This window comes from Cryptotermes secundus, unplaced genomic scaffold (genome assembly GCF_002891405.2).
Source record: "Cryptotermes secundus unplaced genomic scaffold, Csec_1.0 scaffold117, whole genome shotgun sequence".
Taxonomy (NCBI): Eukaryota; Metazoa; Arthropoda; class Insecta; order Blattodea; family Kalotermitidae; genus Cryptotermes; species Cryptotermes secundus.
In genome coordinates this window covers 2602215-2746393 of record NW_019737981.1, presented here as the reverse complement: position 1 = coordinate 2746393, position 144179 = coordinate 2602215, and the positions used below count along the sequence as shown (strand labels likewise).

General features: G+C 38.5%; 5 protein-coding genes across 12 annotated transcripts in view; 2 read left to right on the top strand and 3 right to left on the bottom strand.

Moving 5' to 3' along the window:
- Positions 1-3875: 3875 nt before the first annotated feature.
- On the bottom strand, positions 3876-25352 carry LOC111870538 (glycerol-3-phosphate phosphatase). 3 transcript variants are annotated; one of them, XM_033753889.1, is made up of 7 exons: positions 24922-25352; positions 23355-23515; positions 18330-18470; positions 15202-15412; positions 13765-13906; positions 5518-5721; positions 3876-4831 (listed from the first exon to the last, which is right to left on the bottom strand). In XM_033753889.1, the coding sequence occupies exons 1-6, from the start codon at positions 25013-25015 to the stop codon at positions 5559-5561; spliced, it is 912 nt and encodes a 303-aa protein (XP_033609780.1). In that variant the 5' UTR covers positions 25016-25352; the 3' UTR covers positions 3876-4831; positions 5518-5558. The 3 variants fall into 3 exon arrangements, with proteins under 3 accessions (XP_033609780.1, XP_023718671.1, XP_023718670.1); XM_023862903.2 differs by having other exon boundaries at positions 3876-4780; XM_023862902.2 differs by having other exon boundaries at positions 3876-5721.
- Positions 25353-25452: 100 nt separating this feature from the next.
- LOC111870537 (mitochondrial ornithine transporter 2) lies at positions 25453-36903 on the top strand. 2 transcript variants are annotated; one of them, XM_023862900.2, is made up of 7 exons: positions 25453-25543; positions 27392-27478; positions 28297-28541; positions 30649-30810; positions 33178-33352; positions 34362-34511; positions 34915-36903. In XM_023862900.2, the coding sequence occupies exons 2-7, from the start codon at positions 27412-27414 to the stop codon at positions 35031-35033; spliced, it is 918 nt and encodes a 305-aa protein (XP_023718668.1). In that variant the 5' UTR covers positions 25453-25543; positions 27392-27411; the 3' UTR covers positions 35034-36903. The 2 variants fall into 2 exon arrangements, with proteins under 2 accessions (XP_023718668.1, XP_023718669.1); XM_023862901.2 differs by lacking the exon at positions 25453-25543 and adding an exon at positions 25563-25931.
- A 2623-nt stretch (positions 36904-39526) lies between these two features.
- Positions 39527-47635, bottom strand: LOC111870561 (FAST kinase domain-containing protein 5, mitochondrial). Of its 3 annotated transcripts, none has more exons than XM_023862945.2 (6): positions 46049-47635; positions 44568-44686; positions 40529-40688; positions 39966-40192; positions 39724-39861; positions 39527-39631 (listed from the first exon to the last, which is right to left on the bottom strand). In XM_023862945.2, the coding sequence occupies exons 1-5, from the start codon at positions 47511-47513 to the stop codon at positions 39754-39756; spliced, it is 2079 nt and encodes a 692-aa protein (XP_023718713.1). In that variant the 5' UTR covers positions 47514-47635; the 3' UTR covers positions 39527-39631; positions 39724-39753. The 3 variants fall into 3 exon arrangements, with proteins under 3 accessions (XP_023718713.1, XP_023718712.1, XP_023718711.1); XM_023862944.2 differs by having other exon boundaries at positions 39728-39861; XM_023862943.2 differs by having other exon boundaries at positions 39527-39861.
- Positions 47636-81225: 33590 nt separating this feature from the next.
- Positions 81226-134314, top strand: LOC111870558. Its single transcript, XM_023862940.2, has 5 exons — positions 81226-81305; positions 123461-123568; positions 129586-129678; positions 132135-132288; positions 133888-134314. The coding sequence occupies exons 2-5, from the start codon at positions 123465-123467 to the stop codon at positions 133969-133971; spliced, it is 435 nt and encodes a 144-aa protein (XP_023718708.1). The 5' UTR covers positions 81226-81305; positions 123461-123464; the 3' UTR covers positions 133972-134314.
- A 7493-nt stretch (positions 134315-141807) lies between these two features.
- The window catches only part of LOC111870551 (S-phase kinase-associated protein 1), a 5808-nt gene continuing 3436 nt past the window's right edge, over positions 141808-144179 (bottom strand). For all 3 annotated transcript variants that reach the window (XM_023862927.2, XM_023862926.1, XM_023862925.2), the window contains exon 4: positions 141808-142572. In XM_023862927.2, the coding sequence (XP_023718695.1) occupies positions 142396-142572 (177 nt within the window). In that variant the 3' untranslated portion in view covers positions 141808-142395. The remainder of the gene's footprint in view (positions 142573-144179) is intronic.

Sequence of the window (144179 nt, the reverse complement as noted above, 5' to 3'; positions counted from 1 at the left end):
GACAACTAAAAGTTACACGAATTGTCCTTGAAAATGGGAATTAACTGATGTAGATGGCCAACACTGTCAAGTCAGATCGAGAACTTCAGCATTACACAATAAAGGTTACATCCATATATATATATATATATATATGAACTGGTTATTCAAGTTCCATAATCTTCGAGAAAATACTCTATGTGAACAGAAATGTGCGCGTCTTACGCCACCGTGTACTTCGATGGCTGGGTACGAATGTTTTCGAGAAACGTATTTTTACACAAATGATAAGTTACTCCAATGTGCTCACAATTTCGTTCTCTCACGAGTGACGGTGCCTACGACACACGAAATCTTCACGTGTCGTCACTTAATATTTTGGCTAAGGGGTCAGTAACAATATGCAAGCATAACAAAAACACAAGGGCCATTATTTTCCCCGTATCATGCATAAGTAAAACTTATGCGCTTCCCAACAATTATTTTATTGCAAATTTCCTATACTGGGCTCAGAACTCACCTAATCGTATTACCCGTCCGCATTCTGACCCACTGGGGAATCGGCCTATTTTGCTTCAATTTCTTCGCCAGTTTCCGCTTGATTCTAAATGTCTTGTGCGCAGACTGTGAAATAAATATAAATATGAACAAGTACTTTACATGTTTAAACAAAATTATAGACAATATACAATATGATGTCTACTATGAAATACGATACATAAATTTTCTTTATTCCTCACCATCTCTTTCACCACTTCAAAGCACTCAAGGATGACAGCGATTACAGCGTACTAACTACTAGCGCTACTAGCATCGACTGGCATCGACTAACATAAACAGATATGTATTTCATAGCAATGGCTAAATAATATCCTGCCATCTGTATATGGGAATCGGTAATAGCGTTGATTTGTAGAATAACAAGCCTGCGATGCTTGTATAACGATAGCTCAGCCGGTAATAAAATTTGCTCACAATCCCAACTTCGGCACCACCCAAATAACTAAACTCCATGAATCCGATTCCTTCTTGATAAAACACCAGTCACTCAGCCACCAAAGTATTATGGACCCTATAGATTGAGTACTGTGCTCACAAGGGCCTGTCTCTAATCTTTATCTTGAACAAGATGACACCAGTCCACACCACCTCACTCTATTCCTCTAAAATCAATTTTAAAATTATCCTTCTACCTACGTCTATGTCTTCCCAGTGGTCTATTTCGTTCAAACTTCCCCATAAAAACCCTGTATGCCTTTCTCATCTCTTCTATGTATGCCACATGCCCTTACCTTACCCATCTCATCTTCCTTCCTTTTATCATTATANCGATGCTTGTATAACGATAGCTCAGCCGGTAATAAAATTTGCTCACAATCCCAACTTCGGCACCACCCAAATAACTAAACTCCATGAATCCGATTCCTTCTTGATAAAACACCAGTCACTCAGCCACCAAAGTATTATGGACCCTATAGATTGATTACTGTGCTCACAAGGACCTGTCTCTAATCTATATCTTGAACAAGATGACACCAGTCCACACCACCTCACTCTATTCCTCTAAAATCAATTTTAAATTATCCTTCTACCTACGTCTATGTCTTCCCAGTGATCTATTTCATTCCGACTTCCCCATAAAAACCCTGTATGCATTTCTCATCTTTCTATGTGTGCCACATGCCCTTACCTTACCCATCTCATCTTCCTTCCTTTGATCATTTTGGCAAAGAGTACAAGTTATACAACTCATACATGTAGAGATCTATTTAAAAAGCTTGACATACTACCAATCCCATGTGTATATTTGCTTTCATTGATGACATTTGTTGCTAATAATTTGGATAAGTTTCAAACCAATAACTCTGTATATGTGATTGGTACCAGGAGGAATGACCACTTTCACATACTTTCAACACATTTATCATTCTATCACAGAGGGGTGTATTATTCAGGCATCAAGCTATTTAACACTCTGCTGTCAAATATCACGGTTTTAAAAATGATAGAAAGCAATGTAGGTTTTTTATGAAATGATTTGCAAAGTAACGTATTGATGAATTTGTCAAGCATGCAAGGGGCTCAAAAGTTAAGAGTTAATAAATGGTCTGTGTGTGTGAATTATATATAATTGAGACTTGCTTGTTGTAAGTGTAGTAGTATGTATGATGTCTGTTTTTGTTATGAATTTTAATATTTTATAATGTAACTGTTTTAATGATACTACTTGCCAGTGTGTGTGGAATGGAAAGGCATGAATTTGATAGTGGTTTTTCCACAACCCATGTGTGTTGTCCTGACAACTGGAACTATCTGTGAGAGGCCTGATTATATATTTTATTGGACAAAGGACGAATGATGTGTAGTCATCATGAATCTGAAATATGTGACATGTTTTGTATCCAACCCTACGGGGAGATGATTGGATCTGCGAAGTGAAAATAAATGTAAATATGAAACTAGTTACTATGCAGTTTCCTGCAATCTCCTATTATTTCATCCCTCTTCAGTCTAAATATGCTCCTCAGCACCCTGTTCTCAAACACTCTCCGTCCATATTCTTCCCTTGATATCAGAGGCCATGTTTCACACTCATACTAAACTATAGGCAAAATTACAGTTTGGTATATTTTAACTGTTATGTTTTTAGACAAAAGACAAAATGTTGTGAAATGAATGGTATCAAGCATTACCAATATTCAATTTCCTCATAAATCACATTCTGATCTCTCCTGAACTTTGCACTGTTTTAAAAGACTCTATTAGCCATCTTAATGTTATGATCTTGTCCTCTACTCTTGTCACGAGACATTTACATATATTTAGTCATCTCTGTGCTTACTTCTAGCCCAACTTCCTTACTAGCCTCAATTACAGCTTCTCAATATATTCACACCAACAGCATAGATCAGTAGCTGATGTGACCCATTTAGTTTCAGTCCCACCAAGTTTACATGGACCTTCCTAAGGCATATTTCAAAGCAAGTTGAAAAGCAATTGTGATAAAATGTCCACTTATTTTAGACCATTCTGAATTGCAAACGTTATCAGACAAACCAGAAGGCGAATATACATTTTTTCTCTGGAAAGGGGAATGAGAATCATGAATTAGGTACAGGGTTTTTAATATAAAAGAGAATGATATCAGCAGTTAAGAGGGTAGAGTTCATTAGTGATAGGATGTCATACATAACACTAAGAGGTCGCTGGTGTGATATCATCATTCATGCCCCAACAGAAGACAAAATTGATGATATAAAGGACATGTTCTATGAAGAACTAGAACATATATTTGATAAAGAGTGCCGTCTTCTGGGATGTGGCACCGTGTAGATACTGTGTCTGCAGCCACTTGCCCACGCTGGTTCCTCGCTTGCGGATTCTTCTGCCCTGAGGATGGAGGTGATACGTTCGGTTTACACAATATCTACATGGCGCCACATAACATCATAGCAAAAGCCGTGAAGTACCACATGAAAATTTTGTTAGGAGATTTCAATATCGAAGCAGGTAGGGAAGACACTTTCAAACCAACAGCTGGGAATGAGAGTTTGCGCGAAATTATTAATGATAATGGGGTTAGAGTAGTAAACTTTGCCACATCCCAAAATCTTATTGTCAAAATTACAATGTTCCCACATCGTAACATTAATAAATTTACTTGAACATCTCCTGATGGGAAGACGTGCAATCAAATTGACTATATTTTGATAGATAGGAGACGGCATTCAAGTATACTTGATGTCTGATCATTCAGGGCAGCAGGTTGTGATACTGACCACTACCTGCTGGTGGCAAAGGTTAGGGGAAGACTGGCAATGAGTAAACAAATAACACACAGAGTTCATATGGAGAGGTTCAATCTCAAGAAATAATGAGGTAGAGGGTAAAATATCACTACTGGGTGATACCTTTATTGTTGTTTTAATTGCACCAAAGCAATTAATGATTTTAAAGTAACATAATTAAAATAAAAAAATTCTTCTTGCAGGCTCTCATCAGACCTTAACTTATAACTTATTTGTCATATATTCAAATTCATCATTGTAAATAATTCTACCATAATACATTGTCTATATCTAAAACGCCAATATAAAATTATATAATATTCCCTTCATGGGGAAAAACAGAAACTACAACCCTGGGTTCAGTGAATGGAACCATTAGGAGTGACAATCTCTAGTCCACTCTTAATACTGGCTGGACCATACAACTTTTCTAAATGCACTGCATGAGATATGCTAGGGGTATCAATATTAAGATTGATATTTAGTAAATTGTGCATATAAAATAACACTTCTAACAAGACTAGGTGCAGTACTTAAAATCACAGATGTAACATATCATTGTATTTAAAAAAATTAAGTGAAAAAACCGTTTTGATTATATGTACCTGATACCAGAATTGGATAACCAAGAATATATCACATTAATAGGGTTTAACTAACATATTCACTGCCAATGATGGCAGTTCAAGGCACACACTGTAATACTGACTACAATTTGTTAACCAGTCTTAAAAACACTCAAGCTTTTCTCCTCTATTTATGCAATAAAATAACACAAGTTTGACTGTGCTTAGGCAACACATCATCAAAATGTATAGATATTCTTGGAAATAAAGCTCCACACAATATTAATCTCAGCTCGGTACTGAAGAGGTGGCTGAGCTACATGCTACAGCCATTTTACTCCCGCAGAAACAGCCTCTAGTATCCAGTGGACAGGATGCTTGGTGGGCCTCAGACCTGGTCCAGACATAGTTGTGGAAGGAGAAACCATGCCCTTACCAGGATGTGAACTGCAGCCAACCAGCATTGAATCAGTCACTTTAGTGACAGCTGTTCCAGCTCTGAGCAATAAATTATGCAGTAAATTATTCAGTACAAGTATTTAATCTTCAAACTGTAAAGTATCTTTTCTGTTTATATGTTCGGTTTAAATAATGACGTTTTATCAACTGTGAAATTCAAAGTGTCATCAGAGCTGGAAAAACTGGTTATGTAAGAATATGCTGAGTATGTATGTGTATTGAAGGAAGTGGCTGTTGTCTGTTTCAAGGTTGAGATCAGGCACTTGGCTGGAGAATATAAAGAAAATCATGTAAAGCCATTGCCAGGGCAGCAGAAATACTGGCTGAGCTTTGAAAGAGGTTCTCCTTGATGCAGAAGCAAAAATGCTGCACTGACCTGCCTGGTATTTTAGGACTTGGAAAGATGTCCATTTAAAAGTACTTTCAGCAAATAAGGAAAAATATAAAATAAAATTCAATCAGGACAACCAGTAAGTTACAAACAATTAAAAGTGGGTACATTCTACATGAAAGAAAGGAGCACTATTGCTACACAAATCAACACAGTCAAAAATTCTTGTACCAATCTTTTGACAGCAGTCACTTCACCGCAAGCTTGAATTGTTATTTAAATGCAGTGACTGTTTAAAAAACATTCATTTGTACACAACTCTAAAATTGAGAAACAAAACATGTTTTACCTATTAATGTTGTTCAACCAAGCAATGATTTAATATGCTACTTGCCTGTAAAGACATAGATGAAGAAGATGTGACATTAGGTCATTTTATATGATTGGAAGGAGAGGCAAAAGATCTCCCAGAGTTTTAAGATAATAATGTGGCAAGTTAGTGTTGTCTTCCTTCAAATCTTCAAACTTTGTTCCTCCAGAAAGTACCAGTAGTTTCTGGAATCCACAGTTTGTACCCAGCTGCATATCTGTGGAGATCCTACAAGACACACCACACACAATCATTTTTTTTTGTTAATTATTTAACCACCAAGTTAGTAACTCATAGCAACAAATGACTGGATGACAGCGAATAATGGCTTGGAAAGGATACGTAAGGTATCGGCTGTAGGCTAATTTTAAGGCATTTTCCCCATGTGTGTTTAGAGGGATTGAGGAAAATTATGACAAACCTCAGTCAGGATAATCAGGATCCTGACCCAGATTTTAGCCAACCACCTTCTGAATACAAGTCAGAAGCATTACTATTTGAGCCAACATGCTCATTCCCCCATTCTGTGCATACAACAGCTGATGAAGAGATGCACAGATCAGGGATGACAATATTTTTCTTTTTCTGGTACTAAAATTATGCCAAAAGCCACATGTCAATATAAACTGGTGCCATCCTTGGTACTGCAGTAACACATTATAGACTTAACAGGACATCTTTGCCAAACATTTTTTGACATTTCTTCAGTCGTTGGCTTGCGTGTTAGTTTTGAGTGTGACAAAAACTGCACGCCTATTACATGAGACAGAGTCTTAAATCTGATTTTATAGATTTCTCCGATCAAAATAAGGGGCAATAAGTGTCACTGAGAACAGAATACAATGTATTTCACTGTAGCTGTCTTTCTATATGTAACCGTACTTCTTGTTCAGTGTGCAAAAAAGTAATAACAAAAATCTATTTTCTGCAACTACTGAATTATAAAACAATTCCTGACGGTATGACAAACAAACCCTGCCATCACTTGTTCCAGTCAAAATATTAATCAATGTCAATGGTTCATCATGCCCAGCATAGTCTTAAATTCTACTTACAGATCTAATCTAGACTACAAATATTTCCTAGCATACAAGGACAAATTATTCCTCTTGGTTCTTCAGCTTTCACAGATTAGGCCCTATGGCATTTTACGATATAGAAATACTTTACACATTCTTATAAGTGACCTGAATATAACAGATTTCAGATATAATGGACAAAATCTGGCTGTGTACACCTGTGAATTCTTAGAGATGTTGAGACAACTAAGGACTTAGATACTGAGGTGCATGTTAATAAAGCTTGAGAAACTATTAGAGCGAATATAAAAATGTCTGCCTAAAACAGTCTAGGTCAGTGGATCTCAAACTTTTTACATCTGAGCCCCTCCTGACAAGAGAAAATACTCTCAGGCCCCCAGCCTGTTTTTTTTATCAAAATAGAAGTCATGGTATGTTTGACGTTTTATTCAGTTTATTTTGTGTTTTTCTACATATTATTTAGCAGTTTTCTTACTCAAAATTAAAGTATCACAATATTAGGCCTACAATAACAATTACTTTTAACACTTGCAATTAACCAAAATATGTATTGAAATGAAACAATACTTAACTAACAAGTATTTAATTTTTTCTGCAAAGAAAATCAAACATTTAAATGTCAAAGTTCAGTGTGATGGATGAGCCTGCTTTTGAGAATAAAGTTTATCAAAACGTGGTGTAATATCAGAAATGGCCACTCTAATTTCTATAGCAATATATAGCCTTGAACGATACTTCGACTTTATAGCTGCCAAATCAGAAAAGCCTGTCTTGCATAAGAAAGTTGTTGCGAAAGGCACTGAAGATCAGGATCTTCAATGCCTTTTGGCTCAAAGTTGAGAATTCCTTGCCAATATGTATCCAGAACTCCAACAAAGACAATTCCTTAAATTTACTTTTTAATGAGGTATCACTAGTGAGATTGATGAGTTGTTCTTGCTCATTTACCTTCAGAGATGATGGCCCAAGAGCATTTTCAAATGGATTTTTAATCCAATTAAATTTATCAAAATCACTGCAAAAGTATTTTTCGAAATGAACTTTCAACATTATGAGATGATCAAGTAGTCAGCTTTTTATGTCCATTGGAAGTACTGGATTATCAGTGTCTTGTACCATTGACACCAGAGTAGGGAACATGTCTAGCATGTCACTTTCCATACTGTTTCTCCAGAGCTCTAATTTTCTCATGAATGTCTTCACTTTGTCATTCCAAGAAAGTACAGTTGCCTCATTCCCTTGAAGTGAAGTGCTGAGGATATTTAGTTTCTCAAATATATTTGTGAGGTAAGCCATTTTCAATAAGAAATCCTTGTTGCTGAAACTGTCTGCCAGTGAGTGATTTTCCCCATTTAAAAAACAGAACACCTCATGCCTCAGCTTAAATATTCTCTTTAATACGTTGCCTCTTGAAAGCCATCAAGCATCACTAAAAAACAACAGAGCAGTGTGTTTGGCACCCATTTCCTCATGCAGCATTTTAAAAAGTCTACACTTCAGAGGATTTCAGAGGATGCTGCTGCTGCTGCCGAACTATCAACACTGTCCCTGGCATAGGCATTTTATAATTGCCGGTAAAGAGAATAATTATTAGTTATTTTGAAATTCATGATAATTAAAGCCTGTACTCATCAAAAGTTTTTCTATATGTATTTTTATTTTTTGTTACTTTTCTAATTGATTTAGGGCAGTTTTAATTTTTATCTGTAGGAAAGTATGCTGCGCCCCCCTTTCAAGCCTTTCGCCCTCCCGCCTGGGGGTTGCGCCCCACAGTTTGAGAACCACTGGTCTAGGTTATTATGAACTGAAGAAGCATAAGCCATGGTTTGATGAAGTATGCTCAAAATCATCAGACTAAAGGAAACAAGCCAAACTGCAGTGGTTACAGGATCCAAGCGAAATAAACGAGGATAATCTGAACAATGCAAGACATGAAACCAGCAGGCATTTCAGGAATAAAAAGAGGGAATATCTGAAAGACAAAATTGATGAGCTTGCAATGAACAGTACGAACAAGAACATTAAAGACCTGTATAGCGGTATAAATGACTTCAAGCGGGGTTACCAACCTAGAAGTAACTTAGTGAAGGATGAGAATGGTGATCTGCTTGCAGATTCAACATTTGCTCCAAGCTGTTTAAGATGCTACGGTGGTGATATTCACAGATGACACAAATATGTTACTCACTGAGTAAACCTCCCATTGTTTAAAGAAAAACCAGCAAAAGTCATGAAACAATTAGAAAACTGGTTCCTAACAAATAATCTATATATATAAAAACTGAAAAGACGACTAAAGCAGTACTATTACAGGCAAGAGGATCTAGTTTAACTCATGGACCCATTCCGTATCTAAAGAATAAAGAAATAACTTACTCATCAAATTTAAAATTTTTAGGTATTTATATCACAGATAACATAAGCTGGGACACTTATATACTATAGCTTTGCCATAAATTAAACAAAGCTCTTTATTTGATTAGACCCATATGAGACTCACTAAGTTTACCAGTAATAAGAAATGTTTATTTTACTAAATTTGAATCTATACTGAAATCTGGTATCATTTTTAGCGGGGAGGAGTAAGTAACAGCAATACAGTTTTAAATTACAAAGAAATAGGTCTAAGGCTCATTAAAGGAGTGAAAAACAGGGTGTTCTGTAGAAGTCTGGTGAATTTAAGATTTTAACAATAACTTCTTTATATATATAGGAATTATGTCACCGTCAACACAACAAATATTCAGTTTAATTTTTGATCTTATACTGCTACATGTTTTGGACACATAAGCCCACCATCAGACAGTTGTACACAGAAATACGCAGTCACTGAAATACCGATATGGATTCTTATCAGTGCAACGTGTCGTGTTATGTATAAAACTCTTGCCTCAAGTTGATGTTATAATAAAGTAGCAAATACATAAATAAGATAAAAGACAAATATAAGGGTATATCGTATATCAAATTATAATGTGTAGAAATGCTATAAAATATTTAAAATGTTGAGAAATGTGAAAGGTTTCCAACGATAGGTTGAAAATTGTATTCCAACTTAAATATTTTAGGTTTCACCGCTGAAGTGTACAAAATAAGCTGCCACCATACAATCACAGGCCGATCACGGTGGCTGCGCGGTCTAAGGCACAAAATGTCTTTGCCTGCTTCAAAGCTGGGACCGTGTTTTTGAATCCCACTCGAAGCATGGCTGTTTGTCTTTGTTTATTCTGTGTTTCTATTGTACTTTACAGGTAGTGGCCTTGCATCAGGATCATCCCCCATCCAAGGAGTCCTATCTGCTGTATAAAACTAAGAAACTTAAGTGACACGAAGCATTTCACGGATGCCCTATGCCCCAAGTTGGAGAAACAGGGATGGATGGATGGATGGATGGATATTATCATAGAGGAACTTATACACTGCTTTCAAGGAAGGAGGAAACTTTGCTATGCAGCTGACCACACCCAAAATTCCTTGCAGATTGCTGCTGTAACTGCTGATAGTAGAATGAGTCATTAGCACTGATAAACGCTCAGGTCAGGTGGCGCTATCTTGTCACTGCACTTAAGTCGCAGTAGTCTGTGTTACAGATGTCTATACGCGATGGACACATACAGAATGTGCCAGACTTTGGGAGGGTCTTCCTTATGTTAAAGTATGCCGATATAACCTATGTCCAAAGTTGAATGGTTACGGAGATAATGGCCAGAGAAGTGTGAAACTTTGACAGGTGTTACACACTTGTTGATTATCAAATACATATTAAAACTGGCAGGAATATGTGGTTTCTGTAATGTTAATAATGTACGTAACATCAAACTAACTTGTGAGTGACATGAAGCCTTTAAATTGAACTACAAAAGAACTCGCACGCCATGTCATAGTTGTCGTTGTACATGACACATGAATGGCAAGGACTGATGTAACATGGCTGACTGCGCATTCTGGTATGCGAGTGTATGCGGCTAGTGAGGGCCATCATCATCACACTCAAGGACAAACATCGATAAGACTTGTAAGCTGACAAGTACAGTGCGTGGACCTGCCAGAAGACCACACTTTTCTCAGGCCATTATCTCCATAACTGTTCAACTTTGGACATAGGTGTTTTGGGTTATATCGGCATACTTTAACATAAGGAACACCCTCCCGAAGTCTGGCACATTCCTCCTGGGACACTCTGTATATGAGATCTTATGCTTTTACAAAAGAACAAGATCTACACAATTCATTATTCTGACATTCACAAGTATAACACTAAAGGAAAAGAGGATTTGTATATACAAACACGCAACACGGTTAGTTGCAAAATAAGTGCAATTAACAAGGGAATTAAAATATAGCTTGCCTCCTGAACTGAAAAGAATAGAAAATTTAAAGTTTTAAAAATAAATTAAAAAGTGATTTATTACAAAACTCTTTTTATTGTCTGCAGGAGTTTTTAGTAACAATGATGGAAGGTAGTTTGGTGGCTCAGGTTGGTTCTGATGTGGTGTGGCTGTATATAGATGGTATAAGTGTATGTGTTGCTTTACGTATATATTGGATTGTTGGGGGATGTCATCCTGGGTTGCTAGATTCAGCAGGGGGACAATGATCCTATGTATTGTTCTTAGTCTTGCGTATCATTTTGTACATTTTTAAGAGTTGTTGACTTGTTTAAACTGACTTGTTCAATTGTACTTGTTTATCAGTTTGTGGACGTAAATAGGTTATGAATTATGAACATTTTGAATAGGTGGAAGAATTATTTCTCTCAGTTATTGAATATACATAGTGTCAGTGATGTTATACAGATAAAATACATACAGCTGAGCCATTAGTACCTGATCCTAGCTCTTTTGAGGTTTAAACTGGTACTGAAAAATTGAAAAGGTATAAATCATCAGGGAGTGATCAAATTCTGGCAAAACTTATTCAAATAGGAGGTTAAATATTATGTTGTAAGATCAATAAGCTACTTAATTCTATTTGGAATAAGGAAAAATTGCCTGATCAATGGAACAAGTCTGTTATTGTACCACTTCACAAGAAGAGTGATAAAACTGACTTTAGTAGATACTGGGGAATATCACTGCTATCAACTTCATACAAAATGTTATTCAATATTTTTCTCTCATGGTTAAGTCCATACATAGATGAAATTATTGGGGATCATCAGTGTTGGTTTCAATGTAACAGATCAACTGCTGATCAGATCTTTTCCACTCGTCAGATACTAGAGAAAAAATGGGAGTACAGTGAGACAGTACTTCAGCTATTCATGGACTTCAAGAAAGCCTATGATTCAGTTGTACAATATTCTGATAGAGTTTGGTGTACCCATGAAACTAGTTAAGCTGATTAAAATGTGTTTAAACGAAACGTATAGTAAAGTCCGTGTAGGTAAACATTTGTCTGATAAATTTCCTATCCAGAATGGTCTAAAACAAGGAGATGCTTCATCGCCACTCCTTTTCAACTTTGCTTTAGAATATGCCATTAGGAAGGTCCGTGAAAACTAGGTGGGACTGAAATTAAATGGGATACATCAGCTGTTGGTCTGTGCAGATGATGTGAATCTACTGGGCGATAATATAGATACCATAAAGAGAAACATACAGACTTTAATTGAAGCTACTAAGGAGGCTGGTCTAGGGTAAACACAGAGAAAACTATGCATATGTTGCTGTTTCATCACTCAAATGCAGGGCAAAATCACAGAATAAAGATAACTAAGAGATGTTTAAAAAATGTGGCACAGTTCATATATTTGGGAATGACCATAACAAAACAAATTCTTATTCAGGCGGAATTAAGATGAAATTAAATTTAGGTAATGCTTGCTACCATTCAGTCCAGAACACTTTGTCTTCAACTCTGTTGTCCAAAAACATAAAAATTATAATTTTGCCTGTGGTTCTGTATGGGTGTGAAACTTGGTCTCTGATATTACGGGACGAACATTGACTGAAGGTGTAAGTTTTGAGGTTTTCACGGCGATGACTATGGAGAAAGTCGTCTTCTGCATTACGCTACTGCTCTCTGCATTCACAAGCCATTCACCTGCTATGAAGATGGAGGCGATACGTTCCTCCGAAACGTCGGCCAAAACGAAGAATACACGGCGCCAAAACCCAGAAGATGACTTTCTCCATAGTCTGAAGGTGTTTGAGAACAGGGTGTTGAGGATAATATTTAGACCAAAGAGAGATGAAGTCACATGAAGTTGGAGAAAACTGTGTAATAAGGAGCTTCATAACTTGCATAATTAGAATGATCAAGGCAAGGAGATGAGATTGACAGGGCATGTAGCACGAATGGGGGCGAAGAGGAATGCATATAGGATATTGGTGGGAAAGCCAGAAGGAAAGAGACCATTTGGAAGACTGAGACATAGGTGGGTGGACAATAATAAAATGGATTTTAGAGAGATAGGATGGGATGGTATGGATTGGATTGATTTGGCTCAGGATAAGAACCAGCAGAGGGTTGCTGTGAACATGGTAATGAGCCTTCGGGTTTCATAAAATCCTGGGAAGTTCTTGAGTGGCAGCTTCTCAAGATGGGCTCGGCTCAATGAGTGATGACGATGCTGATGAGACACTAAGGTTTTGTAGCTAGAATACTATTTCAAATAAAAAAAATAGCCCCAATACAAAAACACTTATGTAAGGACACTGTGTGTTTGTACATTTATTGCATGTATCCTATGGTGCACTTCCGTGAATATCCCTTCACTCTGTTATAACAGTGATAACAAACATCCTACCTCCCCTATTAGTCTGTTATAAAGAGGGTTTACTGTATAAAATAATGGATCATTTAGACATTTCGTACATCTGTGTGAACTGTGGATGGATCCGTTGAAAGGCCTCTACACAGACTACCATGATACAAAGAACACACGACGTATATTCATGCCCATTGCATGATTTTAAATTGCAGTACCAGTACTTGAGCAGTCCAATACCATAATATGCCTTAGACAATGGGGCTACTATAATAATTATTTTTGTTTGTATACTATTAAATACATTTGGTGTCAGAAAACAAGACAACCCTTATATTTTATCAAGGCACTCTGAAGTAGGCTGTCAGCATTAAAAGAATGAAGTTCGTATTGGATGTTGGATAGACACTGCATTTAATTTATCTGAGTTGGTAAAAAGATGATTCCCATTATAGACCTCAAATATATGAAAAAAATAACAGTTAATAATTCTGTTATTATTAAGCAACTTTAACTTACATATCTCCTATCATAAGTGTTCTCTCAGGTTTGATAGGATGTATCTTGCTGATAAACTCTTTGACTAACACACTAGGTTTCCCTGTCACCAGAGCCTTGCGACCAGACACCTCCTCAATAGGTGAGATAAAACATCCAGGACCTGTCAACATAACAGACCAGAATCCAATTAATTAATTAATTGTATCTGTATCTTTAACATGGGTTATTTTTATTCCTCTGATTCTTTTTTATATAGAGTGTTGTAAACCTTAGGAGGAGTATGAGGTTCCCATTTTTTTGATCAATAACACTTTTTACTACCAAATTACACAAATGCTTTTATGCAATAAGAAGTTGTTGTTGACCACCCAGAAAGCACTACAAGGTTGTCAGATGTGAGGTATCATCAGAACCAAAATGACATGGACTGGACTTCACTTCCATGTTTTTCAACTAAAATTTTTTGTAGTTCTCTCATCTCTCCCCTGCATGACCTATCTCGTTCTCCTCGATTTGTTCGCCCTAGTAATATTTAGTGACAAAAGAGCAAATTATGAAGATCCTCATTATGTTGTTTTCTATGTACTCCAATTACTTCTTCTCTGAAGACGACTGTTAGGTTTTAAGTCCACAGACTGCTAAGGTTATACAGAACTGCCAATTCAGAAAACATATCAAGTATTTCTTTGTAGCCTTGGCTATGCCTTCTGATGATGGCCAGATGTGACCAAAACATGTTGAGGCAATCTTTTATACTAAACTTATTGCACTTGATGGACCTTGCTACTTGCTACTCATTCATGTAGTAAGAAGTGTAACAGCTCAAGATGTCTCTTATAAACTCATACTTACCTATTTCTCTAACAACTGTTTTAAGTGAACCTGTCTTATGGAAGCTCCTTACACTCCATGTGCCAAATGTCATGTCCACATTCCTTTGCTTAGTTCACTCCACAGAAACCATCCAAGTCAGAGGCCCTGTGTAATATTTCATAACAAGCTGTTTTTCTTGTGGTGACAGATATTAGCATCATGTCCAACACTCAAGCTGGAGGACCATCGCTTGCTCACTGTCTGCATACGCTTATTCAAATATTTGTAGTTACCTTCCATACCTAGAGGTTGTCTCCTCTATCCACTGCCTGATGGAGTGCCATGCCATGGTGCGAAAGACCCACTTAGCATGGCATCATTCTAAACAGGTAGATCTATATGTACCTCTATCAGCAAAGAGACAATATGGGCTCCTGAAATGTACACCTCATCTAGAATAATGACAGCACCTTAATACTTGCCTATATTACTGATAGCATATTGAACAGGTGTAGTAGGTATAGATTCTTTTAGCATCAAAAGGACACTCTAAATTCCTGAGATGTAAGACTTACCTAGAATACTGATGGCAGCATGACGCTCAACTACAACACATCATTCTGAACAGGCATATGTACTCACCTAAAATACTGAGTCCACTCTGAGAAGGTACACGTACATCTACGCCTCCAGCAACAAACAGACAATCTGGATTCTTGAGATGAAACACTGCTTTCATCATCTTGATGAAGTTGATGTTCATATCAAAATCTATGACTACAGCTCCCACTTCTTCATCCAAATCTTGCAGCTCATTTGCAAGATCTCGTATGGTTTTCACAGCATGGTCAGGCTGTACAAACATTCAAGTAAATTGCTTCATTATCACCTGATGTCCCAATTACAAAATCAAATGTGCAGATTTGAATTCACTAAGTATCACTAGTGCCACTGCTTTTACATTAATTCTTTCACTCTTATGAATGTTACTTTCTTGCAGATATGACTTGCTACTATTAATTTTAAACTGATTTTCTTATCTGCAAGGAGAGACAGAGAAAACCTATAAAATATATCAAGCTGGGAAGCAGCCTGGCCAGGATTTGAACACAGTATTTCCTGAGTACAAATCTAAAGATTTATGATTACAAGAATCTGTTTGGTTACATTATTCAAAATATATGCATTTATGTTTGAATAATGTGAAGCAACCAAGTTAGAATTTGTCATGACTAATAAATGTTGAACTATTTGGAGAACAACAGGAAATAAATATCATGTGAGAAATGAGAAACAAGCCAAATATATGAGAAAAGTTCAATAGTATATTAATAACATTTATTCAAGAACTTCTACTGCATATGTACTTTAAAACAAAATGATCTCTTTCCACCATTAACAGGATGTATGTTTCTAATTTCCCTAATCTTGGGATTACTTTTCTGAAAAACCAAAATTTAATAAGCATTCCAATTACCTACATGGCCTGAAATATACCTTAAATTTCATGTACACATTTTAGTCACTACATAAATAATGTATACATGTAAACAGGGATTCCAAAATTAGACACATCAATTTTATTTATAACGTGGATAATGAAGCTGCTTTCCAAAACCCACTTTATACTGATGGTCTATTGTAATTACATTACATTCTCTATTTATTTACATGCTTATCCAATAGTCAAATGGCAATTATAAAGTAGGCACTAGCAAAGAGACAAACAAAACAAACACACAAAATAAACTGTGGGGGGTTTTTGTCTTTACTCCGATGACAACCCACTTCTTTGGAAAAGTTTGTAGGTCCTGAAAAGGACTGTTGGCTGCTGGGATGTTTGGCTGGTGAAGTAGCGCTACGTATGCCAGTAGGAGAGAGATGCTGGTTGCGGTGTGTTGTGTTGACTGGCCGCAGTGCAGCCGTTGCTGGAGGTTGCTTGATCGCAGTGCGGCAGATGGTGGAGGTTGCTTGATTGCAGTGCGGCAGCTGCTGGTGGAGGTCTGGTTGTCGAGTGCGGTCACTGGAGTGGAGAGGCAGCAGCTACGCCAGATGCCCAGTAAGTCGGGCATGACCGCTGGCGAGCTGAGGCAGCCCAGTGAGTCGGGCATGCCGTCGGAGAGGCGAGGTGGCCATTCCTGGCGCAGCCGAGAGCCGAAGACTCCGAAGACCGAGCGCTGGCGACGAAGTGTGCTGGCTGATGTTCACTGCTTGAAGACTGCTCGTCGACTGATGCTGCCGGGTTGGAGCTGCTCCTTTTTATACAAGTGTGATGGAGGAGCGAAAATTGGCTGAGCGCTGATTGGCTAGCGCACATAATGATGTAGATGCGGGCTAGCAGCAAGCGCTGTATAAATGCAAACGTCAGAGGCAATTTGATTGGTTAGCGCGTGTGATGGTGAAAAGTGAGTTGAATGGTGAGCATTGTAGAAACAGTGCGATATGTGGGATGTTCCCATAAAATGATAAAACAAGGCAATGTGTACCACTTAGATCATTCAATTATCACAATCACGCCAACCATGACGTGGTAGTGTTCAGGAGAGAAGCCCACCTGCCCTGTGACCTTTTTACCCAATGCTGCCCCAGCAAGGAGGGACCAACCATCAACCACACTTTGGACCTCATGGATCAGCTACATGACATCCACAAGTACATCAACTAAGATCTGAAACTGGCAGTGATGGTATGAAAACACAGCAGAAATCAAAGCCTGAGCTGTGTGCAGATCTTGTGAAAGGATAATTCATAATTTATTTACATCCATAAACCGTTACACAAGTACAATTGGACAAGTCAGTTTAAGCCATCTAAAACACAAGTCAACAACTCTTAAAAATGTACACAACAGTACACGAGATCACGAACAATACAATCATTTTAGGATCACTGTCCCCTTGCTGAAGCTAGCAACCCAGGACAACATCCCCCAACAATCCAATATATAGCAACGCATACATTTATACCATCTATATACAGCCACACCACATCAGAAACAACCTGAGCCACCAAACTACCTTCCATCATTATTATTAAAAAACTCCTGCAGAGAATACAAACAGCTTTATAATAAATAACTTTTTAATTAATTTTTAAAAACTTTAAAATTTTCTATTCTTTTTAATTCAGAACTGATATAGGCATGGCACAGCCAACTAAGTTCGATGGATCAAAATCATGGGTCATATTTCAACGGCATTTCATGACAGTGCTGGAGCACAACTACTGGATACCCAGCGAAAAAGCCTCATATCTGATTGTTGACTTTAATGAGCCAGCTGCACACATCCTACATGGCATCCCTACTAGAGCAACATATGTTGACGAACAATTTTCAGTAACATGCTATATGTTCAATATATATCTTTGACAAAGGCCAAGCATATTAATGGGACAAGCCTATGTTCATGTCAGAGAAGGTGTTACACACAGTTAAGGGTTCAGTCTGGGAGGGAAGCCTGGTCGTGAGCCTAGAGAGGTTTTGTGCCAAGATGAACTGATTAGAGGTAAACCACCAGTCATAAAGTGCCTCTGACTCTGACAGTCATTCGTAAGTTGACATTGTGGATTGCAATCCAGCATTGCATTGTTAACAGGTGTTATCTAATATTATATATTAATATTCAAATAGTCCTGATCAGCACAGAAAAAAAAAACAGAGGAGGAACGACAACAATTTATGTCTTAAATTGAAAGCGGAAAGTAGTAAACTTACACAGTCAATGAACAAGATTAATGTAGAAAGAGAGAGTAAAAAAATTGATGCTTACTCCAACATCACTACTACATATGATCCCATTAGATTCAAAAATTTCTTTGAAAGCTGAAGATGCAAGGATGTATGCTTTCTTTCTGAAGTTTTGTTCCCTGAAATATGATGCTGCCACTAGTGAAGGGAAGATAATTTCATCCTGCAAGAAATGAATGCCATATTACACCACATGAAGAAAACAGAAACAAATTACTTAAAATGAAAACCCTGAACTATAAATCATACATAAAAATATTCTGTGAAGAACATATAATGTCCTCTTTATTATAAATTCTTTATAAAACAAGAGAAATTATAAATTAATAACGATGTAATTTGTAATGAATGTATTTACATATTTCTGCTATGGCGAGATTACCTTGAGCCCACTGCAAATCATACGGCTGCTTAGGTGGAAAAGACAAACACTCCTCATGTAAACTCGGTCCAGACACAGATACACAGCATAAATGATAAATCTATAGCCTATACACATTACAATTTCTCTTCAATATCACCTCATTGAATCACTGAATGGGTACTGTGAAGTGATCTTTATTGTTTGCATCCTGTTGTGTGTCATGATGTGCTTTCTTTTGGGCATCAACATAACAAAATTATAAAAATTAAACCAATCTAATATCCCTCTGTTGCACTGTCTTTATTTAATGACTGTGACATGTTCTGATCCATATCTGGATCATCATCTGGCAGTAATCTTAAATGTGTCAAATGTTACTGAACTATCCTGATACGGATTCATATTAGTATTAATTGATAAAATCGTTATGATATGTTTAAATTTGGCTATAATTTTTTAAACTTTTGTTCTGTCATTAGATTATACCAATACATATTATTTACTTTCAGACACAAACATAACAAATCCCAAAAGATACCATCATCTACAATATATGACAAGAAACACTGAAATCAAAGGCTGCACCACAGCGCAAGCAGTTAGTCGCTGGCTTCCCAATGCGGCAGCTGGGGTTTGAGACCGGGCCTGGTCAAGTGGGATTTGTGGTTGACAAAGTGGCGATGGGGCGGGTTTTCTCCAAGTACTTCGGTTTCCCCTGCCAATCTTCATTCCACAAAATTCACAATCATCATAATCACCCAGGGCAGGCCAACCAGTGGCCGTTGTGCCGAGTGGACCCAGCTGGACTCCACCCCCTACTAAGCGAATTTGAAATTTAAATTTAATGCCGAAACCAACATCATAATGATGGAGAAAACAAAATAGCCAAAATGACATGTACCATTACGATTTTAACAATCTTCTTGTTTTAGACCATTCTGGATAGGAAATTAATCAGACAAATGTTTACCTACACGGACTATACTATAGGTTTCGTTTAAACACATTTTATCAACCTAACTAGTTTCATGGGTATCCCAAACTTTATCAGAATATTGTACAATACTTGTTTCCTAACTGAATCATAGGCTTTCTTGAAGTCCATGAATAGCTGAAGTACTGTCTCACTGTACTCCCATTTTATCTCCAGTATCCGACGAATGCAAAAGATCTAATCCCACACTGATGATCCCCAATAATTTCATCTATGTATGGACTTAATCTTGAGAGAAAAATATTGGATAACATTTTGTATGAAGTTGATAGCAGTGATATACCATGATAATTACTACAGTCAGTTTTATCACCCTTCTTGTGAACTGGTATAATAATCCAATACCTGAGAGTAGTTCTTCCACCTATTCAAAATGTTGTGGGAATCTGTAAGCAGATCAGCATTCTCATCCTTCATTAAGTTACTTCTAGGTTGGTAACCCCTCAAGTTATATATTCCTGTATACAGGTCCCTTGTTCTTACTGTTCTTTGCAAGCTCATCAATTTTGTCTTTCAGATATTTCCTCTTTCTATTCCTGAAATGCCTACTGGTTTCACGTCTTATATTGTTCAGATTATCCCCATTTATCTCACTTGGATTCTGCAACCACAGCAATTTAGCTTATTTTCTTTGGTCTAATAATTCTGAGCATCCTTCAAACCCAGAGAATACTCTAAATCTGAAGACCAAGTGTAGTAGATGCATCTATTTCATTGCCTACATTGGCTGGGTGACCAAGCTCCTAGCCAGGTGCTTGCTTTGGAGTTCTGTGAAGCAAGGTATGTGTTCTGACTCTACAGCATGATCTCTACTGTTTGCAACCTGTTGTGTATCATTAAGGATATTAATGTGACCATCAACACAGAAATCTGAGTAAATGAAACTAATATTAATGTGAAGAAAGCAGTCTTCTGGGATGTGGCACCGTGTAGATGTGGTGTTAACCGAAGTTTCTTTCCTCCGAAACGTCAGTTAACACTGCATCTACACAGTGCCACATCCCAGAAGACTGCTTTCTTCATAGTCACCGCCGTGAAAACCTCAAATCTAATATTAATGTGTTAATATTTGATTTTTTTATACATATATTATTAAATTGTTTGAGTAACATGGTAGTAAATACTAAAAGTAGGTCAAGCACAGATGTCATCAAAGACATATATATAACATTGTGACATGACGCCTGAAAGCCAGAAAGGCGGAGCCAGAGTAATGTTCATTACTAGGCAACAACTTTGTAAACAGGTTCCTGCAGCAATGAATGAGCAAGCAACAATCGATGTATTGTTGAGCTATAACGAAGGAAATTGTGTTTTCTGTTGGATCTGACTGAAGGCTATGTAGCGATGATCCAAGGTTGGTTGAGAATAGAACTGAGGGAGTCTCTTGAGGTGGTAGTCAAAGAAGATGGAGAAGAGATGGCAAGAAAGGAATTAAGACTGTGGAAAGACTTCATGTATACTGCAGTTACAGTTAGACTGGTATAATTAAAGCTATCCCTCTAACAGACCGTGAAGGCCCATTGGGTTGTGAGACGTTGAGGTTCCCACATTTTCTAGACAATCGGCTCACAGATGGCGGTGAGGTTGTCAGCCTTACACACTCTCTGCCCTTTACCTCCATGAATATTCCTGGTACTTATCTCTGTCAGAGGCTGAGTTGACCCCAGGGTCACAGTGCAGCTGGAAGGGTTAGGTAAATTTGAAAGAAAAAAATCCACCTCATTGGGACTTTAACCCACAACTTTCTGCCTGATAGCATAATGCCTCAACCAACTATGCTGTTGCATGCCCCTAGACTGGTATAATTACCATGGTGAAATCGATTGCCAGGATAAGACTAATGAAGATTGAGAACCCTAGTTGTATCTGTAATGGTGAACTGTAAAATGTATAGATCAGTGATACAGCTATAACTGCCTATAGTTCTGAGTGGTGTGTATAAGTGGTCAATAAATCCAATCATCCAATCCAAAGCCCATCTAATAGTCACATATACAAGCGACAATATATATGAATGAATGAATGTATAAGGGGTGGGCCTTGTTGGCCCTTGCACTGTGACCACAGTGATCTATTGTGCCTCCCTTTTTGATTATCCCCTCAACAATCCTGCGCTTTGAATGAAGTGCAGGATTTTGTATGTGGGGACGCTGAAATAGTCACTTGGTTCCATAAAATATTGACCCAAGTGGCACAATCTTAAATAAGCTAAGGCCTCACATTCACACAGGATATGTGTGGCTGTTTCATTTTCTTCTTGACACCGCTCACAAGTTGGACTGTTACTTAGTCCCAATTAGAAGAGGTTGTCTTTGAGGTGACAGTTTCCTGTAAGTAGTCCTACCACCCAGCGTAGCTCGTTCCTCATCTCTCCAGCAAAGTCAAGTACCTTGGTCTAGTATTAGACAAGGGACTGACATGGAAAAAGCAGCTGGATAAGGTCATTAATAAAGCCTATAAGGTTTTTTGGACATGCAGAAGCATGTTTGGTAAAACTTGGGGACTGCAGCCACACGTTGTGCATTAGATATACAATATACATACTAAAAAATCAGAAAATGGATGGAATAACCAACAATACATAGTAAAGAGAATATCATAAGATTCATGAGAAGAAAGTGTTCAAAAGATATACCACATCCTGTGTATGCAATGCACATCCAATCACTAAAAATTCTACAGACCTGCTGCTACACAATATTATTTACAAATGATAGTTGCCATCTCCAAAGGCATATATAACACTGACTTGCACACCAAGACCATCCGACTACATTCTACTTTATCAATTCAATTAATTTTTAATATTTTAATTCTTAACTTCTTAACATTTAACCTTTAACAAACCATAAGACAGTTACATGATACATATTCAAATTTAAAGAAAATACTAAGAAATTCAATGACAGTATACAGCTGTGAAAACCACCTGAAGATAATTACATTGACTGAAACATGTAGTGGTATGTATAATAAAAACAAATATGAACACAATAATATTAGTTTCATTTACTCATAGATTGTCATGGTGATACCCACTTCAGTATCCCTCCTGCAGTATGAGGAAATGATTCTTGTATGGTTTCCACATTAATACCTGGATATTTTTCTTACAATACTCACATGCAGTCATGGAAGTTCACACACACACATACAGAAAGATTGAAAAATTATGACAAGTCCTAGTTGCCAAATTAAAAATTAATCGTTACCACAAAGCCCCCACCTCCCCTTAGAAAAATCTGCCACAGCTAAAATAATGGATCATCAAGCTCTATAATTATCAATTTCTAATTCCAGATAATCTCATACTGACTGAATTATACAAAATGAAGTTCTTTCCACAGCCTTTGTTTTCCATGTTTTTTTCCCCCCTTGGCACTACAGCCCCAGTGGGCCTAGGCCTACCTCCATGAACTTCTCCGTTTACTTCGGTTTTTCTAGATCTTACACATTTGGTAGGACTCATTGGGCGGGTGATCAGCTCGTCACAAGGCCTCTGCCTGTACACAAACACAGAAAAACGCACACACACAAAATAAACATCCCTGCCCTGAGTGCGATTCAAACCCATGATCCCGGTTTCCAAGTGAGCGAAGACAGTACATGCCTTAGACCGCTTGGCTACCGTGACCGGCTTGTCTTCCATGTACTAACACAAAGATTAGCCTATATAATTGTCCTACCTCTGCTACATGTAGCCCAAATGTGTTAATTTTGTTCATATATTGATTCACAGTTGAATTACAATTATTTGTGACAAGGAACACTTTCTTCCCAAGTTCCTTCAGTCTGTTAATAACTTCTACTGACCCTTCCAGTGGGGTATTTTCAAACCACAACACACCTGAAATAATGCAAACAAATATACAGATTCCAAAAAAAAAGCCGAGAAACTATGTGATATCTGTATTCATATCACACACCACAATTCTGCTGTCAGTTAATTCACAAATTCAACACTGCATTATCATTTGCAGAGATAATTTAATATTGAATGAGAATGATGGATTAGGAAGGGCTGGAGAGCAATGGTCAGCTTACTTCAAAGTATCATTCTGGCATTCTTCTGGAGAAACACTTAGGAAACCTTAGTCAGGATAGTGTGGGATGTCAGTTCCGGCAGCATGAGAGCCAACCATGTAAATTTCTATAACAAATATTTATTGTTGTTAGAAGAGTATACAGATAAGCAGTCAGGCAGTGCGGTAACCAGTGAGGTGTTGTGGGCCCTGAAAAGGGCCATATTTCTATGGCAGAGTGTTGGGTAACTGATGAAGTGTTGTCTCATTTGTTCTCTACTTGCATAGTTGGATAATGAAAAGGTCAATTTTCATGGTCCCAACATAAATAGGCAGATAAATTTATATTTATGCTATCAGTATCATATTATATTACTCCGAAGGAATTTTCACTGCTTATAGCAACCGTTTGATAAATGCAAGGGTGAAGTTGACCTTGCGTGGGTATGGACCATGTTATAAAGATGTCCTGGGGTAAAGTAAAAGTAAAGCTATCCCTGTAAGAGGCCATGAAGGCCCATAGGGTTGAGAGACCTTGAGGGTTGCACATTAACTAGACAATCAATTCAAAGACAGCTGTAAGGTTGTCAAGCCTTATGCGCCGGCTGCGCTTCACTCCCTAGGAAAATTTCATTACTTCCTGGTACTCATTTCTGTTAGAAATGAGCCATAGTGCGGCTGGATAGATTAGGTCAACTGAAAAAAATGCAATGACCTCATCGGGACTTGAACCTACAACCATCTAGCTTGTAGCATAGCCCCTCAATGAACTACACTACCGCATGCTCCCGATGTCCTGGGGTATGAAGAAAAAGTACCACACATTACAGACCTTGGCATTTCTTAAAGCTTATACAATTATTGTTTATAATGCAACAGTGCTTGAAAATCTGTAGTTTTATTACCTAGGCATTTGCCTTCAATCATCATAAAATGGTAAGGTTCTTACTGATAAATTCCAAAGGAAGAAAGAGGATTAACTATTACAACCGATTTTCTTTAAACTGGTTATTCTTTTAATACTGTAAATTTACACTCATCCTTCACAATACAAGAGATAGGAGACCTTTAAGTTTTCAAAATGTTAATAATACTGGGCATTGCAAGAATGACTTGAACAAACCTGTGGAGTTAAACACACAACTTCACTAAAAACATGGAATAACTTACAAGGTGGAGTTTGTGCTTATTTTACGTGGTTTGACATATAATACATAAACAACCACCTTACCATCACAATCTGTCAAAACAGTATCAAAAGATGCAAGAAAATCATCCATTTCTTCTTTTCTAAAATCCGAAAGATCGCGGAGATATTGTGTCATATTAAATGTACAGACACAATTCTTCCCAAATACCTAACCTAGTTTACGGTTGGGGGCAAATTCTATACGAAATGCAAACTTGCTCCCACTGTCGTTATACAACTAACACCTGAAAATTAATGTTTCTGAGGGCAGAACTGTATACTTCGACGACTTCCACTGTTACCTATCGCTATTACTAAACTCAGCAAATCAGTGCTTCAATTACTGCAATCATGCCTAACACATTTTCCTCATGCCCCTGATAACATCCAAGGTCGTATGCGTTAGTATGTTACACATTCCTTGTACGCCTTGTACGTCTCCTACCCCGTTCTACCCTCACACCCCGGCTCGTAGCCGGCCGGGGAATTGCAAGACCGGCCAAGACCGCCAAAGACTCTCATACCACGTGTTTCTATTGACACTTTGATTCACGTGTTTTCCTTCACCAATCACAGATGACCAATGATGAAATGACGTTAGTGATCGTTAGTGATCTTAGTGGCGAGGCGAAGAAGCGTTACTGCCAAACACAAAGTAGTTTCCGTAAGTACTGAAACATTAATTTCAATTGGTAGCGTCTTGTAGCTTAGGCGTAACGCTTGTGCAGTTCAATGTGCTCGATGCCTAAGCACGTTGAACCCACCCATATGACTGACATAACGTATGTTAGAACAGCATACGAAAGCGATAAAATGCTACTATTTGGAACGTAATAATTAAGATATTTTTGTCGACCATGTTTAATGAAAATCACGCATCTTTACTAGTATATATGAATATAAAATTAAGCAGTACATGAAACCGGATCCGAAATTAAACACTTCAGGCTGAGATTGTCGTGGACATCATGTGTGCAATGTTATGTTATTTTGCTAAGAAGCTGGTTAACTCGTATATAATTTGCTCACATTTCTCTGAAGAAATTTAAGAGGTTAGTAAGAATTTCCCGCATACATTTTCCATGGAAGTTATAAAAAATTTCTTTCATGCTTTGTTATAGTTTTGGAATTTCAGATGATTGTAAATATTTAAACCATGAAATTTGTAAGATTTGAGGTTTTCACGGCGGTGACTATGAAGAAAGCAGTCTTCTGGGATTTGGCACCGTGTATATGTGGTGTTAACCGATGTTTCGGAGGAACGTATCGCCTCCATCTTCAGGGTAGAAAGAAAAATATAAGAAATCCGCAGGTGAAGAGACCGTAAGAACTGGTACAAGCAGTCCTGTTATTTTTTATTTGTCTTTAAGAACACTGGTAAGACTGGATATCTGGAGTGTGTAGTCCTGTAGGTGGCACATGCTGCCTCCATCTTGAGGGTTGAAGTGTGACATTTCAGCTCTGAATGTGGAGACAGACTTTCCCTCTGAAACCTCGGTATCCACCCAAAAACTGCATGATATAACAAACTGGAGGACCACAATATGAATAATCACTGCCATGCATTCCTCAGGTCAACTTAATGATACACTGTGCTGAATGTGAAATGGCTTGGTAAGAATGATGAATTTGGGAGAATGAGAGCTAGTTACATAGTTTTTATAAAGTACTAAACATGCCTGCCTTGAGGGTTTGAGAAAACCGCGAAAAACCTGTAAAGATAACCACCAAGTAGCATTGACAATAGTCAGACCAAGTATATTTGATATACATAGCAGTTTGCAAACTGGTACCATTTCTATCATCATGAGTAAGGAGGAAAGGATCTTGCTCAGGTGGAGTCATTAAAAGAGCCATTCTTGATCGCTGATGACAGAGAGAGATCCAGTTTCCAGTTCCTCAGATAGTGGACAATGTCCAACATAATATTTGTGTAATTCAGTTTCAGCTTATGGTGGTTTCTATATAATTTGCATTGCTTAGTTTTATATTTATATTCTGCTTATAACTTCTTTCATTGTTGAATGATTGGGAATAGATATTTCTAATGGGCCCAATCAAGTAGAATCATTTCCCTTCTTACATCTGATGATGAAAGTGGATCCAATTTCCAGACCACTGTATATATCAAATACTCATATGTCTCAGACAAGAGACATTGCCCAACATAATATATATATAATAATAACTCAACCTGGAGAGAATCAAAACTAGGTGCTATCTGATTACCATTATCACCATGCTAAATCTAATTGGCATCGATTTTAGTTATGTCTTACAGTATGTTAAAAAAAAAGCTTTCATATGAGTGAACCTGTGATAAAAGGTGAATGAACTTTGCCACTAGTAATGTAACTAGAAAAGTATGCTTTTGGCAAGTTAAAGTGGTTTTGTCAGTTAGTGACAGAGAAACACATTCAACTTCCCTCCCATTGGAGGTTTTCCCGCATTTACTGTGGTCTATAGTTTTGATTTTTACTTGTCATTACTTTAGTCAAGACACTTGTTTCAGAATCCTGAGTCACTAGAAATATGGGTCCTGAAGGAAGCTCTGGTAGTATAAAGGATGCAGCAATTGATTTCTCTGCAGGATCATTAGGTATGCTGAAAATCTTGACATACTATATACATATATGATAGATGTGAAATGTGAAACCCACATACTGATCAGCATAATTAAGTGGTGGCATTTAATGAAACATATCTTATTAGTGTATTGAACATTACTCAACCCATGGAACAGGGTTTCCCATGAACAGTCAGTCAAGATTTAGCATAAGAGATATTTTATTATTTTTATTATTATTTTGGAGGGGGTGGGTTTCCCCATGCACTGTGATCATTTGTTGATCTATTGTGCGTCCCCCTTTAATTATTCTACTAGTCGCCATGCCCTTCCAGTACTGGTGCTCACTATCAGCCCGTTCGGCCAGCGAGGTCGCCCCTCTCTGGCAGTGGTCCCCAATACTTCCCCATCTGCCGGAGGAATTGGAAACTACTTGGGTGGGAAACTTTATGCCTAATTTTGCTCAGAGGTCTCCTAGAGACATGAGGATCTTTTATGTGCCGTAAATTTACAAAACAGAACACCTGGCTTAAAGTTCCTCTTGGAGGACTTGTTCCCTGAATTTTTCCACCCTTAAAAATTCCACAACCTCCGTCGGGTTTGAATCCGTGTACCTTGAGTCATGAGGTGGGAATGTTACCCCTAGACTATAAAGAAGAATAACATTAATGAGGATGATGATGCAGTGTTCTTATATTTCAGTTTTTTATTGTTGTGGGAGGAAAGAGTGAAATCATGACTGGTGCTCAGGTTTACCATATTGCCACTTAGCAACTTGACTGTTTTAAAATTTGTAAGTATATGGATATTTAAGGTCCATTTTATAATGATCATATTACTTATAATTTCAGGTGGTGTGGGACTGGTATATGTTGGTCAGCCTTTAGACACTATTAAAGTGAAGATGCAGACATTTCCAAACCTGTACCGGGGGATGGTCGACTGCTTTCGACAAACCCTAATGAAAGAGGGAATCACCAAAGGACTGTATGCTGGAACACTTCCAGCTGTTGTTGCTAATGTGGCTGAGAATTCTGTATTGTTTGCCGCATATGGAACATGCCAGAAAGCTATGATGATGATGACAAGAAAGGAGGTCCATACATAGAAATAATACATAGTCTGAAGACTACTATATTCTGGGATGTACCACTGTGTAGTCCAGTAGAGGGCCCGACATTTTAGAGGAATATCAGTAGAATTTGGCAGAGTATACATTGCTAGCTCCCAGAAGATAACATGCTTCACAGTCACTGCTGTGAGAAACTCAGATCAACAATACAGAATCCTTTCATTTAATTTGTGAACTGTACCTACACTGCTGTTAAGAATTACTTTGACTCCTTTTAAGTACTCTTTATGTTTGGTCATCACCTTCTTTACTTACTCCTTGGCCCTATGGTCCAGTAAGAACCTTGGTCTGCTGTATAACAGATGCCCATTCTTCTCTGTTATTTGCTTTTAGCCTCTCTCAGTTCACTTCCAATATACATAAATCATTTTGTATGTTCCAGAATGCCTGTTCCAAATAAACGTAACTTAAAATGAAGTAACTTCATTTTATCAGTAATAATACTTCTTATCTGATCAGTTGTCAATATTATTATCCATATTACTTATCACCATTATTTTATATTGTATATTGATTACTGTGATACTGTGTAAACTTTTCAGATTGTTTTATATTGCAAACATATTGACAACTGCTTGATTTATAAGCAAGATGAGTTCATACAACTTGACGATTTCTATATCTGTTCGGTTGTTTAAACCATGTAAGGATTTTATGGAATGTGAATAAATGAATGAATGAATGAAAACATTCCAAGTAGCAAGATATAACTCCCCATCGTTATAACCATTTTCTTAAATTTTCTATCTGGCATCTATTGTTAGGTTTCTTAACATGTTGCTTTAAGAGATGAGGTGTTAGCCTCACACCCAACTCTCATAACCTGGAGGACCAGGGGCTACCTTTTTTCTGGCCCCTACATCTTGATGCTAACAAGAGTTTATGTCCCTGCTAGCATGTCTGTCAAACCTCCCAGCCACATTATGTTAGTAACCTAAGAGGAGGAATCACTTTAATTATTAATATTCTTGAAATACAAATGTGTATTATGTTTCTAGAGTTGACAGAATATTTATTTGGTTATTCAAAACTGGTTGTCATTATTATTATTACTGTTGTTTTTTTAATTCTTGTTACAGTTAATTAAAAAATAATTATATATATCTGATCACAGACTGCAGGCCTAAAGCTACTATAATCTTGAAGGCGAGAACATTTTTTATCTTCCTCTTTGCATCCGACAATAGCCTTTCAAAGACTTCTTTACCTGCCTGAAGCTTCTTCATGCTTCACATTAATAGATGAATGTAAATAAAATAAAATGGATCATACTGCTACAGGGTTGCTACATGTCTGTCTTGCCTGTCTACACCAGCTGGCCTCTCCTGGACTACAGCTCTTCATACATTCTTTTCGAATTAGCTGATTCTCAGTCAGGTTTCTCACTGAACAGCTGCATATCCCATGTCAGATATTTGCCAATCACAGCGAAGTTAATTGTGACTTGGAATGGTGTTCCCCACTGAAAATACTTTGTTTGCTGAAATTAATATTTCCTGCATCTTTGCTAAACACTACTCAGTGAATTTTCATAAATGGAAAATCATCTCCTGTCCATTACCACTGTTTGTTTGTTTGTTAATACTTCATAGCATGAACAGATAATCAGTCAGTTCAAAGATTCAACACTGCTATCATTAACTTAACACACTGTGAGTGATTAAATGTCACATTAAAGTTTTGGGCCTAGCAGTCATAGGTAGACATGTATGAATGAATGTATAAGGGGTGGGCCTTCTCGGCCCTTGCACCGCGACCTACAGTGAACATACAAACAGTTTCAATTGGAAAAACAAACATGTCAAATAATACTTCAAAATTGAGATATATTTTGATTCCTCAAAGATTATTCTATGATCTGTGAAGTTTTTATGTAAATTTGACATACAAAATGTGTTTAGCTATAATGTGAGCTTTTGTTGATGATAATAGAATATGCTGACTTAAGAGACAGTTACACATCTTTGACAATGAATAAGTTGAACATTTAAGCTGGCACTGATCTCTTGAATGAAATAAGAACTTGCATATAGTCTTACAGTTCCAGCTTATGGTAATTGCTACTTTTCAGAAAGTGGAAGACTTGAGCACCTTGGCCAATGCTTCAGCAGGTTTCTTTGCTGCATTCTTTTCATCTTTCACACTGTGCCCTACAGAGCTCATCAAGTGCCAGCTGCAAGCCATGAGAGAAGTGCAGATGCAGTCTATCACCAATGGTGGCCATCATCAGCTGGTTGGTATCACTTCTTAATAACATTTTTCTTATAACTTCTTTATTAAGACCATCACAACAGAACCACATCAAGGTCAGTGGCTGGTCGTTGTTTACGTTCCCTATAGAATGGACAATACTTTGTAAGATGAGGCACCGACAAAATAATTAACATTAATATTACTACATCTACATCACGAGCCTCCACTAACAGTTTTTATACACAAAATATAGAATACTCTAATTTTTCCTTGGGAATGAAACAAAATCATAAAAACCAACAACTGACTCAATGATGTAAAGCATCAATTGAAGAATTTTATTCTTGTTTTATACTATAACTTTTGTTTTATATAACCTGTTTGTTGTATTTTTACATCAAGTATTTTAACATAATATTATTGTATCCAATTTTATTAATACTGCAGTTCAGTGGTGTATATATGTTAGCCATGTATTTGCCTGATGATATAGCTGAAACATGTAGCAGAACCAAAACCAGGCACTGATCTTGATATAGTTGTGTTGTGACAGTCTTAATAAAGAAGTTATATATTATAACACAACAGGATGCATGAAATGAAAAACATTTTTCTTATTTTAAAGCATACTACACATTGAACTTAGTGTGCTTCTTATGTGTGTAAGAACAAAGAGAACTGCAGGTTATGTTGATATTTGGTCAAGAACAAATATGTGAAATGCTTATTACAATTTTAATTCAGAACCCATTTTTTAAGGAAAAAACTTCCTTTGTCCATAACCAGCCAAGTGCCCTATCAGAGATGTCAGCAACTTGGCTACCAGTCATGTGATATGAAGTCACCCAAGTGTCCATGGTTAGAAGCCAACATCTAATTATGTGATTCATTATTATTAAAGCTATTTTCCAAAACACTTAATATTAACATGCACACACATGCGAAGCATATCAGAAAGTTCCCAGACTAGATCAAAAAACAAATGCTGGATTAACTTACTGAATTTTGAGTGCCATTTCCTTCAAAATAGTTTCCTTGGAAACATATATACACTGATCCCACCATTTTTACACACTTCAAAAGCACTGTGGAAGTAATTTTCCTTAATGCTGTTGAGTACAGCTTGCAATTCCCTGGATGTCAGACACTGTTTCAAAACATCGTCCCTTCAGTTTCATTTTCTATTTGGGAATCAAATGAAATCATGGGGCTAAGTCTGGCTAGTACGGAAGATGGGGAATGATAACCACGTTGTTAGTCACAAACTCTGTGGTTTTCAGGGATGTGTGGGTGGGCACGTCATGATGGAGCAGCAATGTGGTGCATGTTTAGATTTTCTGTTAAGATCTCCTGGCAAACTCCATAACTTATCCCAGCAGTGTCTGCAAGCTCACCGGTTGTTCAGCAACGGTCTTCATTGATAAGTTCTAAAAAATTTTCAACATTTTCTGTCATTTTGCTGGTGTCTGTCATCTTCAACTGACACTCAACTGGCCTTGAAACATGAACGTCATTCAAAAACCACGGTCGAGCTTAAAGAATGTTCTCCAAAAGCCTCATGAGACATTTCAAGGTTGTTGGTAGCAGATTTACCAAGCTTCACACAAAACTTGATGCAGACATGATGCTTGATTTTGCCATCTATCACAGACAAAATGAAACATGAAGTCAAAAAGTACTCGTGTAAAAACAATGCATGTTCGCAGCGCAGTGTCACATGGCAGATTGATGGAATAGGCTTACGGAAGTGAGACCTGGCCTCCCCTCATTTTTTTCACCTAGGCAGTTAATGATAACAGTCCGGGAACTTTCCAGTACCACCTCGTATGCATGGGTGCTTATATATATATAAAAACCGAATTTGTTTGTATAGTTATGAAACATGCTATCTTATTTTGAGGAAAGAATATGAGCTACAGGAATATGAAAAGCAAGTACTCAGGAAAACACTTGGCCTAAGAGGGATAAAGTAGCTAGAGACTCTGTATTATATAATGAGGAACTTCATGATTCATAAAAGCCTCTTAAAAGAGTAAGGATACTAAAATCTATGAAGCTGTGATGAGCTAGGAATGTAGCTAGTATGAGAGAGACAAGAAACACAAATATGTGGTGGCGAAAGATTTTGGGAAACAAACATGGAATACTAAGGATATATTAGGAAGCCATTAAGATGATTTTAGGCAGAACAGGTTGTGAGGAAGGGTAGTGGCTTGGAACTGGAACAAAATATCATTTCCAATGTTATGTTTTTAAGAATAGTTCTGCATATTGCAGAAGTTAAAAAAAATCCCACAAATTTTCAGTTTTAATCTTAACCACTAGCTCTCTCTCCATGAGTGTTATGTGATTTTCACTTCCTTCAATAGGTGATTTCAGCATAACCGATTTTTCACTTTATTTACAGATTGGCCCATGGAAACTCACACAGAAGATAATCCAGCAAGAAGGAGTCCAAGGCTTGTTCCGAGGATTAGGAACAACAATAGCTCGTGAAATGCCAGGATACTTTTTCTTTTTTGGTGGTTATGAGGCCACTCGTGGTCTGCTTACACCAGTAGGAAAAACAAAAGATGAAATTGGTATGAAACTATATATATTTTATGATTACTTATCATTTTATTTTATTTAAAAGTGGAAACTGAGAATATTTATTGTACTGCTCCAGAACAAAAATTTTAATCTACCACATTCAGACCAGACCCACGGAAGAAACCGTTTCACGTATCTGTAGCAAGTGGAGGGTTATTAATCCCCATTTTGAGAAATTCCTGCCACACAGACCTTCCAAGGTCCAGAGTGCAAGTTTAATTTCAGTTCATGAACTACAGGGATGATCCTTGCATAAAACTGTGTTGTTATTAGTGATAGTCTAGAACCAATCGGAGAGATTTATGTTCAGCTCCTGAAGGATGTCCCACACCAAGCAATATTTTGATGCAGCAGTGGAGAAAGTGTGGCTGTAGAGGGGGGGGGGGGTTAATTTTATATTCACAGAATACATTAAAGTGTTCAGAGGGACTGTGAAAGAGATATGGATTGACATTTATATAATTAAGGATTGCCGTGGCCCAGTGTATATAAGTTTCCTTGCAGTACCCTAGATATCTAAGTAATTCATAATCGTAAGATTTGAGGCTTTCATGGCGGTGACTATGAAGAAAGCAGTCTTCTGGGATTTGGCACCGTGTATATGTGGTGTTAACCGACGTTTCGGAGGAACGTATCGCCTCCATCTTCAGGGTAGAAGAAAAAATATAAGAAATCTGCAAGCGAAGAGACCGTGAGAACCGGTAAAAGCAGACACAGTCATCTTACCATCTGATGCTGCATAACCCATCCAGTTAAAATTAGTGCTAAATAATCAAAGAACCAATCAGTGAACCTAACAATACTGTGTGACCTGCAAGAATCATTATTAAATTTTTTCTATGTAATATCCATAATATCCATTAATTGCATCCCTCTTGGATCCAGATATTTTCCTAAGCATTTTGTTTTCAAACACTTGTATACTGTTCTTCTCCAAAGGAACTGATTTTCTCTGAAATGGTGTTACCTTCACTTGCACTGAAACCATATTTCCTGCAGGTCCACTGTGTACAATGATATCTGGTGCTGTTGGAGGAATTGTGTTTTGGATTGTAATCTTCCCTGCAGATGTTGTGAAGTCTCGGATACAGGTATCAAGATTGTCTGGTTCCCTGTTATCCATTATGCTGCAGATATTCAGGCAGGAAGGTAAGAATTTCACACAAATAATTAGTAACAGACATCAAATTTTCATACAAGTTCAAAGCCCATATTTGGAATCCTCTTGATGCATTTTACATCCTAAGTCCCAAAGAACTTAGTCTTCTAAGGTCTTATAAGGTAAGGAACCTCATGCCTAAACATCATATCATGAAATAATATAGACTGATTCTCCAGATATGATCTGAGTTTGTCTAGTTGTGGTTGCAGTGAGTCAAGAATCCCTGCCAGGAATCAAAACCTGGCCATCCAGCTTGTAGGCAGTTGCTTGTGATTTTGCTATCCTGGCCCACATGACAGAGAAAAAAATTACAGAAAACATTTATATGTTTAGAGTAACTTTCAGCTCTCTTCTCATTGACTTTTATTTAAATATTCTTGTATTTTCTAGGCTATCAGGCCCTCTATAGTGGATTGCAACCTACGCTAGTCAGAACGATTCCAGCAACTGCAACACTGTTTCTGTTGTATGAAACAACAAAGAAAGTCCTGCATAAACTTTGTGATTGATGACTGTTGTTAAATCTATCATTGGGAATTGTATGAAGTGTTCTGTTTACTGTACCTTAACTTGACTACCATGTGGGCACTTTTCCCACACACACATCTCATGACAAATTCCAGTTTATCCCAAAGTGGTGTGGAATTTTAACAGATCATAATTTATTTCCATAATTCTCTTTATATGCAATCCATACATCATTCTTTCAGAAATGAATATTATGTAAAATGAATTCTTTAAGTGCTATGAACAGGAAATGCAAAGAAAGTGCATTGTTCTTTCAATATCAGAAAAAACAGAGAGTTGGAGCATCAGTTATTTGTGCTGAGAAATTTCATGTGAGCATATGTACATATAAATTTAATATATCCATACAAATTATGTTTCAAAGGTAAATAAGTTTTGACAGCTGTTACTATAATTTGGAGTAAATGCATTTTTCAAACACTCTCTTTGCAGTAATGCTTAGACAGTGATGATAATTTACTGCAGACATACACAGCACTGTCCAAATTATTTTTCCACATACATATCAATAGACAAGGAGAATGAGATAAGTGAGTCATGTAGCATGCATGAAGGAAGAGGCCGCTTGGGAAACCAGGGCATAGATGGAAGGATGATATTAAAGTGGATCTTAAAAATGTAAGATGCGAGTGGACTGGATTATCTGGCCGAGGAAAGGTTTCAGGCCTGGGTTCTTATAAACATGGTAATGATCCTTCAGGGTCCATAAAGTCCAGCAATTTCTTGGGCAGCAGAGTAACTGTATAGCTGTTTCACCTAATGCAGTCCAGATTTAAAAAGAGAATGTTTCAAATGAAAGTTGTAGTCAGTAATGAGATCTGTTTTGCATTGTGTACACTCAGCTGTGCCTAAAAAAAATAAATTAAGTTTGATTTGAGCTTCAAGTAGACTAGGTAATACATTAAATCCCTCAAGTAGTTTTGGACCTGAAACCTATCACAATATTGGCTTGATGTAGTGGTAACGTTCTAGACTTGTATTCTGGAGGTGCTCGATTTGAATCTCGGTCCAGACACCTGCTATCATGATAGGTTTTTCATCATTTTCCTCAGTCCTTTCAGGTAAGTGCTGGGATACTACTACCTCAATTGGGCAATGACTGTTTCCTTCCAAGTCAACACCCATCATTCTACCAATCAACACTAGACAGTCTTGTTAAAGTCTACAAAAAAAAACATATCTCTGGACAAATGAACTACACCATTATGCATTAATTTTATGCACTTCTACAACCACATAAGTTCAGAAACGTGTGAATAGCATAACAACTGTGATATGTTCACTCCAGCTTAATTATCTTGCAAACTATAAAACTTCTGGAAAAACTGCACTCAGGATAAAATATCTCATGTTTCCTTACTACTTAGCTTGAAATATTTTTTACTGTGATAAATATTAAATGAGTTGCATGTGAGTTATGCTTGAAATGTGTACAGAAAACATGTGGGGTCTTGTAAAGTGTCTCTTTTTATTACTCCTTTTTTAATAAGTTTTTCAAAGGGATGTTCAGAGCAGCTCAGTGTTATTAAGTGAGCTGTGATATTTGATACCAAAGGCAAATATGATGTGCAATAAGAAGTTTGAGAACCACTACTGTATGTGACATCTTGAGGTAGTAGGAGAAATGTATGAAAATGTTAAACCAGTTTTACACCTCATAATTGTTAATTAACAGGGACCAATACTTATGAAATTATGTAAAATGCATAATGGAATTGATTAAATTTTTTGTACTGTTACTAAACTGTCATGTTGATTCAATTTCCCAGTTATCTTCACTTAGGAGAGAAAATCTGTATTCTTTTCTGTCCTCTGTGAGTAATTTTAATGTATGTGTCCATCTGATGCTCAGTTATACACCTTCATTTATTAAAGGAATTCTGTTGTCACCTCCATATGTAAGACTTGTCCGTACCATTGTATAATGTGACCAACTCATATCTGTGTTATGGTTTCATATTTTATTCCAGCTTCTTGACAACTAAATACAAGAACTCTGTGTTAGGAATGTTAATGTCACATATTAGAGGCCTAGGGCCATTTTGGCAAAACATTCCTAACACTTGGTCTTGATTTTTATAATGAGAACCTGATGTTAGGAATTTTAACAATGTAATGTATTAGGGGGCTGGAGCTGGGACAGCAGTTGGTATAGTGATTGGCTACGGGCTGGACAACTGAGGGGTCAAGAATTTTCTCTTCTCCATGTCGACCAGACCAGCTCTGGGGTCCACCTAACCTCCTATCCAATGGGTACTGGGGGGCTCTTTTCTCAGGAGTAAAGTGGCCTGGGCGTGAAGCTGACCACTCACCTCCAGCTAGCGCCACGGTCAAGAACATGTGGATCTATACATCCACTCCCCTGTACACCTTTATGGCACAGTGCTTAATTAGATAAGCACAGGAACAACTTTATCTTTATTATGGGGCTAGGTTCATTTTAGCAAAATATCCCCCAACCTGGAGAGCCAGGTCCCCATATTTATATCCTCCAGGAACAGGGTGGCCTGGTTACATCCTTAAGCACCAGGCTCTTTTTCGTCACCTCTTATGACTCACAGGGCTATGATGGAGGTATTCGACCCTACTTCCACACAGTCTCAAGAGTCCTGTCGCCAAGATGAACTGATTGGTGGTAAACCGCAAGTCGTAAAGTAACTCTGACACTCATATGAGCTCCGCAATTTGCACACAGCTTTCAACCTTCCTTATCGTATAAGACAAGGCAAAGCCAGACACAGAAAATTAAGTGGCTTAAATGTGGTGGTAGTCAAATGACTAAGCTGCCATTGTAGAATAAGATAGGCATGATCCACTTCACAAAGCCTGTACTGACAGAGGACTTGTATGTAGTGCAAAAGAAAGAATTTTCAATAACATACTATAAGTGTGACATGTACACTTGACAAGGCCAAGCATATTCATAAGAGAGAAACTTATCTTATCAGAGAGGGGGAGCACATGGTAGCATAGCTGGTAGAGGCACTACACTACAAGCCAGAAGGTCTCGGGTTCCAGTCCTGATGAGGTGGATTTTTTCAAGTTACCTAATCCTCCCAGCTGCACTATGGCCCTGGGGTTGACTAGAACTCTCGACAGAAATGAGTACCAGGAATCTTCCTGGGGGGGTAAAGGGCGGGTGGCGCATAAGGCTGACAACCTTACCGCTATATGTGAGCCGACTACAGAAAATGTGGGAGCCTCAACATCTCACAACCCTGTGGGCCTTCACGGCCTGTTACAGTAATAGCTTTACATTTTTCTTACCTTTACCTCATCAGAGAGGATGTTACATAAGGACTATTATTTGCAAGTGTTCAGTTGAAAAACAATATTCAGAAAAATCAGTGTAAAATCATTATCTGAGTTGTCTGATGCAAACTGTACTTCAGATCAGAATCAAAAACCAACTCTTCTATTTTGTTTGCACTGATATCACATGGACATTTTGCCATGGAGGTTGCAGTGGGACTACTGATCTGTTTAGAATGAAAGTCCATATGGCATCAGTTTTACATGAAATATTCACAGCTGTACGCACGGAGATGTACAAAACACATGATGCATCAAGAGTATCCAAGTATTGGACACAGTCCTGTCTTCTGGGATATGACACCATGCAGTCCATTGAAAGTCAACTGACATTTCAGAGGAACATATCACTGGTTTCTTGTTTGGCTTACTCTTGGACCATGAAGATGGAGGTGACACGTTACTCTGAAACATTGGTTGACTTTCAATATAATACACATTGTTACATGCCAGAAGACAGGACTCTCCATAAACACTGCTCTGAGAACTGCAATCATACAAAACTGAAGGCATTTTACTGTGTTGCTAGCAGCCTAAGTACTGGCAGAGATGGATCAACCTGAAGTCTGTAAGCTCCAAACCATCAAAATTAAGTCACCAGCTCACAGTGGTATGTCTCAGAAGTAATATAGTATGGCACACATCAAGCAGAATTGATTTGTGTGCCCTCAAACAAGCAGTTTCTTTAGTAATATCATGCAGTTGGTACACTAACTGCCTGTCCACATTAAAGCACAGATTCACTAGTTAGTAAACTAATGGCTCATCCTGATTAAGGCTTAAACCTGTGGTTACTATACTAACTGTGAGTACAGAAAGGGTTAAACAAAATTAGTGCTACTTTTACCACTTGTGAAATAATTTATTCCAACTTGCTTATACTTCTCATAATTACACCATTCTACCACTGATTAATTATAATCTCCAGGGCTCGATAAACATACTTCTGCACTCGCCTGTGACAGATAAAAAATGATGTCCCACAAGTGGATAAGTCTTTGAATTTATTTGCTAATATTACCTTTGTTATTTCTCCACATCATATGGTAAATATGGGTGGGAATGAGGGTCACTGCTGTGTCTTAATGTCAGATGTAGAGAAGAGATCAGAATGAAACACAATTTTAATGACCTGGGCAGGCACAGTTTCTCTTGTGGATAAATGTCTGATGAGCAGAATTTCTGCATGACTGGTGAACTAAGCAAACACCTGTTGACTCCTGGTTATCTCCCCTCCTTACTTCTATATAGATGGAAGAACCACTGTCTGGAGAAAATAATAACCTCAGTCAATACAACATAACTCAGAAATCAATCCACACCAAAAATAACATGATATTTATATACAAGCTCAGTCACCCACTCTTGTTGCCAATATCACAGCACAATTCATCTCACAGTACAGGACACCTCTTCTTTAAATTCTTCCCAAATCTTCTTTGCTAGATACCTTTCTTGTTCCTCTACAGAGAGTTCTCTCCATTCAAACCATGGAACCTGAAAATACATAAATATGATATACCACACATTCAACTGAAGACTAATTTTATCTGTGCTGTAAAGGGACCACGAACTGAAGTCATTCGAGAAATGTAACTTACAATTACAGGTTTGTAACCCAACAGCTGTAGTTGTCGTAACTTGGAAGACATGGTACCCACAGGTTTGTTTAGTATTCTGATGTAAGAATTCCATCCAGCAACTACAATACAGTACCATTTTGTATTTGGAACATCTGGAGCCCTTTTGCAAGTTCCAATCTCCAGATTGCAGAATGAAGGTGGAATATCAACAGCTGAACCATCAGCACAAATACCATACACAATGTCTGTAAACAAAGTGAAGGTGAGAAATACCAGAAACCAAATTCACTCTAGCTATATCATGCTTTACAATTCCATACACCTGTACACGNGGGGGGGGGGGAAAATCAGTCAGTATAGTGACTATGGATAAGGATTTTTTTTCTTCATGTTCTTGAGTGGCTTTGAAGCCCACCCAGCCTCCTGTCCAAAAGACACCAGGGGTTCTTTCCCTTGGGATAATGCATTCAGAGTGTGAAGGTGACCACTCACTTTCATCATGTAATATGGTATGTTGCAGTTTCAGGATGTAATGCCAGAGATTTAGTATGCACAAACACATTTCACAGAGTTGAACATACCTGCTCGTTCTCGATGTGGAATAAGATGTCCTAAGTGCACCTTTCTACGACCACCAAGAACTGAAATGGCTACAGAAATGACTTCAAACAGAAGCTGATCTGTTGCATTTAGTTTCTTCCTAGTCAAATCTTCATATTTCCAGACTCTGTCAGTGTATATCTAAAGAGATAAATCTAATTTGTGTATGTTAATTAAACAATATGCAATAATGATCCAAATGTGCATCATCCTAGCATTTAACCTGTGTCTAAAATATCTTTGAGACTGCTGTCATCATGAGTTAGTGACATATCTCATTATGTCATTATTAGAAATTTACTATGATATACAATGATATACATAATATATTATTCATATATTCATACATTAATTATTAGCCCCTAATGTGGCAGCACATATTTATGAAATGGCAGACAAAGTATCTTCTTTTATCGGAATGCATGATTCAAAATAGTCAAATGATGAAAAATTAACAGTTGTACTTTTGGCATAATCTTAGGTGTTGAAAGAATCCTCAACTATCTCTTCTGCAGTTAATGATGTTTTCTCAACTTCAATGGTACCAAATGCATGGCATGGATTCAAATGCAAAGTGTTTACGTTATGTCCATAACAGAAAGCTTCCATTTCTTTCTCAAATAACAATAGGTGATTAGATATAACTTAGGATCCAGCTATCATAAAATATAAGACTTGGACTGAATCATCAGAAACATGAACTATATCTGTTGCTGTACTTCTTTTGGACTTCATCCATTGTCTGGTATGTAAAAGACAAAAGACCGCGATGTTTCAGAGACTGGATCTGTCTCCATCACTGGTCCAGTGATCGAGACTAGCTCTTTCTAATGGGCCCAACTGAGTAGGTTCATCCTTCCCTACCCACCTGAAGACGGAGACAGATCCAGTCTCCGAAACGTCGTGGTCTTTTGTATTTTATATACCAGACGATGGATGAAGTCCAAAAGAAGTACAGTATACACCATCATCAGAATCCTTTCAAATCTATATCTGTTGCTGTTACTCCCAAATTTTTATTAGACAAATTCTGTGAGTGCAAGTGATAAATTCTCTCAGCCACAGGTGAAGCACCCATATCCTGTATTAGAAAATGCCGGTGGTCAGAGAAAAACAGCAATCCCCTAATATACATGACACGGCTTAACTACTATTCCATCGAATCTCCCACCTCGTACAGCATGAAGTGTATAAAATCAATGCACAAAGTGAAGGTCATAACATGTCTATCAATCTCTCCTTCTACTAACATGTTTCACTTCCAGAACTACTAATGATATGCATGCTGGAATGAAGAGCTCTCCCAATGCTTAATTAAGCACCATGGCATGAAGATATATGGGAGAGTGGAGGTATAGCTCCACCATATGGCCGTGCCATAGCTCAAGCAGTTAGTCACTGGCTTCCCACTGCAGCGGCCCGGGTTCGATCCCAGGTCTGGTCAAGTGGGATTTGTGGTGGAGAAAGTGGCGCTGGGGCAGGTTTTCTCCAAGTACTTTGGTTTCCCCTGCCAATCTTCATTCCACCAATTGCTCCACAATCACCCTCACCTATCATCTGGGGCTGATACAATAGGCCAGAAATGGCTGCAGTACAAGGGACTCAGTCCCACCCCACTAGCAATAAAAAAATAATAAAAATAGCTCCACCATTCTTGGCCTCCGCACTAGATGGAGATGAGTGGTCAGCTTCACACCCCTGGTACCCATCTGACAGGAGCTCAGATGGACCCCAGAGCCAGTCTGGATGCTGCAGAGAAGAGAAAAACCTCCTGCCAGGATTTGAACCCCAGCTGACCAGCCCAAAGCCCACTGGTATACCAACTGAGATATTCCAGGTGATACAACAGACGTCAAACAAATGTATATTTTGTTGATATGAGCATAGCTCTCCCTGTTCTTAATTACACACCATGCCCTGAGAGCATGGGTAGGTGGAAGGGTATAGTCCCATGCAGTTTCAATCTTGGACATCAGACAGAGATGGTCAACTACAAGCACTGGCTACTTTACATATGGGGAAAGTTTCCCATACCTATTATATAAAATGCTGAGTGGTTCCCAAAGCCAGCATGAACACAACAAGAGAGAAAAATTTATGCCCCTACCAGGAATCAAACTCCAACTGTCAGGCTCACAGTCTAGTTTCTGTATTTACTGAGCTACCCTGGCTTCTCATATTCATCTAACATATGGAACTGAAGTTCTCTCTTCCATTCTTTTTATCAAGAACTATCCCCTTCCCAACCTCAGCACAGATACCTTTATATATATAGACACACACACATAGAAGAAACAGCGAGGATTCTTACTTTCATGACAGGTTCCATGGCTCTGCACTACACAGTGAACTTGCTGCGAGGCATATATGAATTTTGCCAGTGAATCACCATGCCTGACAGCTGATAATTCAGAATGAATTAGTTACAATTCCCAGATCACAGAAGGTGTTAAAAATTCTGTCCCTCTACACACAGATCTCTCACAATTAATTGTTTCAATAAAGAACACAGGTACAACAATCCTTGCACTTACAGCACACCAGACACTAACTTTGACTGGATGCAGCAGGTCTTCATGGGTTAGATATGGATTCTGTGAACTCCAGTAGTGATTATTTTATGTATTTATGTATTCCTGCAAGTGAAACCACACTTCATCATAAAAGAATGTCAACTGTGGGCCGATCTCGCCTTCGATGACATACAGTACAAACCAATTGAAAAAATGAACCCTGCTAGCTTGATGACACAGCTGCAAGGCTTTGATTACTATTGTTTTATAGGGTTTAAGCTTCAGCAATTGCATTGCCCTCCTTGCATTAGACTGTGACAGTCATCTCTTAAGCTAGACATTTCAGTGATTTTCTAGCTATAAGTTCAAGTCTCGCCCCTATGTCATCTAACCTCTCCTCAGTAAACACTCGGCACTTATGTTTTTGTTTCTTGTCTATCAAGATTCCCATTGTTCTTATTCACTAAACTGTGAATTGTTTGTCTGCTGGGAACTTTTTCATCATGAAGTTTTCGGCAACTAGCAGATCTGTATTTCACATGGATGTCATACAGAAATGCATGTTGCCCTAAAGCAAACCGCACCATGATGTACCACTCTGTTCACTAACTGTAAATGAGAAAAAATGGCTAATGGACCTGACAACTGTTGCCTACTGCTGACAAATTATAAACAAACTCCTAAGCACAAACCGCGCTGCTCGCAGTGTTTGAATGCTGTGAAGCGGTCCACAAGTTAATTACTTCCCTTCAATCCAAATGTTATTGGCCATCAGGCATGCTGACTCATCAGCAAAATTCATATGCACCTTGCAGCAAGCAGTGCACAAGTCATCGTGAACTGGTCAACAAAGTTTAAAAACACTCTGTAGTTCACCACAGTGCACTCTCATTTTTAGGAGTACATACTGGATTTCAGTCCTTCGATTTTTTAAAAAGTAAATAACTTACATCTTTGTATATCACAGTCCATCAATAATGTGACAATTGTTCCGTTTAATTTTATATCTCCAATTTCACCATTTAACACTTCACACAACATATTTCGCCCATAGATGGCCATCTTCAGGAGTCTCAATGTATCGAAACTGCTACACTCCTCTGATGTGCGCTAAAACCACGCTCTGAAGTCCACTCATAAGGGGTGTCATCCACTTGTTTAGAGCTATGTGATTTATTCCAGATATTTTACTTCAGCAGCTTGTCTGTTGTTTTGCTATGTCTACAATCTGTAATATGCTCCTTGCTTGTGTGCTGTTCCCTCTAGCAGCGCGTGGTGTCATCTTCACTGCGTACATCAGAGCAGTGTAGCAGTTTTGATACATTGAGACAACTGAAGGTGGCCATCTATGGCCAAAACATGTTGTGTCAAGCGTTAAAGGGTGAAATTGGAGGTATAAATTTAAACAGAACAACTGTTGTATTATTGACAGACTGTGATATACAAAGACGTTAATAATTAAAGATTTGCAACATGATGCTGAAATAGAGAATTACAAATAACTTACCTTTGCTAGATAATTTCTAAGTTTGGGTTCAAGTCGGTTTCCATTGTATTCAGGGCATTCTAATCCCACACCAATGTCCAAACTTAAGATTTCACGTCCAACCTTGTTATTATTTTTTCCTGAAAAATTGAACCAAATTACATAAAGCAAAGGAAGAGAGAATGCATCTACTTGGAGTCAGAATATACCCGTCATTAAAATGACTGACTATATAGACATATAGGGTTTGATTTCTGATAGAAGGGAAGATTTATTTCTTCACCACCACTTTATCCACACTGGCTTAGAGCCACATCTATCTGTACAATTAGTTCCATAACTCTTTCTCCAAAGGTAAAACAGCTGCAGTATAAAGCAGACTACATGACTGTACTCAGTGCTGAGGTTAAGAATGCACAGATAGGGTTAATGGGTTATGATACACATAAAATTACCATCAAGCATATTCATTTTCTTAATAAGTAATCTTAAAGTCCAACATCTTCCAACCTTAACTGCCCATCTCCAGGGGTTACTAACACTAAAGAACACTACATAATTTCCATAAAATATTTTTAAATATTTATTTAGATTTAATTGTAAATACTCACAATTAAAAATATTTCAAACATTAATAATACACTACATCAATGACAGACAGAGGCAGAAGCTTTTCATGCTGTTTTGTAGGTATACTGATGAATGTTATGTACACTAAGCTCATAATTGTCTTTAAAATGTCATTTAACAGCATCTTGCAGCATAACTGTAATGGTTCACAAGTGAAAATGCTCAACAAATTGAGAATTAGATTCAACTTAAATTACATAAATATTTTACAAAGGAGTTGGGATAGCTCAGCCTATGGGCTGGCCAGCCAGGGTTCAATTCTCAGCACAAGTAAGATTTTTCTCTTCTCCATAGCATCCATACTGCCAGTATATCCACAATGACTTCTATCAAATCAACAGGTTATTTTATGATTTCAGTACTGCACTCTATACAGAATTGGACTGGATCTGCAAGGAAGCAGTCATAGCCTAATTGAGGTATTAGCCTGGAATTTGCCAAGAGGGACCACAGGAAGCCACAGAAAATCTGTCAGGATACCTGGTATCGTGGCTAAAATTCAAACTCAGCATCTCCTTAATACAAGTCTATAGCATTACTATTAGACCAGCCCATTCATGAAGACTGGATTGCAAATAATATGTCTGATTTCCCTACATTCTTATGGCATGGTGTTTAAGCACATGGACAACTCTGGACCTAACTGGCCAATCAATTATATCTGTAACTGTGACAATGTACATTGCTGGAAATGATCTTCAATGTAATATAGTAAGAAACAAAGTACTAGAATCAAAGATGGAAAACTTAGGTGAACTGATGTAATGATCTACTCATAAACCATCTTTTTTCAAAGATATGAATTACATAAACATAATCAAAGCTAACATAAATAACATAAATTGAGAATAAGCATTTGCAACTTGACATACCATAGACGGTGTGAATGAAACTTTTATCCAACACTTTACTGATCTCTTCATTGAGGTAAATCTTTTGCAGGGAGAGATAATGGAGACAACATGATAAACATTTGGGATGCTGCTCGATTTCTTGAGCTCTTTCACTTCTACAGAGCTCTTTGGCAATCAACTTATAGATAGAAGGCTCCATTTTATGCTCATAGTTGTACAAGGACAGAGCAAATGCAAGCCTTTCTAAATCTTTCAGTCTAGAAGATTCAATTTCATTAACAAATCGCTGCACAATCTCATTCATTGTCCCTTCATGATACTGATTTATGTGTGTACCAAGTAATGCAATATGTGTGCAACAGAGCTGGGATACTCGGTTTATATTTGGCACAAGCTTGTCCATAAGAACAAACAATACATCTGCATGTGTTGGTTCAAGGGAGTAGCGGATAACTTTAAGAAGAGCAGCCAGTGTGATTTCATGGATGGTGTCCACTGAATTTATAATTCGTCTTATAAGTTCAGTAAGAAGAGTTTGACTCCTGATTGGTTTTTTGCTTTTAAAGAATCCCATGGCAAGAATTCCAAGATCATCCAAAGTAAGTTGATCGAGACAGTTTTGAAGGCTGTATTCAAAATCGTAAACTGATATATGAGGTGGAAATTTACGACGTATGTTTATGTAGAACATACACTGGACTAGCTGAGAACTGGTGAGTTTCTCTGGTCTACGACTTAATCTCACAGTACAATGCCACATAAAATCTGATATTTTCCCTAAATTAAGCAAGTACCAGTGATCAGCAACAAACAGAAGCTTATTACGATCCCACTTTTCCATTCTTAACACACACTGTTTGTCAACCTCCTTCCATAACTCAACATAGTTTTCAGAATATGGTTCTGCAGGTGAAGGCCATTGTCTGAGACACGCTAATATTCCTATCAGATCATTGTCATTTAACTGTGAACATTTTTGTGTCAGTGTTTTAAATATTCCCTCAAAAGTTTCACCGTTCACGGAATGCTGTTTTTTAGAAAACAGTATCATTTTTTTAAACCCAACAAAAACACTTTCTGCTGATTCACTGTTCCAATCTTTCCTTGTCATATTTTGAAATTCATCATCAGATATCTCTTCGGTTTCAACAAAACCTTTAGGAGCTAATGTGACTGTATACACGGGATTCCTTTCCAGCACGGCATGTGCATATGAATTTTCCGTAAACTCCTTTTTAACTGTCGATGAATTTGTGATTACAGTCTTAAACTGACCATAAACTTGGCAACTTAATAAATTCCCTAAAAAATTATTCTTAAGGGGAATATAAGTCTGAATGTTCAAGTAACTTCTTTCCCAGGCCATAGCCACATGATAACCTTTATGCGGATGCAAACGAGTGATAAGTCCAAACTTCCGGACTTTAATTTGTTGTACACAATATAACGTATTTGGCAATCGCAACAGAAAGTACTTCAACATTATAGAGTACAACAATTCTAAGTATTCATCTCATGTAAGAAGTATAAAATATAATTTCACGTGACACATACTTTCCTTTCCCTAACCACAATACAAAACAAAAATCACAATTTCCCCACCCAGCTTCCAGCACTGCCAATACTTATAACCAAATGTCACTACATACGCTTCGTTCCCAACCAGCCTGCAGCGCTGTCAATGGTTAAAAGAAAAATGTCACTATAACAATGCCTAAAATTTAAAATTTAAATTCGCTTAGTGGGGGGCGGAGGGCAGCTGGGTCCACTCGGCACGGCGGCCACTGATTGGCCTACTGTACCTGCCCCGGCTGATTATAATGATGGAGAATTTGGTGGAATGAAGACTGGCAGGGGAAACCGAAGTACTCGGGAAAAACCCGCCCCAGCGCCACTTTTTCCACCACAAATCCCACTTGACCAGACCCGGGATCGAACCCAAGTTGCCGCGGTGGGAAGCCAGCGACTAACCGCTTGAGCTATGGCGCGGCCTACATAACCGTGCCTATAACTATTACCGATGTAAAACAATCACCTCAGTACTTACGTACTACTACTATCTCTTAAGCTCGGCACGGCCTGGAGGCAAGGATCGCTGGAGGTAAGTGGTCAGGTTCACGCCCACGATCGCGCAGCCTTCAGGGAAAGGAAAAGAATGTTGAATAGTTCCTCGAACCGGCCTCGGTGAGGTGGATATTGAGGTACAAGAGTAAATATATGGTTGTCCCTGTGATTAATTCATTTAGCACTATGCCATTAGGACATATAGGGGAGTGGGGGTATAGCTCCACCATTCTTGACCTCAGTATTAGATGGAGCTTCACGCCAAGGACACTTTACCCATGAGGAAAGAGCCCCAGTACCCATTTGAGAGGGGGATGAGTGGGTCTCAGAGCAGGTCTGGATGCTTTGAATAAGAGAAAAATCTCTTGTCCTAGAGGAAATCGAGCCCCGGCAGTCCAGAACGCAGCTCGTCGCTAAACTGACTGAGCTATCCCGCTGCTGTTAATTTTGTTCAGACGATGCAGAAAGTATAAGAAGCTTAAACTTGGCGACAGTCGGGACGACTGTTTTCAAGTGACTAAGCTGCAGTTGTAGCATAAGCTACGTAAGAAAAGGCATAATCTGATACACAAAACTTTCTATATATTTTCATATGTAGTATGTACTGTATATACAGATATATTACTTCGGCATTTATGGAGCTGCACAAGATTGTAAATGTAAAACTATACAGTGACAATGACTCAGACACAGAGAAGATAAACAACAGGTCCGTCCTCTGATCAAAGAGGTCATCCCACGGTGTCAAGTCCTGAAAAGTGCCCAAACAACTGTGAGCAATAATCTGGTCATGAACTTTAAAAAGTCTCGAGATGAAGCCGGAATGACCAACAGTCGGATTCAACGTCACTTGGACCTAGACTTGGACTTATTCTATGGTAAATATATAACATTTAATGACGAAATTTTTTATTACGTACTTTGTATCTCCTACAACAGATGAAGAAATAACAAATAAATATTATAGAATATTAACGGTTCACGAACTGCATTCCCCTGTTCATGTAAGAGAAACATGTACCGGAAGTTCGTTATTCCAGAGATGTTTATATATTACGATAGAAACTGGACACGATGTCTCTGCAATACCTATCTCGGTAAAGCAGAAGAATGACTAACGGAAATTTAACCACAACGAAAACACGGAACCACATCAACACTTAATGTAGACCTTCATTAAAAATTACCGATTCGTCCTCTGTCAGTATGACCAAATGTAAAAACAAATTTACCAAGCCCTGAAACAACCAACCCTATATCGCCTTATAAAATTATATTTGCTCTTGAAATGTGTAACAAATACATAATTTAAGGCCATAAAATATCATTACTGAAACCTTCTGAGCTACATATCAAGGGAATATATTAATTTTCGTTTTCTGAAGCAGTCAATGAGTTATGTGGCACATCCTGTAGCGCTTCTGACGTGTGTTCCGGATCTGCCCATTTCCAGTCCCGACGCTGACACCGACTATCTTAACTACAGATTTCTTACGGTTTTTCTCAGTCCCTCCAGACTACTGCCGGGATAGTACCTTCTTCACTCATTAACCATGTTATTTACCACCCGACGCAATATAGTCTGCGCTATTAAGTGTCATGAAACAAACCATTCATAAAAAATGGAACCCGTAAAGTGACTGGAAATCAGTGCCGAACGACATGGCCTCGATTCCTGGTAAGGGCGAGATCAGTTCCTTCAGATAGGCTAGGGGACCCGCCCATCCAGTACTTATGAAGGGAACTTCCAATGAATGTAAGAACCCGGTGCGTAAATTTGGCTTGTCCCCGCNTTGTCTCATTTTGGTCCGTCACACTATTAATTACAGAGTGGATAATTTTCAGTCCAGTGTGACATACAAGTTTACAACACTTCAGTCTTTATGCACCTTACATGTTTCGACTCAAAAGAATCATCCTCAGAGGCGCACCACTACGATAAGGAAACACTGTCACATAAGATGTTTTAAGAATATGCACTTAAGCTATGAATAATGCTCACTATATAAATTTTGTTGTTATCACAGTTGGTTTTGATGTTTGTCTTGGGCATTAAAATTGCGCTTCTTGAAGTGTAGATTTACGTATGATGCTGTTTCTTTTAAGCGTATTTGCTGGGTATTCTGATTGGGATTTTTTCTTGATTTTATGTTCTTACTATTAGTCGTGTAGTTTACGTGCCTGCTGTGTCCATTGTACAAACGACACAGCAGGCACGTAAACTACACGACTAATAATAAGAACATAAAATCAAGAGAAATAAACGACATCTCCCACCATCAGGAGGAAAACAACATGACCCACGGTCGGCTCACGATATTTTAACATAATAACTAATATTTTACATGCAAAAGAAAATGTTAATACAATTTTAAATACATTGGGAGGCTATTGTATGAAAAAGTGGACATCATATTGCGTGCAGTGGAAAATCCCAATCAGAATACCCAGCAAATACGCTTAAAAGAAACAGCATCATACGTAAATCTACACTTCAAGAAGCGCCGCCGTGAATACCCAAGACAAACACCAAAACCAACCGCGATAATAACAAAATTTATATAGTGAGCATTATTCATAGCTTAAGTGCATATTCTTAAAACATCTTATGTGACAGTGTTTCCTTATCGTAGTGGTGCGCCTCTGAGGATGATTCTTTTGAGTCGAAACATGTAAGGTGCATAAAGACTGAAGTGTTGTAAACTTGTATGTCACACTGGACTGAAAATTATCCACTCTGTAATTAATAGTGTGACGGACCAAAATGAGACAAATCAAATTAGTAAAATGGATGGAGTTACACCTCCACTACCTCTACACGCCTTCAGCTCACAACTACTTTCGTCGTCGTCCTCAAATCATTTCATTTGATATTCGACACTACATAACAGGTGTGGTTGATAAAATGTCTTAAAATAAAAAAAAATACTTAAAGAGGTATTCAGTGCTTTATACAACCAAGTGTTCAGGGAGTTTCTCATGGCAATTTGGAGGCTGTGTAAAGCGAATGATTTTAGAATACTAATACTAATGAACCGTTGAAATCTCATATCAACGTCCCTTCATAGGCATCGAAACCACGGCATTACATGCGAATGTTGTGGAGTTCCTATTTCCTCTGCCCTAGTATGGTTCCCACGTGTGTTCCTCAGTTTATCGTGGAGTCCAGAATTCTGTCGATCGCTATGAAATGTTCAATGTTAAAATGTTAAAAATACTAACAGGCCAAAAATCTTGGGAAATAACATTGAAAAATATAACTTCTTTCTTTTTATTTTGTCACACTGTGACGCTCACACAGTAATCGGTATGTCACTTAGAAGGCCAAACACACTGAATATTTTCATGGCAGTCTTCTGGAGTATGACACCGTGCAGTCTGATAGGCGGATATCAACACATCACCTTTACTTACCGCCTGATTTTTGCTGGCTAATTCCGCGGCTAACTCTTCAACCCTGAAAGAGAACACAGTGTGTTCCTCCATCGATGAATTTCTGCGGACTACACGGTGTCACGTACCAGAAGATAATATTCTCCATAGTCATCACTGTGAGAAAAGAAGATCTAACATTCTTGATTATATGTAATTAAATTCCACGTTTCTACTGAGTCGTCAAAAGGTAAACATTGTCTACAATATTCGTCTATGGAGAACCAGGGTCCAATTTGCGACACCTTGGCCTTATATTTTACCTAGGACGAACATGATTGTTTAAGAATGAAGTGCATACACAGTCTTGGCTAATTTTAAATCTGCGGTGACAGCCTATGTGGTCTAGTGGTCAGACTTCTGGCTACAGATTCAGAGGTCTGCGTTCGATTCCAGGCGCTACCATATTTTCTGAGAAGTAGTGGGTCTACTCAGCCTCGTGAGGATAATTGAGGAGTATTTCAAGGATATATTGGCTCCGGTCTAGAAAACCGAGATTAACAGCCGTGGGGGTCCGTTTCGCTGACCACGTGACACTCTTTATCCGCAAAAGTTGGCACTGACTTCGCCGTCAAGAGGCGGTCGCTCGGTCAGTATAGTTCGCTTGCGGACTAGAGGCCACGGAGTTTGTTTTGTATGTTGTATGGTTTAACAAATGTTACTTCATCTGTTTCCAATGATAAAGAAAGCTCTAAAGGTCATAACTGTTGGTGTTGTGGAAACTATAAAAAGAGCCGGACTGACGTCAGTTGAGAGGCAAAAGTAAATTAAAAAGCATCATGTCCAAAAGAAGAAATGGGGAGAAGAAATATAGGTCCGTGCGTTTCTATCCGGACACTAATTGAACGTAAACAGTCATTCTCAAGCTCATGTCGCTTTATCCCTTTACCCACTGAATATGAGGCTGAGTAAATCCAAGTGCCTGGCTTGGAAAAAATTAAGAAGACAAAAATATTTTTTTTTCAGCAGCAATCGAGCCTTAGTTGTCCAGCTAGTGCACTGGCTGAGCTTTCCCAACTAACAAGGGCAATGGAGAAATCTTTCAACGACATTCTATCTCAGACTCCACAAGAACTAGGTACTTGACTGTGTACTATGTCCTACAAGACAATTGAGGGTTCAGTGAATCACTTACAGGCTTGCTTCCGAGATACGTACACACAGGCACTCAAATGAGATATACATATACATTTACACGTATTATGCACTGAATATACACGTACATATCTCCACTTATATTAACTGAGAAAGAAAGAAATTGTCCCCTTGGACAATTCCTAATACAGTATTTAATTATGAAAATAAAGACAAAAATAAATTAAATGAAACATAGCATAATTTTTATCCTCAAATGTAAATCAGTATTTTTGTGTACCGTGTATGTAACAAGACTAAAAACTCGTTTTCGGTGGTCAGGAAATGAAATTTGTCTGACTCTGCTGCAGACTCGCGCGGCAATGCAAATTCGAAGAGCAATTTCATTTTTGAGCCTCTCACGTACCGTGATTAGCGCTGGGAGTTATGGCTCACTTTCAATTCACTTCCAGAAATCCTTTTGTACTAAAATCCCAAGAGAAATCAGAAAACTATCTAATTTATCGTAGGTGTTCTACAAACCACGTTTGTTTTAGTTGTGTTCATGTCGTAACTACTTCAAATTAAAATGTACTTTTTGTTCCAACGAAAAGTTAGGTTGGTGTCCCATAATTGAGGACAAGCACATCGTATTCGGGAATTTCAGGAAGGAAGGAAGAAGCAAAATGAAGTAAGAAAAAACAAAAGGTGGAAAGAAATGGATTTGTGCAGATGTATAGTTTTTTTAATATAGAAGGTTGGTAAAGGGTGTATAGTAGTGTGTTTCGTAACTTATTTAATGATTCTGTATCAGTTGCATGTAGTAATGGCAGTGCAACGGTGCATTCATGCGTGTAAAGCTAAAAAATGTAGCTTTCCACGCGCTTAATTAATTAAGCACCACACCATGGAGACGATCTGGGAGTGGAGGTATAGCTCTACCATTCTAGGCCTCGGCACTAAATTGAGGCAAGTGGCCAGCTTCAAGCTGCGGCTGCTTTATCCTCAGGGAAAGAGCCACCACTATCCATTGGATACGCGGTTGGGTGGCCCCAGAGCCGATCTGGACACTGTAAAAGAAAACTAAAGTAAAGGTATCCCTGTAAGAGGCCGTGAAGGCCCATAGGGTTGTGAGACGTTGAGGCTCCCACATTATCTAGACAATCGGCTCACAGATGACGGCAAGGTTGTCAGCCTTACGCGCCGGCCGCCCTTTACACCCAAGAATATTCCAAGAATATTCCTGGTACTTATTTCTGTTAGAGGATCAGTGCGGTTGGAAAGATTAGGTCAATTGAAAAAAATTCAATCACCTCATCGGGATTTGAACCCGCGACCCTCGGTCTTGTTAAAATAAATTATTTTACTTTCGGTTCAAGCATCTTCACTCATTTGTTATTCAAGTTTTCAGAAACATGTGAAAACAATAATCTACTATTTATACATATTCACTTCCGTCTAAATTGCATATTTATTTAAAATTACTCCTTTACTTAAAAATAAAAATAAAAATTAAAAAATGCTACATGTTTCAGCTCTACTTGTTATTCTTCAGGGAACTGTTCAACTTGTCAAAATTATTACACTTCATTTTCAATGTAATTAAGATGAATTATTTCCTAAGTTAAAATATTTCAATATTTTAATTTTTCGTCATCCACTCATTAAAAGCGTTTGTTTGAGAACATCACTCGTTATGTTTTCATGCGCTGCCTTCTTCCTGCAGCGTCAGCGTTTTCTGTAATGTATAATGGTATGCTGCATTAATGACTTTTTATGATTATTAATTAATTTTAACACATCGTGATAGTGTTTAATTTACTTACACGTGTTAATTTTGTAGCTCGTATGAAAATCTGTGTGGTGTTATTATCTTGTTACGCGCAATATATACAATGCACAATACGTTCTTTTTATGTTTTTGTGTATGTACATTAATTTTTTAGACTTATGTGTCACATTGGTATGTACGTATGTCTCCACGCTGTCGGTCTAGTTGATGTAACTTATTATTATTATTATTATTATTATTATTATTATTATGGGGGTTCAAAAAGTCAAAATTATTTTACGACTGGCGGTTTACCTCCATTCATTTCTTTTTGGCGACAAGCCCCTTGAGACTCACGACAACAGATTTGCTTTTCAGCTGAACCCTTGCAGTCATAGTCATTATGTAACATCCTCTCTGATGAGAAGATGCGTTTGTCTCTTATGAGTATGCTTGACCTTTCGTCGAGTGTACATTTCGCACACTTAACATGTTATTGAAAATTCTTCCTTTTGCAAGATATGCAACTCTGTCAGCATAGGCTTTGCAAAGCAGATCATGTCTATCTTATGTGTCTTATGCTACAACGGAAGCTTAGTCACTTGAACGGTCCTAAGCTTGACCGCCACAAAATTAAAGCCTTTTATATTTTCTATGTTTGGCTCCGCCTTGTAACGCCATGTAGTTCGAAGAAATTCCGACGTTTCAGAGGAACGTATCGCCTCCATTTTCGGGATGGAATAATAAGTCAAACAAAAAGAAGAAAAACAGCAGAAGCAGGCGGTAAGCTGAGGTGACTCAGCTTCTCGCGAAAACCTCAGCTCTAATTTCTTTACCTCCAATTAAAAAGCTATAGAGATTTCTTTTTCATCTGTTCATCTCGTTTTTGTTGTTCATTTCGCCTGTACATAATGTAATTTTTACGTTTCTTTTCTTTCTAAAACTTTCTATCCGTATCGAATTTCCTTTTCTCATAGTCGAATTAAGATGTAAAGTCATTACCCACGGTTGCTGTATCACATGCCCAGCAGTGAACCATAAATCTAGGGTCGAGCAGAAGTGAGCTAAAAGATCAGAGGCTGGATTACGAAGCTCGACATTTAATTCCCTTTAGAGCAAAAATTAAGAACGCGTGGAGGTTTACCTCCACTCTCACATATATTTTAATGAAGTGGAACTGAAACACAGGGACGTTTTCACTTTTCTCCAACTTTCACCTCTTATTCATATCCCAGCCTATACGCTCTCTATTTTATCTGTTCTTCTTCCTGCCAAATGTCGGAAAGTCTTTCTTGATAAAGGTCATTACGCCTATCTCCATAATATTCGAGGTTCCTTTACCCTGAAGTGTTTTATATGACCAGGCAAATCTGAAACAAACCATGTGGCAGTGAAATGATTTCTTTTCCTATAGGAATTCAAGTTGGAATCCCCAGTCGGTGTTTGTATTTTGCTTCTGTTTTAGAAACACGCACACAGCGTCTTAATTTATGTTAATTGTTAGGTTCTTTTCTGCCTGCTATTGCAGGAAGTCCATAGAGTGAACGCATAATGCAGAATGTATGTCTCACTCCCTCTGTCTGTCCATCTCCAAAACAACTTAATACATTTCGAGAAAATTTAGAAGAGGAAATACACACCACAGACTTTGTAGATATTTTCTCTTTGGAATGTAATGGCCTGCCATCTTACGTCTTAATTCTTTACTATCATTAATGACAACATCAAGTTCGTGAGAACTTCTGAGGTGAGGGAGTAGCGTCTCCTAATGTAAAGTACTGATTCTTTTTATGAGAGATTTTCGATCTTCTTTTTCATTTTTGTGGTTGCTTTACGAAGCTCTCAGTGTCTGGACCAGTGATTCTCAACCTTTGTAAGACCGCGACCGGGTAAATTCCTTTTTTCTATACGACGAAGGCCGCGACCCGGCGGGTGAGAAACACTGGTCTAGACTACGTAGCATATAGGGACGGAAGGCACCTGAAAGGACAGTTCAACCGCCTAAATTAGTCTGTTCACGTTGCAGCGCAAATGTTGAAAAAATATTTAAGAGGGAATTCACGTAACGATCAAATCAAAAACATCGTCTAGTACAAGAGAGAACAGCGGGAAATTAAGGCGGAAAATTTATTCCAGTTAGTTAAGCAAAAATTGGTACAAAAACGCATAAAAGAGATGGCCCCATTTTTTTATTCGTATGCGATTTAAATTTAATCCCTTTTGACTATATTTCTATGAATTTTTTACTGTGACTGAGTGAACGTTTTGACATAATTTAATTACGTCTTCATATTTATGTAATAAAATATTACTGCATTATGTAAGATTTTAGATTTTCACGGTGGTGACTATGAAGAAAGCCGTCTTCTGTGATGTTACGCCGTGTAGTGCTAACTGACGTTTCGGAGGAACGTATCTCCTCCATCTTCAGGATAGAAGAAAGAAGAATAAAATCGGCGAGCGATCACGCTGGTTCCTCGCTCGTCGATTTCCTTTTTGTTTTCTTCTACCATGAAGATGGAGGCGATACGTTCCTCCAAAACGTCGGTTAACACTGTCTACACGGCGCCACATCCCAGAAGACGGTTTACTTAATTGCTACATAAGTTTTCATTGTATTCACTATTGCCTTCCCCCCTTCTGTAATCACGCAATCGATGCTTTTGTGAAGTCAGATTTCTAGTGCAGTAGATAAATTTCTTGAACAATTATGCATTAATGCTTATTTTAGCTAAAATTATGTACAGCTAAGTTATTTAAAACGGTTAGGTACTGCAATATAAAAAACAAATTAAAGATATCAATCGTGTTTCACTTTAAAGCGGACTGGCCTATCCATTAGTAGAAGTCAGAACTGTAACAAGTCGAAAGGGCTGATATTTACTTCGGTGTGGTAACTGAGACGGACGGACAGACGGACCGCAAAGTCCTGTATCCCGCTTTACGACGTCGGCTCAGGCGTGGGAAGAATGAACGGCATTGAACCGATCTTCGAACAACAACAAACTAACTGACCTGCAGCTTTTTAGCTTATGAAATGCTGAAGTTCAGATCAGAACTGCAGTTACGAGTAAATAAGACATATAAATTTCGTACAATGATTGCTGTTATTCAGTTCACAATCGTATGTTCTCTCTTCTATCTGAAACATTAAAATATTGAAAACTATATATGTGGCTGGGGAGAAGAGGAATGAATATAGGATATTGGTGGGAAAGTCAGAAGGAAAGAGACCATTGGGAAGACCTAGGCGTTGGTGGGTGGACAATACTAAAAGAGATCTTAGAGAAATAGGATGGTATGGATTGAATTGATCTGGCTCAGGATAGGGACAAGTGGAGGGCTCTTGTGAACACGGCAATGAAAGTTCGGGTTCCATAAAATGCTGGGAAATTCTCGAGTAGCCGCAGAATTGGCGGGTTCTCAAGAAGGGCTCAGCTCCACGTGTAAGTATGTAACTGTGATTGTACTGTACGGGTGTGAAATGTGGTCTCTCAGTGGGCATTTGAGGGTAGGGAGTTAAATAGATTATTTTGGTTTATAAGAGAGGAGACAACAAGATGTTGAAAACATCACATATTGAGGAGTTTAACAATTAAAAAAAAATGTTAGTTTAGTGATGATGCCAAAGAGGATGAGATGTCAGGGTCATTTAAACCTAGAAATTATGGAAGTATAGAGAAATGCACACAAAATTTTAGCTCGAAAACCTGAAGAGAAGAAATATATTAGTAGGTTGGAAGATAATATTAGAATGGGTTTTAAAGAAATATGGCGTGAACATGGTCCCTGGATTCAATTGCTTCAGAATAGACCCAGTTGCAGGCTCTTGCGAAAACGGTGATTAACATTTGAGTTCCATACACAGTGGATATGCGGGCATTTGTTGATTTTCATTTATGCAGTTTTCTCATATTTAGTTCTGTCTATATTTTCTTCTAGACCGTTTCATTTTCTGGCCTGTTAGTGAATTCATTTCACAGGAATCGTAAGATGTTCATTATACTTTGTAAGTCCCAATTTCAGAAAATATGTCTTGAAACAAACTACAGACGATATGGGATTCCCTAGTCACGTGGTGAATACATTTTATAGAATTCTACAATTGAACTATTTTTAGCTAGAAATATCTGTTACCTTCAGCCACAAGTCAGCTTCATGAACAAACGACTTCTGATTCATTCGCACCTTGTTTTGTTGTCTCCACTGGAGACGGATGACCGTTGACGCAACGAACACCCAAAGCCGTAACACTTCATCCAGCCTACGCAATATAGGGAACAGATTCATAAATTGGAGAGTACAAGGGATGACCTGCTCTCTTCCGAAAGAAATAATTCTCAGTATTGTGAGGCAAAAGTGAATGCTCGTAAATTGGGAGGAAAACCAGCTCGTCTAAGAACATGTGCGCCACATGTGACAGGTTTACAAGGAAATATGTTCAACAACCGACTGCCTCAAACAGCTATATAGTGGCCGTGCTGAACGGTTCGGATTATTTCATAAAAATGTGTCAAAAACACATAAGTGCATAATGAGGAGCTTCAATACTTCTACTCTTCGCCAAATATAATTAGAATGATCAAGTCAAGGAGTATGAGATGGGCAGGGCATATAGCACGAATGGGAGAGAAGAGGAATGCATATAAGATTATGGTGGGAAAGCCAGAAAGAAAGAAGACGAAGACGTAGGTGGTTGGATAATATTAAAATGGATCTTAGAGAGGTATGTTGCGATAGCAATGATTGGATTGTTCTGGACCAGTGAAGGGCTCTTGTGAACACGGTAATGAACTTTCGGGTTCCATAAAATGCTGGGAAATTCTTGAGTAGCTGCACAATTGGTGGCTTCTCAAGAAGGGTTCAGCTCCAAGAGTGATGGGTGAGTGTCAATAACACAAGAGATGCCTATGAAATTGCGATTGAAAAATGTATGGAAAGAATATACTTGGGAGATTTACGATACTCTAATAATAGTCGCATCTATGAATATCTCCTTTTGTTTCTTAAAGAAAGATAAAGTTGTCGCTGTGCTTGACTAATTAAGCACTGCGCCATGAAAACGTGCGGGGGAGTGGATGTATAGATTCACGTATTCTTGAACTTTGAATTAGTTGGAGGTAAATGGGCAGCTTCACGCCTCAGCCACTTTACCCCCGCGGGAAACAGCACCCAGTACAAATTGGTTAGGAGGCTGGGTGAGCACCAGAACCGGCCTGGACAAAGTGGAGAGGAGAAAAATCTTGACCATAATGGGATTCGAACTCCGATCCCTTGGCCGTCCAGCTTGTAGCAAGTCGCTATACTGACTGCGGTATCATATTAAATAATCTTTTAACTTTTCTCTTTTAAATTTTTATCTTTTACTTAATTCGCACCGTAATTACTTCCATCCAATATTTGTTTCTTCCTCTGTGCATTTCTTTCCGGTCTCCATTGTCCCCATTTCTCCTTCTATGAATACTTTTATTTCTTTCCTTTCCTCTTATTTTGTTGTTTCCGTCTCTCTCTATTTCCAGGATTGAGTGTACCTGAGAAATTCAGGTGAAAATAAGCAGACGAAATTTTTTCTTCACGCGAAAGTGCCTGTGTATATACCTTTTTCCTTTGAAAGCGAACGAGAGGTTTGGTTCTGTAACTTCAGATCGTTTGTGCGCTGACCCGGACGGAGGCCGGAAATTAACGATTCTCCTTTAAGACTCTCACATCTTCCCAGAGCAGAGGAATGCCAGTGAGTCTCACAGTGAGGCACCTGTACACAACAGCAATCAGCAAGCATTCTCAGCACACAGGACATAACATGAAGGAACAGAGATCAGGCCATTGCAGGGTGCGTATTTGAACCGAAAGAAAAATCATTTAAGTTTGGTATTGTCACGTTTATAAGTGAAAATAGACGTGGTTTGGATTTACTGAACACTTACAGAACGTAACACATAACTACAGCGCTATCGCTGCCGGTCACGGTAGCCGAGCGGTCTGAGGCATGCACTGTCTTCGCTCGCTCGGAAGCCGGGATTGTGGGTTCGAATCCCACTCAGGGCATGGATGTTTGTGTGCGTTTTTCTGTGTTTGTGTACAGGTAGAGGCCTTGCGACGAGCTGATCACCCTCCCAAGGAGTCCTACCGAATATGTAAGATCTAGAGAAACCGAAGTGAACAGAGAAGTTCATGGAGGTAGGCCTAGGCCCACTGGGGCTGTAGTGCCAAGGAAAAAAGAAGGAAGGAATAGGTCTAACGCTAATTCACACACTCTACAATTCTCTACAGCACTCACTAAGTCTTCTCAGTCAGCTGTATTTTCACAGGTTGTCACCTGGTAATGGCTTTCAACGTTGTAGCTTCCTCACTTTCCGTGTTCATGTCATTACTGGCCGGCGACTCTCTCAAAATTAACTACTATTCTTCTAACTGCCGTCTTGAGACCCTCTCGTTATACAGCCTCGGCGCAAACGGCACAGAAAACAGTTCTTCTATCGTTGCATCACCGAGTTATCGCACGGACAGCTTAGAGAACACCGCTTCACAGTTACTCCATTGTTGTGTGCTACTGTTCATTGCAAGCGCATCAATTTTGTCATTCTAATATTCCTTCTTTTATTCCCGAAATGCCTGCTGGTTTCACGTCTTATATTGTTCAGATTATCCTCATTTATTTCGCTTGGATCCTTTTACCATTGCAAATTGTCTTCTTTCCTTTGAGCTAATAATTCTGAGCATTCTTCATCGAACCATGATTTATGCTTCTTCAGTTCATAATAACCTAGATTCTCCTTGGCAGAAAATTTGATATTCTCTCTAATAAGTTCCCCAAGCTTTACTAACATCCACCTCAATTTCTAAGTTTTCCAAAGCTGTGAACCTATTTGAGATTTCAACAAGATACTACTCTTTACCGCCTACCTCATTTAATTTCTTGAGATTGAACCTCTCCATATGAACTCTGTATGTTGTTTGTTTGTTCATTGCCAGTCTCTCCCTAACATTTGCCACCACCACGTAGTGGTCAGTATCACAATCTGCTTCTCTGAATGATCGGACATCAATTATACTTGAATGCTGTTTCCTATCTATCAAAATATGGTCGATTTGATTGTGTATCTTGCCATCAGGAGATGTCCAAGTAAATTTATGGATGTTACGATGTGGGAACATTGAACTTTTGATAGTAAGATTTTTCGATGTGGCAAAATTTACTACTCTAACTCCATTATCATTATTAATTTCATGCAAACTCTCATTCCTAATCGTTGGTTTGAAAATGTCTTCCTTGCCTACTTTGGCATTGAAATCTCCTAACAAATTTTGTATATGGTACCTTGGGAATTTATTAAATACATGTTCCAGTTCTTCATAGAACCTGTCCTTTATGCTATAAATTTTATCTTCTGTTGGGGCGTGAACATTCATAACGATGATATCACACCAGCGACCTCTTAGTATTATACTATATATGACATCCTATCACTAGCGAAATCTATCTTCTTAATTGCTGATATGGTGCTGCCGCATATTTCTTCAGTGGGCTTCGATTTTGCAGCAACACACAAATATTCGACTTTCGTTTAAATGTTTGAGTTTGTCGATTATTTAAGGTAACATAATTAAAAATATTCTGAATGGGTTTTTGCCGTAGATTTCTCTAGTGATTTTCGATTTTGCAGCAATACACCTGTATCTGTTAACCCTCTATAAAACACTCTCTTCTATTATATTTCTCACCGGCATAACACTCATCACGGACACAGCATCTAATTATAGGAATGAAAATGAAATTAACCGACGTGGTTTTGTTTAATTGAAGAATCTAATGAAGGGACACAGTTATGTCTACGGGAGGCATGAAGCACGTTTTGAAGAATTCTGGTGCAGATAACAACGAAGGATGTGCCGTAGTATTGACGGCTCTAATGGAGGTGGGTACATCAAGACTGCCTCAGGGGAATCACAGACAGAATCTGTCTAATGAACTCATATTTCAACATAATTACTCTCTGTATTGTATCTACAGTTACCTTCTTCCCCGAGGCGGCAGAATTCAGCTTCTGCAGAACTGACATGTCTCCGCCGATGAACAGTTGAATCTATTAGATTTGTAGTTGCCGAGAATCAATTACGTGCTTATATATTACTTTTTTTATTCCTAGTGGGGTGGGACTAAGTCCCTTGTACTGCGGCCACTTCTGGCCTATTGTACCAGCCCCAGATGATAGGTGAGGGTGCTTGTGGAGCAATTGGTGGAGTGAAGATTGGCAGGGGAAACCGAAGTACTCGGAGAAAACCTGTTCCAGCGCCACTTTGTCCACCACAAATCCCACTTGACCAGACCTGGGATCGAACCCGGGCCGCCGCGGTGGGAAGCCAGCCACGGCGCGGCCCTGAGAGCTGACATTACTGCAGAGCCACAGACATGGGACATAGGTCAAACCAGGGAGAACATATATATGAAGGATGCAGAAACATGGATTCAGCAAAAAGAAAATAACGAGGAACGATGAGAGATTTCCGTTCTCAAAGAAACACATTTTAGTGTGAACAACGATATGCAGTAGAATGGGATACATTGGCTTACGAGCTACTCCAATGAGACAATTTCAAAAAGTGAACAGTTGCATGAAGATGGCAAAGTGAGGACGAAACACTTAGGAATTGATGCGATTTTAATGTTGTTTTAAATAAAAAAAATGTTGTGAACAGTTTTAGGTAGCATTAGAGACAGGAATGAATGAGCGAGTGCCACAGACTCTATTATTTGGTGTTTCACTTCAAAAGATGGCGGTATAGATTTATTTTTTCTGACTTCCTTAAAGCATTGGACTGACACACACACACACACACACACACACATATATATATATATATATATATATATATGTGTGTATATGTAGCAGGGCCGATCACAGTGGCCGCGCTGTCTAAGGCATAAACTACCTTCATCAAACACTGGGAGCGTGGGTTCGAATCCCGCTTGAGGCATGGGTGTTTTTGTGCCTTTATTCTGTGTGCAGGTAGCGGCCTTGCGACGGGATGATCTCCCGTCCAAGGGGTCCTATCGATTGTGGGAAAGATCAAGAAACTGAAAAAGCGGTCATGACAAAACGAAGGGCTGTGGAGCCATAGACAGACAGGCAGGTATACAGATAGATGCGTGTCAGAATGGTGTAATATTTCTAAATGAGATACTTTCTTTATAACGCTAAAGTGGAAATGAAAACGTATCGAAAACGTACTCTATATGCTCGTAATAGAAGCACATAATTACAGTCCTGTTGCTCACCTGTTCTGTACATCTCAAAGACGATGGTGAAATCAGTAGCAGAGGATCTAACATTGCCACGTCAGTTACAAAAGCAGGAAAACACATACATCCAGAATGTCGATCGAGGTTTCGTAATTTGCTAATAGATGGCGTTGAAAGATAAGACTCCAAGTCATATGTTTCTGTTCCGACAGTTCGCTTCGATAAAGCAGAGAAGCCAATTTCCGAATTTACTGGCCACACATCAACACAGCTATGTACCGGCTTCTAGTGTGACGTCACTTCACGCTTTTTGCTACTTAGATTGGGACGTTTCAGAAGTGATGTTGAGGTATCATTACGCCTGCTTTACTTTAAATTCTGCAATAAGGAAAAGACTATAAGAAATTATAGATGAATAATTACATAATATATATCATTTCTATGCACATTGTCCACAAATATACTTTCCCTACTTCTGAAACAAGTCAAATATAACCTCAAAATGTTGTCTCGTTAAAAAATTTTAGCACAAAAATCTTTCATTTAAAAGCTGGAGATATAATCCATATCGGCACAGAATTTTACAGTTCTGGCTAGAATGGCTCATTAGTTATTTCCATAGAACTGCAAGTTAAATAGATTTCGCTCGGACGCCATATTGCCATTTCACGTTCACATGAACATTTATATGTTTCTCAGTACCTCTTAAAGTGCTACGGATCTTATATTAGATGACGCTATTATTGCATCCTCCTGTAGTTATCAGGCCACCATGCTACTGTCATTTGCGGTTATACTTCTGGTATAAAGGCATTCGTTCTGCTTATATCTCTGTTGGAGGAAATCATAATAAAGTACCTAATTTAATGAGATCGAATTATGGTGGTGTAAGCATATCACCTGCCGGTCACGGTAGCCGAGCGGTCTAAGGCATGCATTGTCTTCGCTCGCTTGGAAACCGGGATCGTGGGTTCGAATCCCACTCAGGGAATGGATGTTGAGTGTGTGTGCGTGCGCGTTTTTAGTGTTTGCGTACAGGTAGAGGCCTTGCGACGAGCTGATCACCCTCCCAAGGAGTCCTACCGAATGTCTAAGATCTAGTAAACTAAAGTGAAACGGAGAGTTTCATGGATGTAGGCCAAGGCCCAAATTGGGGCTGTAGCACCAAATGAAAAAAAAACAACATATCACCTGGTATGAGGAAGTGCCACTACCTAATTATATAAGCTGGAGACATATCAGTGTTAAGTATTACATTGGGTGTGAAGGAAATTCTACTGCATAATCCCAGAAGAATCAGTCATGGCTGTGTAATTATTACCCATGATGCGGAGGAAATCGCAGTACTAAATTCTAGAAGAACAAGAGATTTCAATGTAATGTTATATCGGGTCATGAGGAAGTGCCAACTTTAGTCAGTACTTTCCAACATATCACAGCGGCACAACCACATCTGCTGTAGAAGAAACCTAATTACCGAATTCCAGAAGATCGAGTTATAACCGTCTTGCATGGAAGAAGTTCCATTAGTTAATTTCAATTTTTTCACATTGAAATTTCATTCTTTAAGTTTGTATTGATAAGATTCTTTTATGAAGAGACACTCGCTTGTAATCGTAACAGTTGGGACATTTCTAAACCCATCAACATATCAACCAGTCGTGTAAAATAAAATACAATTTCCTTAATCCCATATATTTGTGCTTGTACGCACAAAAATAAAAATGTGAAAAGTGTAGGATCTAACTGTTCACTTTCATCGGAATTTTAACAGAACTGAAGCGAAAACATTAATATTCAAGTGTTTAGAAATGTAACACCCAAGAAGAGGAAAGTACATCACCAGTGAACTGTAAATATTTGCTATCGTATACATGTGGGTTGTAATCCGCTTACAGATGGCAGCAGCGCGTAGGTCAAGCGGCCATTTTACTGTCTCCTAAAACCTCATTACGCTCGCGTAACAATCTTCCTGCAGTAAAATGTACGCTTCTCTTCTTTGTGTTGACTGCCGGCCATTTAATTATTGCGATTGAGACCGTGTTCGGTTGTGTTCATGCAACGTCGCTTGTTATACTTAGATATACTTCAAGAATGTTCTAAACAATACGAGTATTTCTCTTCGCTTAAGTTTCAGAACAAAACGAATTTATATATCTATATTATTTTATTAACATAGTAATTATGCTAATTAGTTTTGTTCAAGAATATCTAACTTTTTTGTATTTTTTATTCTTTTTTCCACGTAACAAATTGGTCACTTTCTCCTTCGCTGATAGAATGAAAGCGAACGATCATTAAATTAAATGAGCGACATATATGAGCTTCTACCTACCCACCCACATACATACCTACCTACCTACTTACCTACCCACCCAAGCAACTTCCTACCCACTTGGGTTCTCACGGCAGTGACCATGAAAACAGTCTGCTGTGTTGTATCGCAGTGCAGTTAGAAGAAAGCCCGACATTTTGGAAGAAAATATGACATCTATCTCCAGAGTAAAATGTAATCCAAGTAAGACACTAGCAGGAGCAGGAGGCAATCTGAGTTTGTGCTGATTTTTTGATTGGCTTATTCTTCAACCCTGAAGATGAAGGCAATATGTTCCTCCTAAACATCGAGCTTTATTAGAATTTCGCTACGTTTTACAATCAAGAAGAAAGCAATGTAATAGTTACATATTTGTCGAAGATATATTTTGCGAATATTTAGGCATGTAGGGCTACTATTGTCTGAAGTTTCTCATAGCCGACATGTGGATATTATTCGTGTTAGGAAATTATAAACAAATATGAAGGCAGATTGGCTCTAACAGGACGATATTAATGCTATGCCCTAAAAATCAGTCAATTGTTTGAGTAGTTATCAAGACATAACTTTACTTTTAACATATTTCGCTTTTAAATCAGGAAATGGGGATAAGAACAATTAATCACAAGCAATCACGGGATGAGGATGGTACGTCCAACTTCCGAAACGTCGTGGTTTAAGTTGTAGCACTCTTGCACGCAACATGCCCAGTTCCAGTTGTCCTGTAATTCAGTTATCTGTCCCGTGGCGTCTCGGTTCCTCGAGTCTCAGTTCAGTGTGTCGGCTTATTGTGTTAAACTGACATGTTTTGTGTGCTATGACAATGTGCGTTATGCATAATTATAAGGAGAATAGACAAATTAGCTTCTTGCACGACCAGAATAATTCTCAAGCTGTGATACATGAACCCAGTGTTGCTCCGGAGTCCTGAATAAGTTTGTCGTATGTGTGTATGTGGTTAAAGGCGCGTCAGCGTCGCTGGTTATTTGCACCGAGTAAGTTTATTATTTAAAAAAATGTATATTCTTGAAGTAATTGATTGACAGCTCTAAATGTATATAGAAATGGTAAAGTATTGTTAAACATAATAGCGAAACTGGCGATTTTGCTACCTCAGTACCTTCTAAAATTCAGACAGATAGAAAGGTAAGGTAAATTTCTCCTTGGAACTAGGTATCGCTTTATGAATGAGCACGGGGACATGAAACAAGACTTTACGCATTTTATATACCAGGATTTTTCTTTCTTGAACTGTTTACTTTGGGATAGCTCAGTCAGTATAGTGACTAAGTCACTACATGAACGACCGATGTATAAAGATTACGTTACATGCACGGGAAATATATTTATTTTACTTTCTTTACAGCTTAAAGACCGGTACTGGAGCCCGCCCAGCCTGTACCCAATGCGTACCGGGGGTTTTTCTTCGAGGGTAAATTGACCGGCACTGAGGACCATTCAGTCTCTACCCAATGCGTACCGGCATTTTATCTTCTAGGGTAAAGTGGTCGGAGTCTGAAGCTGACTACCTATCTCCATCTAGTGCCGAGATTAAGAATACGTGGAGCTGAATGTGCACTCCACAATTCGTCTCCATGGCTTGGCCCTTAATTAATTACAGAAATTCTCTCCTATTTTTGGTCGCTTTCTCAGCGAAATAGAATACATATTTTCGAATTATGAAGAACTAATTGTAAAGATGAGGAAATAAGCGGTCGTGGCCTGTTAATGCTCCAAATCTTTCTCGAGATACCGAAGAAATTCAATAAAGAGCGTTTTAGGAAAACCGGACTCCAGACCAAGAAATGAATTCCTAAGTTATGGAAGAAACATATAAATGCATCAAATAAGATGTACATGAATAACGAATGAAGAGACACAACGAGAATGAAAAGAAGGGGTAAATAAATAAATAAATTATTAATATGTCCTAGCGGTCGCCTCCTGACGACCTGAACGTAAATGGGATGAAGTGAAACACCGGTTCTCAAAGAATATCCGTCTAACAGATCGTCCTATTTAATTTGTTTAATATTTATCTATTTATTTGTAATCTACTCGTTTGGTGGAGGTGTTGTGGCACGCTAAACTGAAGTCGTAAGACACACACCTCACCTGCGTGTATTAAGGAGGCAGGGCTAGAGGAGCCCTCTGCACGGTGGTGATAGCCTGCACTAGTGACGGCTGGGAGCTTCAAGTGTCCTGCAACAGAAACACCCCTAGAATCTAGTTCAAGAGGTGCACTCCGACTTCAGAACATGAAATCGGTAATGGATTTAGTGTATTTTGGTTCTAATCCTCTTTAGGAACACAACTTACACGTCTTAAATGGAATGTCAAATACCATTTTACTCGTTCTCAAGCAGTTCTACTTGTAACAAATGTAAATACAGCAGAAAAAGATTTCGTTACTTGTGATTCTGTATGGCTCACTAGCTTTTATCCGTATTTACAGCAGAAACGAATCCGTTCATACTAACGATACATAACACGCAGGAAAAACTGATGTTTGCGCCGTGCTAGAGCGGCAACTACTCGAACAATTCTCTGATGCCTACGATCTATACAAGCAGTCTTCTTGTTCGCTGTACACTGTGATGGTTAACTGACTAGCGCCATGGGGAGGAAGATTCCTTCTTGAGAAGTCAGTGGTCGCTCACATAGGCAAGACATTCGTCGCTTTCTACGGAACCCGAAAGCTCATGAGTATGTTCACAAGAGGATTAGGTAAATTGAAAAAAATCGACCTTATCGGGACTCGAACCCACGACTTTCCGGCTTGTAGTATAGTGCCTCAACCAACTACGCTACACCGTGCCCCCATAACAATTATTTAAGGAATTTAACCTGATTTTAATTTCTACACGAAAGCAATAATTGTGTCTTATTTTCGTTTCCAATTTTTTTTTAAATATGTAAATTTTTCGAAGAATTTATTAACTACGGTACCTCAATATTGTCATTGTGTTCCCAATTTTAATGAGTAGGGAAGAGGATACATTTCTCTGAAACTTTTCCAGTCAGTCTTCCTTATTATTGTATAATGGAGCTCGTGTATTTTCTTTTATGTTAAAAATGTTTTCACTCCAGTCACCAAATCTCTTCTCAAATCGGAAAACTGAACCGTTAAGTCACGCCTACCTATTTTGTGCAACATTTTACCTGTGGCATAATGCTGTAATACAGCAAGACATCACAATCGGTGGACTCAAAATGCCACTGAGTGAGACAGGAAGGAAAATACGTTTACACAATATTTCAGAACAGGCTTAGATAATATTTAGCAAGTTCTTTAAAGAGTGACCTAATCTCGACTTTTCTTGTTTCTTGTGCTGTTTAAGTGCATAGGTTGCACAGCATCAGATTATAACATTATTGTAAGCGATAATTTTCAAAAGGCAAAAAAGGAAGCGGCCGTTAACCATTTTACGTTATTACCCCAGAATTTTCCGACGCGACTAAGAAGTACATTATGAAATATGTGTTAAAATAAATAGACTACTGGACGAGATTTAAACCTGGCACCATCTGTGTATAAAGCAAGGGTTCTAACAACAAATTTTTAAGAATAATATGTGGATAATAATTCTGATATGGCAAAGTCATATGGGAGGAATTGGGGGGGGGGTGAGAAATATGTACAAAATCGGAAAACATCAAGAGAGGTATCCAATGGACTAATTTATGCCTAGAATAACAGAATAATGGGTCTCACGAAGCAATGTTCGGATGTGGACAAACTTTAACTGGCCCATGATATTGTCCACTGACATGTTTTCTACATTAAGGAAGGGAATGTCTTAACCAACTGAATAAGCACTAAATTTTCAACAATCACCTTACGTCATATAAATAAATACGCCAATTGATTGGAAAAATAACTGAAAAAAAAAGATTCTTTACGCTTGATTGACCAGTTAATTGTTATGTTTGTCAAATGAGATGGAAACATTAATTTCTGTTGCTGCTTTGTTTTGTCTGGAAGTACCGTCATGCATAATCAGCTGGAATAGATGAAATTTCATTTTCGATATGAAACGGAAGATCAAAGCTCACATCAACGTAGCAAATAATCAGCTAAACTGGACAGCAGATTTCTTTGTTCTCTTCTCTGTGAGGACAAACATATTCATTACATTAAATTAGACCAGACGTACGGACCGGACAACAAAACGAATTCTAGAAATTGTAGACACATTCTTGGAAGAACCCATGATAAATATGTTACGTTAAATAGTTGAATTAATTATTAATTTCTGTGCATAATTCCAATAAGTAGAGATTTTAACTGCGTTACGTTTGTCAGGTATGAGACCACGTTTATTGTTGATGTACGGAACTGGTGCAGGATACAGGCAATTGCACGCTCCACACAACATCCCACATACCTACCTCCAACGGTTCATTAGTTAACGTTATGAAGCACAACAACTATAGATTTTGCGCAAATGCCATGTTTTTATATATTAAAAAACATGCTTTTAAAATTTTTCCATATTTACAGAAGTCCTGCTGCCATACAATACTTTAAAACCCACCACCAAATGTCGCTAGTGCTGCTTCTGCCTTACTAGTTCGTACGACAATCGTGTTGCTATTGTTATCGACATAAAATTACAAACTACAAAGGTGAGCCGATCTCTGCTGCCATAATATCCGTATGAATTGTCCTCAAAACCCATAAATTAGTGAATATAATTCTTAAAGAGAGACAAATATACAAACATGTCGAAATCGAGCATTCAACTTTCTTCGAAAAATAAGGAAGGCACCCTGAAGATAGTGTGTGGCCCTGTATATTTATTTTTCGTCTTAAATATTTCATAAAATTTCAGCCAGTAAAGAAATTCTCAAAATACTTCTAATCTGCTTTATCCTGATCCAACTGAATCCATTTCATAGCTCTACGCTCTGCTTAACTAAGAACAGTTTATTTATATCCTTCCACATACGTCTGAAGTTTCCTAAGTGGCACCTACCCTTAGTAAAGGGTGAACAAAATGTCTCTAAAATGAGGCAGCCATTTCAATCTCAGAACCATTTTCAAATTTAATAATGGTCCGGAGATAGGGACTAGTAGGTTTTCCCTGGAGGCGGAGACAGAATCCAGTCCCCGAAACGTTGTGTTTTGAAATATAAACAGGATGATATTTTAGTTAAGAACAGGATGATGGATAATATCCAAAAACATACTATTTGCACTAATGTATCAACGTCACAAACTAGCCTATTAGATCTTAGAGAATTTTCCCTTTTTTGAATTAAGTTTAAAAATAAACAAAGAAAAGGAGTAAACATTTCCGAGCAACTATTAACAATACAATTGTGGATTTAAACTGGACCAACAGTCTTCGATGAACATAGACATCGAATCGCCTGTCTGATGTCGTAGTGTGATACTAAAAATTTGAAAGAAGGCGATGAAGTGCTATTTCAAGTTAGTCATGGAACTAACCTGAAGAGACAGAAAAGTCATGTAAACTCACTCTTGAGGTAACTCGGCCGAGATTTCAAACAGGCACCTCTCCCATACACCTGAACATTTATTACTACACCAGCCTGAGAGAGGTTTAAACGTTGCGTAATCAATATACCGATGCACACGTAAATAAATAGATTTCAATTTTTTCCTTCCCTGATTCAATGTATTATCAGTATTAATATTATACTTATTTATTCTTAAAAAAGCCCATTTGGTTTCACTGAAAAAATATATATATATTTTTGCTAGTGGGGCGGGACTAAGTCCCATGTACTGCGGCCACTTCTGGCCTATTGTACCAGTCCCAGATGATAGGTGAGGGTGATTGTGGAGCAATTGGTGGAATAATGGCAGGGGAAACCGAAATACTCGGAGAAAACCTGCTCCAGCGCCACTTTGTCCACCACTAATCCCACTTGACCAGACCCAGGATCGAACCCTGGCCGCCGCCGTGGGAAGCCAGCGACTAACCGCTTGAGCTATGGCGCTGCTTGAAAATATATTTACTTTACCGCATATGATATTTCATTGTATTTACAATTGCGGGCAGCAAAATAAAATGAATTAATTCCGAATCGAACGCTCTATTGTTAAAACCGAAGAAAATACATGATAAGAAGGAAAGAATAAACAAGATAAATTTTCATATGAACAAGTAAAGGAAAAAAAAAATAAAGGTAAAGCTGTTCCTGTAACAGGCTGTGGAGGCCCATAAGGTTGTGAGACATCGAGGCTCTCACATTTTTTAGACAGTTGGATCAGAGATTAAGGTGGGATTGAGAGCCCTACGCGCCGGCCGCCCTTTACCCTCCCAGGATGATTCCTGGTACTCATTTCTGTTAAAAGCTGAGTCGGCCCCAGGATCATAATGCGGCTGGAAGGATTAGGTCAATTGAAAATTTTAATGACACAATCGGGAAACAAACCCGGTTACTGCGTGCCACCTATGGCCAAGCAAATGAATTAATAATATATAATAAACCCTTTCCAATCTTGATTTTAGATTTTTTCCCTTTGTTTTAAATAAAATATTAGTTTGAAGTACCGTCGTATTTGTTTATCCCTGATAACCATGGTCATGGTAGTGGCAACACTTAATTTAGGAGTCTGTACTTCTGTGTTGTAGTAGATCTTGGAAAAATACAGTTTTAGTGAATGAATTTGTGTTGAAGAATGTTAAGACAACGAATTTTTCGCACTATGTTTACATTTGGCTTTCTGTTTTATGGTGACACATAATAAATCATTTGAGCTGTAAGGGTTAAATTTTGAATGCACTTAAATAATAAACATGCCTATGAATTTGTTACGAACTACTTTTTGTATATTGCAGGAATTACAAATACGAATGTGGGTACATTTTTGAGGTTATGTGTGACGAAGAGAAAACTCACACCAGTAGACACTGTTTACAGTAACAGTCAGTACTATAGGTCACGCTTATTTTTAGTGCTCATGTACCTTCTAGCATTTCAACAAAGACAAAAAACAATTCATTTTAGTTCACACACCAATATAAAATTTAATCTAAACTTGTTTTTGGTTTGGATGCTGAAGCATGGGGACAGACATCTGCACACATACGAACCACCATTAACTAGTTAATTTTGTATATGTTTTGACAGGAATGAATAAAAAAACTCGAATTTTTCTGTATACAAATTTAAAAAATGTGGCTCAAATTACAAAAACATAATGTTTTCTACAAATAATGGTGGTAGCACTGCCGCAGAAGGATATATTTTTTTTTAAACGAACACTGTTTAACAGACTCCAACAATAATGTTAACAATATACGACGCTTGTCATGAAACTGGAACTTGCAATATCAGCGACTAGCAGTTAATGTAATAGTACAAAGTGGTGAGCTCCATTTGTGTTCAATGTGATGCATCGTCGAATTCGACGCAAGAGTGCGTGTTTATTTTCAACTGTCAGACACTGTTTTGTGTTAACTGGGCATGAGAATTCGCACTAACCCACATTCTACACGTTTAGTTCTCCTGTCAAGTAGGCAAATGGGAAGCTGTTAGCCAATGAATTTTGTTTATTTTTACCCTAACTTCAAATTCTACAAATTCTTGGAGTTTTGGGTTGAACTCTCAAAGGCAATTATCATATTGTTGATTTCCAGTCGTACAATATCCCTGTTAATAATGGCCTACGTAAATATTGAAAATTTACACTTAACAATAAGTTATTGGAAGCATTAATAGCCCACTATTTGACATGAAACGGATCACACAGAAGAGGACGTGTCCAAAATTTCTTCTACTGTTGCGTGCATTCGTTACCGCGGGAATTTACATAGCGAGCCGTTGCCTAGCAACGATAGGGATTACATATACAGACACACAGACTAATGGGAGGGATTTAGGAAGTGCGCCGTTGAGATGAACTCATGTGCCATGATATACATATAAACTTTCTTAAAGACTGGTTCGGGTACATCAAAAGTCGATGTGGGAAGGGAAATTACTCAGATATACAGAGAGCAAGGTGATATCATGGCCGCGCCATAGCTCAAGCGGTTAGTCGCTGGTTTCCCACCGCGGCGACCCGGATTCGATCCCGGGTCTGGTCAAGTGGGATTTGTGGTGGACAAAATGGCGCTGGGGCAGATTTTCTCCGAGTACTTAGGTTTCCCTTGCCAATCTTCATTCCACCAATCGCTCCACAATTACCCTCACGTATGATCTGAGGCTGGTACAATAGGCCAGAAGTGGCCGCAGTGCAAGGGACTTAGTCCCACCCCTCTAACAATAAAAAAATGTGATATACGCCTAATTTTATTTTTCCAAAATAAAGAAAGTAAACTAAAATGAACTTAATACATAGCCTAGCATGCTGAATTCATGCGCAGATGGTTGTAGGATTGAATCCGAGTTAAGTAATTTTCATACTGCTTACAATTGTGAATATCCGGCACTATATTTTGATTACTGTGAGTATTGTTGTTGTCATGATTATTTCTTTCATAACGTTATGATTTGTAATATTATGGGCAAATTAATTTATATAGGCTTTAACAGATACTTTCAAGTTGTAGTCCGCGTCATACGTGTATATATTGCAGTGTGGTAATGCTTCATAAAACTCTGGATTAGGTTTTTAGCCACTTCTGTGATTTTGTTGTTACAGTGTTCAGTACCGCTATGCAGTTATTCCTCATTCCAGGTTCATGTTCTGGCTTTATGTAAGTACCTGATATATTTTGGGTAATTTAATATAAACATTTTTGTTCCTTTCTAGCCATAAATCTGTGAAAAGTATTTCGAAATATAAGCTTCTACCCCTGAAGAGTCTATCATATGTCCATTCTCTCATATAGTAACCGCATTTTAAAAAAATCCTATGAATTATTTTGCGAACTGTGAGCACATCTGAATAATTTTTATTTCACTTTAAGCCATGAAAAAGATAGGAGAGTAACATTAACAAAACAAGCTACCAAAAGTGAAAAATTAAAAAAAAAAAGTTTCAAATTAAGCCATTAAATAGAATGCTCAGATCGGAGGGTCATATATTCATGTAGAATTTTTTCCTCATTCAATATAAATTTTATATTCCCAAATCACGCATACTCGTAAAGGTATTAAAGCGAAAGCAAAGAAAACAATACACTATTAATTTGTTTACTCCGTACTTTTAACACGTTCCTTGTTACATGCGAAGGCCGCGTAAAGGGGACCTGCAGGTAAAGTATTCTGCCTAGTTCTTGTCACCAGAAGGAGATTAATAGTCAGCTTTACACCGATCTATGGAACAGCTGCCTGGTGGATCTCAGAGACGCTCAGAGCACCCCGGTGCCAAAGACAAAAATCCTTGACCCAAATGCGAATCGAATTTTAGCACTCTAGATCGTAGCCGGCCACCTTTTTGGCGGACAGTAAAATGTAGCTAGAAATCCGTCCTTTATTATAGAATAAGAAAATTAAAATGATTTGATGCGTGATCAAACATGCCATAATTAGACTAATTATTGATGTATTTAACGACGCTCTTTTGACGTCATATTTTAGGCCTATAGATTCGAATGCTATAGAATTTTTTATTAAAACCGTCACAACACGATAATATTAAGGTCAGTGCCTAGTTTGGCTCTGCTACATGTTTCGGCTATTAATACCCATCATCAGGCAAATACATGGCAGTACTAATAAAATTGGATACAATAATATTAATTATATTAAAATATTTGGTGTAAAATACAATAAATTAGTTTATATAAAACAAAAGTTACTATAGGATTCTGACGATGGTGTATACATCTACATCATGAGCCTCCAAAACAATTTATTATATATATATATATATATATACATACAAAATATAGAATACTCCAATTTGTCCGCGTGAACACAACAAAATCACAAAAACCAACGACTGACTCGATGATGTAAAACATCACTTGAAGAATTTTATTCTTGTTTTATATTACAACTTTTGTTTCATATAATCTAATTTATTGTATTTTTACACCAAATATTTTAATATAATTAATATTATTGTATCCAATTTTATTAGTACTACCATGTATTTGCCTGATGATGGTTATTAATAGCCGAAACATGTAGCAGAGCCAAACTAGGCACTGACCTTAATATTGTTGTGTTGTGACGGTTTGAATAAAGAAGTTATATATTATAACACAACAGATGCATGAAATGAAAATTATAAATCGAATGATATAGTTACATTTGCGACTTAACATTTACTTTAATTCAGTACATTGTCAATATTACTTCAGGACCTAACACAATTTCGGGATCTATAAATACAAACGTGTGAGAAAATAGCCGTGAATTTGTAAGACTATATAAAATACAATCACATTTGATATATTATTTACATAAAACTCATCGCTTTCGAGAGAATTACTAATACAGTAACAATATCAATATATTTACGTGCGAGTTCAACAGTGGTATTAATTTCCTACTCTCGCCTTGTTATAAAACCATACCCCATTTTCAAAGCATTACATGTACCTAGATGGTAGACAGACGTTATATTTTCTTACTCCTTGAGTTTATTGTCCTCTAAGAATCTTGGATTCCTTCACCAGATAACAATTCTCAATTATTTACCGATTGAATCCACTTCTTCATAACAAGCTCTACCAAATCATTCTCTGCCTGTTCCATACAGTAAAATCTGGGCCTTCCCACTTTTCTTTTATCTCCTGGCTTACTTTTAAGAATTTCCTTAGCCACTTCTGTTTGGTCTATTCTGACCACATGGCTCAACACCGTTAACCTTCGTGCATTAATATCTGCTAAAAATCAAGTTTTTTTTATGTATAACACGCTCAGTTCTTGTTTAGTTCTGTTTCTGTAACCGATTTCTACACCCTCCTCAAAATTTTCCTTTCTCACATATTTAACGAAATATCCTTTTCTGTCATAGCTCACACAACATATCTGCTTTGTAACATTGCTTTGTGTATTTTAAATTTTTATATTATTCTTGCGGTTCTGTAATTAGAAGCATGTGCTTAAATGAAGTGCTATACTTCAAAGCTCTTTCCTTACGTATAGTCTAATATGAAACAAATAAGCTGACAGATAAACGGATTCGTATTTCATATATATATATGTTTCTCTAATTTTCCTGGGGAGTAAAGCGCGGCCGGCGCGTAAGGCTGACAACCTTGCTGCCATCTTTGAGCCGATTGTCTAGACAATGTGGGACCCTCAACGTCTCACAACCCTATGGGCCTTCACGGCCTGGTACAGGGATAGCTTTACTTTTTTTTTATATGTTTCTCTATATTATATGCATTCTTTTTTTTCTTGTGGACAAGTGCAGTATTGATCTACTAAATAATTCATATGGTGCTAACTAACACGAAAGCACAGGAGAGTTACGTCACGCCACAGCCTCATCTGGACACAGAGCTCTGCTTACATGTTAATTTATCGCATAAGAGCCGAATGTGATAATTCGAACCCGTTCCATGTTCTGTATCAGATATCTTACTTATAGGAACTGGAGTGGATCATTTTGGTGTTTGAAATGATGGGCAGAAGGTATGTACAGTGACAGGTTACAACAGTTAAAGCTAACTGGCCGTAGATTCTGAAGGCTTCTGACGTTGGTGGATGACACACAGAAATACTGGGTTTTCGGACTTTTACATCGTTCGGAATTCTAGGTAATAGAGGATACTCTAGGTAATATAGGACACGACGTTTCGGAAACTGGATCTGTTTCCGTCTTCAGGTGAGAAAGGAAGACACCTACTCGGTTGGGCACTTTAGAAAGAGCAAATCCAGTGATTGAGATTAGCTCTTTCTAAGGGGCTCAACTGAGTACGTGTCTTCCTTTCTCACCTGAAGATGGAAACAGATCAATTTTCCGAAACATCGTGTCCTATATTACCTAGAGTATCCTCTATGACCTAGAATTCCGGGCCATGTAAAAAGTCCGAAAATCCAGTAATTTTGTGTCTAACTGGTAGTGGTTTTCAGTAATAGAACTAATAGGTTACAGTGGGGACATTGGCTAGCGAGAAAAGTTTCCTGCAAACAGAAGCCGGAATTGGACAAGTCAAGAGCAGCTTCTCGAAAGGTACAAATAAGGCCGCGCAATAGCTCAAGCGGTTAGTCGCTGGCTTCCCACCGCGGCGGCCCGGGTTCGATTCCGGGTCTGGTGAAGTGGGAGTTGTGGTGGACAAAGAGGTGCTGGGTCAGGTTTTCTCCGAGAACTTCGGTTTCTCCTGCCAATCTTCATTCCACCAATTGCTCCACAATCACCCTCACCTATCATCTGGAGCTGGTACAATAGGCCAGATGTGGCCGCAGTACAAGGGACTTAGTCCCACCCCACTAGCAATAAAAAAAAGGTACAAATAGGAAATTTTCAAAGTACGTTTGTAGCAGAAACTAGGGATGCTTTGTAGGATCTGAGGTTCTCACAGTGGTGGTTATGAAGAGTTTTGGCTTGTGGGATATAACGCCGTGTAGTCCGTTGAAAGTCAACCGACGTTTCGGAGGAATATATCTCCATATTCAGGGTCAAAGAGCCGAGCAAGATACCAGTGTGAAAGCAGGTTGACTTTCAACGGCTAGACGGTATTATAACCCTGAAACTAGTACTTTAAACAGGGATGCGCTAATCTAAATTGGTCAATTCTCGTGCTGTTTCACGAATATTTTCAGCTAAAAATTCCCAAAATTGGCGGAAAGGCAATCATGAATGGTGAATAAGTAGATTTGTTAATTTTTTAGTTTCTTGGGCTGGGGTGAGACTGAGCCCACTTGATACGTCGGCCACTAACTGGCCTATTGTACCAGCCCCGGACGATAGATGATGAGTGTGGAGCAGTCGGTGGAATGAGAATTGACAGGGGAAACCGAAGTACTCGGAGAAAACCTGCCCCAGCACCAATTTGTCCACCACAAATCCCACATGAACTGACCTGGGCTCGAACTCGAGTCGCCGCGGTGGGAAGCCGGCGACTAATCGCCTGAGTTATGACACGACCTGCATGATGAATAAGTAAGAATTTGGAAGGATATTGTGATCTATTTGAAAGTACAAAATGCATATTCCTATATAATCTCTATAAAGGCTGCCGTTATAGCGTCTGAGATTCGATCGGGCCATCTTCAGAATACAAATCCAGACATTTAATGTGCATCAAATTGCCCGATTCTTGATGTTTTGTGTTTCAGTGCTGGCGTGTTAGCAATTTGCTTGCAAGCTGTTCATTTTCTCTGTAAGTGAAATGCATGGCGCTTCGTTGCCTAACTCTGTCTCGGCCTTTACGTGAAAAGAATGGGTTCCGAAACTGTGGGTTTCTTAGTAAGGTAAGGTAACGTAAGGTAAGGTTGTTCTTTTGGCCGGTCACGGTAGCCGAGCGGTCTAAGGCATGCACTGTCTTCGCTCTCTCGCGAAGCCGAGATCGTGGGTTCCAATCCCACTCAGGGCATGGATGTTTGTGTGCGTTTTTCTACGTTTGTCTACAGGTAGAGGCCTTGCGACGAGCTGATCACCCTCCCAAGGAGTCCTACCGAATATGTAAGATCTAGAGAAACCGAAGTGAACGGAGAAGTTCATGGAGGTAGGCCTAGACCCACTGGGGCTGTAGTGCCAAGGGAAAAAAATGGTTGTAATGAAGTTCATGGAGGTAGGCCTAGACCCACTGGGGCTGTAGTGCCAAGGGGGGGAGGAGGTTGTTCTTTTGCTTAACTAATTAAGCACTACGCCATGAAGGCGTATGGGGAAGTGGATATATCCAGATTTCCTTAACCTCTGCACTAGCTAGAGGTGGGTGGTCAGCTTCACGCCCCGGCCGCTTTACCGGCGGAGAAATAGCTCCCGGTACACATTGGATAGGAGGTTAGGTAGACCCCAGAGCCGGTCTGAACGACGTAGAGAAGAAAAAAATTCTTGCCCCCGTCGGGACTCTAACTCCGACCCCTCGGTCGTCCAGCCCGTAGGCAGTCGCTATACCGACTGAGCTATCCCGGCTCCGTGGTTCTGTTAGTAAACATCCGTAATACATGAAATATTAAATTAAAATATCACCTGTAATTTATTGATAAGTGTGGACTTTCAAACTAAACACAAGCAAGTACACCTCTTATTATTTCAAGTGTGCGGTTTTCTTGAAAATTAATAACTATTATACTGCTCAAGAGATATTCTGCATTTCATGCTGCCTTGGTATTCATTATCGTGTTTCCAACAGCAAGCTGTTTGATCTTATTCTAAACCAGTTTTAAGTCAGTGAACATTGACTCACCATACTTCTCTGAAGATCCATTCTAATATTATCATCCCACGTACACGTAAATCTCCCAAGTGCTTCCTTCCTTCCATCCTTCCACGATTTCGAATTTGAATATTGTAAATTATATACGAGTATTGTGCCGGTCACGGTAGCCGAGCGGTCTAAGGCATGTACTGTCTTCGCTCGCTTGAAAACCGGGATCGTGGGTTCGAATCCCACTCAGGGCATGGATGTTTAGTTTGTGTGTGTGCGTTTTTCTGTGTTTGTGTACAGGTAGAGGCCTTGCGACGAGCTGATCACCCGCCCAAGGAGTCCTACCGAATGTCTAAGATCTAGAAAAACCGAAGTGAACGAAGAAGTTCATGGTGGTAGGCCTAGGCCCACTGGGGCTGTAGTGCCAAGGGGGAAAAAAATGATATATTTCTCATTTCTGTCATTCATGCTACACGTACGAGCATAATCGCAATAATATCTGAAGGAGTACAAATTATAACATTTCTCATTATATAATGAATTCGCCCTTCTGAAACTTATTTCTTTCGTCTTAATACTTTTCTCAGCACTCTGTTCTGAAAACTGCAGTTTTACTTTCAACGATTTGTAATATCTGATGAAAAGTACAGAGTATAAAATTCCTCAGTATACAATTTGTACATCCTTCTGTTACTTCCTCCCTAATATTTTCCTCAGTACTGAAGTCTGAAATGAAAAGCCATCAACTACTAAGATATTACTACGATATTGTAATATCTTCAAGAAGGGTAAAAATTATATCCTCATTATTCAATCAGTTCAGCCTTCTTTCACTTTTCTTTACGTAGAAATATTCTTCCAGCCTTGTGTTCTGAAAACTCGCATTAGCCACTACGATATTAAGGTATTGTTATCTAATTACGCGATTTCTGTGCAGCACTGCACAACCCACGCCAAGAGGTAAATGAATATTTCTCGAATTGTATGGGACGGAGCTGTGGTTGGTCCTCCTGATGACGTGTCAGTGACATCATACGGTGCGCCGTTAGACTAACACGTGGGCCGACGCCGCGCCTCGCGATGTATTGTTTAAATAGACAGGAACCAGCATCGTTCCCACTACAGACGTACGGCAGGCATCGTTGCAGTCCACTCCTAGTCCTCACGAAGTCTCACAGACTAAGGTAAGTTGCTATAGAAACCAGCCAACAATTCTTATATGTAGAGTTTATATATTTGTTTCAATTGTACCCAGACAATTGCCGGTGTTATTGTCCATTGTTGGTGACATTGCTAATACATTTACGGGAACATTTCGGTTGCACTAATCATAAAAATTAGTATTTTGGCGTTCGTTAAAATTTCTGTGTACTTTGCCCGAACAGTTGTTTCGTCTACATTTCATTATTTATCAGTTTGTTAATATTTTAATTGAAATATTTCGGTACGTCAAAATTACAAGAATCAGAAAGAAGCCTTCCAAATCTTAAGCATTTTATTCATTATTTGTTTGTCAAAACAGATGCCTGCTCCCTGATTCAGGTTTACGAAGTTTCTTTAATAATATCACGGTGATAGGCACAAGTCGATCACATGGATCAATAAAAGAGTAGGAAATAATGCTATTCTTGGGCCCAATTAAGTTCCATAACATGAAAACTCATTGGGAAATGAAACCTCGGCTCTGCATGGAAGTGTCCTCAAATATTAAGTAAAATATACAAAATTTATAGAAAGTTCTGAAGTTTTCATATATTTTAAGAAAATTATTAACTATAGTGGAGTTAAAAGTTATTATACAGGAGAGGGAAACACATTTGTCATTCTGGTACAACCTCAGAAGTTATTTCCTACACTATTATACAACCAAATATGTATATTCGAATTGCTTGCTTCTTGGTAGATTCTTGTAATAAATGAACGTGAGATTTCCATGGCAGTGAACATTTAAATTGTACTTTTCTGAGCTGTATGGATAGGGCTGTATGGCAGGTGGTTGCCTACATTTATACTCTAAAGAGAGTAGCATTATATTACTCCGAAGCCTTGATAACCACTTGCAAGGCTGCGTGGTTTCATAGCTCAGAAAACGGTCTAAATCATATATTATTTAATGACGTTGTTTCGACTCCATGAATTATAGTGTATCGAATGAGAGTATAAAAAGATAATGAAGAGTTAACGTCCAGAACTGCGGGATTTTTGGACATTGTCCATCGTCTGGTATTCTAGAAAATAGAAAACACAACATTTCGGAAACTACATCTGTTTCCGTCTTCAGGTGAGGGGGAGGACTCAGTTGAGTCCTTTAGAAAGAGCCAAGCTGAATCACTGGACCTTCCTTAGAAAGAGTTAATCTCAATTAATGTGTAATGATATGGTGTGATGATTAGATATTATTTAGCCATTCGTCTAAGAGCCCTGAGAAAAATCATTAAAAGCCTGAGTCAGGATAACAGGTAACCTTACCAATATCGAACCAAGAATCATCCGAATAGAAATATAGAAAACTGCTACTGCACTAACTTGCTCGGTGATTGTTATTAGATGCAAAACCTGATATCAATAGAACCGTACGAATTTAATTTTTAAGTAAGCGCTAGCATCTGTCTGTCTGTCTGTGCACTGAAAAAACGATTGTGAATATTTCTAAGGGATACATACCGCAGTTCTTCACTCAACTATCTTTACGATTCGCGAAATTTTGCTAGTATGAAGTAGAATGTTCTAAATCTGTCCAAGATCTAAATATCTCTCGGTAAAACATATGGGTAACCAGCTGAATAACTGTCAGCTTTTCAGGAAAGGACACACAATGAAACAGGACAGCTTTCCTTCCAGTAACTGGAGAGAAAAGCCTTAAATATTTCGGAAACAAAACGTAATAAATTCGTCGTTATTGTTATCATGGAGTGGAAAATTTCGTAGTGGTCTTTGTCCAGTATTTTACTGACAGTTTTCTTTATTCTCAGTTGTAATATGAGATACTCACGTCACAATACCCGATGGTTGTAGTTATCCAATATTATCTTCCCTCTTTTATTCTCTATCAGCTAACCAAGCCACAGCGCACATGTATAATTACGTAGTGTAATATACTGAAATCTTAAGAGTCTTGAGCTTGATGACAGTAATATATAGTAATAGAACTGCAAGGAAATTTGTAAGTGAATATGCGAAAAAAAGTCTCTCATTTTTAAAAAACTTAGAATTAAACATCTCAAATCTTGCCCTGGGGTTGACTCAGCCTCTAACAGAAATGAGTACCAGAAACTAATTAAATAATTTTCCTGGGGAGTAAAGCGCGGCCGGCGCGTAAGACTGACAACCTTACCGCCATCTTTGAGCCGATTGTCTAGATAATGTGGGACCCTCAACGTCTCACAACCCTATGGGCCTTCACGGCCTGCTACAGGGATAGCTTTACTTATTTCTTTTTACTTTATCTCAAATCTATAACAAACAAGGCCCTTTTTGTTCTTCTAAGCTGTATGAATCGCGAAATATTATACCTCAATCCAGTAGGACGAACAGATCTCGAACTATAAGCAAGAAAACCGTTTTGGTGGTTTCTAAATTTTTAGTGCACTTAAACTAAATGTATTGGGGTCTTCAGTTCCCTAAAACCTTTTCGTGGAGGTTCTCTACCGTCTTAATAAATTTCTTCCAAATATGTGCGACAGTGTAAAAATGATAAAGAACAGCAAAAAAGAAGGGAAAAAATATACAATTCTTCGCATGCACGCACGCACGCACGCGCGCACACACACACACACACACATATATATATATATATACATACACAGGAGGTCTATTGGGAACGTAATTTCCGGGGAGCAGATAACAAAACAAGCAATGAGAAAACAGATTTTATTATATACAAAAAATACGTACATACTTAAGCTACTATGTTTTAACACTTTCTATCAACTCCTCATTATTGTTGAAGCGCTGTGATCGCAACCAATTCTTCGGGTAGTTAAACAGGTGGTTGACACTCGTAGCGAGATCAGGGATGTAAGGAGGGTGGTCAAACAACTCCCAGTTGAAATCCTCTACCAGTGCTCGAGTGCGAGGAGCTGTATGCGGACAGGCATTGCCCTGGAGGAACACTGCGAGCACACGGGATGTCAGCATTCCACGCCTTCTGTTCTGAATGGCCCTACGCAGTTTTTCTTTGTGTGTTTCGCGATACGCTTCTGGCGTTATTGTAGTCCCTTGCTGCATGGATTCCATCATCAGCCATCAGCACTCATTTTGTGTCCTGTCCTGTCTCAGTTGCCATCAGCTTTCTGGCAGGCAGACATCGTTAATTTAAAATTTTTCGGGTTGTTTGGTGAATGTGTGTTCATCCGGTGCTTTGAATGTTCTTTGGTTTCAACATTCACAAACGAAACTCACATTTTATCGTCTATTACTCGCACGATGTGATTGAGAAATTCTTCGCCATCTTTGTGGTATAGCTCTAAAAAGTCAAAGCCGAAGCCATTCTCTACTTTTTGTGCTCACCCATGAGAATTTCCGGAACCCATCTTGCGCAAAACTTGTGATCGCCTAGCCTAACTCTGATAATCTCGTAGAGAACACTGAGTGAAATTTGTGGAAATTCACACGAAAATTCTGAAATTGTGAAGCGCCGTCTTTCATTAGATTTTGGCCAGTATTTTGAACACTCACTACAGATGGCCGACCGACAACTTCGCTCTTCATCGTGAACATTTGTTCTCCCATATTTGAATATTCTACACCATTGTCTTACTCATTATATTCTGGTCGTAAACTGCCGCGCATAATTCATGATGGATTTCCGCAGCAGTCATGTCTTTAGCGTGAAGAAATCGGATAAAGGCGCGAATTTTGCAGGTGGCGGGATTATTAATCGCAGGACACAACATGACTCACTCTTTAGAGACAAGAACAAACACTATGTGACCAGTTATAGGAGTTATACCAGTTATACCATCGTATGATGGTTTACAAGGCAATGAGTCACATGACGCTACCTCTCACGAGCAAGCTCTTCCCTGCTCCTACATTAGTTGTCTGAAATAAACGGAGGTTACTTTCCGTATAGCCTGTATCATGACAACTAATGTCGCCATTCTCCGGCCAACCGTAACTAAATTTATGCTATCAACATTTAAACTTTTCAACTTCTTTGCGCGACTGCAAGATGGATTCTCCGGGTCCTCTGTAATTGAAAATCTTCTATGTTCTATGCATGAAGCATCAGGTACACGTAAAATCAATAAAACGTAGAAAAACTGCAGAAAAATATCCACAAATCGAACATGATACTAACTCGCTCTCAGTTTGTGTGAATTCTCTAAGACCGTGAGCTGCAGGCGTTTCGAAATTACTTGCCTGTCTGCAAGAACACCTTAAATAATAACCATCGGATCCAGAATTTTTTAGAGAAACCATATTAAAAGTTATTAATTGCATTAAGTCTCTCTTTAAAGACTTTAAAGCATTTTATGAAGTACTTTTGAACGGCTCCAGTACTGAGTTCCGGGTCCTGCCATTACGCAGTGATTGACGCTGTCCTATATGAGAGAGTTGCAGCGTTAGACAAAGAGTGTGCATTGCTTTGAAAACGGCAGCTGACTCTCTGCATCTTCTCTTTGCTATAGTCTGAGTGGCAAACAGAATAAAGCATTTGCACGGTTCTTCATAATTTTCTGATAGCTTCATCGCTGCAGAGGCCGTCTAATGGAAAGCCAGGACACCCCTAGGTAACCAGTTACGTACTTCCTGATCCTGTTCAGCATGTAGCAATGGGATGCCACATGGAACTCTGCAGAACTACCGTAGTACTTAATTGTTAAAATTAAACTGTAAATGAAGATTCTAATATTCAGTTCAAAATCTTAACTTGATGCTCTAATAATACAAATGTCATGGATACAAAACTGCAATTATACTTAATATTTTATACGGGTGTGAAACTTGGCCTCTCGTAGTAAGTCGAGAATAAGAGAGAACCTGAGAATAGGATAAGGTGGAGAAAATGAGCAGATGTTCAAATAAAGGACATGAAATGCACGAGAGAGAAGAGAAATGCATATGAAAACGTAGCTGGAAAATACGAACAGATTTCTCTCTTGTAGGACTTGAAGATCTCACAGCGGTGGTTATGTGGTATAACGCCGTGTAACCCGTTGAAAGACAACCGACGTTTCTGAAGAACATATCGCCTCCATCTTCAGGGTCGAATAAGCCGAGCAAGATACCAGCGTGGAAGCAGGTGGCAAGTCGGTTGACTCTCAACGGACTACACAGCGTTATATGCCGGGCGATAGTAATCTTCGATTTTTCTCTACTCCGTAAGGTTCAGGTCGGCTTCAGGGCCTACCCAGCATTCTATAAAATGTGCACCGGGGGGGGGAGGTTAAGAATTGTGGAGACATACCTCCACTCCCGCAACGTCTCCATTGCGAGGTGCTCAGTTATATAAACCCAGGACTAGCGTTGCATATTTTGCCTTAGAATATGAATTGTGGATGTGAATGGGTAATTCTGAACAAAGACACTTCTTAAATCACAGAACACTTAACACACAGAACGAAGGTCGTTACATTGGGCTGAACACGAAGCAAGGAATTAGGGAATTTCAGACGTAGAACTTGATGATAGATTCAGTACGTAACCTTTCTTTCGATTAATAGTTTCAATGAAAATAATGAATTTGTATTTGAGACTTACGCAAGAAAAAATTTCACGATCCATATGGACCAAAAATAAATTCTACAGAAAATATTCAGTGTGGGGGCACAGCATTGAACATTATTTGTAACTGAAAACATGCAAGGCGACAGACTGACACACAATTTTCTCTACGTGTGTTGAATTTCCTCATGTGTGCCAAAAGAGCGCATAAAATGTAAAACGTCCAAAGCCATGCAATATTTATTCAACGTTTTTAAGAAGCTTATATAGTCATTCAACTAGTTCGGAAATTACTCCCCCTTTCTTGGAAAGCGAATCTTCTCTACCATACATATTTACAACAGTCCGAGTTCAGCCTGAATCTCTTTATCTAAGAAGGTAAAGTTGTTCCTGCGTTCAACGAAATAATCACTAGGCCATCAAGGCGTATGGGGGAGTGGATGTATAGATCCATATTTTCTTGACCTCGCAAATAATTGGAGGTGAGTGGTCAGCTTCACTCCCCGGCCGTTTACCCCAGGGGAAGAGCCCCGGTACCCACTGGATAGAAGTTGGGTGGACATAAACCAGGTGTGGACGATTTGGAGAACAGAAGTCTTTCGAATCCTAACGGAACTCGAACTCCGACCCCTCAGTCATCCAGCAGGTAGCTAGTCGTTATACGGACTACGCGACATCGGCTCCTCTACTTATCTAAGATCCTTTTAATATTATCCCCTTATCCATGCCTTCATCTTAGAAACTGATTCACCTTTTCCGGATTTCCAACTATATTTTTGTATGTATTTCTCACTTTCCCAGTTTGCGCTACACATCACGCCCATCTCTTTTCTCGATTCGATCATTGTAACAACATTTGGTTAAAATTACAAATCATAAAACTCTTCGTTATGTAATTTTCTCCATAGTCCTCTTACATCTTGTGTTTTAGGTCCACGAATTCTCCTCCTGACTTTGTTCTCAGATATACTCTTTGCTCTTCCCTTATAATGACAGAACAATTTCAACACCCATGTAAAGCAACAGGTAGAATTTATTCTGCAGTTGCGTACAAGTACGTATATAAGTTACTGATAGCAGGCGAGAAGATGAAAGATCGTGAAATGAATGCTATGAAGCATTCCACGAATTTTGATCTAGCCAATTAAGTATTTGCCGGTCACGGTAGCCGAGCGGTCTAAGGCATGTACTGTCTTCGCTCGCTTGGAAACCGGGATTGTGGGTTCGAATCCCACTCAGGGCATGGATGTTTGTGTGCGTGTTTCTGTGTTTGTGTACAGCTAGAGGCCTTGCGACGAGCTGATCACCCGCCCAAGGAGTCCTACCGAATGTGTAAGAGCTAGAAAAACCGAAGTGAACGGAGAGTTTCATGGAGGTAGGCCTAGGCCCACTGGGGCTGTAGTGCCAAGGAAAAAAATCAATATTTATGCCGATCACAGTAGCCACGCGGTCTAAGGCATGAACTATCTTCGCCCTATAAACACTGGGATCTGGGGTTCGAATCCCGCTTGAGGCATGGCTGTCTGTATATGTTTATTCTGTGTTTCTGCTGTCCTGCGTGCAGGTAGCGACCTTGCGACGGGTTGATCCCCTGTCCAAGGGGTCCTACCGACTGTGTAAGAGATCAAGAAACTGGAAATAGCGGCCAAGGGCCGATGAAGGACTGTAGGGCCATAGATAGATACTCCAATATTTATCCTGCGTCAATTAAACTTCTAATCTTGCAAAAAGCTTTCGAAAGCCGGAAATTAAAAAATCGTCACACGGACTCAACAATCAACACGTGACTGTTCCTCAAATATTGACCGACTGCTTATTGCAACGCTTTGACGGATACTGATGCCTGAATTCAAATGTAGAGGCCGGTCTACTGAAGACTGAATGCACTTGAGTTATGAGAAATTTAAGCAGATTTTAAAAACCTCCCTTTATACAGCCCATTTATTCCTTTAAAGTCTAGTTATTTAACCGACACGAAAATATGTACAATTAATTTCCCTTAAAAGTTGAAACTATTTGGGAGCCTGGATAGCGCAGTCGTTATAGCGACTGGCTACGGACTGGACGAATGAGAGGTCGGAGTTTGAGTTCGGTAGGGTCAAGAATTTTCTTCAGATCGTTCGGACCGGATCTGGGGTCCACCAAATCTCCTATCCAATGGGTACCGGGGGCTCTTTCTCCGGGGGTAAAGCGGCCGGGGCGTGAAGCTACCACTCACCTCCAACTAGTGCCGAGGTCAAGAAAATGTCGATCTATACATCCATACACCTTCATGGCGTAGTGCATAAGTAGTTAAGCACAAGGACAACTTTACCTTTAGTTGAAGATCCCTTTCGAAATCAGTTTCTAAACTAATTTTGCAAGGCAGATAGAGCTACAGGAGAGGAAAGATGTAAGTCCGATGGAGTATACGTATTTTACAAAATTGTTTTATATTCTTTCGCGTACCTCTCCTGACATTTTCATGCACAGCAGCTACAGCAAAACTAATAGCATGACTGACACAGTGTGTAAGTAATGAAACATGTGTCGTTGCATTTTACTAATTACAAATGTGAAAGTTATAGGTCTTAAGAGTAACTACGTTTTATGTCGTATACTGAATGTCTGGAAAACGAATCGCTTTTTCGGCAATTTTATCAAGTTAAATTTGGCATTATTGGAAAAGCATCTTACAACCTAACATTAGATCTAAGCCCCAAAATTAAGTTTGTCTAGCAACTGTCACTATTATTATAGAGAGAACTATAGAATTCTGTGTAAATTTAATGGCTTTACTAATCACAATCAACTCTACAGTGACGAGTCCTCCCCTAAAATCTGACAGTTGCTATGCCACTCAATACATTACCAGTAATTCATGGAGCCTGAGAAATCATTAGCGTGTTTGCAAGAGCCAGTTACTAGTCCCTATCATGAATTACATTAACCAGGTCCTCACCAAACCCTAACATTTTTTTCAGGCCTGTTTTAATATTATTCTTCCACCTCGAACCATCACATAAACATTAAATTCCTGGAAAACATAAATTACAAGGGATTCTGGGCAGAATTAATCTCCATGATGCTTTTCACCAAATACCAAGTATCTCATATGACATGGACTCGCTAACAACTACGCGTCCAAGAATTCTTCTGTGTTTACCGAGATGTTGTCTAGCAACGAAGGGTGGGTGGGGGGACACAGACAAATAAAAATATGATCTCATAAGCCTTCTTTTATTTATTCAAGGTAAGAAGGTAAAGTTATCCCTGTAACTAGCCGTGAGACGTCGAGGTTCCCATATTTTCTCCAGAAAATCGGCTCACAGATGGCCGTAAGGTTGTCAGACTCACGCGCCGGCCGCCCTTCACCCCCCTCAAAAAGATTCCTGGTACTCTTTTCTATTAGAGGCCGAGTAGACCCCAGGACCATAGTGTGGCTGGAAAAATTAGGTCAACTGAAAAATCCATTTACCTCATCGGCATCAATCCCGCGATCTTTCGGCTTGAAGCATAGTGCCTCAACCAACTAATTTTATTTTTCAGTGTAAGGAAAATATTCTAAATATTATTTGAATATGTAGGGAACTACATGTTTTGTACATACAACAGATTTACTCACCCCTGAGTTCCAAAATCGAGAATGAAGCTTGCCTACCTGTTGATTCCGCCTGGTGGTGTGATCGCCCCTCCCACCACACGTCACTACGGCCTTTGAATTTAATTAAACGGCATTTGGTTGCGGGAACACAGAAACCTGAACTACAGCCTCACATCTGTTAACTGCCCAAAGTTGAATCCTTTGATACTGACTCCTCCTTTTAAATTTATTTATCGACCTTCGTACACTACACGGCTCATATAGAGGAGGAGTGTGAAAGGTGAACTAGGAAAGATTTGGACAGTATTTTACGTGCTGTTACGTGGCCCGTGGTTGCGAAACTCGGGTTCGCATTCTGAGAGAAGTACGCAGATTGAGAATGTTTGAGAACAAATTCCTAGAGACCATATCGAAATGTGTGTTTCGTGAGAACGTTTCGACGCTCTTAGTATCCAGGCTCCAGGGTGCTAAATGTAGAAACAGAGACAAATTACGAATTGAGAACAATTCGGAAGTAAGCGCTCGTGTCCTAATCGACATTCATCTGAAGAGACGGAGTAAAACTACGAAAAACAACCAGGATAGCCGGTTTTCCGGCCGAGATTCGAACCGAGTTAGTTCGCATAAAACCTACAGAATTACCACTACACCAAACTGTTTGGAATTTGGATTCGAGTAAGTTACATAATAAGGTAATTCATATTTTTTTAATTTATGGCTAATATTATTAATGTGGTTAATAAAATATGTGATGGGCGGAACGTAAGTTATTTATGGGAAACATAAGAAAATAATATGGCATTCTGGTGGAGGCAGACTGAAAGTAAGACAGCACGTGATGAACCTAGACGTAGATAATATATATCTCACGAAAATTGGGTATAAAGAGGTGGGATGTATTCTGTTGACTCAGAATAGGGCGAATTGGCACAATTTGTTAAAGCATTACTGAAGGTTTGGGATCGTTTTAAGAATTCAATGTATACAGTGAAGCTAGGAAGAACGGTAAATTAATAATTACGTACTTTATTTATACAATTCTGTGAATAATTTCGAACGGCACAAATTCCCAGAACGTTACATTGCTCGACGTAATCTCAGAAATTCTCCTTGTCGACATGTTCATAATTGTTTCATTTGATAGATTTCCGTTAAAAAAATTCTAGCTAAGTTACATGTATGACATATCTCCGTACAAAATTAATTCAATTACAGAAAGAGGATCGGCTAGCTTGAACACGTTCCTCTTCTTTTTCGACGATGGAATAATATAAAATAGGCTCTGACAGCCTATATACACATTTTGCTGCTCTTCTAGCAACTCATCATACGTCATTCATCGACTTTTATACAGCGTTCTGATGCCAAAATTTATTATCACTAAGCACAAGGACTAGGTCCATTTGAGGGTCGATCCATCTCCATCAACTTTTCACTCGTCGTCCAATTTTCGGTGTTCCCAAATATTGCGATGCTCTTCATTGTGTAATTACCTTTTATCTTTAGTAGGTCTCAATATCTTCACCAGCAGTTTTTTCTTCAGACACCCTCGATCTCTATTCTTCGTTCTGAATGATACAGCAAGTTTCAGTCTCATGTAATTTCCCTCTATTCGTTCTTTGGATTGAACATTAAGTCCACCAGAAATGCAATGAACAGTACAAATGTCTTAGTGCTTTGGCGTGGAAAAATCACTCCTTAGAGAACTCTGACCTTTACGTTACGATATGAAAAGAATAATTACACAGATCACTTACTTGGCAAGCCTAATAACTGAGAAGAAATTACAGCAGAACTCCTCCATATATTAAAGTTTCATATATAACCCAAGTTAATGCAAGTTGTAGCAATAGGAATATATGAAAGACCAGCTAAGTATGCGACATTTTTGTATGATAATATGTTCTGAACGTATCGTAATAAAAATTCATTATGCTAGAATAATTTTAGGTTATTTAATTTTTTTCTATTAATCGTTTTACTATGCATTTGAGAAATTGTATATGTAATGTTTGCTGATGTGTGATTTTAGATTAATCTCCTGCATGCATCATTAACGAAGTTCATGAAAAAACACAATAAAAGATCCCGAATCACTTATTTTCACCTCCGATGTACAGACCCAATTTCTCTAAGATTCATACTAATTTTATCCTCCGGTCTGTTCTCAGTCTTCTAATTCATAATTTAAAAAATGCTGTGTTCATTTTTGGTCTCCAGTCTACCTCAATCTCCTAATCCCAACAACATAACAATAGCTGAAGATGTGAAAACTGCCAACTAAGGTCGTTCCATGAATACATTTTGAAAATTAAATACTAAAAGATCATTTTCATGGGGCTGAAAGAAGCATCTACAGCAGTTGTTTTCCCAAAGTAGTGGCACTTGAGTGGACGACTGAGAAGGACGCGAGATCTCGGCAATTGTAATTAATTCAGTCACCAAAAAATTTGAGTTACAGAAATATTTCATCATTGCTAACACTAATTTCACTTTGATACTGCACTTTCATCATATTTCTTCATACAGAAACGTATAATTTTATACAATTACATCAATAAATCATAAAATATGGCATCAAAATCTATGGTTTTTAATAACTTCCATTAATGGTAAATATAATACTAAAATGCAGGCCAAAATATGTTTTTGTAGAGTGGCAAATTATAAGCTTTGTTCTTACTACAGTGGGCCCAGAATTTTTGACGAAATGGCCGGTGGGGCGCAAGATGTAGTTTGAGATTCACTGCTCTACAATTCCATGCCGTTTGGACATGTTTTAATGACGATTCTCAGGCGAAGTCCAGAAGACCGGAAGCGCAATAATCATTTTCCTTTTGCGAAAGAAAACAACACAGTCGATATGACAAGATCATTGATTTCTATACTTACTAAGAACGAAATACATTTGAAAATATCCCTGTATCAAACTTGCAGCCAGGTAGCTGACAGCGCGCTAACCCAAAGTGATGGTGTAATGGATAGTATTACTGTTTCTTTTTGGCATGAGTTGGTTTCAATTCTCGAATCTAAGGACGAGAACTTTGACTGAGAATTATCGTAATCATTTCTCAGTTCCCCTCAATCAATATTTGTGAGAGCGCCCCCAAAATAAGCCACTACTATTTCTGTCGCAGTTAAATACGCTTAAAATAATAATAATTTTTTTTTGCTTCAAGGTTATAGGCCTATTAGCCTTCTCCAACTTCACGAGAACAGAACATTCCAACGAGCTGTTATAGTCCGAAGTTTCCGTATCCTGTAGCTTTATCATGTAGTACGAGTAATATCTTTGGGAGTCTAACTGTTGTCATACTTAAAATATTCTCATGCCAGCTTACCTCTTGATTTTTTTTCTATTTTCGCAAATAAATTACATAGTTTAAACTTTGAACATATGTCAAAACTTTGTTTTTGATCTAGGAAAGCGTAACCAGCTACAGAATGCAGGAATCGCGTTACAGCTGACTCAGTTTTCCCTTTATCTGGTCGACCATCTGTCCAATTTTCGCTTGCACAACAAATCTAATTTATTCTATTTATATAATATGCCCAGTAAGCGTACGAAGCAATTGACAAAAAGTTAAATACGTATATTTTTCATCTATTATCCGGCAGTCTTTCCTTATTAATTGTTACGTCATCATCATGATTCTCAGTCCTGATCTTTTCATGTAATACCTTGAAGGGGATTACAAATCCAACCAGTTGGTTTATAATTAGATATTGGTGGTTCAAGGGGAGGGTTGCTGACTTCAAACCCTCTGGACAGGCCCTGTGTGTCCTCTCCCGCAGCTCAGACCCCGCACCAAATCGGGAGTCATATCTTGTTCAGCGAAACTGCTACGCTATGAGAAGGCGAGGATGATATTTGAACGGAAGAATACTAAATCACAGACAAAAGGAATAGATGATAACTTATACGACTAACATACGAAAAATCAATGCGTTTGGTTAAGAGGGCTGCATGACAAACTCATTCGAACCAAAGAAGAAATTAAGGTACTGCAACATGACTAATAATTTTATAAGCGTAGAATTTATAGAATAAATTGGAACAAATTTGAAATAACACGTTGACAGGTTGAGTTCTGACAAGGTCACAAATTAATTCGTATATAAACACAAACCAAAAAGGGGGAAAAATAAATTAGCTTTCACCTCTGAAACAATGGAAGTTGCAGTTGCGTATTGTCCGCAACAGGTCTTTGAAGAATGCTGATTAAAAGAAACAAACAAAATCGTTATCTTACTGATAGGATATAAACAGAAACCTGAGAGAGTAAATGAATGTTTCGTTGGCTAGCCGGCCGACTTACTGGTTGGTTAACTAGCTGGCTTGCTGTTTAATCTTAGGGGAGTCACTGTACCACTTCTTTTCTGAACATAATTTTCAAGATCGAAATTGTGACTATATACATTTTTTTTCGGAAAAACTCTAATTCTTGAGGAATATTTAGGTTATAATACAGTACTGTTTCTAAATAAGATATCTAGTCCTATGGCAAAATAATTTTCGATTGGCTTCATTACCAAGGAATTAAAATAAAAACCACTAAACGAACCAAAATAAAATCGAAGAGTTTCATCGTCAAGGATGTGATGTCCTGCTGGCTGGTAAATGTTAACCGACATTGAGGAGGAACGTCCTGCCTCCATCTTCAGGTAGAGCAACACGGCTTCACATTCGTTGGCCACGCGGTGAGAACGTCAAATATGATGAACGTGAATTACCCCCCAAGATTTAGTGCATATTTACAGCAGCAGATCGGGTAGGATGGAACTCGAGACTAACGGACAGGGAGATGGATGCAACGAACTCGTAAGTCCCAGGAACATGGATCCGACAGCAGGTGCCTGCTCACGTTCGTTCCCAGAGCCGTGTTGTGGATCGTCGTGGTAAGCGGATTACATTCTTTATTAAAATTGATTTCAGGCTAATCCGTATTAGTTAACTGAATAACGGGTCAGATTTATGTAACAGGGAGGAAAGAGGGAACTCTAACGCCAAAATGGATCTCTTCTTTCTGTACTGGTCGCTGTATTTGTGAATCTAATCCAGTACTTCTTGAACTTTTCACGTGGCTGCACACCAGTCTAGGTCTGTATGGAATGTAAGGGCTTATCATAGTGACCGCTCGAGCTGTCATTAACTGCCACTGCTCGCTCGTGGGTTCGAATCCCACTCTAGGCATGAATGTCTGTGTGCGTTTATTTTTTGTTTTCCTGTTATGTGTGTAGGTAGCGGCCTTGCGACGGGCTGCTCCCCCGTCCAGGGAGTCCTACTGAATGCGTATAGAATTAAGAAACTGAAAAACGTCCAGTGCCCAAGAAAGGGCTGTTGACCCAGTAACGAATGAATGAATGGAATGCAAGGATGAAACGTAGCCCGTATTTAGTAAAGGTTTCTTTGTATCTGTAATAATATTTTAATTTTTAGGAGAGGTGGCAATGTGAGTCTCTTGAAAACGTAAAGAAAATTCTGGTTCCACAAAAAATAACAAATTTCTTCATTAGCAGAGTGACTATCAGCTTATCAAGAATGACTCTGCTGAATGTTTTTGGTTTAATTTGATAATAATCTACTAAAGGATCCCGCCATTGTTATTACTGAACATAACCTCGAAGTAAAAAGACAGTTCATAACAGATCTAATGCACTGATGTACACTGTTAGGGCTGTTATCATTGAATGTTATTTCAAATTTGGTTAATTTAAAATGTGAAATAACGCAGTTATGGGGAAATGTCCGAACTTCAATTTTCAATGAAGTAGGCACTTCATTAGAGTGCGTATCAATATTTTCTGCAAATGGAATGGGTCTATCCTGCCTCCATAGCGAAATTACAGAAAGAGAACTAAGAAAGTGGCAAATATAAAGTTCTAGGACATCATGAAGCTATTACATGAAGTGAAGGACTTCACATATTCGGTCAGCAGAAGGAATAAGACCTGAAGAACAACTCTTTTTTGAACAAAACAACAAAACAAACTCCGTGGTTTGAGTCTGCAAGCAAACTATACCGACCGAGCGACTGCCGCTTGTCGGTGAAGCTAGGCTTCTGTGGTCTAATGGCCAGATTTCCAGAGGTTCGGCTCCGATTCCCGGCGATACCAGTCTTTCTGAGAAGTAGTGGGTCTGGAATGGGGTCCACTCAGCCTCGCGAGGATAAATGAGGAGCTATTTCAAGGAAATAGCGGCTCCGGTCTTGAAAACCCGAAATTAACGGCCGTGGGGATCCGTTGCGCTGACCACGCGACACTCTCTATTCGCTAAAGTTAGCACTTTTTGTGAACAGATAAAGGTGAAGTTGCCCTTGTTCTTAACTAATTGAGCACTACGCCATGAAGGCGTTTGGGGGAGTGAATGTATAGATCCATATTTTTTTTCACTCCGGCACTAATTGGAGGTAAGTAGACATTTTCACGCTCCAGCCGCTTTACCACAGGGGAATGAGCCCCCGGTATCCATTGGAGAGGAGGCTGGGTGTATCCCAGAGCCGTTCTGGACGATGTGGAGAAGAGAGAATTATTGATATTACAGGGACTCGAACTCCAGCCCCTCGGCCGTCAAACCCGTAGCTTATCGCTATACCGACTACTCTATCCAGGTTCCTTTTTTCGCGAACAGACGTATGGTATATATGGTTCATCACTTAATTTCACAAGCTCTGGGGAACAGAGTATATTTATTTGGCTCTTTTAAAATCACACGGCTTCTACGCAGTTCACAGTGCTACACAGTGCTCTGGTAATATGCAGTAGAGTTTATAGAACAATTTAATATAGTGACAGTATTTTGAGAACAAAGAATAAAAGGCAAGACTGACAGACAAAATATTAAGATAAATAATTACACGTGTAAGATCTGAAGCCTTCACAGTGGCTAAGATGTTGACATTTTTTCGGGCCATCCGCTGTGTCAATTGGTCAGAAATTACCGATTCCGTTTGTATACCATCCCACGGCCCTTAAACCTGCTTTTAAATATTAAGAACCTCCTTAATTGTAAACAAATCCAAGCGACCATTTTATAGGAAATAACTGTAATGTTTCCACTGCCCCTTGTATGTAGGCTATGTCACTTGACATAGCCTAACATTAACTGAACAATCACAGTGGACCAATTTAATTTTCATTATTCTGTTTTGAAAAAGGGTTTGGGATTGTGAATTATGAATAGAGTTTGTTTGCTTTTGACACTTCTGATGATGTACTTTGGTCTGGAATTGTAATTAGTTTAAAGGGGTATTATGTATATGATCGTTTAATATTAATATACGCGTTTTTCTCGTATCGAATGCGGATGTGGACTTCTCGATTAATCATGAGAGACATTCTGAATAAAATTATTAAAACTGTTCTAGTTGTGTGACCGGGAATTTTAAATAATTGAAAAGAGAGCCATTTAGAGGACAATAGTAAACATACATACCGCCTCACTAAGTGATCAATAACTTGACAGTAATTAAAGTGGAGGCAGGAGAGAAAAAGTCAAAGCAGAAAATAAATTCGCGAAATTTACTCTTCATATTTGTTATTATATAACAGATTTTTTCGGTATAAACATTTTGCAAGTGACAGAAATTATATTTTCATTATACGTGTTATATGTATAGCGCGTTAATCATTCATAATTTAAATTACTGTAGCGTATAAACCCGTTACTGTGTAACAACATCGAAATAACATCCTCTGTTAAGGAACACATTCTTAATAAGCAAAAATACGCAGCCGTTACTGGGCAACGCCTTCGCAAACAAATGTTCCTATGGATACGACCGGAGCACAACAATAAACGAAATTCTCTACGCGGTCTATGCCGACACATTTTAACCGAGACAAGTTTAGAAGTGAGTCAGTTGTAGCAGAACGCGCTGGCAGAGAGTTGCAAGGGAGTCTTAGAAAAGAAGACTTGGTCGGTAAAGTTAAAGAATCCCCAGTGTTAGAAGCCGTTACCAAGAAACGACTGGTGAAGACACGGCAGACTGAAAAGAATTGGTGTGCGCTGTAGTGATTTGTAAATAGAAGAGTTTAGAGATGGCGCTATGGTTGAGTGAAGTCACGAGTCGTGTATTAAAAGTGGTCAATACATCAAATCTCCAATCCAAACCTTGTCGAGAGTCACTTGTACACGTGACACCGCAATTCCAGTTATGGCGATAATGGAACGTGAGTGTCTTGTACCTCACCATTCATTAAATCAGTAAGTTGAAAAATATAATACCTTCAATTTTCAGCCCTCGGATATCTTCCATTTTTTCAAATAATCGATTCAATTTTATTACAACTACTGTACAGAAGATTGACGAATTAATCAAAGAATCTAAACAAATAGGAGTTTTGGGTTTTGTCTTAAAATATTTTGAAAAATCTTAACCTCCTTTTTCGGTACCTCAGCATATGTACAACTTTACTTTTTTATAATGATGATAGAGAGGATGGTGAAGCTCATCATGATGAGAATGGTGATATAAGGGTTCGAATGTGGTACTGGAATGACATACTCTAGACGAATGCAGAAGGCTTCGAGCAGCCACAATCTGCAGCTTAAGACGTTTGACATATATGACATGTCTGATCGAGGTAGAAATAACCATATGAGGAGCCGTAAAGAATTCGGTTCTTTTATTTAAGTGCTTGTGAACATTGAGTAGCCTGTAACAGGTGAGCATTGAAAGTATACGTAATAAAGGATAGACTAAGACTAGAACTAGCACTAGACTAAAATTTAACACGAAGCAATAAAATAATACAGGTAAAACTATAATAAAGTAACTCAGTAGGTTTAAGTAAAGGAAAATTTATCCTCAAAGCAGATGTTATGTTTATTGAAAACGTCCAGAGATTCGCAGGTGTTTTCAGCAGTGACTCCCCTTGTTAAAGAGCTAAGTCCTGAGACATTAGTGACGTCAAAAGTGGAAAGTCTCTAATTTGCTCAGTGGGTACATGGAGAACAATAAGGTGCATAATAGAACAACAGACAATTTTGTTCTAAAAATATCAATAAAAAATTAAGCGTCAAGATTTTGTCGTTTTAAGATTTAAATAATTTAATATTTATTCGAAATTACAAAAAGATTTGGGCTGAAAAAAACCGATTATAACATAAATTCTAAAACTTTCTTTATATGTTTTCTAGCTCATTAGAATCTGTTAAAGTAAGGTTATTCATAACATTTTCTCGGTAACTCATAAAATTTTAAATTACGATATTCCACCACATTCTCTCATTGGCACAAAATTATTTCAACATTTTTTTTAATATAAAAACTTTCAAGGCGTGAGAAACACCGTTGGCCACTTGCCTGAATTTACTTAATTTTGCGAATTTTGCGAATTTTAGGCAGAAAATTTCAGTCTTACGGGGTGTAACGGGTTGAATCCCTCAGGATGCCCACCCACACTTCCGAGGACCGTACTGCCTCCATCTTCAGAACGAAAAAGTAAGCTAAAGCAAGAAACCATATAGCATGCCGTCAGAGTTAATGTCTGACTGCAACTTTATGCCTGATAAGCATCGAGTGTGTGACCGCTTGGGAGCACTTGCTACGGTAGTCTTCTGTGCATTCCGAGGTTCTTAAAATGGCCATTCCTTTCCTTTGCAAAACTATCTCAGGCCACTCCCCTGTTGGCTCGAACTGACCAATAACTCCGACACTTCCCTCCATGTTCTCGAAATATAAACTTGGATGTACACAGAAACGAATCCATTCCACATACTTCGACCCCAAGACTGAGGAAGCAGGGATATTCGCTAGCTTAAGATATTCATTATTTTTCTCAGTCCCTCCAGGCCAATGCCGGGTAAGTGCCTCAATCAGGCCCCGACCACTTCCTTCCACATCTACTCTAATGCGTTATTCACCAACCATCCTAAAATTTGACAGTTTGTAGACTGAGACACTGAGAGAGTGTAAAATAAACCATAAAAAGTAAAATATGAATAAAACATCAAATGAGATGGATGAACAAAGAAGACACCAACAAGTTACAGCTGTTGTGCTGCCAACACTCTCTCACTCACTTCTGTAATTAGTTTGGGTGTGGTAATTTAACGTAACTTCGGAGAAAAAAAAGAAGGTGTCATTCTTCTCAATTTGTGTAATTGCTTACAGATGTGTAAATTCTGTCCCAGGTCACGTGAGAAGATCTGATCATTGTCATGGCAACACGATAAAATAAACTGGCCGTATGGTACAAATTATGTGGTTACAACATACAATTATTTTCTTGCGAAACAGTGCATAGCCGACGTGTGTGCGAAATGTAGTGGGCTGGATCTTACTGTATCAAAAAGTGAAAATTACTGACGTTTCGAAGGAACTTCTTGCGTTCTCCTTTAGATCAGAAATGACAGAAATATAATACAACAGATATTTTAGAACTGTCATTAGCCACAACAGTGTGAAATTAGTTGTTACTGCCTCGTAAATCCTGGTGGTCACCAATTCGAATCATACCACAATTAGTTGGCTTAAAATTGATATCCTATATTGTCAGTCGGTAGCCGAGCGGTCTAAGGCATGCACTGTCTTCGCTCGCTTGAAAACCGGGATCGTGGGTTCGAATCCCACTCAGGGCATGGATGTTAATTTGTGTGTGTGCGTTTTTCTGTGTTTGTGTACAGGTAGAGGCGTTGCGACGAGCTGATCACCCGCCCAAGGAGTCCTACCGAATGTGTAAGATCTAGAAAAACCGAAGTAAACGGAGAAGTTCATGGAGGTAGAACTAGGCCCACTGGGGCTGTAGTGCCAAGGAAAAAAAAATATTGTCAGTAATCCTTTCAAATACTGACAAAATTTAATGGTTTGTTTTGCTGAAGACACTTCTTTTGCCTTTTTAGTAATATTTTCGCTGTCCCCTTAATATAGGCTATTTATGTAAGATTTGTATGACTCATTAAGCAAGAAGCCTTACTGTAAGGTATAATATTTCAGAACCTGAACCCCACCACCTGAACGTCGAGTGCTCTTCCTACGTTGTGGTGAAATTCGCTGTATTCAAATCTTCAGCATAATCCATGATTGTCTGTCGTTTGAATGGAGCCAGTCAGGGTTTAGCTATAGACACGAGTAGCTTCCTCGTGTTCCGGCCTGTGTAGCCCGCTGCAGACTATCTGCTAAAACCTTTATACTGACTCATCAAAAAAATCTCTTTCCATACAGAATATTCGCAATAAATATTACTGCCGGTAGCAAGTCCTTCCCTGCCATTACCCTATGGAGTAATGCACAGGTCCTTTGTCAATAAATGTACGCGTGATAAAGACCCAAATGAACGTTGTACAAATGGAACAACATTTTAAGGTAAAGGTAAAGTTGCTCTGTGCTTAACTAATTAAGTACTACGCAATCAGGGCGTATGGGGGAGTGGATGTATAGATCCACATTTTCTTGACCTCAGCACTAGCTTCACGCCCCGGTCGCTTTACCCTCGAGAAAACGGTACCCATTGGATAGAAGGTTAGGTGGACCCAAGAACCGATTTAGACGAAGTGATGAAGAGAAAATTCTTGACCCCACCGGGACTCGAACTACGAACCCTCAGTCGTCCAACCCGTAGCCAGGTGCTATACCGATTACGCTATCCCGGCTCCACACACTATTAAACTTCTTGGAAGTATTCGCAGTTTCGCCATACATAATTCTTAGTAGCTACTTAGTTAACAAAAATTCTCAGTGGCAAAGTCATCACTTAGTGTTCCATACCTAAATTATGCAAGCAAACATGTCTATCAGTGTGCTGGGCTTGAGGTTCTCACAGCGGTGGCTATAAAGAGTAATATTTTCTAAAATGTATTGCTTTGAACTTTACCGATTACACTGCTTTACATTCGTATCCACCAGTAAATTCCATTATTTTATTTGCAAGTGAAATCTAGTAGTCTATTCTGTTTTCCTACTTATAAACAGGAGTGAACATTCAAAGAAAGNCACATATACACGGTGCCAAATATCAGAAGACTGCTGTCTTCATAGTCACCGCCGTGAAAGCCTCAAATCTTACAAGAATGAAGATGTTAGGCTGTGGACTACATTATGTTCAAAATAGAAACCAGTGGCGGGCTCTTGTGAACACGGCAATGAAACTTCGGGTTTCAGAATAACCAGGGAGATCATGAGCATCGTAAGAAGAATTTTGCTTCCAGGAGTTACTTATTCGGTTATTCTCACAACGTTTCTGTACGAACTGCACTTTTCATGGCTGTTTACGTCATTTATATTAGAATTCCTATAACAATTTTTAAATTGGGTTTTAATTTGGCTAGTTACTTTTAGTCTTATTTTCGGTAATCCATTCACGTATTTAAGGCGGTATCTGTGATTGTTATAGCTGCTATTAGATGCAGAAATTCCGTATCAATAGCCTTAATCCTAATTGCACTGCAGAGAAGTCTGAAGTTAATTAGTTTTGGTTCAGTCCTGTAGGCGCACAGAAATGGTTGCCACTTCAGCACCACAGCATATCTGCAGCATGATCAAACGATCTATTAAATAAAGCTAACTTTTAGTAAACGATTCAAGCAGGCTTCGCCAAACCCAGTAAGAAATGAACGGGTAGGAGGTAAATGAGTGACTTATTTCGAGACATTCGTCTGAATCGTCTTGCTTTCTCTGTACATGACCACGAGAAATATCAGCACAGACCGTAACTGCCGATCACAGTGGGGGCGCGGCCTAAAACTTCAACTGTTTTGCTCGCTCGAACGCTGGGATCGTGGGTTCGAATCCCAATCAAAACATGTATGTCTGTATAATGTGCGTTTATTATGTTCTTGTGTTGTTCTGTGTGTAGGTAGAGGCCTTGAGACGGGCTGATCCCCTGTCCAAGGAGTCCTACCGACTGTGTGCTCGTGCAGGATCAAGAAACTGAAAAAGCGTCCAAGACCCAACAAAGGGCTCTAGAAAAGTTCTTTTTGTAAATTATACAGAATAATTGCCCTAAGAGATTCCTTACTTACTTACTTACTTAATTACTAATGGAGCTGTGCCGTTCTTGAGGAGCTGCCAATTCGGCAGGTACTCAAGAATTTTCCAGCATTTTATGGAACCCGAAGGTTTATTACAGTGTTCACAAGAACCCTCAATTGGTCCCTATCCTGAGCCAGATCAATCCAAACCATACCATCCCATCTAACTCCTCTAAGGTCCATTTTAATATTGTCCACCCACCTACGCCTTGGTCTTCCAGTGATCTCTTTCCTTCTGGCTTTCCCACCAATATCCTATACACATTCTTCTTCTCCTCAATTCGTGCTACATGCCCTGCCCACTTCATCCACCCTGACTTGATCATTCTAATTATACTTGGAGAAGAGTACAAGTTATGAAGCCCTAAGAGATTCTTCACCCAAAATGTGGAGACCCTTATCTAAATATTTGCACTGAAGCTTGATGTTATGCCTCCAGTGGAGTATATAATATTTGTAACAATGTTATTGAAAATTCATCAATAGTTTCGGAAGTTAATTGTGAGAGACAAACAGATGAACACACGATAACACAAGTCTCTCTTTTATTGTTTAAGGAAAGTAGACTGAAACATATTTTTTCCATGAAATTTCTTCAAAATTAGAACTTGAGATGCCTGATTACTGGAGATTTCTTATTAAACGCAGTGTAAAGTTCTGAGTGCAGGGCAGTGGGTCAGATTCTTGTATCTAGAAACAAATAAATGGGCATTACATGGGAACTTAAAAAAAATAATTTCGATTCGACTTGCAGGAGCAGGGGGAGAATGGTTTTATACCTGAGTAACAAGTCATGGAGACGCTAGTGTGTAGGACATTAATATCTCATTAGATTTGAACCGGGTATATCACGATTGCCGAGCGGTCTAAGGCATGTACTGTCTTCGCGAGCTTGGGAACCGGGATCGTGTGTTCGAATCTCACTCAAGGCATGGATGTTTGGTTTGTGTGTGTACGTCTTTCCGTGCTTGTGTATAGGTAGAGGACTTGCGACGAGCTGATCCCCCGCCCAAGGAGTCCTACCGAATGTGTAAGATCTAGAAGAACCAAAGTGAACGGAGAAGTTCATGGAGGTAGGCCTAGGCCCACTGGGGCTGTAGTGCCAAGAAAAACAAATCCGAAATGAAACCCATCCCAGTTTCCACATTATTGAACTAATTACGCGTGGCCTACTACAGAATTTTTAAGAAACGTGCTTTAAATTCCCAGAATAAGATATATCTCGATTAAAATCGAAACCATTGAACCGTGAGTTCTGTACTATAAGATGAGGTTTTACGTTCAGTCGATTAAACATTTTCAGATATTCCATAAAATGTCAAAACAAAGCAAAAAAATGTATAACATTACTTTTTGTCCTCATTGCCGCTGTATGTTTTAGTGAGAAACATTATTAGAGTAAACATTTGATTAACAGAAGTGCTGGTCGCTGTTTGTTGGCTGCTGGCGCCCCGGAAATGTAGCGATGTTTTTTTGTTTGCTTGTTCCACCGACAAGTACTTGACTTTCCACCAGGCTGGGGCGGCGGGCCAAGCGGATAAGTACAACTGACACAACTTGTAACTGACATTTCCCAGGATTAAGCGGACAACTAAAGGAAGAATTGACTGTCCAACCAAGCGGCTAACTCACTGCCTTCCTAATTTATCATTCGGCTCTTTATCTAATCGACTTAACAACCAATTCAGAAACTAATAAGTCGTGGCTTACAAGATGTCTGACTAGCTCATAGCCTGAATGGCTAATTCTTTAATTGTAAGGCCGACGGACTAAATAATCGACACACCAGTTAGCTAACAATTAACCTATTAACTATTTGCCTAACAAATCCGTCTACAGATTGTCTAGTAAGTAAGTAAGTAAGTAAGTATGTAAAGTAAAGCTATCCCTGTAACAGAGCTTAGAGGCTCATAGGGCTGTGAGGTGTTGAGGTTCCCATATTTTCTATACAATCGGCTCAAAGATGGCGGTAAGGTTGTCAGCCCTACCCGCCGGCCACCCTTTACCCCCAAGAACATTCCAGGAATATTCCTGGTACTCATTTCTGTTAGAGGCTGGGTCGACCCCAGGGCCATAGTGGGGCTGGAAGAATTAGGTAAATTGAAAAAAGAAATCCAATGACTTCATTGGGATTCGATCCCTCAACCTTCCGACTTGTAGCATAGTGCGTCAACCAACTACGCTACCGCGTGCCCTCCTAGCTTGACTAGTTGACCAACAAACTGATAGACTGACTCATTGAACCGTCAAATGAAAATATCAAAACAATTTAAACGATTTCACATTATAAGGGATTAGGCGTATCAGTACCGATTGATATATATATATATATATATATATATATATATGTTTCAAATATCCTCACGTAAGATGATAATTAACAATCATCAAAAATAATCGCTACCGAGATTTTTCGTATTTCAGGGTTCGGGTAGCTAACACTTTGTAGAATTCAGTAGCATAAATGCCACTAGCAAATGATAAATATATTCATATCACCGTACAAAATTAATATTATAATGATTAATTTGTAACCATTATCAATCCAAAGTATTTACAGTGGTCACCATTTTGTTACGCACTCTCCTACAAATCATACTCAATAAACGATCTGTTTGGAATCTAGATTTCTGTTCCTAACTGAAACAGAGGACGCGCGGCCAGGCCTGAAGGAATATCATTCCTACAGATACCTAAAACCCTAACTTCTGAAACTGACTAAATAAGATAATCTCTTTCCTTTGTAAGTAAAATACGGTTGGGCTGTAAATTTCCTGTTTGGTTTTGTAAACAAAATTCTTTCCTTCTAGCTTTCCAACAAATATCCGTAATTGGTTGAAGAACTATGTTACAAGTCGGAAGGTCGAGGGTTCAAGTCCCGATGAGGTCATTGGATTTTTTCAATTTACCTAATCCTTCCTGCCCTGGGGTCGACTCAACCTCTAACAGAAATGAGTACCAGGAATTAATTAAATAATTTTCTTGGGGAGTAAAGCGCGGCCGGCGCGTAAGGCTGACAACCTTACCGCCATCTTTGAGCGGATTGTCTAGATAATGTGAGACCCTCAACGTCTCACAACCTTATGGGCCTTCACGGCCTGTTACAGGGATAGCTTTACTTACTTACTTACTTACTTACTTATCCTATATGTACTCCGCTTCGCCTCCATTCGTGCTACATGCCCTGCCCATCTTATCCTCTTTGGTTTGATCATTCTAATTATACTTATGGAAGAATACACGTTATAAAGCTTAGTTCATTTGCTACGTTCATGAAGACCTACCATTGTACTTACCCTGATCTACTTTAATATAATCTCACATCTAATTTTTCTTCTATGCTTTTTAATATTATACTCTCATCTTATAGTACGTTTCCAATTTTATTTTTCCTTTATCGTTTTCCGGATTTACGAGTTCTACACTCTTCCATACACATATACATCGATTTATTCGTCCTAACAATATTTCTCGAAGTGCATAAATTATGAAGCTTCTCATTATGCAATTGTTCTAACCGTCCACCCTCTCTTTAGGCTTCTTGCCCACAAGGTGGTTGCCACTTGTCACTTTGACTGCCCTACCTGGTGCCGCCTTCGTTGAAGTTGTTAGGTCGTGGCTGGTTCCGGCTTGACCAGGCTCCACCGCTTCTTCCGGCTCCACCGCTTCCTCCTTCCGTTGCTGATTACGGGATTGGGATTTCTCGTATAGAACCTGATATTATGGGCGCCAGCAAGCAGCTAGGTNGCCGAGACTAGGTCTTATAGTGTAGATTTTTGACTCCGAGTGACTGTGTGAAACAATAAAGTGTTCCAGTGGCAAAGTGCATTGCGTTGGTCAGAAGTGCTTCACCCTCACTTGTCCGAGCCTGACCCTTAGCCGACCTGAGGAAAGAACTCATCGCCAGGAGCTAGTCAAACCCATCGCCAGCTTCCACCCCACTCACGCCTTCCCTCCTTTAAAATGAATCGCAAACAGCACCTAGCTGCTTGCTGGCGCCCATAATATCAGGTTCTATACGAGAAATCCCAATCCCGTAATCAGCAACGGAAGGAGGAAGCGGTGGAGCCGGAAGAAGCGGTGGAGCCTGGTCAAGCCGGAACCAGCCACGACCTAACAACTTCAACGAAGGCGGCACCAGGTAGGGCAGTCAAAGTGACAAGTGGCAACCACCTTGTGGGCAAGAAGCCTAAAGAGAGGGTGGACGGTTAGATTTTCTCCAGTCTCCTGCTAGTTCTCCTCCCTTAACAGCCATTACACTTGGCAATTCGTTATCAGAGACGTTCAATCTATCTTTGCCCCAAGTTATTTTTAACCCATGTCCATGAGTAATATTTTTAAAACTTTCAGAATGAACTGAATAGAGCAAACTGTTTTAATTTCCTGATTAAGAATCCAAATTGCATTTCATGGCTTGTTAGAACATCATTCAGAAAATATAATATGACATAAAATGGAACTGTGAGTGTATTCAGTTGAGCTTTGTGAAAATAATCATTTAGTTTTCCAAACGAGCGAACGTAAAAGCAACGTGTTAGTGAGGGAGAGACGAAGCGACCGGTAACACGAACCTGAAGCAATGTTATGGCTGGTGCCGTAACATTAGAAATCCTTTATAATAGTGCTCAGGCCTCAACAGAAAACAGTTAATTATTCTCAGGGGATTATTTACTTCCCTGTAACACCCTGAAATTTGTATGCATCACAGGATGTGGGGGAAGCCCTCTGGCAGAGTAGGAACAAGTAATGCTACTATATACAGAGAACAACGATGTGACAGAATTAATATGGTATTAGTTGTTTGCCCCAAACTGCATCGACATATCATTTTAGCACACCACACTAATTCAAGTCACTTTCATTTCCAAGGAACGTTGAATTATAACGTTATCATATTTCTTAAAAAACACTAACCGCCTACTTTACTTGACGCGACACGAACAGCAAAGAGCAATTCTTCTATTATTGCGTGTGTATTCGTTACCATGGTAACGTTTTTGCTCAGCCATTTTCTAGCAACGAAAAGGGGATGCACATACAGACAGACTGATGGGAGGGATTTATGAAGTACGCTGTTGAGATGGACTCAAGTGACTTTGTATTTATATATATACATGTCCTTTGCATTCAGATATATTTCACTAAAGTTACATTTCAAATATTTAACAATATACAAAAAATTAGTCAAGCATTTTCTGAAGAACCGTAATTGTGTGTGTGTGTAGATACACTTCACAAGCTCTGTACACGCATGCGCATAGACTAGATTAAAGTCAAATATAAATATACATTTAATGCAACAAATAAACAAAAGCCGAAGCAACGTTAAGAACAAATCTTAAATAATAAACATTCCACTTCTCACTCAAGTTTTACCCAAAAGTTTCCTGCGAGCCGCCACTTAATACCGTAGTTTGTTTCTCGAAGTTTAGGACCGGAAAATTAAAAAAAAAAAAAAAAGAAATAAAGCCCGAGGAGACTTTAAAATTAACCATGAATAAGGTGTCAATTGCTCATTAGTCTACTTCAGTTTCACGAAACATTCTTCCCGATTGCTCACCGAATCCCACAGTTCGTCTCCTAGAACTTAAAGCTAACCACCTCAAGTTATAAACCCATCAGGAGTCCTCAAGCAGCACACAAAGGCAGTTTATCTGAAAGGACAAGTACGAGAGATAAAATGTGCTAGATGAAAACGGAAACAAAAACGGCAAAAACGGTTTCAAAGGAACAAGCTCTTATTGTGTTCTCCAGAAAAGGTGAAAGGAAAATAAATGTCACTACTTTTGTTTGTGTGTGTGTACTACCGAAGAAGTTGCCAGAACTCAAGGGGAACAAAACAATACCGTTTCTAGATAAGGCGTTCTTTGGATATGCTTAAGAATAATGATTACAATGTTTTCAGGCTATACTTCGAAAGATAATCGACATAACATATTAGCAATATTGGTGTTACGATATCCAGGAGGAGAGCTGAACAATAGGGGAACCTTCTTCGAATCTTGGGTTTTCTGACAGAACGCTTTTTGTGATTTGTCACGTTTCGCGAGACAAATACTGGAAATATGAAGTTCCAGTGACCCAGTAAAATTCGCTGTGTACTAGTTCATATTTCCACTTTGTGTTCGGGTGATTTTGGATTCGAATCTCAGTTCACTTGTTTAGGTCCTTCGTGGCGACACGACAGCTTCCTTTTAAACCTTTTGATTATGCGATTCTCCTATTATTCGACCTTACCAGTAGAAATGCATTGCTACGAACTTGTATTCTGACCGCCAACACAACAATAAAAAATAAACCAATCTATTTGTTTGCATTGGTTTTACATGTTTCGGCCCCTATTTAGGGCCATCTTCAGGCAGTTTCATTAAATACTGTCACGTGTTGGGTATAGGTCACGCGACAAATAACCTCACGCCATATTGAATATAGCGAATTTATTGCACACTCGCTCTCACAATTACACAATTTACAATATCATGACACATAACGGGATTCAAACAATAACTACGAACTCCGATCGTTTTAGCAGTTGCTTTGTATGGACGAAAAGCATTGTCTCTTTTTTGGATAAGTACAAAACCTGTAAATACAAGCGTACGAAGAAAGTATATGGATCATAGGACTGATGTAATAATTTCGAAATCACCTAATATTGTTAGGTGGTTTGAAGGGTGTTATGATGGGCTGAACATATAGCTCTAAAGGAGGAAATATAAAATACAGTACTTCGGCGTCAATCTCTTGCCAAGTTTACTTTTGAAATATCAATAAAATAATGATACTGCTTTATTAGAATGGCATATGCTTAATTGAACACCATGCCATGAAGTCTTATGGAGAAGTGGAGGTATAGCTCCACGCAATTTTAGCCTGGGCACTAGGTGGATATAAAGTGTCCGGTACTCTTCAAGGCCACTTTATCCTATTCAAGAGTAGGAAGGGGGAACATAGACCTGCCCGCAGATAATGACAATGAGAAAAGTTCTGCCCTTAAAAGGAATCGAATCCCTGTCCTCCAGTTGATATCCAGCCACTATACTGGCTGAGCTACACTTAGGCAGATATATTGTGAGGATGTGAATTGGACAAAAGTGGCTAAGAATCATGGGTGCTGTTTGAATTTGGTACCAGTGTCAGCCAAACTTTTGATTCTGTTACCAGAGAGTAGCATGCATAGGTGGAATTCTTCTTGTCTGATCTCTGAACTATATGACGTATTATTAAAAACTTAGGCTTTTATATTTCGCGGTCCAACTTCCACAGTATTTCATTAATGCCGTAACACTGATATAGGCCTGCACTTGTAAATAAATGAACACTGAAATATACAAATGCGATTATTGGAAAAATAAGCCCTCCAGTGTAACTAATTTGTTACACTGGATGGTCTATTGTTCCAATAATTACTAAAAGTGTAACGGTAAAAATATCACACACCAAAATATATAAATACCAAGCTTAGGAAATATAACATTTTTTATATTCGGCAGTTCTCCTCTTTTTGTTTTCATATATTAGGTAATTTGATTCCTGCATTGTCGTAAAATATTCTGTCTCTAGCATTTCCTTCATATTTTCTGGGCTGTAGTGTTATTGTTCCGTGCTGTCTTCAGCGACCTGTTTTCATCTATTCTACCAGTTAATATTTCTGTGTTTTCCTAGAAGTGGTAATCTCCTTAACTAAATTAGTGACCTTGAGCTCTGTAAATAAGCTTCTTCCATGGGAAATTATACCGTTCCTAAATTCAGGATATGCAGGCTGAAAAATATGTCAACCATCGCCTTTACAACATAAGTATTGATTTTTTTTGACATAATTCATCGTTCTGTTCTTTAATTTAAAGCAGGACAATGAATAATGTATAAAAAGTAAATAATTTTATTAGTTTACCATCGTCACAAACCTTTAGATATTAATAATATTTACAAGTCTTAAAGCAAAACTATTGAATTTAAATCTACAGAAACGCATTATAGAAGATTAGAAGCGTACGTCGCCTTTTAAACAACATACGTGTATTTACCGACATCGCTCACGAACACAACTACACACTGAACTACACAAGTCACCAACTGAATTGTCTACTTCGTAACTAACTCACTCACGCGGTACCGTAGTTGCTGAACCACTATTCTACAAGCCTGAAGGTCGTGGGTTCATTTTCCAACGAGGTCACTAGATTTTTCAATTGACCTAATCCTTCCAGCCGCACTACGGCCCTAGATTCGACTCAGCCTCTAACAGAAATAAGTACCAGGCATCTTCCTGGGAGTGAAGGGCGACCGGCGCGTAAGGCTGACAAACTTACCGCGATCTGCGAGCAGAGAGCCTCGAAAATGTGAGAGCCTCAGCGTCTCACAACCATATGGGTCTCAACGGCGTGTTACGAAACTAATTTATTTTTTTATTTTTTTTTATTGCTAGTGGGGTGGGACTAAGTCCCTTGTACTGCCGCCATTTCTGGCCTATTGTACCAGCCCCAGATGATAGGTGAGGGTGATTGTGGAGCAATTGGTGGAATGAAGATTGACAGGGGAAACCGAAGTACTCGGAGGAAACCTGTCCCAGCGCCACTTTTTCCACCACAAATCCCACTTGACCAGAGCCGGAATCGAACTCGGGCCGCCGCGGTGGGAAGCCAGCGACTAACCGCTTGAGCTATGGCGCGGCCTTCAATTTTTTGGATTAGTAATTGAACTATTTCCCTAATACGGATTGCCGAGATAAACATAAGTCATAATAGCGCAGACAATTGTAGAATGAACATTATTATAAGAATCGCAAAGAGAAGGCTACGTCATTGCAGCAATGAATCATGGGTTGGGGAGGTCGAGCAGTATACTGCGTGTCATGTTCAGAATGCTGATACCTAGTGTGCATTGAACTATGGTTAATGCTATAATTTTGAGTTCATCCCACACAAACTGATCGAGTACACTCACCTGTGAAAGCGGCAAAACTGTGGCGAAATGCGAAATTATGCCCACATTATGACGTTCATACTATAACCAAATAAATAACAATAGTATAAATATACATTCAAGTTCGATGGACTGGCTCTGAATTTTATACGATATCACTTAAGTCACAAAAGCTGTATAGTGTAAATTAGATACGAAGAAAGTTATGAAATATGTATAGGCGATACATGGAGTTTTGGAAGGAGTTCGTGACCTATTTCAATATGTTTTGGTACTGGATTTGAAGGACTGAGTAAAACCACAGAAATTCACTAACCATAACTGCTTCATGGCTGAAATTCGAATTTATGAGTAATAAACATGGGGACTGGCAGCTGTGCGGGGGCACGCGGTATCGTAGTTGGTTGAGGCACTATGCTACAAGCCGGAAGGTTGCGGGTTCAAGTCCCGATGAGGGCATTGAATTTTTTTCAACTGACCTACTCTTTCCAGCCGCACTATGGCCATGGGGTCGACTCAGTCTCTAACAGTTATGAGTACCAGGAATTATTTAAACAATTTTCTTCGGAAATAAAGCGCGGCCGGCGCGTAAGGCTGACAACCTTACCGTCATCTTTGAGCCGATTGTCTAGAAAATGTGGGACCCTCAACCTCTCACAACCCTATGGGCCTTCACGGCCTGTTACAGGGATAGCTTTACTTACTTACAATTTTACTAGCCACTGTGTAGTGTCCAGCAACGGTTATCAACTCACAGAATTTATTACTGTCTGATGTAAATATAGGCCAATGCCATACACATATAGGAATACTTCAGAATCAATTTATGCTTATGTAACGAAATAATTCATAAAAATATCGCATTTCAGATTCGAATCAAGCGCTTTCGTGATGCAAATCAATTATGTACTGTCTGAGCTAATCCGCTACTAACCATTCATCTGTTTTGCTACCTGCTCTTAGGAAATATCTTGAAAGTTCTGTGTTAGATATGAAGATAAATTATGGATGTTAAGGGGCGTGTCCTGCTGACGTGTGCAAGAACAAACATTAATTACACTAAAAGAAGAAGACTCAGTAAATAACGTAGGTGTATTGTCAAAATCATATTATGCAAAAAGTTGACAGAACAAATGAACACCTGTTCTATCGTTGTAAAAAAACACGTTAAGAAATATCTAATATCTCGTCAACAGAATAAACGAAAAAAGAGTTAGCAGGTCTTTATTTATAGACGGCTAGAAATCCTTTAAAAATACGGACCTTTTTTTTAATGCTAGTGGAGTGGGATTAAGTCCCTTGTACTGCGGCCACTTCTGGCCTATTGTACCAGTCCCAGATGATAGGTGAGGGTGATTGTGAAGCAATTGGTGGAATGAAGATTGGCAGGGGAAACCGAAGTACTCGGAGAAAACCTGCCCCAGCGTCACTTTGTCCACCACAAATCCCACTTGACCAGACCCGGGATCGAGCCCGGGCCGCCGCAGTGGGAAACCAGCGACTAAGAGTTTGAGATATGGCGCGGTCTTAAAATATGGACTTAGTTATTTATATAATCGCATCTATTTGACGGCTTTTTCAGTAGGTAAAGTTTCATAACTTGTAAGCACAATAGACCACTGTAGGTCGCGGTGCAAAGGCCGAGAAGGCCCACCGCTTATTCATTCATTCATTCATTCATTCATAACTTGTACTCTTCTCCAAGTATAATTAAAATTATCAAATCGAGGAGGATGGGGTGGGGAGGGCATGTAGCACGAATGGGGGAGAAGAGGAATGCATATAGGATATTGGTGGGAAAGCCAGTAGGAAATAGACCACTGGCAAGACCAAGGCGTAGATGGGTGGACAATATTAAAATGGATCTTAGAGAGATAGGATGGGATGATATGGATTTGATTGATCTGGCTCAGGATAGGGGCAAGCGGAGGGCTCTTCTGAACACGGTAATGAACCTTCGGGTTCCATAAAATGCTGGGAAATTCTTGAGTAGCTGCAGAATTGGCGGCTCCTCCAGAAGGGCTCAGCTCCATAAGTGAGTATTAATAGCTGATGTTACATAGCGTCAGACAGTAACGAACCCAAATTATATTTGCATAAGAGATTTGGAAAGTGTTTTCCTTTTTTCAGCTGAGAAACTTCTTCCCTCCAGTCTTACGTCTAAAAGCCTAAACATTAGAATGTAACGGATTTACATCTTTACCTTTTACTTTGTGAAGTTATGAAATTCTCTCCTTCACCCGAAGGGACGACCACACACGAGCGTGCTTAGGAACGTAGTACGGGGGGGGNGGAACTAGCCACATGCTCACGCTAGTTCCTCGCTCGCTGATTTTTCTGCTCTGAAGATGGAGGCGATAGGTTCCTCCGAAACGTCTGTCCACACAAGATCTACACGGCGCCACATCCCAGAAGACGACACTCTTCACTTTACTTTTGACACAGCAAGAAAATTCGTATGAAAGCTAAAGAAAAAAAGAAAAGAGCAAGCGATCTCCACAACTTATACAGAAGGAAAAGGAGCTAATTATTATGAACACCAAGAAATACTAAATTATATTGTTAAAAATAACTTAAGCGTTCTTATTCCTTAAGTATACAAAATATATGCATGACTAAAACTTAATGTGTTATTGAATAATCCAGTGTCAATTTTACGAACTAAATTAACTTTCGATATTGAAATATTAAAAACTGCTTGTCTGAGGTACGTATTCAATGTTTATGTGCCCGGTATTTTCAATGACCTTTATGTTACGAAATACTGCGTTATGCTACTTTCTCAGTCCATCAGTTGATCCAAATGTTTCAGCATTCCGACCGTTCCCTGTTCCTGTCTGCATCCGGATCAATAGAGCGCAACTCATTACAGAAATTCACGAGCCTAATCTTAAGGACGCTATAGCCAATTCCTCCCCAGAAGCTCATAGGCAGTCATGTTAAAAATTCTCATGACAAATGTTAGAAACAGGGGCGGCCCGTGTATAGGCGCTGCGGAACTGCAGCGCCCCCAATTTCAACTTGATATTATCGATAACATTTATATAATGAGTCCTTTTTCTTTAATTCTTTCTTTATACTTGTACAATACAATATATAATCCTTAAGCTTAATGTCAGTAGCCAAATCTTTGTATGGAACTGTGCGCTTCTGGAGCAGCACCCCCACTAATTTTAGCTACGAGCCGCCACTGGTTAGAAAAAAATCGAAATAGGTTGTCTTGCAGTGACTTGCCATTTGTACCGACTGCCACGACAAGGAGACACTTGATGTGTATAGTGTCAATGTCTGACTATGAACAGCGGACGGACGAAAAGACATGAGTATGGAGCTAGATGATAGCGCTCTGAAGATTCAGTCATAACATGAAGACAAATGAGTTATTCGAATTAAAATACATATATTTTAGAATTCTGTGTACCATGAAGTACCAAGTAAATATGCACGCTTTTATGACAACATTCGTGTTCATTTTATACCTAAAAACAAGGTGATATTACACCCAGGAAACAACACGTTTCTCTCATAAATTACAGTATGTTCTTAACTTTTAAAAGCAATTTTCATATTATAAAGTTAATTTTACAAAATCTACTACAACAAAGGGGGTTGTTTTGATTTAACTTCTATGAACTTTTCCTAGTGAAAGTTTTACCTGCATTTTAGCTTAACCTTTAAGATTTGTGTATAAAGTTGTGTCTAATGAGAAAATTCTGTTCAAAGTTGTGACAGAAGACTAACTGCGACATTAATAATATAGTGCGAAATGTTATTGTATGGGAAACGCAACAAATATGATAGTCTTAAATGTTCCGAACTTGAAACAGTATACTCCTATATCATGTGCATGTGAAGTTTTCGAGGAAGTTCCCTCAGAAATAATCAGAAGTAGCAAAGAATGGAAAGTTTTTGAAGACTAATGCTTAAATGGCTCAGCTGTTAANTAGAGCGACCGGGGCGTGAAGCTGACTACTCACCTCTATCTAGTGCCGAAGTCAAGCATGGTGGAGCTATATCTCCACTCCCCCTACATCTNTAGGCACCGTGTATTCTTCGTGTTGGCCGACGTTTCGGAGGAACGTAGCGCCTCCATCTTCAGAGCAGTTGAATGGCTGGAATGCGGAGAGCAGAAGAATTTACATTTTTACCTTTATCCTCAGTCCCTTCTGGGAAATTTGAGGACTGTGGCTAACAAAGACCACGGTCACCATCTTCCACTTCCAAATTCATCATTCATGATCACCGTGCCATTCGATACTATAGGCTATAATCTATGAAATGATAAAGCTTAAATTAGTCCCAAAACGAGATATTTCCTTAAGTGGCTCATAATCCTCCAGCGCAGACACATCCAACGCTAAATTTATTCCAAGAAAATATATCTTGATGGGATAAACTTCATGCATTGCTTTTAAAAAATTCGAATGCTGGGGATAATTTACTTTCAGAACCTGAAGAAGGAAATGTATTGGAGGTAGTGCACATGTTTCTTATTTATTTAAGCAGAAATAACAGACGAATGCTCTCTGAGTAAGTAGTGCGTGAATGTTTAGTTCTAGTTGGCCACATTATGCATGGTTTGCTCCTTCCATCACGTTAGAAATAATCGTATATAAATCCTGTAGAAGATTCACGTGTTCTGATAACCTAATGTTCAAATATGCAGTATGCAATTCCATTGCCTGCATGGTTCGACGAATACTTGCTTCAGATTTTTATAGAAAATTGAATTTAACCTCAGTAAATGTAGATCCTACACCATGACTGAGGTCTCGAATCTCACCCGAGGTATGGATACAGGTTTATACTGGTTTTTCACTGTTTTATCTTGTATAGCCCCCTCGTTGGTGTCTCCGCCTTATCGTGGTGAGGGGGTTTGAGTGTGCTAAGGACCCTGAGAGCTATACCAGCGGCAGCGTAGCTACTGGCAGGGCCTCCCTTGCTGGACAGGTCAAAGGTTGGGCATCAGACGAAGAGAGATACCAAAAACCAAAAACTGATACCGGAAGCAGCGTCATCAGCAGCGACTTGATGCACAGAACAAATGATGCTCGAGATGGTTCAAGTTCGTATAGCAACAGGCGTGACCAGAGTGGTTTGAACGGCTGTTGTACTGCGATGTGGAAAGCAAATGGAAAAACTACCACATTATCACTTTTCCTGGATAGTCTCTTTCCAAAAACAGAAGATCGCATTAAGTGGAGGAACTGTTTTGGAAGAGATTGTGGACCTGGACAGATTACTGATGAATGAATGAATGAATGAATCTTGTATAGGTGGACCAACCCCCTTTCAAACGAGTTCTACAGAATGTCTAATTGTTCAGGCGGTTAGTAGCCGGCTTTCCGAGCCGGCGGCTCGGGTTCAAACACAGATCATGTGGTGTGGGATTTGTGGTGGACAACGTGACACTAGGGGAGGTTTCCTCCAAGTATTTCTGTCTCCCCTGCCAATTCTCATTCCACAAACTGCTCCATATTTATCAATCATCTTGTCATCGATGCAATTTTTTGTAGATACTGACAGCATCACTACAGAGCAAAACTAAAAAGAATTTCTAACTCCACGGAACAAAGTAGTTCTTAAATGTTAGGCTAAGCTTTTCTAGAGCTGGTCACGGTAGCCGAGCGGTTTAAGGCGTGCACTGTCTTCGCTCGCTCGGAAGCCGGGATCGTGGGTTCGAATCCCATTCAGGGCATGGATGTTTGTGTTCGTTTTTCTGTGTTTGTGTACAGGTAGAGGCCTTGCGACGAGCTGATCACTCGCCCAAGGTGTCCTACCCTATGTGTAAGATCTAGTAAACCGAAATGAAACGGAGAGTTTCATGGAGGTAGGCCTAGGCCCAAATTGGGGCTGTAGCGCCAAAGGAAAAAAAGCTTTTCTAGAAGTGTTCTTTCTAATTAATGAAACTAGAAGTTGTTCACATAATTCCTCCAAGTGTATCATATCCTAAACAATATGAATTAAATGCATATCCTCACACCTACTTTCTTAATATACATTTTAATATTATTCTTCTATCGACATATAACTACCATAATATGCGGTTTACTCCTTTCGGGGTTTTCGACTAAAATTTGATATCCATTCATCTCTCATGAACGTAGCTTCCATATTATTCTCCTTGAACTGATTACCATAATGAGATCTCGCGAATAACAGGCCTACAAATTATGAGGCTACTCAGTATGCAATTTTTTCCATCCTCAAATTACATCCTCCCTCTGGCGTCAAAAGACTCCCTCTATCGCCCTGCCACCAACTATCTAGATTCATTATTTGAGAACTAAGCCTGAAATGGAAACACACAGAGACTGATCCATGTGAGCTGGAGAAGGAACCCATTTTCCTCTTACATAGATCAGCTCTATTGTCCTGTAGAGACAGGTTAATATAGCGGTAATTGTATACAAACATTTTCTAGAAGAATAAGACTGGGAAATCAGACGGGTTACTGGCTATCTTAACTCAGGATTTTCGTGATTTTCATTGGTGTTTTCCACGGTTATAATTTGTTCTGCCTTTTTTAAGGGATTGAAGCTTGGGCTCTTAATCTATGGAAGAAGAGAGAGACGGTGTTTAAGAACAGGGAGCAGAAAATATGCGCAACCAAGGGCGCAAGAAACAGGAAGATAGAAAACCTACTGCATAATGAGGGGCTTCATAATTTTCACAAATTATGAGGAGTTTTTTGCAAAGTAAAAAAGAAGGCCTTGTGTGGATGCTAAGTCCCTTTGTCTGTCTGTCTGTCCTTCCCAGTGCTCTGTGAAAATGGTCTGTAATTTTTAAATTCTCAAAAGAGATCCTGCATATTCAAAGGCAAAACTGATCCTGGTACCAAATGCTTCGACTTCTCCCCTTCCAGACACGCATAAAACTTCTTAGAAGGGCGAGTCCCACGGGTTAAGAACTAACGTTGTATATTGTAAAACAAAATATGACAGTTATGTAAACGCTACAGGATATTGTTACTAATAATCCTTTATTTGTTCAGTTAAATATGGACAAGAGATGTTGCCTCAAAACTTACAACGCCTATTATTGAAACAAATACTTATACTGGAAATCTCAGTAGGCATAGTATTAAAAGGGGACAAAGTGTTAATAAATCAACCCTGAGCAGTCGGAATTAGTCCTCTTATTTGTGTTTGGCTTTACGTCCAGCTGCAAGCAAGGATTGGTTCTGTTTGCTTTTGCGATTTAAAGGAATTCCACGTCTTGCGGTCTTGATCCTACAGAATGTTCAAGAACCGTCCGACGTCCTCTCCAATCCGCTATGCTCCCTACGCGATATCTGGGGAATAGGTATAAACACGGCCAAGACGTCGGGTGTTACAAGTGGAAAACGCCAGTTTCTCAGTGAGCGAGCAGTCGCTCTGAACGCCACTCATCCATCGCAATTAACCACTATTTACAATAATGACACTAAAACACTTAAAGTGTATCACTGTACAGACGCTGTATTACTTAACCGGTTTCTGACTGCTGTTGTCCTATACGAAAGAGAGACATTGCACGAACCGCGCTTTTGAGAATTCCCCATTTTGCTGGCCAAGTGGAGGCCGGAATTCTTTACCACCTGTTCAGCCCTTCATTATATTCACACCATAGACATCTTGAATTGTCATGTTCTTATATTATTTTGGACTCCCGGAACGCTGCGCTCTTTTCTCTCTTCATGCTTTCTTCATTCCTTTCTCCTTTCTTTTCCTTTCAGACTCTTAGCCATCTCCCAGCCTAAAACAATTCAAATGAAAGTTCTAGAAGCTATTAAAACTAAATTTGTAATTAGAGGTACTGTTTCGGGGACGATCGACGCCGCATATTAAGAGGTTTCAAAAAATGTAACAATTGAATACGTCAATATTGATTATATCTCGATGATGAGAGGAGAAGTGACCCGCTCCGGCCGCTTTATTCACGAGGAAAGTGTCTCTCTTCCATATCCATTGCCTAGGAAGCTTGAAAGTTCACCGATTCGTTCTGCAGTTTGTGACATAGAATAGTATTCGAAAGCTCTTAGGTGTCACTTTGCGTTCCGCTTTTATGCGGTCTATGTGCAACGTCGGTTAATATTCTCTCGTCTGCTCTGTATTGTCACTACATGTTTCGGCAGAAACGGACATCATCAGGTGCACATTTTGTGATGATGAAGGATTATGATGCTCATTGAAATGCTGTTCTGTTTTTCTTACGCAGTTGCTCCGGACTAATTCTAGGTTATGTTTGTTAACCAGCTGTTGCTATGCACGTGTTTCCCTTATGGCTTTGTTGGTTTGTTGCCTAAGGCTGTCCTCTGGTGGGGCAGAAATTCATTGTATAGCTATCACGGTCTTTCGTTGTAAGTCTTAGATGTATTTGTCCAATATAGTGATTCGGCTCTTACAACACACATTCCATTGCAAATGGTATATATAAACGTTTCACGTTCCCCTATTCCTGCAATATATTCCCCATAAAAAGTTTTTAGCCTATTTCTCTTATTTCGAAACAAGAAGCTCTGCACAGAACTAATCGCCTACTTTCATTTAATACTACATGGGCCGCATAGCAAACAACGTCTCCAGTAATTCTTAGTTGCAATAAAAGGAGGGGCACACATACAGACACACAGACCGATGAAAAGTATTTATGAAATACTCCGTTGAGATGGGCTCAGGTGTCACGAAATACGTACAAAGTTTCATAAAGACTGTTTCAGACTTTCAAAAGTTGATGGGGGAAGGGATTCACAGATATAAAGACAGCATGGAGATCGCATAAGCCTACTTTCATTTCTTTCAAGATAAGAAAAGTAGGCTTATAAGATACCATGCTGTCTGTGTGTCTGTGAATCCCTCTCTATAAACTTTTGAATGCCTGTACATCATGGCATCCGAGTCCATCTCAACAGTGTACTTCATAAATCCCTCTCATCAGTCTGTGTGTCTGTACGCGTATCTTCCTCCTGTTGATAGGCAACGGCTTGGTGAAAATTATCGCGGGAACGAGTACACACGCAACAATGGGAGAATTGTTAGACACTTTGTTTTCTATGCGGCCCGTGTCGTATCAAGGAAAGTAGGTGATTTATTCTTCCCAGAATTTCTTGTTATTAACCTACTTTCCTTGTTTTGAAAAAATAAGACAAAAGTAGGCTTATGACTTCACCATGCTCTCTGTATGTCTGTGTATCTAATCCCCACCAGTCTTTATGAAACTTGCTATGTATATCATGGCACTTGAACCTATCTCAACTTTTTTTTTTCAAATTCGCTTATTAGGGGTGGAGTCCCACTGGGTCCACTCGGCACGGCGGCCACTGATTGGCCTATTGTAGCCTGCCCCGGGTGATTATGAAGATGGAAAATTTGGTGGAATGAAGATTGGCAGGGGAAACCAAATTACCCGGAGAAAACCCGCCCAAGCGCCACTTTGTCCACCACAAATACCACTTGACCAGATCCGGGTTCGAACCCGCGCTGCCGCAGTGGGAAGCCAGCGACTAACCGCTTGAGCTATGGCGCGGCCGTCTCAACGGCTTACCTCATAAATCCCTTCCAACAGTCTGCATGTCTGTGTGTGTGCATCCCTCTATCGTTGCCAGGCAACGGCTTGGTAAAAACGATATCGCTGGAACGAATACACACGCAACAAGGGAATAATTGTTGGGTACGTCGTTTTCTATGCGTTCCGTGTATAATCAAGGAAAGTAGGCTATTTTCCCAAATGTAGGCTTGTCCCGCTTGGGAATTAGGGTCAGATGCCTACCCCTTAAAATTGGAGGACCTGCAAAACAAGGTTCTGCGCACCACTCGAAATTTTCGAAGGTGCACACCGATCCGCGATTTACACACAGCTTTTAATATTCCATATGTATACAAAGTTGTGCAGGAAACAAGGAGAAGTCATACGGAATCATGAGAATGAACATGTTCGCGGTATAGGACAAAGCGAAGCCAGACGTAGATAAGAGGCTTAAACTTGGCGGTGGTCAAGCTTAAGGCCGTTCAAGTGACTCAGCTGCCGTTGTAGCATAAAGTGAGATAGACATGATCTGCTTTGCAAGGCTCGTACTGGCAAAGAACTTGTGTGGAGTGCAAAAGTAAGAGATTCTCAATAGCACGCTATATGTGCGAAATATACATTTGACGAAAGGCCAAGCATATTCATAAGAGACAAACCCTTCTTCTCGTCAGAGAGTATGTTACATAAGGAAAATTACNGTTCTGTTGGGGGGGGGGGATCTGTGGACGTGGTTCTCAAGGGGCTTGACGCCAAGACAAATTGATTCGCGGTAAACCGTCAATCATAAAGTAACGTTGACTTTGTGTTCTTCCCAGATCTTCTTGCTTTAAGTATGTCAAAGGAGGACTACAGCAAGAAACCGATTTGGAGATCTAGGCATGGGAGAAGGGATATATTGAACGTATCTTGATTAAACTTGCTTATGATGGAGTCCAGTGTTGGATTCTTGCAAGCATGGTAATAAGCTTTAGACGACGGGAAATTTGTTGATTAGTTGAGTGACAATCATTTTCTCAAGAGGGACTTTGATCCGTAGAACAACGCTATATTAATATTAGAGTTAATTTTACCGACCACACAACACGTTTTTATTTACTGTCACACTACATGTTTCGACCTCAAGAGGTCATCCTCAGGTGTACGAACACAGTTGCACAATCACACGCAATCACATTCGTTTTTCCACTTATTTTGATCCTGTATCCTGTTCAGGTCCACGCTCAATAATATGTGTCAAGTTCTTCTTATAAAATATAAGTTAAAAATACAAATGTTAAAAGTTAAAATTTAAAATTTAGTTCACTGTAACTAGTTATATTATTACCACTTGGTTAAAAAGTTCATGAATTAAACTTCAACTCATCACATTGACTGCACTTTCACTTTTGAAGGTCTTGTTCTTCCGCGTCCTCTGATGTTGGATCTATTTTGCTAAGATTAAAAATTACGAACACTAATTTTATTGCCGTTATTCCATTTCTACTGACATTATCACAAGATATGTTTAATGCGTACGACATTAATTCAGTAAACACTCAATTGGCTGTAAAGTCTTCCGTGATGTTTTCACTTAAAATATATCATTATATTGTAATTTTTCTTTCGTAATATACTACCTTGCTGGGTGCTTGCTCGCATGTCCCTTTCCGAACAGCAACTTTAAATAATTTATTCTGTTACAGTGCCATGTCCAGAGGATGCGCACCTGTTCTGCCGCTCCTGCTTTCTACCGGCATTCTGTTGTACCTCATTTCGATGGTAGATGCAGTTCCCGGACCTCTTGACTGCAGGTCAGTTCGTTAAATTCTTCGTCTTGGTGATAAAACCTGATATGAGCCCTCGTTTCTATTGTAAAGTCCTTACTGTAAGGCAACCCGTAGGGCTTCTGGAGTGGAGGATCGGACAAACAGCGCCGCTGCCACGAGTTCAGTAGGGCATCCTTGGTTCTTGGTCTACAGTCCACGTGAGAATTCGCCACATCTGCTGTACGAGTAGATGTTGTCTTGTGGAACTCGAAGTTTCATGACCGCGTTCGCAAAACTCTCCCTCGTGATCGCATTCTGAGACAATTTAATTCGGTAAAGAACACAAACCATATCTCTCTACAATCGATTTTAATATTATATTTATGCATCCTGTTGCATTAATATATCTTTTATTTCAAATAATTTCCGTCTGCAATGCAACTTAATATTGTCCCCTTTCCTTCTCTTAAGATGTTTCTGCCGTGCACGGCTGTCATCAGGTGTCTCTAATTCGCTAAAATTGTTGCGCTGTATGGTATGCCTATTTATTTATTCATTTTCCCCTTCCGCCCGTGTTTTTCAAGTAATATTTTCCCCTGAGTTCTAGGATTAAATAGCTCCATTCAACAAACGTTAATTTCCTCCAGTATATTGCAAATTTGTGCTTTAACCATACATACCTGTAAAACAGCTACGACCCCAAAATAGAAACAAAATAATCACGAAATATAAAACGAAGGACTGTAGGAAATCTGACATTCCCGAAGTCAAATGCACAAAGAGAACACTTGGGATTACGGGCATGCGCGTTAAGTGGTAGATAGAACTGGAATGTGCAAGGGCATAGCCAACTGAAATGTCAGTCAAATAATATTCGTAATTAAAAACAAATATTTAGGTCCTGTATTGCCTGTAGGAGTTGTGAAGAGCGATTATACGTAAAACATGTATATTTAAATTATTGGAGAGGTTAGCTGTAGAATCCTGGATGAAGATAAAAAACAAAACCAAATTTGCGGGTCCCCGAGTAGGATACAATGAAAAGGTACAGGTCCGCGCATTCTTAATTTCGCCATTTGATGGAGGCGAATGGCAAACGTCATACTGCGTCATACTCCGGCCGCCTTACCGGAGACCACCTCCTGCGCATTCAAAGTTTAGTTGACGTCACAGGCTGTCTGGACGTGGTGGCGGCCAGGACATAATCCCTGTTACGTCAGGAACCGAAATTGGTCATACAGACCGTAGTTAGTCCTAGAACTCTGGATAATGGTAGGCCTAGTTTTCCGTTTTTAAGAATTTATTGTATTAGGATACTTAGTCTATGTTTCACTTAAATTATAAGATATTTACTACATGGGCCCTTCTTGAGAATCCGCCAGTTGTAGAGCTATTCAAGAATTTCTCAATATTTTATGGAGCCCGAAGGTTCATTACAGTGTTTACAAGAGCCCTCTACTGGTCTCTATCCTGAGCCAGACCAATCTAGACTGTACCACCCCATCTAAGATATATCTAAGATATATTTTAATATTATCCACCCATCAAAGTCTTTGTCTTCCTAGTGGCTTCTTTCCTTCTCGCTTTCTCGCCAAAATCCTATATGCATTCCTATTCTTCCCAAATTGCCCTAGTAAATTATATTAAATCAAAACTACTCGTACACAGGTAATCGTCGTGTCATTTTACAGTACTGTTGGCTATTGCAAAGATGGACATAGGCATGTAATAATAATAATCATTAACCTTGTTTCATTCCGTTACATTCTCTCGTCACAGCCATTCTATGTGCAATACATTACCTGCGTACGTATGTGAGAAGTGATTTAATTCGAGTAATGTCTTTCCCCTTCCTCATATTTCTAGCCCTGTCATCCTGGTTTCTTGCGTCGTCTTGTGTGTTTAATTCCAACGCGTTTACAAGGTACTGTTTTAGTTATGTGGCCTCAGAATTACATACATTGTGCCTTATGATTATCTTAAAACTTTATCTTTTAATTATTATTTGCAGCTTTCATCTTGTTAGTGAAGCTTTTGTGGCGACGGTGTTTACTTTATTAATTTGTGGTTTATTTCACGGCGCTGTCCGTAACCAGGACAATTTAGTGTCGAATGATACGATGATTAATGAACGATGAATTGAAAATGATGTGAAAGTAATAAGTGATGCACTAAATTAAGATGATGTGCCGGTATTATTATGGAAGAGCTGAAGAAAGGAAAGGAAAACCTCAGTCGGTTTAGCTGGTTTCCATCCTGAGGCTACAGATGTGCTTTACTGTTTCGCTCTAAGTGCAAGCATACATTCTGATAAGGTAATTCAGTAGGATTCAGTAGGCTACGTTTATAGAATCGTAAAGCCGCAACAAAACATGCACGTTCCCTTCACGCGCCTCATATCGCAGAGTTATTCCCGTTATTTTCTACGTAATGTATTTCCTCAGTCCTTCACTAAGAAATATAAAGTATGAAGTTCAAAAGAAACATGACAGAACCTTCTCCAATTTTCAGTTAATTATTTCATCTTTATCGATTCGAACATTGGCCTGTTCTATTGTAGGTTTTCTATAAATCCTTATTAAGACGAAAGTTACATCTCCTTAGAAGCAGGATTCTACCATCAGTTCAGCTGTTTCTTCTTGGTATTACACACTGATTTGAGACTTGGTTTCTTCTACTGAAGAGGCATTTCTAAGCCTACATGAAGACATCCTTCAGTACTGCTTGGATGCAGGATAGGGCCATCACAAGAACTCTTCCAGAAGAAGACAACACAGAAAAATAGGGCATCCTTCCATTCACCGAGCGATATTGGATTCGAACCCAGATTCCAGTGTTCCAGCAGCCTTTGACAGCACTGCGATGAAGATCGGCAAATATTTCCACAAAATGCTTCTATTAATATTAAAATTCTATGAAATGGATGTTTCTGAAACGTGTGAGATGGCCTACAGGAATAGGGACCTGTAACGATCTCTTCAACTTGAAGTTTCTGTTTTCGTTAACCTATAATGAGTGCTACTTGTGTTCATAGCGATGTGTTCTCATAACGGTGTTGAAAGTTCAGTAATTTCTTGGAGTAGTTGTTCTTTAGTCGACGTAAGCTTTTAATTAAATTTGAGGCATAAGCTTTACATTCATTGCTACTGAGACCCCAGATAGTCCTTGGAAATCTTGTAACCTGTTTGACTTGGAGATCCTTCCGTTACATCATCACATATATTACCAGAAAGTTGGGTAAAATAGATTAGGTTGACAGTGGGGAAAACTTCCATGACTCTTCTTCAATACATTACGTATGTTCAGAGTACTTGACCTCGTCAAGCGATACTTCTCGACGGTTTAATATTGCCTACAATTTTGATGTCACAAATATTTAAAAGTGGGAATTATCGAATAGGCATGGCATGGGTTATATATAAAATATTTTATAAACAAACATACGTGTATATGGAAAATATATTTGGAACCAGAAGCGAGAAAGTAACAGAATAATGGAGAGAACTTCATAACGAGGAGCTTCAAGATTAGTACTTTTCACCATATATCATTACAATAGGGTAATGGAATCAAGAAAAATAAGATAAGTGGAGCGTGTAGAAGGCAGAGGGAGATGAGAAATATATACAGAATTTTAGTTGAAACCTCTTAAGGGGAAAGAAATCTCGGGAGATTTACTCGTACATATGAGATAATATTAAAGAAGATCTTAAGTACACATGATGCGAGGTTCTGGATTTGATTGATCTGTCTTCGGATAGAGCCCCATACCTGGTTATTTTGAAGACTGTAATAATTTTCTGGTAAAAAAAAAGGAAGGAAATTTCGTGATTATCAAAATGACTATTAGTTTCTCAAGAAAAATTCCTCTCCATGAAGTTTGATAAATGTGAAAAAGAAAACATAATATTTCAATATGAAAACTTGTATATTGCTAAGAATATTTTCTTATTGTGCACTGAGACGGAAGTCGATCGGCAATAGACTAAAATTTCACGGAACAAATTAAAAGCAGTGGAGTAAAATTTTGTTTTGTCCATGAAAAGAAAGAGAAAACAAATACGGAATGAATAAATAGTTGAAAAGAACAACAACTGTGCAATATCTGCATACCTTCATCTTTTAAGTCATAAGACAAACTGTCACACAAACGTACACTGAAAACCCCGTTTGTTTAGTAGTTCATATAACACACACTACAACTGCTGAAAACGGTCAACATCAGGTGATGTACACAAATCGGCCAAATGTAATATATACTTTATCTAGATAAAATAAGAATGCATTAAGTTGGACCCGACTTCAGTTTACAAAGATATACGTATAAAAATGATAATACTGTTACAAATATAAATATTCTCTAATGTATGAATTTATATATTTACAACTTTCAAAGTATGCATCCCGCTGTATGTCTTAACGTACTTTCAAGAGTAACTATAAGACAAAATAGGTACTATCGTATAAACATATTTGTGCAGTTCTTATTGAAACATGTTAGAATTTCTTTTGTCTTCCTCAGGCAATACGGCCTTAAGTTATTGGTTGTGTATTGCCCAATGATGACCTAATAGGAAAAGTCGAAAAATGTCGCAATAAGAACTGCACAAATAAACAAAATATTGATATGATAGTATCTATTTTGTCTTGTTGAGTATTATTGTTATGGTTGTGTTGACTGCCCCATTTGAAAGTACGTTATATATTTACAGTTTAGTTCGATTTTTTAAATCTAATTTAGTTCTTCACGCTTTCATTTTCCCCATTTAGCCTTCGTGTCTGCTCCAAGCTAAATTATAACTTTAAGTTGTACTTTAGTTTATATTCTGCTTTGGGTATTCTGAATACCTTTTTTTAACTATTTTCTCTTGGCGAATACCCGGAGTTTACCCGAAAAATGATGCAGGTGTAACAAGATTTAGAAACTTTGTACATTCAGACTAATACCGGAGCTAGGAATAGATTTATTTTGCTTACTGTTGTGATGTAATATGTGCCTTTGAAGACAAAGGCCAGTTTTGTAAGTTTTGAGGTTTTCACGGCGATGACAATGAAGAAAGTTGTCTTCTGGGTTTAGGCACCGTGTATTCTTCTTTTTGGCCAAAACGAAGAATACACGGTGCCTAAACCCAGAAGACAACTTTCTTCAAAGACCAGTTTGTTGACATAATATTGTGTGATTTGAAGACTTGTCTGCAAATAGCATTTTTATACTGCACAGAGTTAAATAAATGTTATATTTGATTAACATTGCAGTTAAGGGTAAATTTTACTTACTGCTGCTGCTGTAAATGTGTGATTTTCAAGCCAAGGATTGTCATGTTGACGCAGTGTGATGCGTGTGCTTGAAGGCAGTATTTCTGTAGTATAGCTGGAGTATCACTAACAGACAGATTTAACATGATAACCATCCAAATCACGTACTTTGTCTACTTATCTACCTATGGCTCTACAGTCCTTTATTGGACCTTGGTCTCGATTTCAGTTTCTTAATCCTGTACACAGTCAGTAGGACTCCTTGGACGGGGGTCAGCCCGTTGCTAGGCCGCTACTTACATACAGCACAACACAAACACAGAATAAACGCACACAGACATCCATGTCTCGAGTGGAATTCGAACCCACGATCCTAGCGTTCGAGCGAGGCCTAGACCCCTTAGACAGCACGGCCACTGTGATCGGTAATTACGTACTTTCTGATAGTAAAAATCCTAAATGTGACGTCATTATAAACCTGCCAGACAACAGCCCCATCTAGGTGAATCACTTTTCGTATTACGAAAGTAAACACAAACAGAACGCAGTGTTATAAAAAACTACCTTCGTCTACTGGGATATTTCCAATTATTTTCCTTTAAAAATATTTCAAATGTTCATTTTATGTTCAAAGTAGCCACTTCAGATGTTCTTTCAGCGGGAGAATTTACCTACAAATCTTACATACATACAAGCACACAACTTTAAGTTTTGCAGTGCATGTGTATATAGACATCTATATGTACTGTACATTGTAAATATTAAAAACGTGTTTGTTATTATGAGAAAACTTACTCTCTTTGCAGGCGATTCGTTTTCGCGCCCAAATGCAGAGGAGTGGCCGCGAAGAGGGGATTCCCGCCAGCAAATCGAGCAGGTTACCTTCTTGATACAGACAGGTAAGGTATTTAACATCTTTAACGGATATTAATATTTTTTTTTGCGTTTAATCATCAGAAATTAATGATGGACATTCTATTTACTAAACTGCAATTTTTTTTTTACATTTGCACCTATCTTAATATGCATCCGATACTGAACAAATATTTTTGGCATATTCCCAATTAAAAGTTTATAAAATTCGTCTACTAGCTGAGTCATATATTACTAAATTGTTGACCGATTTGCACGAAATATTGTATGAACGATGATATTGGAGACCATCCAAACCTCAAACATTCTAATTTCTTACAGTCTGTAACAAACGCATAGCGGACGCACGAACTTGTGAGGGCGGACAGCACAAGTGCCACGTAATTGTACAAGATCCTGAACTGGCACATAACAGTTTTCGAAAAAAATACTTCTGTAAAATTTGGTATTTTTATAGCATTAAAATATATGTCTCCAGCATGAAAATAGTAATGCTTAACATATTTCAAATTAAAAGCAATAAAGTTTTTTACTCGTGTAGGATTCATTTATCGTTCAATTACATTTATATTACCGAAATGTAAGAGTAAGAACACAAGAGCTGCAGGAGTGGAATTGCTTTCAGTGCACCTTATAACTTGGAATTCCTTGTTCAATTTAAATACTATGACAATTATTTTCTTTGCCAATAAATTTATTACACTCTATAAGTACAGATTTTGTCAGTGTTCGAATGTGCGCTCAAACGAAAAAACCTAACTCGAAGTGATAAATCGTATTTCTCTGACCTGTGAATGTCAGATATACAGTGACGGCAAGAACAGTTGGAAGTTTAGAATAAAGAAAATCCAGAGAGTTTAATTTAACAGAGTATGATCAATCAAAATACGTTTTCAACTCATATAAATCTTTGTGTTTCTTAAGGCTCTCCAGAACAAGGCATTGGCTCTTCCTTTCGAAGAACTAAGAGATGCAGCATTTAAAGTGATAAAACGAAACCGAAAATACTCATATTTAAGTACGATTGGTAATAGCAAAACTTTGACATTTGTACTTTTAGTGATTCAAATACAATGACATCTTTCTGAAATTTCTCTCAGGGATTAGACCTCGACTTTAAACCCAGAATCAATACAGACTGCAGTCGCTTTTATAGAAGGCTACAAGTCCTATCACAAAAAAAAAAAATCATTTATGGACACTAGCTTTTCCATCAGAATCCAAATGCCTAACTTCTGATGGGGGCGCAATTTTACCCCAAATGGACAATCTTATTCGTCCCTCGGGTTACAATTACGGCTCCTAACGAGGTGACACAGCGTAATGGCAAAAATCGGAAGCATTCGGGCTTCTATGTCCCATTTCAATAATTCTTTACCTTCCGCGAACGTTCATGGCAGGTAGGACGTGTCTGCTTTTCCATCCCCGTGTTTCACTTGTCAACTATCTGGCGTATTTGGATTGAATTTCATGTAAGATATTTATGGCAGTTAGGAACTGATTTATCCAAATGTACTTTTTTAATTTGACGATTTACAGCACGACGTCCATCAAAATAACGTTTAAAAATGTGCTCTACCTACAAGAAAACACACTTCATTTCCGTTACAAATATCAGTCTGTTAATGTGTTAATGTTTAAAAACCAACTGGTGTACTACCGCCACCACCACGAATTCACAGACATGTCGTGGGAAGGTACTTTCTCCATCTTCACGGTCAAAGCGTAAAACATGCAAATAATCAGCAAGAAGAAGGCAGCAAGCAGAATACTGAATTTTCACCGAAACGTCGGCAAATTTCTCCGGACTGCACGACATCACATCCCAGAAAATAATACTTTAGCTGGCAGAGGATGTCGCGTGGTCAGCGCAACGAATCACCACGGCCGTTAATTTCGATTTTCTAGACCGGAGCCTCCATTTCCTTGAAACAGCTCATCAATTATGCTCACCATAACACTTCAGAACTATGAACAATCATTACACCACATAAAATAAAGACATCACTTATGACTTCTGCCGTATTCTATCTTCTTCTGGTCAGTTCTCTTCCTGAGGTAGGTTCTGGTGGAACCGTATGGAGATCACCTCCTTCAACAATAGAGTTATCGCTTTCTTCTCTGTTACTGTGCTTTGGAGGTTCATTGCCGTGTGAATGGAAACGCTTCTGTATGTGTTGCCTAGGAATCGACGTGACTCTGTATGCAATGCAGTGCTTCTTCAGTCGTATTCGTTGCTGTGGAAACATGAATACCGAGCTGTTGTCGCCACTATTGCGGCTTTCAGGCGTCATGTAACAGTGTATACCCCCTTTTTTAAATTCATAGTGCAGGATCGTTGCTTTCTAAAAACATAATAATGATTATATATGTAAGTAGACAAAATGTTGTCCTCATATCCCAGCTTGTATAGAAGGAGAACTTATGTTTCTTTTCCTTGCCTTTGGAATTTAGAGTTGATCTTTGCATACTTTATATTCAGGAAAATGGATGGTTTGGAAGAAGTTTTGGGTCTGTATGCAACATCCCAACCTATTGCAGTTCTGCAGCAGAGTGATAACAGAGGTCAGCAAGGACGAGGATTTGCCACAAGAGGGCGTTCTGGTCAGGCGTGGAGCTCTGCTGGTGACCAACAGGTCAGGATCATATTACTAGCCCCATGGTACAAGCCATTCCCTGAGCACAACAAAATCATTGTATATATTAACATAGAAACAGACAGATGACATAGTGTCCCTCCAGACTTTATGTAATGAAAAGATTTGCTCTACAGCAGATCTGTCCTTTCAAAATCCACACTGATAACTTTTTCTGCATGTGGCAAAATTCTCTCACACAGAATATTTGATAACATTTTATAAGCTCTATGCTGAAGATATAATTCTCTACAGTTATTATATGTCATTAGGTATTCTTTCTTAGGTACTGGGCAGATGATGCTTTTGCTATAATCTTAGGTATCTCTTCTATCATCCATATTTGAAGAATGATATGTAGTTTTTAACCACTACTTTACCACCATATTTTAATATATTATTTACTTTTCGAGGTTTATTATTCTTCAGTTTTTCTGCTGCATTTTTAACCCCTTCCATTGTTTGTGGTGGCACTATTATTTCTTCCCCATAGCTGCATATCTGCATAGCACTGTCTGCACTTCACTCTGATTATGGGTGCTTGAATAGGTCTTGGAAGTACTCCTACTATCTCTTTAAGAGCTCTTACTTCTCACTAATAATATATACATCCTCTGTTTTGCATAGTGTTAGTCAAGGTTTACAGTCCTTCCAGATTTTATTCATTTCCTCATAAACTTCCTGGTCTGATTTTCGTTCATTCATATAATTCTGTTTCTTAAACATTATTAAGCTCATATTGCCTTTCTCTTTTATATACTCATATCTTTTCTTAATTTCTTTTTTTCTGCCTGATAATTTTCCATAGAGACTCTGGTGTAACTTCTCTGTTGCATCTTAATATATGGCTTATCCATTTTTTCAGTGTCATGTTGTACAAGCTGTATTTCCTAGCACTTGGGATGTCTTATTCTATTTATTGTTAATGAAGTCATGTGGCTTTGTCAATGCTCTTACATTTTCCTCCAATTTATTTTAATGCTCTCCTGTTTTCTCTGGTATTTTTAATTTTCATCAGTCATATTTAGCCACTTTACCCGTTTCATCTTTTTAATATTAGATATTCTGAAGACCTTCATTATATAATATCCTCCATTCTCATTTAAATACCAAGCAGGTGAGCACAATGTTAATGCTTTAAACTTATATTTGGGAGGTTATCAGTTTAAACTTCTTTGAAATACCGGTTATTTTAAGCGAGGTATTCTGTGGCTGTTCTGTATGTTCAAATGAAAACCAGGATAGGACATTGAAACAGTTCATGCCTGCCTCCCAACTTCTTGCTTATAATTCAGTCTCATCTGATATTATGTAATGTTTACAGTTGAAATATATAATGTAAGGATCAACAATCTCCATTTACTTGAACTCTTCTACATCAAAATGTTTTCTTAACCTCTTTCTGTTCAGACACAACAAATCTCAGGTCCTCCTAATACAGATCTATGTCATTATGTAGAAGAGAATTTTAAATTTTACTTCAGCAAACTATGAAAAGCTAAAATAATTAGAACAGCAGTAAATAATTTGTAGATTGATTTTAAGTTACAGATGATAACGAAATGAGTATTAAAATGCATTGTTTTGCTCTGTCCACAGGGTTTGAAGACAGATACATTTTATGACTGGTATCTCAGCAACAGGAAACGAACTAGGGATAATGATGTTACGTATGACTACTAGTGTAACTCTCTCCTCCACAGCAGACTCTTTGTGTTTCACTATGTCCATTCTGTTAAATAAAAAATACACAGGAAGAAAAAGTGTTTCTGTTCGGTTACTAATAGACACATCCAATGACACTGAATTTGCATTCTGCTGTCACTGTTGACTAAATAGCCCTTATATATGTTAGACATCCTCGCAAGTGTTGCTCTATTGCTTATGCAGTTCTATTTAATATGTCATAAACCATAGGTATAACAGTCAATCTATTTCCTGTTTTGTTTCATAGAATAGAAATATCTTGTAAGCACTTCTTGAAATAAAAACTATGTGAAATGTCAAAATTTTATTATAGCCTGATCATTATAGTGCCTCCAGGGTTTAGAATAAGTCTGTTACCTTTTATGGAATTACAACTGTGTTGTAGCATACAACAGCATAATGCATACTGTGTACTTGTGGTCTCAGTACAGTACTCATCATAATTAAAGAAAATGGTCAGTGCACAGGCGTACTAACACAGAAAAATCAATACTTCACATTCATTCACAATCTTTTGTAATATCCTGAGCTATGTGAATCATGGGACTTCGCATTGCTACTATATGTCAGATTGTTACTTTTAGTGAGTAAGTGTGTTTAAAGGCATAACAATATTTAGCAATAAAAATACTTTATGGGTACTGAGAGTGCAGAACCTCTGAGTGAATGCATAACTGTGAACCGGTTCCATTACTTTTCTACAGAAGAAATTTATTTGCATTACAGGAATAGAACGCATTAACATAGTTGGTTGAGGCACTATGCTACAAGCTGGAAGGTTGTGGGATCGAATCCCAATGAGGTGGATTTTTTCAATTTACCTAATCCTTCCAGCCTCACCATGGCCCTGGGATCGACTCAGCCTCTAACAGAAATGAGTACCAGGAATATTCTTGGGGATAAAGAGCGGCCAGCACATAAGGCTGACAACCTTACCGCCATCTCTGAGCCGACTGTCTAGAAAATGTGGCAACCTTAACATCTCACAACCCTATGGGCCTCCATGGCCTCTTACAAGGATACATTTACTTTTACTTTACAGGAATGAAGGGGGCACACAGTAGTGTAGTTGGTTGAGGCACTATGCTACAAGCTGGAAAATCATGGGTCACTGTTGGGTGGCAGCAAGGATGGTGATATGGTCACAGTCATACCAGTCAGAATTCATAGTTGCCCATCTGGTGGGTAGCTGATAATTGTGAGGCCATAAGGATTTTAATACAGTACAAGTGAAACCAATCAGTATTTGATACCTGTATCACCAGCTCTCTCCCATAAATTTCAGTTAGATATAATTTTTTTCATGTGAAAATAAAGTTTGTAAGATGTACACGCTAGTGGATATTTCAAAATGGAAGGGACATGACCCAAGAATGAGATTTTGCATAAAAGAGATATGAAATTTAGCTTTCTAAAGGAGTTAAAGTTAAGTCAGACATGGAGAATATTGGGCTGCTGAAGATTTTGCAATATTTCAACCTATTCTTTCTCAGCATGACAAATTGCCACTCAACCATCATCATGTTTGAATCCTATGTTAGACAAGATTGGAAAGGGTGTGCTCAACATCATAACAGCCAGTATTTCCCTATGGCATTTTTTTGTAATTCATTAAGCTTGCTTTTGGTCTGATGTCCGTTTACGGTCCTAAGTAGAATGCAGTTGATTCTGAGACGGTATGACTGAAAATTTGAACTGCCTAATATAAATGATCGTAGGTAACAGAGAGATGACTAATAGATATACCTTGAAGAAGCACATTTGTTTTTATTTTGAAAATAACACCAGTTCCTGTGCAGTAACAAGAAAGGGGCAACTACATGTATACCTCTGATACCCACTTCACATCTGGATGTTTTGCTGATTTTATTCATAAAAAAGAATTGATCATAGGACTTTGAGTAATTACAGATAAACAGGTAAGAGGTAATGTAAAGATTTCCTTATGATTAATTAATTAAACACTATGCTATGAAGACATATCAGGGAATAAAGGTAGAGCTCCACTGTTCATGACCTTTGCACTTGAAGGAGGTGAGTGATCAGATTCAAGCCCCAGCTGCTTTACCCCAGGAAAACTGCACCTAGTAACTATTGTTTAGGAGGTTGGGTGGGCCCCAGGGCTAGTCTGGATCCTATAGAGGTAAAAATCTTACCCCTGCTGGGAATCAAACCCTGGCTGTCCAGCCCGTAGCCTTTCACTATACCAACTGAGCTATCCTGCTAACAAATGTTTCAAAGATACCACAGTAATTCTACTGAGCAGTGGTAATGTATCTTGACTTGAATCTGTTAGGAAACTAGTTTGAATCTCACCCAAGGTACTGGCAATATCAATAGGTCCTTTTCTGTTTTCCTCAGTCTCTTCCAGGCTAGCTTAATCTTCAAACACATCTTCACATATTGGAAGATATTATTTAGTGCAGCCTTTATATCAAAATCAATTTAGTAGAAAAGTTTTATTTGTTTTCAGACATATAACTTTAATAAAAAAAGATCAAAGCAATATGATAGTTTTCTTACACTGTACAGTGAACTGCTGTAATCTGTAGCACAATTAAAAACTTATCAAATGCCAGTGTTGTAATTTGACTGTCTTCTAATAAGTGTGCCTCTTCTGCAGTTTTTATTGTGTAGATTAACTCATTATTTTAAATGATATAAGCAATCAACACAATATAAATTAATTAAAACCAAGTTCTGTGGTTTTAGTCTGCAAGCGAACTATACCAACTGAGTGACCAATATAAATTAATTACAGAACTTAATTATGTGTTACACAAAATTGCAACCCTTCAGGTCTTTCTTTCCTGCCTTCCTTCAACTGATGTGATATGGGGCATATAATTGGACTATCAAATCTGCCTGAAGCATAAACAAGTATGGTAGGTCTGATGTAATGTCTGTTGGTGCTAACTCCATGTACCTTTTGAAGTTTTCAACGTTTGTAGAAGTCTACTGCTATCTTATAAGTTTCAATCCTGAAGACAGGTAAGTAAGTCACTTCAAATGTTACAAGCTTTTTCATATATCAAATTTAGAAACCATGAAATCTAAAATCATGAGCTCTATCACCTACCATGGTGACTGATCTCATAACAAAGCCTTTGGCATTCCTCTCCACCTCTCCATTAGCACTCTTACATGTGTCCACTCTTTCTCTCTCCTTTTAGCCTCCTTTCCCATCTTTAAGAAAGAAAGTGGGCTTAACGAAACCACCATGCTGTTTGCATCCCACATTTTAGCTCTTGAACCAGGTTACCTGAAATCTTATTGAATGTTATGCAGTGTGAATGCACCTCAAGTTTGTACATTTTAATTTTCTACAATTGGTGGGGGTGACAACAGTGACACTTAATATAAGATCCTCAAATGAAGTCATAACAAACGGCTGACAAGGTATCCTATTCTGCAGAAGTTCAATCCAGCTAACATATCCATATCCTATTTCTCTTATGGTATACAGTTCAAAATTACAATCCATTTATACATAAGGCTCCCAAGTGATCTCTTTCCTAGAGGTTCTCAAATAAATTATATTAGAAAATGACCGACTGAAATAAAAAAAAAACCATGGCTTTAATCCACAAGCGAACTATACCGACCGATTGACTGTCGTTTGTCGGTGAAATTAGTGCCATCTTTAGTGGATAGAGGGTGTTGCATGGTCAGCACAACGGATCCCCCCAAAGCTGTTAATCTCGGTTTTCTAGACCGGAGCTCCTATTTCCTTAAAATAGCTCCTCAATTATCCTCACGAGGTTGAGTGGACCCCATTCCAGAACCACTATTTCTCAGAAAATCTGGTAGCACCGGACTGAAATCAACAGGAAATTGAAAATATTAATATAGGAATAACTTTTAATTCCAGAGAAAGTCATTCATTATTAAAATATATATGAATATAACTCAAAATGGAATTATTTTAAGAGCAGTAGTAACTGGAAATATAACTCATGCTACTGACGCTATTTCAGAACCACAAATGAGCAATGCCTCACTAAAATTAGGGAAATTAAGGAACCACCTGGAGAGTGCGTGCCTGTAACTGATTCTACATACTGAATTAATAAAATAATTTATGTTCAAAAAGTAATTAAGTCAACCATATCTGTGAAGTAAATTTTGATGGACAGGTTAAAACATTTCCAGGTTACACTCTACAGACTGTGAAGATAAAGAAATATATCTTCCAGTAAAGCTGTACATCATAGTTAACATACCCGTTGGCACAAAAAGATGAAAAATGAATAGCTCTATGCATTTGAAAGAAAATCATGCAAATTATGTTGAACATACCATGAATATCTGTATAAAAAGATCTATGCAGTCCTACTGATTTTTTACGCAGAAAAATATTTTCTACTTTGAATGTTAAAAACAGATATTTTTGTATACATATTACCTGCTTTTTGAAAATGTCAGATGATGCTGCAGTTGAATTCATCAAATTCACCTAAATGCCACAAAATTCTTCACATGACATTGCCATGTTTGGAACAAACCTGAATAGCTGAAAAACTATATAGAATCATTTCAGTCACTGAAAATACAATAAGGAACTGAACATATGTGGCTTCTCATAGAAGGCAGAGGACAAAGCTGTCCCTCTGCTTAATTAATTAAGCATCACATCATGAAGACATACAGTGGAACCTTGCTTAATGATCACCTCTCATAACAAGCAAAACAAATTGTAAAAAATGACTCGCTTAACGAGCGATGTTTCGCATAATGAGTGGGGAAGTCCCAAATTGTGCGCTTGCTACATCAGTCAGTGTTTAGCACTCGTTCTGCTAGTATCTTAGTGCCGCTTGTGATCACACATTTTTCCAGACTTGTGTTCAGACATATTATTTGTGATTTTTTTTTGTGGAAAGTTTAATAACCCTTGCAAAAATGTCCCCAAAGAAAAAGCCGCAAAAAGACAGCCATAAGAGAATAAAACTAAATGAAACATAAAATCATTGAAAAGCGAGAACCAGGTGTGAGCATGGCTGATCTAGCATGTACATACAATTGGTCTACATCAACGATTTGGAGTTGCATTGTGTTTCACAGCAAGAAGTTGTGGAGGAGAGTTTGTCAGAGGAGGAGGAGGAGGAGGAGGTAACAGTAAAGCAACAATCTTCTGGCGCAATAAGAGAAACGCTGNTTTTTTTTTCTGCATAGAAGAAAAGATGAAGATGATTCACGCTCCTTAACAATGTATACATAATTTTCTTTGAATAAACGCTATACATAAAATTTTTTGAGTATTTTTTTCGGCATGGAACACATTATAAAATTTGACATTAATTTATATGGGAAAAATTGTTTCGCTTAACGAGTGTTTCGCATTACGAGTAAGATTCTGGAACAAATTATGCTTGTTAAGCAAGGTTCCACTGTACTGGGGAGTAGAGGCATAGCTCCAACATTCTTGCCCTCACCACTAGATGGAGGTGAAAGGTCAGCTTCATGCCCCAGCTGTTCTACCTGTGTAAAAAGCCCATGGTGCTCATAGTATAGGAGGCTGGGTGAGCCCCAAAGTTGGTCTGGATGCTGTGAAGTAGAAAAAAAACCCTTGCCCCTATCAGGAATTGAACTGCAGCTGTCCAGCCCACAGCCCATTGCTATACTGACTGACCTGTTGCATGACATGATATTTGACCAGCCATTAGTAAATGGAAAAGAGAGGCTCACGCCATAATGAAAGAAAACAGGAGTGATATTCAACACTGATTTCAATAAAAAAAATATTGTTGAATTACAGATGAAACGCCCATTTTCACCTTAAGACAAAATCAGTTTTCCCTCTGAATTAAGACGTATGGGGGAGTGTGATTAAAGCTCCACCATTTTTAAACTTGGCACTAAATGCAGGTGAGTGGTCAGCTTCATGATCCTGCTGCTTTATCCCTGGGGAAAGAGTTCATGGTCTCCACTGTGCAAGAGACTGGGTGGGCTCAAGTTGGTCTGGATGCTTGGTGATGAGAATAATCTCTTGCCCTGCTGAAAAGCTAACCCCAGTTCCTTGGACATCTAGCCTGTAGCCCATTGCTATATCATCTGAGCTATCCTGGCTCCATTCTTTCTTTTTTAACATTCAAACTGAAAAATATTTTTCTGTAACAAATCAAACATACACACTTCTTTACGTTTCACAGCTTATTTTACAGACATGCATGGACACAATACATATTTCATTCAAATCTATATAACCAGTCACTTTTATTATTAAATAATTCATTCATTTAGTATTCCTGTTTATTTTACTTCAAGAATCCATTTAATCATAGATTTCAAGTACCTGTGGTTTTCCATTTGAATCCAGGTTTGCTAACTGCAGGATTTCATTTTATATATTAATTTTTGTGTACATGCAGACAATGACTTCCACAGTATGAGATCTGTATTTGACTGAAGATAGGGCTGCAAGGGCATCTGAAGCCAGTTCAATTATACTGCAGTGCAAGTTTTTGAGACATATATGTAGTTCTCACATTCAGAGAATGAATTTGCTCCTTGTTCAGTTTTCATGACCAACAGGAGCCAGAGACCCTAACCCCAATTTCTCATAAGGCCTTGCTCTTGCCAAACATGATTTTATATCTTTCAGGAAAGTAATCCCTGTGGTTAGTATTGGATGGCTGTAATATCACGGAGACTAATATCACATATGACACACCAAATAGAGCAAGCCTGAGATCAACAGCACATAGAGATAGTTATTCAACCTTAATCATTCAAAAGGGATTTTAAATGAATTAGTTCAGGACTGGTGATCATACTTCAACTCAGGGGTAAAAAATTAATGCTGTAACAATGGTATGCTGGATATGTGCCATTGCAATATGTGGTGCTCAGCTAGTAAAGATTAAAATGTTTTATGAACATCATCATCATTTATTTACATTCCATGAAGATGTGAAATCAAACAGCTGTTACCTGTGTATCTAGCGCCTACTTTGATTAGCCTGTTCGTTCCTTATTAGATCTCTCCAAAAGGATTTTAATTATCTGATTATATGAACTTCTGAGATGTTTGTTTTATGGGAAAGGAAGACTTTTCAAATCATGTTTCTACCTACTCTTTGTTTATCCACATCAAAATATTATCACCATTCACAAAACACAAACAATACAACGAAATAAAACTCTTTCCTCATTTCTGACCTAGTATGTACTTTCATGCTATGTAATGCCACAGAAGAGCCTCTCTCTCTCTCTCTGAAGTGCCACTTGAGCACAGCTGTTTGTTTGAGAACACTACTGTACACTGTCACCATAAAGGCTTCAAATCTATATTGGTTTGCATACATTAACACTTGACAAGGGTAACCCAACTGAAGTAAATTTGCAGCTTTAATAATAAGTTTTGAGTATAAAATTATCATTGTTTTTCCAAAAATCTAAGCAACATTGGCTTTTATATTTATTTATTCATTCATTTCCTTTATTTATTATATGACTGGTCATATGCCCATACTTCTGTTCAGTTTAAAATGGCAGAAAATGCTTTCAGATTTCTAACATAAATTTCTTCCATGCTGCAAGTCCCACTAGACAAGAGACCAAACTCTGAAGCTTTCCTTTATGTAATTCTCTTTGATCTGCTGTTATTTCACCTCTCTTTGGTATAAATATGCCTTTCAGCATTTTGTTCTTGGACAACACCAGCCACAAATTCAAGGATGGCAGCAAATGCAAGTGTTAGAGAAACAAACAAAACAACAAAGGTCTTCAGGTTATTAGGTTTTATGGAACATCAGTTACAAGAAACTACTGATCAAGACAACTAGGGCAGTGATGTAAAAAATGAAACAGTCCTAATTGATAGTAAAATTTATTTCAAACACTTGAAAGTTTGTTACAGTGTAGCAATTTATTCACAATTTAACAAGTCTTTTTAATCTTCCAATTTTAACCAAACTTACCACCGTTTTATACTGTCAGTAATATCTAATAACATAATTGAGTTAATATACTTTAAAAACATTTTAATTTAGGAAAATTTGTCAATTTATCTAATTGTGAAAGTGTTGCAGATACAATCAGCCATCATATAACCATAGTGCAAAATAAGTAACCTAACAGATGTATTTACAGTTTAGTGCTTATAATAATTAATCTTAAAATCTATGAGCATATAGATGTAACTAAAGATAGTGTAGTGTGCTTATAGTAATTAATCATAAAATATACGAGTATACAGACGTAACAAAGAGTATTGTGGACCATTATCAGTGACTCTTTGGATTTGGCCAACACACAAGCTACAATTACGATAAAAAGAAAAAAAAAAAGTTTTGTAATGTCACCATTTTCAGTAATAGTTTTCAAATGCCCTAAAGAAAGGATTACTCAGGCATTTGGAACCATGAAGGTAGTTAAGTTTCCATTTCAAGAGGAACCATTTCACTTCTCCTCACACCACTCATTCTCCTTGCGAACTTGCTCTTCTTCAGTAGCTGTGAAATCATTCTTTATGTTGAAAGTCTTTCGGATCTCCTCGGGTGTCTTTCCTTTGATCATGTTTGCTACTGTTTTGCATGTCACATCCAACAGACCTTTGATGTCCAGGTAGTTGGCAGCCTGTGAAGAGCAAGTAGAATTACAAGACCACTACAGCAGTAACACTAGACACATCTTGGGTCAACTGAGGTACTAAAGTATCCTGAGAGGGTCTCATGGGTTTCCTATGCAAATTTTGGAATAGAGCCTTTTAACAGGCTACAAATTTCTCCTTCCAAATCACATGTTGCTGAATAGCCTATACAACTGTGCCAGGAACATTCTGATAAGATTATGCACACCATAAGGATCCTGCTTATTTATACTGTGGAATAAGTTAGAGCTGAACACACACATGACACTGTCCATCTAAGGCTCCACAACACTCTGTTGGACCTTGACCACTTTTTCAGTTTCTTGGTCCTACATACAGTCAGTAGGACTGCTTGGATGAGGGATGAGCCCACCACGTGGCTGCTACCTACACACAGTACAACACAAACACAGAATAAATGCACACAGACACCCTTTCCTTGAATGGAATTCGAACCAATGTTCCCAGTGTTCAAGCTGGTGAAGATGATGCCTTAGAACGCACAGCCAAGACATAAGATACGTGCTACACTTAATTTTACGCAAATCACGAAATCCATATAATTACTGCAAACTGAGTATCACTGCTGAACATGTTACCGATATGTTGCTGCCAACTGAGTAAGGTTTACAAATCCATCAACAAATTCATAAGTGCATATAATCCCATTGNTCAACAAATTCATAATGTGTATGTATTAACAGTCTTCAAGTGCATATAATCCCATTTACCACCTCTACACTATATGTTCTAGCAGTATGCTGCCATCTTCAGGTGTACTGATCCGTCAACTATTTCACTGCTTGCCTTTATACGTCCATTTACAAATAATATTAAATTTGTATATGTCCTTATATAATAAGTTTATGTATTTAAAACTTGTTAAAACCTATTCTCATATGTCTTATTTTAAATTCGTGTGTATTATTAATCATCCACATGGTGGTCGTTCTTATGTTTCTAATGTGTGAACACATCCGACGATACAACGTACGCAGCCATAAGAGTAGAACACATCATAAGACATAATATACACAAAACATTAGAAACATAAGAATGACCCCCACGTGGATGATTAATAATACACACGAATTTAAAATATGATGTATGAGATAATAGGTTTTAACAAGTTGTAAATACATAAACTTTATTATTATATAAGGACATATGATACATGCCTCTGCTGTCTTTTGTTTTGGAACAAAAATCAATAAACAGCTTCCAAATGTATTCGGGGAGTTAATACAAAATTTTCACTGGATATATATTTTTATACTTCTCCAGAAAATTCAAAATTGGTGACAGGACAATTTGAATCATGTAAGCTTACTTTAATTTACATAGCTGTTTAGTATAGCAATAAAAAATGAAACAAATTTGCAAAAATAAAGGGGGGGGCAATATATATGAGAGGCTAAGGACTTCCACCAGTTGTCCTATTATAAAGTTGTTCAAATTTTGTTTGTACTCAGAGAGTTCTATCTCATGGTATACAATGCCATGTAGTCTGGTGAGTCAACTGATGTTTCAGCAGAACATATCACCTCCACCTTCAAGGTCAAAGAGAAAGCCAAGCAAGAAACCACCATGAAGG

Bases quoted from the DNA above. Each gene is read 5' to 3' on its own strand.
- LOC111870538 (XM_023862902.2), bottom strand. From the start codon at position 25,015: ATGACACAATATCTCCGCGATCTTTCGGATTTTAGAAAAGAAGAAATG. The intron at 23,516-24,921 runs GTAAGGTGGTTG...GCATTATTTCAG, and splicing joins TGTTTTGACAGATTGTGATG to GTGTGTTGTGGTTTGAAAAT. The intron at 5,722-13,764 runs GTAAGTTAAAGT...TGTGTCTTGTAG, and splicing joins ACACTTATGATAGGAGATAT to GATCTCCACAGATATGCAGC.
- LOC111870561 (XM_023862943.2), bottom strand. From the start codon at position 47,513: ATGTTGAAGTACTTTCTGTTGCGATTGCCAAATACGTTATATTGTGTA. The intron at 40,689-44,567 runs GTAAGTTATTTG...TTATCTCTTTAG, and splicing joins TTAGAAATTATCTAGCAAAG to ATATACACTGACAGAGTCTG. The intron at 39,862-39,965 runs GTAAGTTACATT...ATGTATTTTCAG, and splicing joins TGGGTTACAAACCTGTAATT to GTTCCATGGTTTGAATGGAG.
- LOC111870558 (XM_023862940.2), top strand. From the start codon at position 123,465: ATGTCCAGAGGATGCGCACCTGTTCTGCCGCTCCTGCTTTCTACCGGC. The intron at 123,569-129,585 runs GTCAGTTCGTTA...CTCTCTTTGCAG, and splicing joins CCCGGACCTCTTGACTGCAG to GCGATTCGTTTTCGCGCCCA. The intron at 129,679-132,134 runs GTAAGGTATTTA...CTTTATATTCAG, and splicing joins TACCTTCTTGATACAGACAG to GAAAATGGATGGTTTGGAAG.
- LOC111870537 (XM_023862900.2), top strand. From the start codon at position 27,412: ATGGGTCCTGAAGGAAGCTCTGGTAGTATAAAGGATGCAGCAATTGAT. The intron at 30,811-33,177 runs GTTGGTATCACT...CTTTATTTACAG, and splicing joins ATGGTGGCCATCATCAGCTG to ATTGGCCCATGGAAACTCAC. The intron at 34,512-34,914 runs GTAAGAATTTCA...TGTATTTTCTAG, and splicing joins GCAGATATTCAGGCAGGAAG to GCTATCAGGCCCTCTATAGT.